Genomic DNA, 141968 nt, shown 5'->3' with positions numbered 1-141968 from the left:
CATCCTTCCATTTTCTTTTAATTTGAGTTTTCTCATTTCTTAATTTGGACACTTAGCTCATATATTTCCTTCAGTTAGCCAGAGATACTTTCTCTTGTTTGTAACTAAGGAAACCACACTGATAAAATTGTTTTAACTTATTCTCACCTATTTTAGGGAATATTCCAGTTGCTATTTCAGTGTAACAAATCATTCCATAACTTAGCAGCTTAAAATAACAGCACTTATTTTATTATCTCTGACGATTTCTGTGGGTCAGGAATTTGGGAAGCTGTTGGCTGGGCATTTCTGGCTCAGGGTCTTTTGGCAATCAGACCGTGGGTGGAACTGGAATAGCAGGGAGCTGGAGCTACTAGGGGCTACCTAGGCATGAGTCTCTCTTTAGATACTTGCAGGGCTTCTCCACATGGTCTCTACATGTGGGCCACTTCGAGCTTCCTCACAACATGGTGACCTCAGGGCAGTCAGATTGCTTATAGAGCAGCTCAGGGCTCCAGTGCAAGTGTTTCAGGTGTTCCAGGGGACAAGGCAAACGTTACATCACCTTTTCTGATCAGGCCTCAGAAGTTATGTGGCATCAATTTTACTGCATTATTGGTTACAAAGGAGTTACAAGCACACCCAGGTTTGAGGGTAGGGGACATAGACCTCATCTCTTCATAAAAGGAGTGTCAAGGTTGTATTTTGGTTTTTTGTTTGTTTATTTGTTTTGAGACAGAGTCTTGCTCCATCACCCCAGGTAGAGTGCAGTGGTGTCATCATAGCTCACTGCAACCTCCAACTCCTGGGCTCAAGCAATCCACTTACCTCAGCCTCACAAATAGCTGGGACTACAGGAATGCGCCACCACGCCCAGCCAATTTTTCTATTTTTAGTAGAGACCGGGTCTCACTGTTGCTCAGGCCATTCTCAAATTCATGAGCTCAAGCAATCCTCCCGTCTCGGCCTCCTAGAGTGCTAGGATTACAGGCATGGGCCACCATACCCGGTCTCAAGGTTGTATTTTGAATAGCATGTGAGATGGAATATATCATTGCAGCTATCGTTGTTCAAACAGGGAACAATTTTAAAGAATCACACACATACAGTTCACCCTGACTTGAGGACCACATTACAATGTTAAAGCTTTAAAATATCGTACATCTCAAGGAGAGCATTTTCATCCCCTCCACCTGGCAGCATTTTCCTAAGTGTTGGAGAAAGGATGCTCCAGAGAAAGGGGTGAGATAAGAAGTGGGCACAGAAAGGCCCCCACTCCACATGATGGTTCCACTCTATTTTTGAGGAGCTTATTTTCTCTGTAGAGCTGAAGGTCAGTAGAATGGTATTTCAGATACAGACCTAATCTCTTGCCTATTCTGAGTCCTTTATTGTCCATTCTCAATAATACCACATGGCTTTGGAACAGGACCTCTCATTCAGAGAAGAATGTAGTAGGAAACAGGGTTACATCTATGTGTAATGAGTGCAATCTATACAATGTTGCGTAAAAACACAAGATAATCCACAACAGAAACCATGTAGCCAAGATGCCTCATTGAATAGAGTGAGGAAATATGTAATGCCATCTGGAAACCCTAGATGAATTTATTTAAGTGCTCTATTGATTTAATAACACACTAAACAGAAATTTGAAACAAATAAGGAAGGAATAAAGAAAGAGTTGCAAGACAGTTCAATAAATAAAAATGCTATAAGAAATGCCTGATATCTTTAATATCGTCTGTCACAGTTTGAAGGAAAAAGAATCTACCATACTTTTTGCCTGAAATAGGGGAGAGAGAAAAACTTCAAATACAAAGCTAGCTCTAATAATAGGGCATGATATCTCGCTATAGGAAAAATACATATTGCTGACTCTCTCAGAAATTTTTCCCATCTAATCTTCCTATTTATTCTTCTGAAAACCCATCTAATCGAGAATCCCTCCCAGCTGTGGAATCTGCCCTAGTGTGACTTCGTTAACTGACCATTCAAATTCTGATGATCTGAAATTATTTTTTTTTTTTTCTTTTTTTGAGACAGAGTGTCGCTCTGTCACGCTGGCTAGAATGCCACGAAGTTAGCCTAGCTCACAGCAACCTCAAACTCCTGGGCTCAGGCAATCCTCCTGCCTCAGCCTCCCAAGTAGCTGGGACTACAGGCATGTGCCACCATGCCCAGCAAATTTTTCTATATATATTTTTAGTTGGCCAGATGATTTCTTTCTATTTTTAGTAGAGACAGAGTCTCCCTCTTGGTCAGGCTGGTCTCGAACTTCTGACCTCGAGCGATCCACCTGCCTTGGCCTCCCAGAGTGCTAAGATTACAGGTGTGAGCCACCGCGCCCAGCCACCATGCCCAGCCTGATAATCTGAAATTATTACCAACACTCACAAGGGGACCCAAAGTCACAGCTGCCTCTCTACTCCTCTGTCCTCAACTTCAGTTTATCAGCACCTCCTCTCAGCTGGTAGACTCTTCTGTGTGTCCTTCCCAGTGAGGGAACCTAGACCAACGGTTCTCAATGTGTGGCCACCGGATCAACAGCAGCAGCATCACCTGGGAACTTCTTAGAACTGAATCAGAAACTCTTGGACAGGGCCAGCAATTTGTATTTTAACAAGGCCTCCCGGTGATTCTGATCACTCAAATTTGAGAACACCAGCTTAGTAAGCCAGTAGCATTTCCCACCAGAAAATTGATCAGTCCTGTATGCCAGGGCTATAGGCCAATGTGACTAAGTGTATACGGTTAGTGGCTGCCTCCCTTCAGATTTTCTGCACCATGCCTCCAAATTCATGTAAAAATTTATTCCTTCCCTTTATGATGCAGTTCTGTAACAGAAAATTGGAGAGGAAATTTCTTACCCCTGTCTTAACCAGCAGAATGCATACTGATTATTCCTATGTCTGGACACCTTGTTTACAGCAATGCAGATAAGCATTTTGTGGTCCAAAGACTTTACAATTTGTGAGTAATATATTAAGTTTATGGTTTGATATTGGTCTTTTAAGTATGGGTCTTCTATCAGTCTTAGAAGAGAGGCCAAATGTAATTTTGTCAGAGCAAGCCAGGCACATTGGTTTCCCACTACCTCACTATTCAAAGTGTGGTCCTGGGCCCACAGTAGTGGCATCACTTGGGAACCAGTAGGAAATCCAGGATCTCAGGCCTCCCACTGAACTTACTGAATCAGAATCTGCATGTTAACAAGGTCTCTAGGTGATTTGGGGGTACAATGAAGTTGAGAAGCACAGTTCTACCATACTAGGGAGACAGAGGCTTTCCAGCCAGAGAGCTCTCTGAAAGGTGTAGTAGGCAGCCCTCTCAGATAGCTCCCAGTGATCCCTGACTCCTAGGATTCTCCCCCATGGGTAATCTTCCACCCTCAGGTGTGAACTGGACCTAGTTACTTGTTCTAATAATAGAATATGGCAAAAGTGATGGAATGTCAATTCTGAGATTGTTACAGAAGACTGAACACATCTTGCTCATACTCTCCTTCCGGCTCATCTCACCTGCTCACCCTGGTAAAGCAAGATGCAATATTGTGAGCTGTCCTACAGAGAGGCTCATGTGGTAAGAAAAAAAACTGAGGGTGGCCTCCAGCCAACAGCCAACAAGGAACTGGATTCTGCCAATAGGAGGGAACTTGGAAGCAGATCTTTCCCTAGCTGAGCCTTGAGATAACTTCAGCCACAGCCAACATCTTGATTGCAGCCCATGAGAAACCCTGAAGTAGTTAAGTCACATGCAGTTTTCTGATCCACCAAGCTGTGTGATAAGAAATGTTGTTTAAAGCCTCTACATTTTGGGGTAATTTGTTACATTTTGGGGCAATAAGCAAGTTAAAGACATTGAAAACTCAGACATTGTCCAGGCTCCCCTGAAGTCACAGAGAACTAACAGTTGGAATATAGAAATACCACCTAATCACAGTCAACACCTGGGAAGAAGGTCTCCTTTGTCCAACGTGATTAATGAGACTGAAAACAGTAGGAATGATTGAAACTTTGCATAAGGATCCCCTCCTCACCTCTGAGTAAGAAGAGATTGTCCCTCTCTTACCCACTGAGGTTTAGCCCCTAAAGATATTTCATTTGTGAGACCCTGGGACAACAGGTGTTGTGGAAGGTAGGAGTGAGGAACTTTACTGAAAATAGAGGGATTAGAGAGTCTACATCCTCAATGATAAGACTCCTAGTCTACTTGCCCTCAAGCAGAAGATGGGAGGACTTTTCTCCGCAGGAACTCAGTAGCCTCACAGGCAAGATTTACAGATAACAACATTTGAGAATCTGCAGTGAAGTAGCAGGACCCACCCACAACCCTGCAGTGAAGCCTTCCAACCAAGGGGCTCCCCAGAGCTCCCCAACACACACACACACACACACACACACACACACACAGCCACACATACACATAGTCACACAAAGAGTGTACAATCAGCTTCTCTTGAATATTAACAGATAGCAATGGATTACTAGACTGTTGAGGGACAATTCCACCATGACAGAAGGAAAATAAGAATTCAGCCAGGCATGGTGGTACATGCCCGTAGTCCCAGCTACTGGAAGGCTGAGGCAGGAGAATCACTTCAGCCCAGGGGTTTGAGACCAGCCTGGGCAACATAGCAAGACCCCATCTCAAAAAAAAAGAAAAGAAAATAGGTACTCAGAAACAATACAAGGAGCAAGAAAAATAGTCTTTATTAGTGGAGACAAAAAGAAGAAATAGCATCCATGAAACCAGGATGCTACAAAAAAGAAACACGGAACAAGTAAGAGTTTTTAAAAATTAAAAGACAAGGTACAAAATGAAAAAAGATTAGAAAAGTTGGAAGATAAAGTCAAGGAAACCACTATTAAACAACAAAAAGATAAGGAGATGGACATTAGAACAGATTTTTTTTGAAACCTAAAGATTAATTCAGGAGGTATAAGTGGAGTTCCAGAAGAAAATGAGTAAAGAAATAATTCAAGAGAATTTTCTTGGAATTAAATGAAAGCATTTTCAGGTTAAAATACTCACAGATTATCCTGTACCACTAACAAAAAAACTACCTGTAAGCCACGTCCTAGTGAAATCTTAAAACATCAAGGATAAAGATTATAAAAACACCCAGAAATAAACATCAGATCACATACACAACAATAGAAATTAGAATATCATCAGACTTTTCAACAGCAACATTGAATACCTGAAGAATGCCTTCAAAATTCTGCGAAAAAAATACTGTAGGCTAAATCTCAAACCTCAGCCAAATCATCGGTCAAGTGTGAGGTTAGGATAAAGACATTTTCAGAACTTGAAAATTGAGAGTAGCTTTTAAGTGTTCTCACCACAAAAAAACCAATAAGTATGTGAAGTAAGCCATAGGTTAATTAGCTTGATTTAGCCATTCCACAATGTATTCATATTTCAAAATTCCAGGTTGTTCACCATATATATACATACACACAATTTTGTCAATTAAAAATAAATAATTTTTAAAATTCTCATCTTCCATGTTAGAAAGTTTATAGGTAATGCCTAAAGTTTATGAATATAAGAAATAGCATTTTAAGAATATCATTTAGAAATATGAGGCAAATACTCAAGGAAATATTAAAAGAGTTAAAGCTGGGGTGGGGAGAGAAGACTGGGGAAGGCAGGTGGGTTACCACTGTTTTTCATCGTAAGTCTTGTAGTATTATTTGATTTCTTAAACCATGTGAATGTATTACATTGATGAAAATAAAAATGACTTTAAAGAAAAAAACTCTCCAACTCTCCTTAAACCTATTTGTTTTCCAAGAAAGCAGGTAGAGAATACACATAGCAGAATCACAGAGGGGCTATGAGTTATTTGAGTTGCTTTTTCATTGGTCTCATTTCTGGAAAGGATACTACTGAGACTCAATCTCTTTCTCTCTTCCACGTTAAAGAAAAAAGAATCTTTTGATCCTGTAATTCTATTTCTGGGAACTTATCCTAAGAAAATAATCCTAAGTATAGAAAAATCTTTATGTGAAATGATGTATACCACTATTTATATATTACTGCAAATTTGGCAAGTCCTTAAATGCCCAACCAAAAGAAAGCATGAGTAAATTTCCCTCAGCCTTTAAAAATATTTATAAAGATGAGGCAATAATGTAAAAATGTCTATAATCTAAAATTAAGCAAAAATATCAGTATGAAAAATTGCGTATGAAATATTATTACAACTATTTTTAAAATTCTATGTATTAAAAAAAAGATTGGAAGAATACACGAAAAGATTTCCAATGGTTTTGTTCGGATGGTGAGGGTTTTTTTTTTTTTTTTTTTTTTTAAGACAGGGTCTCCCTCTGTTGCCTGGGCTAGAGTGTAGTGGCATGATCACAGCTCACAGCAACCTCAAACTCCTGCTCAAGCAATCCTCCTGCCTCAGTCTCTCGAGTAGCTGGGACTACAGATGCATGTCACCACACCTGGCTAATTTTTCTATTTTTTGTAGAAAGTGGGTCTTGCTCTGGCTCAGGCTGGTTTTGATTCCTGACCTCAAGCAGTCCTCCTGCCTCAGCCTCCCAGAGTGCTAGGATTACAGGCGTGAGCCACCAGGCCCAGCCTCCATGGTCACATTATGGATGATTGTTTTGCTTCATTTCACTTTGTGCATTTTTTTAAATATATATATATATATATATTTTTTTTTCCCGAGATAGAATCTCACTTCATTGCCCTGAGTAGAGTGCCATGGTGTCATCATAACTCACAGCAACATTAAACTCCTGGGCTCAAGCGATCCTCCTGCCTCAGACTCCCGAGTAGCTGGAACTACAGGCACATGCCACGTTGCCCGGCTAACTTTTCTATTTTTAGTAGAGATGAGGTCTTGCTCTTGCTTAGGCTGGTCTCGAACACCTGAGCTCAAGCAATCTCCCTGCCTCGGCCTCCCAGAGTGCTAGTATTATAGGCATGAGCCACCATCCCCAGTCACTTTGTGCATTTTCAAAAATATTTTTAAAATTTTATGTTACTTTGAGAAAAAAAATACTTGAAAATATAAATTAAAATGATTTCCATGTTAAAAACCTTTTTTTGATTCCACCATTTTGTGCCAGTTTGGCCTTAATGTTTTCACCTGGTGAATTTTTTTAATGGAAATCATTTCAAGCCCATTGACAGCTGACTCTTGGACAAGTTTATGAATACAAACATCTTAAAATTATTCTAACATTGATAAATGTTCAACAAGAAAGTATTAACTAGAGAAATCCATTAGCCCAATTTAAAGTATTAAATAGAGAAATCCATTAGGACAATTTAACTTGAATATTGTTGAACAAATCAATAAATGAACAATTTTGCATATGGTGAAGTTAAACTATTGCAGATAGTTCCATTTGCATTTTGGATCACTGAAATTATTTTCATAAAAACCAAATTTTTCCCTCAAAATCTTATTTAAAAAAGAGTTGATTCATTGATTAGGTGTTTTGTTTTTTTTGTTTTTTTTTTTTGGTTCGGCTAAAGCAGAGCTTCAGCCATTAACAGCTTTCTTTTATGAATTTATTTTTTCTCTCTTATCAAATTTTGCAGATTTTCCTTTTACTGAGATTTAATTCTATTATTTTTGAGTCAGCAACAAATCTTATCAAGTTTAGTTTTAGCCATTGTCCATTTTATTTTTACCATAGTATTCACTATTAATTTGGTTTTTTAAAAAAAGCTTGATGATTTCTGCTTCTTTTTAAATCTAATCATGAAAAAATGATAAGTAACCCTCAGATATTTCAGGATTGATACAAAGTTCATGACAAGGCTACTGCACTGTTGAACCAATTATCCTAACCAGTTTTCCCACCTTGTATGAAATATCCAAGCTGCTGATGGACCAAAGAAGCAAAGACCAGGTGAAAATGTCCTACGTCGTAAAAATCAAATAACTCTTAATGACAAATGACATCATTTATCATTTTTCAGTAAGTGCTCTATGCCAGGGGTCCCCAACCTATGGTGAGTTGTATAATTATTTCATTACATATTACAATGTAATAATAATAGAAATAAAGTACACAATAAATGTAATGCACTTGAATCACCCCTTCCTTGATTTGCGGAAACATTGTCTTCCATGAAAATGGTCCCTGGTGCCAAAACGGTTGGGGATCGGTGCTCTAAGCCAGGCTCTGCTCTGTATTAAGTGCTGGAGATGAAAAGATGTCATTCTCTACCCTCAAAGAACTCCAGGGCTTCTAATGAAAGAAAAGGACTGTTATATAGTCTTCACACTGTGTTTATGGATGGTTGAGTTGGATATATTTAATCTTTTGCCAAAGTAGGCATTTAAGATTTTGCCAGGAAGCAGGTAATTATAATGCACCATCACCACTAACTACTTCCCTGGTCCACCTCATGGTTTTCTCCACTCTGACAACAGTCTTCTCGTCAGTCTCTCTGCCTCCACTCTTGACCCTCAACAATCTATTCTGAGTGACCTTTTTAAAATTATGTCGCCTTTGTGCTTAAAACCCTCCGATAGCTCTTCATTTCACATAGAATAAAATTCAAGGTCTTTCCCATGGCCCAGAAGGTCCCACATGGTCTAGCCCCAGCCTGTCTCCAATCTCTCTCTGTCCACTCTCCTATCTGTCCTTTCCCTCCTGCTTCCCTGGCCTCCTTTCTTTTCCTCCGACCTCCCAAGCTTATTCCCAGCTCAGAGTCTTTACATTTGCTGTTCCTTTTACCTGGAGTGCTTTTCCCTCAAATCATCACATGGCTGGTGTCTTGTTATCTTCCATATCTTATCTCAGTTTCATCTCCTCCTGGAGACCTCCCTGATCTCTGGTTAATGTCATCCTACCCTTGCTCCACAATCTTTGTCACCATCTGAAATTATTTTATTCATTTACTTGTATATTGTCTCCTCTACTAAAATATGGGACACATGGGGGAGCACGGACCCTATCCATGTTGTTGGCTGATGTATTCCACTTGCCTGACACATAGTTATTCCTCAAGAAACACTTGTGGAATGGATGAATGCATGATGCTGTGTCGAAAGAGCTGGAATAGAAAATGTAACAGGCTGGGGGCGGTGGCTCACGCCTGTAATCCTAGCACTCTGGGAGGCTGAGGCGGGAGGACTTCTTGAGGCCAGCAATTCGAGACCAGCCTGAGCAAGAGTGAGACCCCCATCTCTACTAAAAATAGAAAAAATTAGCTGGGCATGGTGGTCCTCACCTGTAGTCCCAGCTACTCGGGAGGCTGAGGTGGGAGGATTCCTTAAGCCCAGGAGTTGGAAGTTGCTGTGAGCTAGGTGACAGAGCAAGATTGTCTCAAAAAAAAAAAAAAAGGAACAAATGTCACGGAAGAGTCAGAAATGCCATCACGAAAGAGATGACTTTTGATTGAATGATGCATAGAAATTTAGAATGTGGGAATTAGGCATTAAGAAGGGGACCAAGTGAGAGAATGAAGATGAAAGGAAGGCACAAAAGATCCTGGGAGACAGAGTCTGTGCAAAGGTGTGTAAATGAGAAAGGGCAGGTTTACTGAGCAGGGAGGAGATCAACATGGTTGATACCTATGTTTTTCATTACGTCCATCAAAGGCACTGCAGTAGGCAGAATAATGCCCCCCAAAAAAGTCCACAGTCCCTGATACAATTCTCCAGAACCTAGAATTATCTTATGTTACCTGGCAAAAGGGAATTAAGGCTGCAGGTGAAATGAAGGTTGTTAGTCAGCTGACGTTGAAGAGATTATCTATCCTGTATTATCCAGGTGGGCTGGATGTAATCACAAAGCTCCTCTAAATGTAGAAGACGGAGGCAGAAAGTCAGTGTCAGCATCATGCGGCCTGAGAAAGGCTAGACCAGCCATTGCTGGCTTTGAAATGCAAGGGGGCCACCAGCCAAAGGATGTGGACTCCTCTAGAAGCTGGAAAAGGCAAGAAATGGATTCTCCCCTACAGCCTCCAGAAGGAATGCAGCCCTCCCAGTACTTTGACTTTTGCCCAGTGAGACTCCCTTTTGGACTTCTGACCTCCAGAACTGTAAGTAGTAAATTTGTGTTGTGGTATACCACTCAAGTTTTGGTAATTTGTTACAGCAGCAATAGACATCAAATAGAGACACTAAAAAGTCACTCAAGTAAAAAGAGGAAAGGAAAAGCAAAGCTCACAGCTATTCATGGACTGCTGTGTGGAAAAGATTTGGTAAGCAGTAGAGAGGCTGAATTCTAACCTCTTGGAATGCTGACTTCACACCGTTCAATGTTGTTTGCATGACATGTCAGGAAGAACTTGAAGAACTAAGAAATCTTTAAGATCACCTTCAAGTCCAGAAGAGCTTTTGGAGGAGAATGATAAATGAGAAAAAATTAAAAAAAAAAAGAAAAAGAAGAAAAAAAAATAAGATCACCTTCAAGGTACAAAGGGACAAAGAGGGTCCCTTAGATTGGAGTGGGTCCTGCTGAGCAGTCCCTGACACTTTACCTTGCTATTCTTTCAGGTTTTAGAAGGTCATCTATTGCAGGGATCCCTTAAGCAATTTTCTGTGGATTTTTAAAAATCTATTAGATAATAAGTCTTCTGATATTCTCTGAAAGTGTTTTTAAAATTTTTATTTTACAAAAGAGCAAGAACAGATGCTTTATTTAAAAGAGGGAAAATATCTCTGAAAAAGGTTTTATTTTCTCAGGAAGATGGGCAAGCTGTGAATAATCACCATTGTGGTTGGCGTTAATTCTTGCAGCATTGGTCCTTGTAGGTCAACCGGATCCCTTTCTTTTCCTTTATAAATTGAGCTGAAATAGTTCCTGCTGACCCGGGAGTGCTGGCTGCATGCCCAGAAGTGCCACCCTGCAGGCACTGTATAATGAGGCGATCCACAAGGCTGATCTCAGCATAAATAAAAGTTCAAGCTGGGACTTAAATTTTTAACACATTTGCAGAATGAAAGCAAAATAGCCAGAGGAACTGCAACAAAATGACATCATTCAAGTAACTGAGTAATCAGTTTAATGGTTCAAATACCCAATATTACAAGAGACATGTCATTATGACAGCATGGCCCACAGCTGCCTGAAATGTGTGCTTTTTTTTTTACTTTATACTCATGACAAAACATAAGGATAAAATTAATTTTGGTTTGGGTTTATTGGAGTGGGTTGTTTGGGGGTGAGGAAAGGTGAGAAAAATGTTTAGTTTTTCTTTATAGAAAAAAAAAGTTTCTGCATATATGTAATGGAAGGAAGAGGCAAGTGATAAACACATACACACAAACCTTCCCCATTTCTTTTGGACAATACAAAGTTCAGTTCATTACTTTTATATTCTTTGAGCTACATTTAGAAACCTCTGCTATAATCTGAATGTGTCCCACCAAACTTTTATGTTGAAACTTAATCCCCAACGTAATAGTAGTATTAAGAAGTGGGGCCTTTAGGAAGTGATTAGGTCATGAGGGCAGAGCCCTCATTAACCAGATTCGCAACCTGATAAAAGTGGTTGAAGTGCTCTAGGCACTTCTTGCTCTTCCACCGCATGAGGACACAACATTCAAGGTGCCATCTTGGAAGGAAAAACTGAGTCCTCACCAGACACCTGCTGGTGTCCTGATCTTGGATTTTCCAGCCTCCCAAACTGTGAGAAATAAACGTTCTTTAAGCCATCCAGTCTGTGATAATTTGTTACGGCAGCCTAAACTGACTCCTAAGACATCCCTCAAGAACCAATTTTTACCCCCTTGGGTGGATATTACCCCCTTGAGAAGGCATGATACAGAGCAAGCAGGACCAAAAAATGTGGGCGGCAGGTACAGGAATTCATTGCATGTAGGCACTTCTCCCCCAACTCCATATGTGATATTAGCTGACATATGTGTAGCACAGGGTTTTTCAACAGTGATGCTATTAATGTTTTGGTCTGGACAATTCTTTGTTGTGGGAGTGGCCTGTGTGTTGTAGGATGTTTAGCAACATTCCTGACCTCTACCCACTGGGTGCCAGTAGCAAACCCCTCACTTCCCAATGTGACAACCAAAAATATCTCTAGACATTGTTAAATGTCCCCTAGGGGACAAAATTTCCCCCTCCCTCATTGAGTGCCACTAGGATAGAGTAATTCATGGGAAACCAGCAACAGTGAGGAAAAGTTGTGGAGGAGTGGGGTGGGAGAATAACTTCCGGGTGTGAGATTAAATGACAAATACAGACAGCAGAACGATATTGTATTAGTTTTCTATTGCTGGTCTAACGAATTACCGCAAATTTAGTAGTTTAACACAACACAAATATCTTATAGTTCTGTAGGTCAGAAGTCCAACACAGGTCTCACTAAACTAAAATCATGATGTCAGTAGGTCTGCGTTTTCTTCTAGAGACTCTAGAGAAGGACCTGTTTTCTTGCTTTTTATAACGCCAGAGTCTGACCACAATCCTTGGCATGTGTCGCCTCCCAACTGCAAAGCCAGTAATGTCAGATTGAGACATTCTCCCCTTCCATATCTCTTGCTCTCATGCCCTTCTGCCTCCTCTTCCATATTTTAAAGGACCTTTGTGATTACATTGGGCCTGCCCAAAAATCTCCTCATCTCAAAGTCAGCTGCCTTTTGATTTTAATTCCTCTTTGTTTTATTTATTTAGTTAACCATTTTATTTATTTATTTATTTATTTATTTTTATTTATTTATTTTGAGACAGAGTCTCACTCTGTTGCCCAGGCTAGAGTGCAGTGGTGTCAGCCCAGCTCACAGCAACCTCAAACTCCTGGGCTCAAGCAATCCTCTTGCCTCAGCCTCCCGAGTAGCTACAGGCATGAGTCACCACGCCAGCTAATTTTTTTCTATTTTTAGTAGAGATGGGGTCTCGCTCTTGCTCAGGCTGGTCTCAAACTCCTGACCTCATGAGATACTCCCACCTCGGCCTCCCAGAGTGCTAGGATTACAGGCATGAGCCACCACATCTGGCCTCCTCTTTGTTTTATAACTTAACATATTTACAGGTGTCAGATATGAGGACATGGACATGGTTGGGGGGCCATTGTTCTGCCTACCACAAAGATATATGGAATGATCCTATTAAAGTTGACATTACTGACTCCTAGTATAAAGAAAACACCCCTGTTTTGGTTTGTTTGTTTGTTTGTTTGTTTTTTTACTGGAGCCACACCCAAGAAGTCTTGGGTAAGTGGACTCAACACCCCTGTTTTGGAGGAAGAGGAAGTGAAAGTGGAACACACTGTTAGTTTCTGCTGTTTCCTATGAAAGACACCAGCAATCTTGTCTGCCAGTTTTCTTTCTAAAACTATAGTTATTTTGTGGCAAGGAATAATATACACTCTTTATGTGACATTATTTTATTAAGGAGCTACACTTCAGGTCATGAAATCGCAGGCTAAGTAAGGGACCTCTGGATATCATTTAGAACAACAATTTACACGATTGACTGAAATTTCATTGCATAATTTCTTTGTTGAATCTCTTTTTGTTGAACCCTGTTTTCTAGGCACTCTCATAATAACGATTGTTTAAAGGCTGCCTCCTGTGGCTAACTCAAAACACCTGTGGCAAACTCTGCCAGATCTATAATCACTTCTGACTCTTCCATTTAGTAGTGAGTTTTCAAGTCCATAATTGTATACATCTCATTAGAAAGAGAATCAAAAGCTCTAAGCCATGCTCTTTTATAATCACCTGTCGTCAGTTGGCTTTGGGGTAGCATAGCTTCAGAGGTTCTTACCTCTCTCTCCCCCTCAAAATTAACCTCTCTGTCCACAAAAATGTCAAAAACCAACTAATAGTAAGCATTGTGGCTCCAGGCAAAGACTTGATAGAATACCCTGTCTCTACCCAGTTCCCACAGAAAGGGGACAGTCTATGGGGCAAGGAACCAACAGCCAATGTCAGGTTTCTGAACTCAGTGGTTGGTTGAGCGCAAGAAGCCAAACGTAGGGCTCATGACCCTTTGCTATTTCCTGAAACCCACCCTTCTTCCCCACCTTCCTTCCCTTCTCCCTCCCTCTCCTTCCTCTCCCTTTCCTATTTCTTTTCCTTCCTTTCCACTAACATTTATTGAGCCTAGCAGTGGATAAAACAGACAAGAAACCCAACTGCCTTAAACGTAAAACCTCTGGGGGTGGAGGGTGGCTAGACAAACAAACAATAAATAAACAAGTAAAACATAAGAGAATGTCAGAGGCGATGCTGTGGAGATGAATAAAGTAGGGATGGGGGATGAGAAAAGTCCAAGAGCATGCATCAGGAATTTTAAAATTTGAATAAAGGATCTGGGAAAGTCTCACTGAGAAGGTGATGTTTGTGCAAAGACTCAAAGGAGGTGAGGAAGTGAACCATGGCTATGTTTGGGGGAAGAACATTCCAGGTAGAACAGCCATTGTAAAGAGCCTACAGCTGGAGCTTGCATAATCAGATTTGAGGAAGAGTGAGGCAGCCAGTGTGGCTGCAGAGGCAAAAGCAAGGAGAAATGTAGTTGGAAATGAGATCAGAGAGGTAACTGTGCCCCAGGTCCCTAAAAAAGAGATTCTCAAAAAGCAGTTATTCCTCTGTCTCAGGGACATTTTGCAAATTGGTGGTGGTGGTTTTGATTGTCACAGTGACAGGAGGGTGGTGCTACTGGCATTTTCTAAGTAGGGGCCAGTTGCTATAGTTTGGTTTGTTTGACTCCTCCAAATCTCATGTTGAAATTTGATCCCCAATGTTGAAGTTGGGCTTAATGAGAGGTGTTTGGGTCATGGGGATGGATCCCTCATGAGTAAATTAGTGCTCTCCCTGGGGGGGGTGAGTAAATTCTCATTCTATTAGTTCCTGCAGGAGTTGGTTCTTTAAAAAAAAAAGCCTGCCACCTCCCCTCTCTCTTACTACCTCTCTCCCTTGCTTTCTGCCTTGAGCAGAAGCAGCCTGAGGGCCTCACCAGAAGCTGAGCAGATGCTGGTGTCATGCTTCTTGTATAGCCTGCAGAGCCATGAGCCAAATAAGCCTCTTTTCTTTATAAATTCCCCAGCCTCAGGTATTCCTTTGTAACAACACAAATGGACTAAGACACCAGGGATACCAGAAATCCTGCAATTTTAGTGGAACAGTCCCACACAATCGGGAATTGTCCTGCATTCAACACGACTTTCAAATGCCTTGCCAGACATTCACAGAGGGGAAAAAATCTATTATCTGAGCCCAGAACTTAATTTCGTTATATGTACAAAGACAAAGTACTTGTCGCATAGTTTTAATATATGCTATTAACATATTTTCCAGGAGTATAAAACCTTGTGATAGAGGGGAAGGTCATTTTGTTTGAAACTTTACCAAGAGTTTTTAAACCAGTTCAGAAACCAAGTAAATGATGGAAATACTGTTTATGGTATTTGAGCTGCTGATAGCATACACAGCTGTATCAGGCTGTATTCACAATGATTCTGCATGACGTATGATCATGCTACTGTACTGTAGCCCTGGCAACAGAGTGAGACCCTGTCTCAAAAAAAAAAGAGAGAAAGAAGAAAAAAAAGAAAAAAATTCATTTCACGACAGTACAGAGGACATTATAAGTTTCTGTTATATAAAGGGAGTGTTAGGTCCTTTCAACCCCAGAATAGAATTGAAAACTGTTAGTGTAGGACTCTTGTAGGCTTTTCGTGTTTTTTCCCTTCTTATTTTATCTTGTAGTCTGAGGTTCAAAGTCACTGGAGGGTTTCAAGCCAAAGAGTGCCATGATCTGCCTGGTTGCTGCTTTGTGGGGAATAGATTACAGGGAATCCAACCCAAAGTGTAGAGGGTTTATCAGGACCCTCCCCCTGTACTGCTTGGTGGCCCTGTACCCCTATGTTTTTATCCCTTTAGCCCACCAAGGCTGTCAGGGTATTGATCAGCCTCTCACTAAACTACTCCTTCCAGAATCAGCAAATACCCCCCAGGGTGAAGCAGGCCTGAATGCTGAACCATCTCTGGATTCCTCATGTTCTTCCAGATCTGGGTTCTGTAATTCTTCGCTGCTTTTTATCTCTCCAATGCCTTTAAGTAGATTTAACATCTATAGTACATGCACATAGAATTTGATCTGCCTTTCTAGTGGTCCTTGGAAGGAGATTTTGTCCAGATTATCCATTCCACCAATTACTGATTCTACTATTATGAAAACTAAAAATCCTATAATTTTTTCTAATTAATAAAAAGAGAGACTGGAAGAAAATAAACCAAAATGATGACGTGATTCTCTCTGAGTGATGGAATTCCGGTAATTTTTTATTCTTTGTATTTTTCAAATTTCCTGTAATTAAAAGAAAAGAGCTCCAGGATGGGTGTGGTGGCTCATGCCTGTGATCCTAGCACTCTGGGAGGCTGAGACGGTAGGATCACTTGAGGCCAGGAGTTTGAGACCAGCCTGAGCAAGAGCAAGACCCCTTCTCTACAAAAAAATAGAAAAATTAGCGGGGTATGGTAGCACACACCTGTAGTCCCAGCTATTCAGGAGGCTAACGCAGAAAGATCCCTTAAGCCCAGGAGTTCGAGGCTGCAGTGAGCCATGATTGCACCACTGCTCTCCAGCCTGAGCAAAGGAGATCTTATCTCTTAAAAAAAAAAAAAAAGGTTTTGTGTGGTAGCATTATATTTAAGAAGTTTGAGAGTCTCACAAATTTTTAGCACATTTAAATATAGAAATAATTTTTACAGTTAATTTAAAACATGATTTTTAGAGTTAATTTTAATTTCTGTTTTAAATATACCCATAAATAGTGTTATGAAAATTTTAAGGCATCTTACTATTCCTTGGAATACTCTCCATACTTGATTAGCCAGTAAATTAAACATATGTTTGCTACTCATTCAAAATTAAAACTGATTTAGGGAGGGTAAGCTTGTTAAGAACACTCATTTATTTTAAGATATGTGAGAAGATTTTTGGAACATCTTTGGCCCAGAAATTATAATATTTACTTGATTATTAGAAAATCATTGTACATAAGAGAGACTATATGTAATGAAATGATTATGCTCCCAGTAGAGGCACAAATGTATTTTAGAGCACCAAATTTAAATATTTACCTAAACCTGGTTACGTTTTAAGAACAGTTCCAAAACATCCAAAGCTAGATAAGTAATGCAAAATTGTTCACTGGTTTATTATACTTGAAATGGTGGCCAAAGAAATTATTGATAATGAAAATGCTTTTAGAAAAAAAACCCAAGTAGAAAGAGGATGATGAAATCACTGTGATTCTGTGAGGCAGACATTGCTGATGCCCAGCCCAGACCACCCTGGATCCTCTCACTGCCTCTGGGTCAGCCTTCTCAGCTTCTGTGTGCTTTTGTTTCTAATGGCCTACCTGCGACTCTTCACTCTTGAGGGTGGTAGGACTGCCCTGGAGCTATGACACCACTTTGCCTTCTACTTACTGGAGCAAAGTGCCTGGAACTTTACGTTCTCCTGGGGCAGCCCCTAGCCTGTGACTGACTGGTGCAAGAGTAAGAAAGTCAGTTTTCTTGTCACGAGTTGGTACAAACTCTGAGGTGTAATTTATACTCCAGAGTTCTCCTATCGGATCAGGCAGAAATCAGTCCCCGGAGGACTTTGACTGAAAACACACTCTGACTTGGCTTCTCCTTCCTTGTCGGACTTCCTCCCTTACCGGTTTCCCTGAGAGCACAGAGCCCTTGGATGATAAACCAGCACACAAATCCTTGACTTGGAGTCTGCTTCCCTATATGGCACTATCTCAAATTACAACTTTTCTAGAAAAAGTTATTAGTTTTTTTGTTTTGTTTTATTTTGAGACAGAGTCTCACTCTGTAGCCTGGGCTACCTAGAGTGCTGTGCCATCAGCCTAGCTCACAGCAACCTCAAACTTCTGGGCTCAAGCAATCCCCTTGCCTCAGCCACCTCCCCCTCATCCCCTAGTAGCTGGGACTACAGGCACACCACACCACGCCCGACTAATTTTTTCTATTTTTAGTAGAGACAGGGTCTTGCTCTTGCTCAGGCTGGTCTCGAATTCCTGACCTCAAACAATCCTCCTGCCTTGGCCTCCCAGAGTGTTAGGATTATAGGCGTGAGCCACCACGATGGCCTTAGAAAAAACTATTAGTATAAACTTTTTTTTCTAGATCACATTCAAGATGCCACAGGATTTTATTTTTCTATACAAGTCAAATATGACATACGTTGGAATTAAATACATTCTACATATTTAGAAACTTAATGTTATCAGTTCACTAAGGAATTATTAGGGACTGGAGGGTTAGTGAGCACTAATTGTATTCAATTGAAACCATTTTGTATCAGTGATATATAAACTGACAGTTTAGACCTATGGTCTGCAGAAAAAGCTACTCCTGGGCCAGTTGGAAGATGAAATTATTAAGTGGTTGCCTGGGGAAGTCCAGAATTTGAGGGCAGGGAATAATTGGTTTTTTAGAGAAATTTTATTCAAGTCATCACGACCTAATAGTCCCCTTTGTGCCATTAGAATAATATTTCTCTCTAAAAAGTCTGACCTAGACATTCAGTTTCTCAGGGTATTTCCTCTTCCAGCTAGGACTGGAAAAATACTGATAAATCCTGGGTTCATTGTTTTGCCCATTTTACAAATGAGAGAATTTAGACTTAAAGACTCGAAGCCGCTTGCCCAAGGTTATTCCTGCCAGGAAGTGGGAGTGCAAGAATTTGAATCAAGCAATCTGAATCCAGAACCTTTGCCTTTACTGCCTTGCTAATGCACGGCATTATCTCCCATGTTTAACATGGGATACAGGCATGAGAGAATAAGAAGATTGCTGAGGCCGCAGCAGAATGGGTCCCAGAGTAAGTCTTATCTTGTCAGACCAGATTCTCAAGTTGGATGTATGCCTGGTTCTTTCTTTCTTGTTACCCTCTAGATTCTACTAGGATTCTCCTTGTCTTCTTCACATGATTTCTCCTGGTCCCGGCTGCACTACAGAGTATTAAGGAAAGGTCATGGTGGTGCGGTGGTGACCACTTAAGAGCCCTAGGTCAAGGAAATCTAGACTAGTCCAGCTGTCCAACCCTACTTGAGATTCTCCCACCTCTGCAGACCTTGAGATGAAAAGTTTTATTTTATTTAAAAAGGTAGCAGCTTGTCTAACACCTGGTAACATTTGTGAAGCACAATTAGAGGAAGAGTATTATTTTGAACAATAGTAATGCTATTGCTCAAAGTATTTAAAAAACTTCAAGAGCATTTTACAAATCACATGAAAGCAATCAATGACATTATGACATATTATTAATACTTCCTACCATTACATTGTAGGCTAGATTACCTTAGGAAAACTTTTCAGTTGGCAGCTAACATCTTCAGTGGTGGTTTCTGTCTTTGGGGTTGACACTTTTTGGTGTTTTCCTTAGTTTTGTTTGTTTGTTTATTTTTTTGAGACAGAATCTCACTCTGTCACCTGGGCTAGAGTCCAGTGGCATCAACATAATTCACTGCAACCTCAAACTCCCGGGCTTGAGAGGTTCCCTTGCTTCAGCTTCCCAAGTAGCTGGGACTACAAGTGCATGCAACCACATCCAGCTAATTTTCTATTTTTTTTGTAGAGATGGGGGGGGTCTCACTCTTGCTCAGGCTGGTCTCGAACTCCTGACCTCAAGCAATCCTCCCATCTCCACCTCCCAGAGTGCTAGGATTATAGGTGTGAGCCACCTCGACCAGCCCATGCAGCAGATTTTTTAAAGAAAACATGAGCAGAGTTTTCTAGAGCCTTTGTTTTTCGGTTTATTTTTACTATATCAAAATAGGCTGAAAACTATATATATAGTGATGATGTTCACTGCAGCATTAATAAGAATAACTAAAATCTATGAATAAGCTAAATGTCTAGCCAGCCTTCTCAAGGCTGAACTGGGAGAGTGAAGGTTGGGTTGAGAAAAGAGGGTTGCTGGGTTAAAAACTGCCACTTTGGGTCATTTTCTATGGAGCAGCTGGTGGTCAAAGTGTAGCTTGTGGCTGCATGTTACCTCACTACTGGTGTGTCAGGCCAGCTTGACCCTTCCAGGACAAATCCAAAGAATTGTTGTTCTCTGAATGATGAATATTTATAAGTCTGATTTCAGGGATCCAACAGTTTGGCAACCATGCAAGCCAAATTGAAGGCAGTGGAAAACTAAAAGTCTTTTTAGACAAAAACCTTTATTCTTAGAAAGGTCTTGTAGCATTTCCTTCTTTCATAGTTCATACTACTGGAAACTCTTGTCAAAAACTTCTAATAACTCAATATTAACCTGACAAAGGAAATGGTAATTATACACTTAAAAAATCTATAGCAACTTGGCTGGGTGTGGTGGCTCACACATGTAATCCTAGCACTCTGGGAGGCCAAGGAGGGAGGATCCCTTGAGCCCAGAAGTTTGAGACCAGCCTGAGCAAGAGGGAGACCCTGTCTCTACTAAAAACAGAAAAATTAGCCAGACATCATGGCACATGGCTGTAATCCCAGCTACTTGGGAGGCTGAGGCAGGAGGATCACTTGAGCCCAGGTGTTTGAGGTTGGAGTGAGCTATGATGAACACCACTACATTTCACCTGGGGTGACAGAGTGAGACTCTGTCTCAAAAACAAAACAAAACAAAACAAAATCTATAGCAACAAATACTATTTTTTTTACAAATACTATTCTGATATGAAATCTACACAGCAAACATTTGTTATGGTAAAACTAGACTTCAGATGCCTCATCTTTATCTACTGGGAAATGCCACAAAAAAAAAAAAAAAAGAATTTCAACGGTCTAAATCAGCATTGTACAATAGAACTTTCTGTGGTGGTCAAAATGTTTTCTGTGCTGTCTGTCCAATATGATAGCCAATATGCCTATTGAGCATTTGAAATGTATAGTGTTCCCTGGTTGTCTAGTGGCCAGGAAGAAAAAAAAAAGAAAAATGAAAGGTATAGTGTGACTGAAGAATTGACTTTTAATCCTATTTAATTTAAATTTAAATTTAAATAGTCACAGGTATCTAGTGGCTATGGTATTGAATAGCACGAATGTAAAGTATTTTTCAGTGAATATTTTGTGGTTCACAGGAAAGAAGCCGTCAGATTTGTTCCTGTGTGGTTCACAGGAAAGAAGCCATCTGCAGATTTGTGTGCAGATAACCATATTTTGCCAAATGAATCAACTCAATAAGGGGTTGCATTGTCTATAAAGAATTTAAAAACAAGAAAACTAAGTTAAAGTGTACTTGTTTTTATTATCATCATATGCTGGCAATTCTAAGCAATATCAGTGATAAAATACTCTCTCTACCATTGTGGACTGCACTGGTTCGTGCTCCCCATTTGGTACACCAGCTGTTCTCCACAACACCTCAAGTGTGTACAAAGACAAATAGAAAATCAAATGTATTAGTGTATGTGGTAGCCATTAGAGCTGTTCACAAATACTTGTTTCTCTCTCTCTTTCCAGGAACTTGGTAAGATTTCACTTCCCCACCCTTTGAACTCAGGCGTAGCCATGGAGCTTACTTTGGACAACCTTCTGAGCAGAAGCTCACCGTGCTGTCTTTGCCTTCTGCCATGGGCACCTGGCAATGTTCCAGATAGTATCTACCTTAACAGCCTGGTTTCTGGAGTGAGGAATATGACCAACCCTCAATAAACATGGTGTAAGAGCAAGAAATACACGTTTATTATTAGTAGTATTATTTTTATTATTTTTAGAGATGGGGTAGCTACCTTCCAATTTATTAATACAGCATGGTATGTAAGGCAGGGAGTATTCCCTGACAGAAAAATGGACAAAGGATAATAATGGAAGGCCAGTGTAAAGCAAACATAAAAGACTCTTAAATGTATAAATGATGCTCAAGTATACTGAATTAGTTAGGGTCAAGCTAGCCTATGCTTCCTTAAGAACAAAACACAACTAACACAATAGTTTAACACAATAAAATCTTATTTCTCACTCTTGCAGTCTGACAGTTTAGCAGCTTTCTTCCATCTAGTAGCCATGCTGTCTGCATCACTGGCCTCCAAAGTGTGGAGACGCACACCAACTTGTTTGCCTTGGAGGGAAGTAATATAACCCCTACCTAAATGTATGAGGCTGGGAAAACATTGTTTAGTTGTTTCTAGACAAAAAAGCTATGGTATGCATTTAGTTTTGCCTCTGCCACACTCAGAAGTACAAAATAAAAGTAGATAACAATCTTATTTTCCCCTTACAGACTGGCAGAGATCCAAAATTTTGATAACGTGTTGACAAGGGTGTGGGTAAACAAGTCCTCTCATACATTGCTGGTGGAAGTGTCAATTGGTGCACCTTCTATGGAAGACAATTTGGCAATTATCTATTAAAATTAAAACAAATATAATGTTTAAGTCTGCCATTCTACTTCTAGGAATTTATCCTACACATAAACTAAGATGTTATATACATATTTCTTGTAATAGCAACAGATTGGAAAAATTGTAAATGTCCATCAGTAGGGGCCACACCAAGCAAATTTGGGCACATGATGTGATGGAATACCATGCAGTCATAGAAAAGAATGAAGCAGCTCTTCAGGAAAGCTCTGAGATATTATATATAACTAAATGAAAAAAATCAGTATGTATTACCTCCATCACTTGGGTAAAATAGGAAAAGAAAAAATACATATATATTGTTTGTACATGCAAAAAAGTATCTCCTGCTGAAAATCCAAGGAACTGATCACATTGAGTGCCTTCAGGGAGGGGAACTGGGAGGCAGGAAGACTTTGTACTCTAGAGCCTATTGTGTCACTTTTCAATTTTTAATGTTAATGTATTTAAAACTTGAAGTCAAAACTAAGCTTACAAGATTTGAACTCAGACTGCCATTATGTGACCTTGAGCAAGGTACTTAATCTATTTGTTTCCTCACTGGCAAAAAAGGCTTATTATTAACTGTTAATATAGCTTGTGGGGGCCGGACGCGGTGGCTCACGCCTGTAATCCTAGCACTCTGGGAGGCCGAGGCGGGAGGATCGCTCAAGGTCAGGAGTTCAAGACCAGCCTGAGCAAGAATGAGACCCCGTCTCTACTAAAAATAGAAAGAAATCATCTGGCCAACTAAAATATATATAGAAAAAATTAGCCGGGCATGGTGGTGCGTGCATGTAGTCCCAGCTACTCGGGAGGCTGAGGCAGTAGGATCGCTTAAGCCCAGGAGTTTGAGGTTGCTGTGAGCTAGGCTGACGCCATGGCACTCACTCTAGCCCGGGCAACAAAGCGAGACTCTGTCTCAAAAAAAAAAAAAAAAAAAAAAAAAAAAATATATATATATATATATATATATATATATATATATAGCTTGTGGGGCTGTGAGAAACCAATTGCTGTATTCCTAAGGAAAATTTGAATAATCAACTTATGTTTGAATTACATGCTGATATAGAAATATTAAAGCAAATGAGAACAGCACGTGGGGTGGTCAGGGAATACTAAATAAAGCGACATCTGGAGAAAGTTTTCCCGTCATAAAGGCATTAGGTAGGGAAAGAGCGTTTGGTGTGTTTGAGGAACATTAAGGAGGCTGGGATGAGTGAGTACAGCAGTAGGACATGAGGTCACATGGTAGGAGAGGGGAAGATCACAGATGTTATTATGACTTTGATTTCCAGCACAGTAGTGCCATGATCACTTTATAACAGGATCCTTCCAGCTGCCACGTGGAGATAAAACTGTAGGGTAGCAAGGACACGAGCAAGTCCTCTTTCTTGTAGACAGATGATCCTGACCTTTAGCCCAAACCCTCCCTTCTCCTTCGCAAATTAGCATCCGGAATAGTTTCAGATAAAAACTTTAGGTTTTTTTTTTTTTTTCTTTTTGCAGAGATGGCCTCTTTTGCTATGTTGCCAGGCTGGTCTAGATCTCCTGGGCTCAAGGAATCCTTCCACCTTGGCCTCCCAAAGTGCTAGGATTACAGGCGTGAGTCACTGTTGAAATGTTTTTGTAACTCATGCAATGATCAAAGACCAAGAGAGAACACTAAAGACTACACATTTTCCCTCAAATTATGTTAACTATTTCTACCATCACATCTTGATACTTTTTTGCAGGTTAGGGTACTTGAAGTAAATTAGCACTAAATGAAAAAAGATAACAGAAGATCCATGTTTTAGTTTAATAGACATTTATTCCTTTCATTAAACAACATCTACACAAAACCCAAATGTATAGTTTTTTTTTTTTTAGAAAGTAATTTAGGTCTTAGGTCTCAATAAGTTTTATGAGCCTACTAACATTTTCTGGAAATTGATTAGCTGAGCCTTTTGAAACCCCTACAGAAAAATTGGTTCAGGGAAACCATCAATTGGATTTTGAAATCAAACTACCTACTCTTAAGTCAGCAAACCCAGAATTTGAAGGAAATGGAGCAACCCCTCTTCTGTATTTCCCTCACACTCAAATTTACCCTGGGATCATTAGCCTCATTCACTGAACACATGAAACATAAATGCAACACAATGTGGCGGGAAGGTGAGTGTGAAGGTGAGCGCACAATTGATGGCCCAACTTTGTGAAAGGCTAAGGATTTTTAGGGTACTTTGATCAGGGACAAAACGCAGATATGTAAGGTTAGATTGAAAACCACGAATCTATATTGACACCAACGATGATGCTTCCCTGTATCCTTACGGACTGGCTTGACCCAAGATGATTTGTTAAGAATGGACTGAGAATGATACATACTTTTAAGCAGCCAACTACACTTTTACCCCTAAAGTGGCTAGAGGATTCATAATGGTCACAAATTAGCGTTACAGGTAAGTATTTAAAAATCTTGATTAAAGGTGACTTTAATTTTCTCACCCCACATTTGAAAGGTATTTACCTAATGGCCACTGGCTTACTAGCTTACCAACATAAAGTTAATGATTCTCACTTGTCTAACATTCAATTTCCATCAGTTTCAAAATACAGTGTAAACACCACTACTGTCTACTATGTATAGAATTCAGGACTCTAGATTTCATGGAGCCATGGGATTGAATCAGGAGCAGCTTTCATCTCTTACATTAACTTAAATGGTCCAGTGGAGACTGAGCCAATTTTTAGGTTAATCCAGATTTGTTTCATTTGTAAGATAAGCCTCTTGCAACAAGTTCATTCAGATCTGAAAAACGGTGGCATTTCGGAAACTTTTCTTTCAGAAACTAATGGAACACTGGATTAAATCTAATGTGGGCTCTACATGACAGCACATTTTTCTACATATGATGACAACATAGGGTTAGGATATCCTCCTTCCACCCTACGAATTTCTAAACAAAACCCAATTAAAAAACCAGAGCATTGCCATCATCCCAGTAAAGCTGTAGGATTCACCACATGCACCAAACAAATCTACAAGGTAGTTGTAGCACTCCTCTTTTAAGGAATTTATTTTACACCTATTTTACCACACAGCATGTTTTAAACACTGACATATAACTCCCTAATAAGATAAACCAAAGACAAAAAAAGCTTATCTTATTAGAAACAAGATACACCATCACTTATAGTCTTCAAACATTATTGCACTTTTAACTTCATAATTTGACAAAGCATTCATGAGACAATTTGCAGACTAGTTTAACAGACAAATAACACCTTTAAGCAGACATGACCGTCCTAAATTGTTTATTGGGTATGAATTTTACAAACAATATATTAGCGGTAACGGTGGAGCTGGAGAGTATTGCGCCTTCTCCAAGCTGCACGGCGAGAACCACCAATAGTGTGGTGGAACTTATGGCCCTTTCCAAGGCCACGGCTCTTGCGGCCTGCAGATGTCAGCCCACGCATCTCCCTGTGCTTGTGGACCGGTTTGGTAATCCACTGGGTGTCAGGATTTCTTCTGATAGCTTTGTGGAATGGATCAATGAGGATAACCTCAAAAAATTTGTACGTGGAATCTTCACCAACCCAGTAAGAATTCAGGACTCTTAGAGCCCCACAGTGGCGTCCAGCTCTCTCCTAGAATAAGAAAAAAGGCGTAAGGTCAGCCTCTCACATTGCCTAGCGTAGCAAATTATAATTCTAACTCTTCACTGTCGTTCACCATTAAACAAGAGACTGAGGCTTTTCACTTAACTACTCAAATATTTACTAAGTACCTCCCCCTAGAAATTGGCACTATTAAGTATGAGATAAACTAGTCTTGCTAAAATAACACACATAAACATACTTAGATTGAAACACATCATTCCTTCTTATCACTACTCCCCCGACTAACGCATGAATGTTAGTATCTGGCTAACAAAATCTAGGATTTGGGGACCCTGTCTTTTCATAATATAATTACAACTGAGAGATCAGCAGACTTTTCTATGAAAGTCTTAAGAGACAAGCCATAGTTGGCCACCTCTTACAGTAGAACACAGCTTAATTTACTAACCCACAAGAAAACCTTGAACTGACTGCAGAAGATTAGCAAAACACATACAGCTTCTATACACTCAGGTAAACGTGCTGAGACAGTTTACTGCCCTTCAAAAGCTTAAATTCCACCAGTTCACGCAAATCATAACATACTTTCAGTGTATACATACATATACATGCAGATTAATAAAGACGACAAAGTTTTTAACAGTAACTACCCTTTACCAAGATTAGTAAAGCAAAAACCACAAACCCTATTTTATGCACATAAAGCTCACCTAAGTACAATCAGAAAAATTGCTTAAATCCTTCTCTCCCACTACCCCCAAGTAGTCCATACAACTACTACTCAAAACCATTTACCTCTGCAACAGACTGAAGGCTTCGAGCAAACTTTAGCTGGTTTACACCATGATGGACAGGCTTGCCATAGGTTGCACCCTTAGGAACTGGGCGTTTGCGGCCACCACGGCGCACACGAATCCTATATATGACATAACCTATACACACCAAAAAAATTAGTGGTCTCATAGAAAGCCATTAAACCTAAGACTCAATGACGTGTCACTAATGCAACATCAAATACATTTCAGACTGTGACTTAAATACTATCTGATAAAGATAAAAACCAATAAAATACCAGGTTATGAGACTTACTTTAAAAAACCACACCTGGTGTTTTTCAAAGCACTTTACGTTAATCCCAAAGAGATACATCATTTATTTTCCTTTAAACCAGACTTTCAGATGTGTAATCTCTGACACATCCGTTACTTTAGGCAACAGTGTATACAGTAAATGGTTAACAAATTGCCCGCGTTGCACTATTGTTAGCACTATTCTGCCAAAACCTTTGCGAAGGAAGCCACTGGGGCGAGGGTTTCAGGCTTTTCTCGAAAGAGAATAATTTCATTCAAGCATCCACGCAGAGATCACGTACCTTGCTTGGCCTTGTATCCCAGTCTGCGCGCTTTATCCGGTCGGGTGGGGCGGGGAGCCCTGTGGAGCGCAGAGAGCTGGCGGTATTGCCAGCAGCGGACCCTCAGAAGAAAGCGCATTACATCAGACTGCTTCTTCCTCCATAGCTCCTGGATATACTTGTATGCGCCCATCTTGGCTTACCTTTGAAATAAAACTGGTTGTTAATTATCATTCCTTTAATGTACAATGAGAAGACCCCGTTCATCTTAGTTTACCACCAACCACAAGGAAACCGCTGGAAATTAAAATGGCTCTGCACCAACTGCAAGGAACATCTAGCCCATCCCCCCCACCTCTGCGCCCACGGAAAGCGGCGTCCAGTCACCTTCGAAACCCCAGCGCGGGGAAGCGCTCAGCACGTTTTTGTTGCACGAATGAGCGGAGATAGACTCGAGCACTTCAGGTGGCGAGTAGCTGCGGCAGACGGCGTCCCCAAGGCCTGGCCCCCCAAGGAGACATCGCCAACCCCATAGGGGAAGGTGCTGCCGCCGAGGGTGAGCTCTCAAGGAAAAAGCACTTAGTCCACCCAATCAGCCGGCCTCGCTTTAAGTCGTCCTAGGCCCGACCTCCCATCCCGCAGCTCCAAGCCTCCTTCAGGCTCCGGGCCCAACTCGAATTCGCGCCGCCATCACCTCTTCCCCCAACCCGCCCCGGGGGCCGCCTCTCCACTCCCTCGCTGCCCCGCATCTTGACCGAAGTCTCGCTGCACAGGAGGCAGGCGTAGCTTCGAGGACGCAGGGTCCCCGGGCCTGGATGGCTAAGGCGGAGGGTGATCAAAGGCGGATGAGAGAGCAAAGATTTCCAACGCAGCTTACCTGATGGCTGCCGCCAGACGGAAAGGAAAGAGCCTTTCTCCCACAATCCCTTTTGGGCTCCTCCCCCACCCCAGCGAGCCTCCTTCCGCTGGAAGCCGCCGCTGCCCAGAGCCTCATGGGACATGTAGTTCCGGCGGTGAGCCAGTGGGCGGAGTTCTGCCGGGTTCGGCGCAGCCTCCCCTATTGTCCCGCCCCCGCTGCGCAGGATTTAGTCTGACTGGCAGGGGTATCTCGAGGGGCGAGGGAGTTGGCGGTGAGGTCTCGGCAGGCAAGCGAGCGTCTGCGCTTGTCCCGCCACAGGAGTAGGCAACATAGGAGCCAGGCTCCAAAGTCGGTGGCCGCGGACTGCGGTGGAGCCTTGCAGCCTGCGCGCCGCTGTTTTCGGGGTCTGAGGAGGGTACAGGTTTGTTTCACGCACTGTCGGCTCTTCACTCGAGGAGTCGTTGCGGGTTCCCCCAAATGGCGCTGTCCCTTTCCCGCCCCCAGAGGACAGGCGCCGGAATCTCGGTCCAGCACGGCGCTGACAGAGCCCCCCGACGCTTCCCCAGCCCCCACGGGAGGCCTTCGTGGAGCCGGGGCCTCGCGGGTCGGAGGGGGGCCGGGCACCGCGACCCTTCCTCTCTCTTCCGCGCGAAGCCCTCGCGGGCGCCAGGTGCAAGAGATTTTGCCCTAAATAGGGTCCGGGAGGCGGTTGATGCGGGCATTTATTTCCGCGCTTGTCCTGCGTACGGATTTGGTCCCAGATTTGCTAACGTGAGAACCGCAGTTTTTTCAGAAAAGCAAAGTATTTATTTGCCAAGCCTGTTTGGCAGGTGCAAATGTTTTGGGAAGAAATGCCGAGAAAATGCTGGCATTTTGCGTTGCGTTCTTTATTGAGAAATAGTTTACTGGCTTTTTTTGTGTGTGTATGTGTGTGTCTCCAGAATATTTTTATTTTTAAAACCGTCATATGGTTTTAGTTCCTTTCCAAATTCTACGTTTAAATGTGGCCAGGGCTTTTTAAGAGAATCATATTTACCTTGTAAATCATTAGCGGTTTTGGTTCCCCCCCCCCCCGCCCGCCCTCCCCCCACACACACTTCATATTTTCCTTTAAAAAAAAAAAAAATCACAGCTTTATCTTTGAAAGAGTCCTCATCTGGTTCATTGGTTCAGTCAACAAATATTTATTAAGTGCCTATTATGTGCCGGGCATTGCCTTAGCTGCTGGAGACGCAGCAGCGAAGAACGCAGAAATTCTAGCTTCCTTGGAAACGGGCAATAAACATATGTAAACTATGTATTGCATTTGGTGATAAACGCTGAGGAAAACAATAAAGGGAAGGAGGAATGTTGTTGGTGCAATATTGTATGGAATGTTCGGGGTAAGCTTTCTTGGGAAGGTAACGTTTAAGAAAAGACCTCAAGGGTAAGAGCCTGGGAATGGGGGTGGTGAACTGATTCAGGCAGAAGGAAAAGTGCCAAGGCTGGAGCGTGCCAGGATTAATAGAGGAACAACAGCAAGGAAACTGTGTCGCTGGAATCTACCATAGGGTAAGGTAGGAAATGATGTCAGAGAGGTGAAGGTTCTTATGTGGGTGTTGGGTTTCAAACTGCCTTAGATTGGAAACCGTTGGAAAGTTTTGAGCAGAAGGGCCACTTCATGTGGCTTGCATTTTAAGGGGTAACTTGGATTGCTGCTTTGAGGCTAAAAGGAAAGAAAAGGTGGAAGGGAGAGACTAGTTAATATTGTGTTAGTTTTCCATTGCTACTGTAACAAATTACAGCAAATTTACTTGTTTAAAGCAACACAAGTTTATTATTTTATAGTCTGTAGATCAGAAATCTCACTAGGCTAAAGTCAAGGTGTCAGTAGGACAATGTTCCTTCTGGAGGTACTAGAAGGTATATTTCGTTGCCTTTTCCAGGTTCTAGAGGCTGCCTGCTGCCTGAGAGTTTCCTTCATCTTCACAGCTTCAAGTTGCTCCCTCTCCCCTCTCCAACACCCCTGTTTCCCTCTTATAAAGATACTTATAATTACATTGGGCCTACCCAGATAATCCGGGATAATCTCCTCATCTAAAAGTTCTTAATTTAATCACACCCACAAAACTCCTTTCACAATGTAAAGTGACATACACATTTTTGGGAGTACGATATCGACATCTTTGGGAGTCCAGGTGAGAGAAGATGGTGCTTCACTCAGACATTTCAGTAGTGAAGGAGGTGATAAAGCAGTACAGCCTTGGATGTATTTCAAAGGTAGAGGTAACAGGATTTACTGGTGGATCGAATGTCGGATGCGAGAGAAATGAGTTAAAGATGATTGACTACAAAGTCGGATGAATCACTGGAAAGAAGATTCAGGCAATGTGAATAATCACTGCTAATTTATCAATTAGTTTTGTTTCTCAATTTGCAGTGTCTCAATTAGTTTTGCAAGATTTGGATTCATATTTCCAATTGATTTTTGAGATTCCTGAAGACAGATCATTTCTGGTTTTGTCCCCTAGTTTGTCTTTAATGCCTGATATTGTGGTAAACCCTCAGTAAATATTTGGTAAATGAATAAAAGAATGGTAAGCTGGAGTTTGCTTATTACATTTTATTATGTGCAATATTGTTTGCAGAGCTCTTTGAATATATGTTTATGTATGTAAAATGTATTCATATATGGATAAGTGAAAGTATTACACCCCATACATAATGTTTACATAAGTACACAGTGTAGATGTTTTCCCCATGTGATGATTATTTAGAGATTTATAACATCTCTTCTATGATATTAACAGTTTTTCAGTATTAATATTTTACTAGTTGTATTAAAAAAGTGGTGTTTTACTTATAAAAATAGAATGATCCACTTACATAGAGCAACAGCTGACAATTTTCAGGAGCTGTTTCTGATGGCTCTTCAAAGAGAATGTTGACAAAGCTCAGTATTTTCCACGGGAATGGACCAGGTCATGTATTTATTCTTTAGCAACATTATTGATTAGCCAGGAAAGCTAAGTAGTATGTATTTGAGACTGCACTGGATCTTGCCTGTTAATCACAGTCTCTTTTATATCGGATGAGGTTTAATAGATCACAGATTGAATTTCATTGTCCAGCAGTTTCTTAACATGGGAACTGTGTCAAGTAGCGATAACTAGTGCTTCTTGCATTAACCTCAGTGTTGATATATTTTCTGGATAAGCAGTTTCCACTACTATAGCATCACAGTGTTGAAAGGAACCTAAAGGTCATCCATATACTTTGGAACCTTTCAAGCTCTTGAAACTTAGATTTAATTAAGAGGCTTGGTCACTCCCAGGATCTGTTCATATGATTCAGTGCCCATTCAGGGTACCACAGATGACTACCTTTTTGTATTTGGAAGGAAATGGTTTATACATTTATTGCATTTTGGAATTATAAAATATTGTAATGCTTATAGATCTAAACTTTTAAGTAGTTTTTATTTGTAAATCTGAGTATATGTAAGCATGAGAACCACTTCCTTATGTGAAATGTGAGTTACTGCTGTAGGGATCTCATGTAGAAAATAAGGTAGTTTTGTATGTGTGTTGTAATGTTATTCAAAATGTTACATTAGATGTTAATTTTTTTAAGAATTCATACTTTTTTTTTTTTTTTTTTTTTTTTGAGACAGAGTCTCACTCTGTTGCCCAGGCTAGAGTGAGTGCCACGGCGTCAGCCTAGCTCACAGCAACCTCAAACTCCTGGGCTCAAGCGATCCTCCTGCCTCAGCCTCCTGAGTAGCTGGGACTACAGGCATGTGCCACCATGCCCAGCTAATTTTTTCTATATATATTTTTAGCTGTCCATATAATTTCTTTCTATTTTTAGTAGAGATGGGGTCTCGCTCTTGCTCAGGCTGGTCTCGAACGCCTGAGCTCAAACGATCCTCCCACCTCAGCCTCCCAGAGTGCTAGGATTACAGGCGTGAGCCACGACGCCCGGCCCGAGATAGGGTCTTGATCTGTTGCCCACAACAGAGTGCAGTGGCATCATCATACCTCACTGCAACCTCACACTCCTGGTCTCAAGCAATCCTCCTGCCTCAGCCACCCAAAGTAGGTGGGATTACAGGTATACACCACTGTGCCCGGCTAATTTTTCTATTTTTTATAGAGATGGGGTCTTGCTCTTGTTCAGGCTGGAGAATTAATACTTTTTAATTGATGGTAGCAGGTCACTAATCTGCTTTATGTAGCATTATTGGTTCCCATTTGGAAGACAACCAGGAACCTGGCGTATTTCAGCTACTTTGATTAATCATACTTATCCTTTCATATTTGTTTTCCTTTTCATAGTGTGAAATATTTAACAAGGTCTATTTTATCTCTTCCCTTTCCTTCCTAAAAAAATCTTTATTTAGTGTTTTGAGCTATCTCTATTCAATTACTTTTACTATTTGCCCTTGATGAAGACTTCTCTGGCAGTATTGAAAGGAACTCCCCAATTTATTTATGCACACATAGAAATAAAGTTATTTGTATATAAATACAAAATAATATATATTTTTAGCAAACTTTATCCATTAATCCTAATATCAGTGAGTGATGGAAGTACAATTGTAGTGTACTACTTTTATTTATTGTGTTTTTAGAGACAGGGTTTTTCCCTGTCAACCAGGGTAGAGTACAGTGGCGCGATCACAGCTCATTGCAGCTTCTGAACTCCTGGGCTCAAGTGATCCTCCTGGCTGTCTCCGGAGTAGCTGGGACTGTAGGTGCGGGCCACCATGTCTAGGTAATTTTTCTTATTTTTTATACAGATGGAGTCTCGCTATGTTGTCCAAGCTGGTCTTGAACACCTGGGCTCTAGTGATCCTCCTGCTTTGGCCTCCCAGAGAGCTAGGATTACAGGTGTGAGCCACTGCACCCGGCCTAGTGGACCACTTTTAAAGTGTATTTATTAAAACTACTTCCAAAGACTCTTTGGAATATTTGATTTCTGAATTTTTCAGAATTCTGTTGGTTTCAAGCATTTTTCCAGTTTGCTGCAGTCCCTAGCACTCATACGTGCCTCCCTTTTACAGAGGACCTGGGTGTTTTTTCCTTATGGCTGCGTGCTTTGCTCAGGTACGGTGTGTGCCTGCCCTTTTAAGGCACTTGAGTTTTTTTGAAGATTGGCATACTGTGTGATAAAGGGGCATTTTTTCAGCTGAACAGGAAGGGGAGAGGAAATAAAGATTGATAATTTTTTTTGTTTTTTAGTCATTCCCTCTTGATGGGCCAGGATTGATATTTAGAAATTCTACTAGGGCTAAAGACATTTTCAGAGGAAAGGAAATAACAATAGAAAAATCAGAACTTAGATTCCAACAGCAACCTTTTCTGACAGAATTGTGCTGTGCGGCCATCATTTTTCCCAACCTCTGGCAGATTTATTCCTTTTTCAAACTCTTCTCACGTGCCTACATAGCAGGTTCCTTTAAATTTTAATTATTATATTAAAAACCTTGAAAGAATGATTCAATGGTATCATAACTTACAAGGAAATCACAATATGCTGGGAGAGTAGAATCCTATGATAAATGAGGTGACATTAAATTAATCATAAATTCAGAGGTATGTATAGAAAACCTTTTAAAATAGGCCATAATTACAGGTATAGGAGATGCCATATCATAGATGATCAATGCTACATAAAGCTCTGCCCATATAAATAAAAGCTGAGAATTTTTCTATTGCAGCAGTTATGTTGAAAATATAAAGAAAAGAAAGTCCCCTAAGAAAATTGGTTCTCATGGAAGGAAGTGATAAATATTCTTGGGAGATTTGGAAGAATCTGAAGCATGCCACCCAGGAAATAATGGTTATATAACATAAGCAATGGTTATTTGTCTACTGGTAAAATGCCATGTACTGCTCTGGAAATGAGTGCTATGTTATTATACTACAAAAATGGTAGCATTAAATTTTTTGCATCAGCAGATTAGTGGTGTGTGTGATTTGGTGCATAAAAAGTTAATTACAGACTTTGAAAATACAGTAGAGAAGACCTTGAGGAAAGTTCATTTGTTGCTTAATGTTTTCAGTATTGGTAAAAAATATATATATATATTTATATATGTGTGTATATATATTTATGTGCAACACACATGCATACAAAAGTAACTGTTCTGCCACTATTGAGATGTGTTCTGTGTTGGGAGCTAGGTGAGGTGGCTCATGCCTGTAATCCTGGAGCTTTAGGAGGCCGAGGTGGGAGGATTGCTGGAGCCCAGGAGTTTGAGCCAGCCTGGGCAACATAGCAAGACCCCATCTCTACAAAAAATAGTGATAAAAAATTAGATGGGTGTGGTGGCACACACCTGTAGTCCCAAAACGGCTGAGGTGGGAGGATCACTTGAGCCTAGGAGTTCGAGGCTGTGGTGAGCTATGATTTTACCACTGCATGCCAGCCAGGGTGACAGAGCAAGACCCTGTCTCTAAAGGAAAAGAAAAAGAAAAAAAAGCTGTGTTCTGTGTTGGGTTTTTAGTTGTCACAGTCCAGTGAGCATATGAATGCAAAAAGATACCCAGCATCTCTTGTGTCAGAATGCTTATTTAAACTTTGTTGTTATAGTTGTTTCTGACTGCAAAGAGTTGTGGTGTCCTTGTTAGCCAGGGTTATGGCATGTTCACTTCTGGGGAGGAAGCACTGGGGGAAAGGAGGAGGTGGTGGGAGATGGCAAAAAGCAATGTAGACATTTGAATTCTTTTATCAGACTATTCTGTTGCATTTAATGAGCCTTTTTTCCTTTCTGACTTAGCTTCTGGTACCTTGCCTTCTGGAAAACAAAAGCCTTGAAGAAAATTGAAGGAAATATCACCTGAGCTTGTTCTTCCTTGGATATAAGTTGGGAAGCTATGAGAAATGAATTTTCCTTTTCTTTCCAGTTTAAAGTGCTTGTGCAATTTTTCTAACATTATTTATTCTTCCTCAAAAAGAAGTATGACTGAGAAAGCCCATGTGACTACCAAAATCCAATTTCTCACTCTCCCGAGAAAAGACTGAGACTAGCATGAATGGCATTAATGTTTCTTTTAAAAATCACGTCCATTCTTTATCTATGAGACTGACACGCTGCCGACTGCGCTAAGAGGGCGAGTCTTTATCTAAAAATTTTAACTTTCTGGGCACAGTGGCTTGTGTCTGTAGTCCCAGCTGTTGGGAGGCTGAGGTGGGAGTTGAGCTCAGGAATTTGAATCCAGCCTAGGCAACATAGTGAGACTCTCATCTCTTAAAGGCATGAAGATAATTTTTTTAAGTGTTTACTTAAATGTTTATTTTTCCAGGTAAATATTGATGAGTAGGCAGTCTCTTTCAAGGATTAATCTAAGAGTCTATTGCATTCCTATAGATTTAATCAGTATTGAAATATTCTTCGTATAAAATGTATTTATTCTTTTTGAAAACAAACATGTATTCATATCTGTCCATTTATTCTTATATTTATCTAGTTTATCTCTGTGAAGATATATAAGAAACTGAGACCACTGATTGCTCTAAGGAAGCAAATGGGAGACTGGGGAATGGGGTTTGGAAGGATATATACCTTATTCTATATGTCCTTTTAATAACCTTCTATCCTCTTCACAGTGATATCCTGAGAGAAGATGGGGAAGGGCTGCAAGGTTGTGGTTTGTGGATTGTTATCTGTGGGGAAAACTGCAATTTTGGAGCAGCTTCTTTATGGGAATCATACTATTGGTAAGATTATTTTTCTCTAGTTTCTCTCTAGATTCTGGGAACTGTTAGGGGTCTTTTGTTGATCATGCTATACTAAAGATGGTTGATGGTACACAAAAGTGAGGTGCAATCCAAAGAGACCAAAAGAGTCATAGAAGTCAAGAGATTAAGAGGGAAAAACAAGGAGAGAGGAAAAAACAATCTTAGTGAAATTCAAGAGTGCTTGCTGTAAGTTATAACAGGTAAGAAAAATGGATAGATAGATACGGCTATGTATTCCTTTGTACATATGTGGTTTCGTTTCCGGTGTATTTACATAATGAATGGTGGTCTAGGAATCCTACAATCACTGACTTAACAATACACTGAGCCCAGGAGGTGGAGGCTACAGTGAGCTATGAGAGTGCCATTGCACTCAAGCCTGGGTGACAGATAAATAAAAGAATACATTGAATGATCTCTCCTCCTTACTTCAAACATGACTTTCCAATGCTGCTGTATAGATTTTTAAAAATGGAAGAAACAGCTGTTTGCTGCAGTATGGCCTAATTTTTTGATTTATCTCATTATAAATTATTTGTCTCATTCATTTATTCATGTACTGAGTCACATAATTAAATATTTGCTATATGTTACAGGCTGTGATGAAGCCTTGTGGGGTTACAGAGGTGAAGAATACAGCCTCTCTGGATTTAAGGAGGTCATGGTTTAGTAAGGAGGAGACATTACAGGTTAGAATGAAACAAGGTTTGTTAGATAAGTAAATGTAGATTGTCAAAGCATTTATCTCTGGCAAGTAGCTTAGAGTGCATTTCTATTTTTTATTAACCATAACCATTTTGATGAGCTCTTCTTCTCTTTTAACTTTAACATGTTTAACAATTGTGGTTAAATCTATATTTGGTCTTTATTATAATGCCTATGCCAGCAGTTCTCAAACTTTTTGAGAATCTCTTTACTGGGGACCCCAAACAGCTTTTGTTTATGTAGGTTATATCTTTCAGTATTTATTAGAAATTTAAACTGAGGCCGGGCATGGCGGCTTATGCCTGCAGTCTTAGTACTCTGGGAGGCCAAGGCAGGAGACCAGCCTGAGCAAGAGGGAAGACTCTGTCTCTACTAAAAATAGAAAAATTAGCCAGGTGTGGTGACATGCACCTGTGGTCCCAACTTGCTACTCAGGAGTCTGAGGCAGGAGGATCGCTTGAGCTTCAGAGTTCGAGGTTGCAGTGAGCTACGATGACACCACTGCACTCTACCCAGGGCCACAGAGCAAGACTCTGTCTCCAATAAAAAAAAATAAAATAAAACTGAGAAATTTTTAAACTACTATTTTTATTTAAAAATGACACCGATAGGCTGGGCGCGGTGGCTCACGCCTGTAATCCTAGCACTCTGGGAGGCCGAGGCGGGTGGATCTCTCAAGGTCAGGAGTTCGAGACCAGCCTGAGCAAGAGCGAGACCCCGTCTCTACTAAAAAAAAAAGAAAGAAATTATATGGACAACTAAAAATATATATACAGAAAAATTAGCCGGGCATAGTGGCGCATGCCTGTAGTCCCAGCTACTCGGGAGGCTGAGGCAGTAGGATTGCTTAAGCCGAGGAGTCTGAGGTTGCTGTGAGCTAAGCTGACGCCACGGCACTCACTCTAGCCTGGGCAACAAAGTGAGACTCTATCTCAAAAAAAAAAAAAAAAGAAAAGAAAAAAAATGACACCGATAAACTCATTACATGGTAAGATAACATTTTTATGAAAAATATATTTTCAAATAAAAAAATAGAAGACTGACATTGACTTACATTTCTGAAACTCTTTCTAATGTCCAGCTTAAGAGAAGGCAGCTGGATTGTTGTTTCTACTTGCTTTTGTACCTAATCTGTTGTGATATGTTGTTTTCATTGAAATCTGTGAAGAAAATTCAGCCTCACATAGATATGTAGTTGGAAAAGGTAGGAGGAGTACTTTAATAGCCTTTCCGGATAATTGTGGTTATTTTGGCATTTCACTGAAACTCAACAAGTGATGGTTACTTAAAGGTATTGCAGTGTGGAACCTGAAATCATTATCAGTGAACTTTTTGTACTCTGTTATATTACATTAAAATCTCATTGATTGATCTTGTACTTTATTATTTTATTTTTATTTTTTTACTTCTTAAATTAAATTAAATTAAATTTTACTTTTTGCGACAGGGTCTTACTCTGTTGCCCAGGATGGAATGCAGTGGCTCAATCATAGCTCATTGCAGCCTTGAACTCCTAGGCTCCAGCCAATCCTGCAATTTAAATGGGTCTTTTACCCAAGCAATTTTTTTTTTAACATTATGAATTGCTCATTTGGAAAATATTGGTTCACTGAGATAATCACATCTTCCATATCACATTTGTTAATATCACCACCAATCCTCATCATTATTGGGAAGCTATACAAGTTCATGGTGATGGATGCAATTCTAATTTTTGCTTGAAAGCTCAAATTTTATCATTGACAATAAATACTATGGTTATTTTCCTTGAAATGATAGGCTCCCTTTATTAATTTTTGAGAAAATATCAAATATTCTGAATAACCATAGTTTTTCTGTCATTCCTTCTTTTTAAAAGCAGTGGCTATTTCAGCTTGCAACTCAAACACTTGAGGTTTTCCTGGAGACAGTTACAATAATCGTATGGAGACATGCTTTATGCATACTTCCTATCTAATCCCATAGAATATTAAAAAGGTATATACTCAAGGTTTGAGATTTTATAAAATTAGTAATTTTTTTATTTGTTTTATTGTTTTATTTATTTATTTATTTTTGAGACAGAGTCTCGCTCTGTTGCCCAGGCTAGAGTGCCGTGGCGTCAGCCTAGCTCACAGCAACCTCAGACTCCTGGGTTCAAGCGATTCTCCTGCCTCAGCCTCCCGAGTAGCTGGGACCACAGGCATGCGCCACCATGCCCGGCTAATTTTTTCTATATAGATTTTTTAGCTGTCCAAATCATTTCTTTCTATTTTTAATAGGGACGGGTTCTCGCTCTTGCTCAGGCTGGTCTTGAACTCCTGACCTCGAGCGATCCACCCGCCTCGGCCTCCCAAAGTGCTAGGATTACAGGCGTGAGCAAAATTAGTAATTTTTACTGCTTCATCAAGGACATTGTTAAGTGAAACTGGCTTTTTTTTTTTAAAATTAACTACAAGTACAAACTGGTAAAGAATCTAATGGCTACTAAAACAGTTGGTGCCATTGCCTTGATTTTGTACTATGGTGCCAGCAGTTTTACCCACCATTGCTTTTTCACTATCCGTGCAAATGTCAATACGGTGGAAAAGGCAAATGTCTTAGTGTTATTATGAAAATAGTTTTGCCCATGTGGATCCCCTGAAAGGAGACCTCAAAGCATCTGTAGACCACATTTTGAGAGCTACTGGCATGTGTACATGCAGTACAGTTGACCTTTGAACAACTCAGCAGTCAGGGGTACCAAACCCTCAACCCTGCATGCAGTCTGTGTATAACGTTTGACTCTCCAAAAACTTAACTACTAATAGCCTACTGTTGACCAGAAGCCTTAAAGCCAATAACATTAACAGCTGATTAATACCTTTTGCATGTTGTGTGTGTTATATACTGCATTCTTGCAATAAAGTAAGCTACAGACAAGAAAATTTTACTAAGAAAATCATAAGACAGAGAAAGTGTATTTACTATTCATTAAGTGGAAATGGAGCATTATAAAGGTCTTTAGCCTCATCATCCTCATGTTTGACTAGGCTGAGGAGGAGGAGGAAGAAGAGGGGTTGGTCTTGCTGTTTCAGGGCTGGCAGAGGTGGAAGAAGGTCCATGTTTAAGTGGACCAGCACAGTTCAAACCTGTGTTGTTCAAGGGTCAACTGTATTCTCAGCTGAGCAGTATAGTGTACTATAATTGTTCCTTTTCTTTTTTTCTTTCTTTTTTTTTTTTTGAGGCTAATATTTGCTTTATCAATCTTTTGTTTATACCTTTTGATAATTGTTTTCATATAGTCCAAATGTTTCTTAATTTTCCATGAGGTCACCGCCATCAGATAATGTATTTTTTTTTCCCTTGGCTGTATCCTTCCAGAGCTATCTATTCTTTTATCTACTGCACTGCTGTCACCATGGAACTTCCCTTTATTTTTGTGCTTGGTTTTGATTTCCTGTTTCCTAGATTTTCTTCTTTTGGTTTATACCGTTTTTTTTAATGGAGCATATCTTCTAGTACTTTACTGGGCTTGAAAAGCTTATACAATGGAACAGGATATTGGGTGATGACAGCCCTCAAAGTGCCCTCTGTGCTTGGCAGGTTAGTCATAATCCTGGGGCTTCTGAATAATTATTTACATATGTATGTATCTATTTCTCCTTGTGAGTCCTTTTGTGCTCAATCTGCCTTAGGTTCTGTTTTCTGTATGCCATGTCATCCTCTTTCTGTGATTACGTATTAATTTTGATAGAGGGTCTCCTCAAATAGTTTCCTGAGAAAATGTATGTGATACATTTTTTGAGGCTTTTCATATTTGAAAATATCTTTATTTTATACTCACACTTGAATTATAATTTTGATGTGTATAGAACTCTAGGTTGAAAATAATATTTTTACATGTATGGTTTAATGCAGTGGTCCCCAGCCTTTTTGGCACGAGGGACCAGTTTCATGGAAGACAATTTTTCCACGGATCAGGAAGCAGGGGGATGGTTTCAGGATGATTTAAGTACATTACTTCTATTTCTATTTCTATTATTTCTATTATTATTTCTATTTCTATTATTATTCTATTATTTCTATTATTATTACATTGTAATATATAATGGAATAATTATATAACTCACCATAATGCAGAATCAGTTGGAGCCCTGAGCTTGTTTTCCTGCAACTAATGCTGTTGCTGATCTGACAGGAGGTGGAACTTAGGCGGTGATGTGAGCGATGGGGAGCAGCTGTAAATATAGATGAAGCTTCGCTTGCTCACCTTCTGCTATGCAGCCCAGTTCCTAACAGGCCACAGACCCATACTGGTCCATGGCCTGGGGGTTGGGGACCACAGGTTTAATAAATAATTATAAGACAAACCTTCACTAATCTCCACACAGATCATAAAATAGAATATTGAGGACACGCCAGTGGGCCCCCCCCACCCCGCCCCGTGTTCCTTTCTCCAATTGCAACTTACTCCTTCCTTTGACTTTTTGGTTAATCATTCTTTTCTTTATTGCCACATATATGTGTGTCACTAAATGGTATAGGTTATTTTTATATGAATGGAATCATACTTTATAAATGCCTCACTGTCTAGCTGCTGCTTCTCAATATCCGTTTTGTTATAGTAGCTGTAGTTGGTTAATTTTCATTGCTGTATAGTATTCTGTCATATGAAACTACCTCTTTCTCTTCTATCTTGGTGAACATTTGAGTTGTTTCTAGTTTGGAACTATTAGAAATAATGCTGCTATGAATAGTTTTGTACATGTGTCCTGGCTATCAGGTGACAAATTCTGGAGTGTACATTTAGGAGTGAAATTGCTGGGTGTGTATCTTCAGCTTTACCAGATTCTGTTGTCTTCTTGCTTCTCGTGCTGCTTTTGAGAATCTGGGTGCCATTATGAATCCTGATGCTTTCTTTATGGAAGCTCTTGTAGGCTCCCTTCTTTGTTCCCAATTGCTATGGTTTAAATGATAGTGTCCCTCCAAAATTCATGTTGAAACTTAATCCCCAGTGCAGCGGTATTAAGTGGTGTGACCTTTGGGAGATGATTAAGTCATGAGGCTCCGCCTTCTGCCTTCATGAGGACTAAGCCCTCATGAAGGATTATTAGTCTTATAAAGGGCTTGAGGTGGAAGGGTGTGCCCTTCTGTCCTTTCCTCCATGTGAGGACATAGCATTTGACCCTTCTGGAGAATGCAGCAACCATCTTGAAAGTGGAGACTGGGTCCTCACCAGACACCAAACCTGCTGGCGCCTTGATCTTGTACTTTCCAGCCTCCAGAACTGTGAGAAATAAATTTCTGTTTATAAATTACCCAGTCTGTGGTATTTTATTGTAGCAGCACAAATGGACTAATACACCAGTGTTCTGAAATTTCACAGAATTAGTCTGTTTTCATTTGTTGTATTGCACGCTTAGTGGACCTTTTCAATATGGATATGCATGTTCTTTAGTTCTGAATTATTTTATTGATGTTTCCTCCTCCATCCCCGTTCTCTGTTCTCTCTTTTGGGAACTCTCTTTTTGGATGCTGGGCCTTCTGGACTTGTCCTCTAATTTTCTTATTTCTTTTCTCCTGTTTTTCCATCTCTCAATATTTTTGCTCTACTTTTTAGAAGATTTCTTCATCTTTATTTTCCAGCCCTTCTGTTGAGTTTTTATTTCTTAGTATCCTGTCCTTTATGGATGCACTATCTTATTCCTTTGATATTATGTAGTGTTTTTTTTTTTTTGTTTGTTTATTTTTCTTTTCTTTGCATAGTTTGTTTCCTCTGTGGTGCTCTTTTCTAATTATTGTTTCTATTTTCTTCAGCTGTTTGGTGAGTCTTGGTTATCTACTCGTAATTAAGAATGGACACCTAAAAAGCTAATTGGAAGCTCTAAGCATATGGCTAGGGTTCATGACTTTGAGCTTCATCAAGGTGATCCGGCTGGGGCATTAGTTGGGGAACCCTAGATGTCACTATGTTTAGGATTTTTTTCTTTTCCAATGGCCAGATTCCCCTGTGTGGGGATAAAGGCCTGGCTGCCAAAGTTTCGGGAGGAAAAAGGGAAGAGAGCTGGGGGAATTCAACATTCAGCATGTGTGTAGGCATGTCACTTAATTGCTCCATTTTCACTATAGAACTCGTACCCTCTATCCTACAGTCCAAACATCCTCTGTTTTACCTTCTCCAGAGGTTGCACCCTTAGTCTTTTACTGATGTGGGAGAGGGGCAGTTGCCCAGCAGCCTGGAATGGGAGAGGAGATCTAGAGAGCAAATGGAAGAGTCAAGACTTAAGTTGATCTATATAGTCACAAAATATCAGAAGTTCTAAGCTTAATGAGGGAGAACTGGGGGTGGGTTAACTAAACTGGCCTTTGGTGGATAAAACATCATTATGGCAAAACTCTTGGTAGTTTTTGCTTTTAAATTTCTATGTAAGCAAAGCCCAATAAGTTTGTGTCTTAATAAACAACCTTTAAGTTCCTTAAGGCTTAGTTTATGATAGGGTGATAAAGACACACATACATGTGATCAAATTTATGAATAATTTTTCCTTACTGAACCTTAATGTAAAGAGCTATGTTGATAAAAGTAAATTTTTGGTTTTTCATGATCCAATCTGTGTCTTATTACATGATTATTCTTTTGACCTAATACGGAGATTTTATTTAATCTAATACTTATGGACATTTCATGTAAGGCATCTGGAACAAATCATTCTACAGTATTTAGGTTGTTTAGGAAAATTATAACCTGAGTTTTTAAAAAACTATAACATAGTATGATTTTTTTTTTTTTGGTATAGGATATTATCCATATGATTTTACTTCTGGATATAGCTCATATTTAAATATGAAGGTGGTTACTGGGATTATACCTTACCTGTCGTATCATATGCCTCTCCACTATTCATTAAAATTCAAAGTGTTAATCTTCTCCCCTTAATTCTTTTATTAATAAAGGATTATTGAATATTTACTGTGTACACAGAATGGTTCCTTTCACTCAAGGAACTTAAATGCATTCTCACGTGGAGGCAAAAAAAAAAAAAAAAGGAATTTACAGACTAGTTGAAGAGGGAAAACCTGCACAGATGGAACAAAGTGGTAAAATGCATTTTTAAAAGATCACAGGCAAGAAGGGGATTAAAATTGGGATATCAGTTATGAACTCAGTCATTCATTCAGCAAACATTTACTAAGGACCTTCTATGTATGTAAGTCAATTTGTTAGTCCTCAGAGCTACAAAGATAGGTTAGCCATAGTCCTGGCTCTTGAGGAGTTTACACTTCATTTGGAGGGGATAGTGTGGAAAGACTGTTACCTGTACAAGGCATGTGGGAATAGAAAGGAGGGAAGGGGATAACTAGGAGAGGGTCCACACAGTTGACATTTCAGCAGTCTTCGAAGGATAAGAGGTATTTACCAGGTGTTTACTGAGCTAGTGCAGTAAGTAGTTCAGGTGAACATAACAAGCCAATGGGAATAGAAGGAGGCAATGGATTAAGCAGATGTTTCAGCAGTAGAGTGGCTGGCTGGTTTGTGGTTAACTTTCTCTCACACTTCCCTTGTTCAAGGAGAACTCTTAAGACAGCCCATGTGGGTGGTTATCAAGGGAACAAAGCAAGGAGGAACAGGTGTGGGGAGAGAAGACATGTTTGGTTTGGTTGGTTTGAAGTGCTTGCAGGACATTTGCATAAAAGTGTCCAGTAGGTTCTTGGGAATTAAAGGCCTGGTGCTCAGGCCAGACAGACCCTGGAAAAATAGTGGGTGTTCTACAGGAAAAAAAAAAAAAGCAAATTTCCCCCAGGTTTGTTCTTGGCTCTGATGGAAAAGAAAATGGGGCCATTTAGCTATTGAAGCTACTTTTTAAACCAGCATTTAAGACTCCAATTTTAGTAGTAAGTTCTTTGAGTCTTATAACAGTTACTTTTTAAAAATATGTAATAGTAAATCTTATTGCTAGATTTTTATTACTTTCATTTTTATACAAAAGAAATATTTTTAAAAAGAACTTTATTTACTATAACCACTGCTTTCCATTTTCAAGAAGTTAGTAAATAGAAATGTGATTATTATAAGTGGTAAATAGGAAATCTAGAAAGCCAGCTTCTAACGGACAAGATGAAAATGCTGAATAATTAACACTGGCTTATCCAAAAAGAGTAATTTCTTTTTAATCCCAGGAATGGTGGATTGCGAAACAATGGAAGATGTGTATATGGCTTCAGTGGAAACAGATCGAGGAGTAAAGGAACAGTTACACCTTTATGACACCAGAGGCCTGCAGGAAGGCGTGGAGCTGCCAAAGCATTATTTTTCATTTGCTGATGGCTTTGTTCTCGTGTACAGTGTGAATAACCTTGAATCCTTTCAAAGAGTGGAGCTTCTGAAGAAAGAAATTGATAAGTTCAAAGACAAAAAAGAGGTAAGTGGGTATATTAAAAATGCCAAATGTGAATTATATCATTTAAATTATAGCATGGACTTTTGGGTAGTTTAAATATTTTAAAACCATTAAATTATATTCTGAGTATTTGTAAAACCATCATAATTTTTTTCTTAGCCCAGGAAATATAGGACTGACTGAATTCAGTCAAGACCAGCATTTGACTTTCTGTCTTTAGCTTATTACATGTACAAGTTGTGTTTTAATGACTCCACATCTCAAGTATTAACCTGGCTCATCACATGTTGTTTGGGATCACTGTTTCCGTGGGCTTTTTATGCTCTGCTTGGCTAAATAGGATTCTTGTCTTCAGCCTTACAAAAAATGGGGGGGGGGGGGCTAATAAATAATTATTGGATGCAACCCATTTACCACTTAAAAATAAGACCTGCATGCCTTACTGTGGTCTGTAAAGCCTTAGGTGACCTGGCCCATGCATATCCTTTTCATATTTATCATTCTTCTCCTCTCTCATTATGGTGACATTGGTCTACTTTCTGTTTTTCCAGCATGATGATTTTGTTCTCCTGTTAAGTCCTTCTCAATTGCTTATTCCCCTGCCCGGAACTCGCTTATCTCAAATCTTTCTCCAGATCTTCGCATGGCTGACTCTTCATCATCTAGGGAACCATGTAATGTACTAGTTAATAGCACTGGCTAGGTGTTTTTAACCTATATGCCATCCCCACCCCCTCCTTAACCCTTACTAACCACTGATCTGTTCTCTGTTTCTATAATTTTGTCATTTCAAGGGTGTTATATAAATGGAATCATGTATATGTAATCTTTTGGGATTGGCTTTTTTCACTCAGCATAATTCTCTGGAGATTCATCCAAGTCCTTGCATGCATCAATAGTTCATTCCTTTTTATTTCTGAATGGTATTCCATGGTAAGGATGTACCCAACTTTGTTTAACCATTTATCTGTGGTAGGTCATCTGGTGTTGATTTTTTATTTTTATTATTTTGAATACTATTTACTTTGTGAATAGATACAATTATTCACAAGGTTTCTTCAAAAGATACAAAAAGGAAAGGAATGATACTTCCTCTTCCACCTGTTTCCCATCTTTCCCATCTAAACAGGTAAATGCTGTAATTATTTTCTTGGGTATCCTCCACATTCCCCTCCCTGCTCCTCCAAAATTGAAAGAATAGTTGAACTACCCATACTTGATACTCAAATCTTGGCTTGGCTTCTTGGCTTTTCTGCCTCAGTTTCCTTATCTATAAAATGAGGATAATAGTACCTTCCTTATATTATGGGGATTTAAGCATAATAATTCAACAAATACTTATTGATCTACTACTATGTACCAGGCATTTTTGTAGGTGCAAAGAATGTAGTACAAACAAAACAAAGTCCCTATCCTCATACAGCTTCTATTTTGGGAGAGGGAGGGAGAGAGATAATAAATACACGTTATAAAGAATGAGGCATTGTAGAAAAGTAAAGCAGGTTGGGGAGTGAGGGCACTATTTTCTGTGGGGTGACCTGGGAAGGCATTCCTGATAAGGTGACTTTTAGCAGAGATTTAAAGGAAGTGAGGAGGGAGGGAACTGAGCTGATGTCTGGAGGAAGAGTGTTCCAGGTAGAGGAAATAGCTAGTGCAAGGATCTGAGGCAGAAGTTTGCTTGCCATGCTCAGGAAACAGCAGTGAAACCAGGGTGGGTTTGAAGGTGTGTTGTAGGAAATGAAGGCAACACTTTGGCTTTCACTTTTAGTGAGCTCGGAAGCCACTGGTTTTGAGCAAAGGAAGGGCATGATATGGCTTAAGTTGCATCTATTTATTTTCATGTTTGGTTTTTTAAAAATTGAATAGGTAATGTTTGCACATGGTTCAAAAATGAAAATGATATGTAAAAAGGACTATAGTGAAGTCTGGTTCCCACCACTGGCCTTAACCACCATGATCCTGTACCTGAAGCATGCTTTTTTTTTTTTTTTGGTGGTTAAGATTCTTTTTTTTTTTTTTTTATTTCATCTTATTGTTATGGGGGATACAGAATTGCAGGTTACATACGTTGCCCATGTACCGCCTTTCCCCCCAAGTCAGGGCTCCAGGCGTGTCTGTTCCTCAGGTAGTGCGCGTTGCACCCATCATGTAGGTATATATCCCTCCCTTCCCCACCCCCACTTCCCGAGTCAGCACCTTCAAGCGTTACCATTCCCCAAACGGTGCGCAATGCACTCATTGTGTAGGCATACCCCCATCCCCTCCCCCACCCCCACCTCAGTCTGATATCTGATTAGTGTCGTTCCCAGATGTGTATTTAGGTGATGTTCAGGGAAACCAATTTTCTGGTGAGTACATGTGATGCTTGTTTTTCCATTCTTGGGATACTTCACTTAATATAATGGGTTCCAACTCTCCCCAGGAGAACCATAGAGATGTCGTATCTTCATTGTTCCTTATAGCTGAGTAATATTCCATGGTATACATATACCACAGCTTACTAATCCAATCATGTATTGATGGGCATTTGGGTTGTTTCCACATCTTTGCTATTGTGAATTGTGCTGCTATAAACATTCGGGTACATGTGTCTTTGTTAAAGAATGACCTTTTTTCATTTGGGTATATGCCCAATAATGGGATTGCTGGGTGAAATGGCAGGTCTACTTGAATCTGTTTAAGATACCTCCATAATGCTTTCCACAGGGGTTGCACTAGTTTGCAGTCCCACCAGCAGTGTATTAGTGTTCCTGTCTCTCCACACCCACGCCAACATGTGTTGTTTTGGGTTTTTTTGATAAAGGCCATTCTCACTGGGGTTAAGTGATATCTCATTGTGGTTTTGATTTGCATTTCTCTGATGATTAGGGATGTTGAGCATTTTTTCATATGTTTGTTAGCCATTCTTATATCTTCTTTCGAGAAGTTCCTATTCATGTCATTTGCCCACTTTTTGATAGGGTTGCTTGATTTTTTCTTGCTGACTTTCCTGAGTTCTAAATAGATTCTTGTTATCAGTCCTTTATCTGATGTGTAGTATGCAAAAATTTTTTCCCATTCTGTAGGTGGTCTGTTTATTCTCTGGACTGTTTCTTTGGCTGTGCAGAAGCTTTTTAATTTAATCATGTCCCATTCATTTATTTTTGTTGCTGCTGTGATTGCCTTGGGGGTCTTCTTCATAAATTCTTTGCCTAGGCCAATGTCTGTAAGAGTCTTTCCTACATTTTCTTCTAGAATTCTGATTGTATCACGCCTAAGGCTTAAGTCTGTTATCCACTGTGATTTGATTTTTGTGAGAGGTGAAAGCTGTGGGTCCTGTTTCAGTCTTCTACAAGTGGCTAACCACTTCTCCCAGCACCATTTATTGAATAGGGATTCTTGTCCCCAGAGTATATTCTTTCCTGCTTTGTCAAAAATTAGGTGGCTATATGAGGATGGATCTATATTTGAATTTTCTGTTGTGTTCCACTGGTCTGTGTCCCTGTACCTGTGCCAATACTAGGCTGTTTTAAGAACCATGGCCTTGTAGTATAGTTTGAGGTCTGGCAAATTAATACCTCCCATTTTGTTTTTGTTGCTTAAAATTGCTTTTGCTATACGGGGTCTTCTATGATTCCATACAAAGTGTATAGTTATTTTCTCTATGTCTGTAAAGAATGATGTTGGTAATTTAATAGGGATTGCATTGAATCTGTAGATCACTTTGGGTAGTATAGACATTTTAACAATGTTGATTCTTCCGATCCACGAGCATGGTATATTTTTCCATCTATTTGCAAGTTCTGCTATTTCTTTTCTCAGTGTTTCATAGTTTTCCTTATAGAGGTCCTTTACCTCTTTAGTTAGGTATATACCTAGATATTTTATTTTCTTTGTTGCTATTTTGAAGGGTATTGAGTCTTTAATTTGGTTTTCCGATTGACTGTTATTGGCATATATAAATGCCTCTGATTTGTGTATATTAATTTTGTAGCCTGAGACTTTGCTATATTCATTAATCAATTCCAGGAGTCTCATGGTTGAATCCTGGGGGTTTTCCAGATATAGCATGATATCATCAGCAAAAAGTGAGAGTTTGATCTCTTCCTTCCCTATTTGGACTCCCTTGATTTTGCTCTCTTGCCTGATAGCTCTCGCAAGGACTTCCAATACTATGTTGAAAAGTAATGGGGACAGTGGGCAGCCGTGTCTGGTTCCAGTTCTAAGTGGGAGTGCTTTCAATTTTTCCCCGTTCAGAATGATGTTGGCTGTGGGTTTGTCATATATGGCTCATATCATTTTTAGGTAGGTTCCATCAACGCCTATTTTGTTAAGCGTTTTTATTATAAAAGGGTGTTGAATTTTGTCAAATGCTTTTTCTGCATCTAATGAGAGTATCATATGGTTTTTGTTTTTGCTTCTCTTTATATGGTGAATTACATTTATAGATTTACGTATGTTGAACCACCCCTGCATCTCTGGGATGAAGCCCACTTGGTCGTGGTGGATTATTTTTTTGATAAGTACTTGGATTCGATTTGCTAGTATTTTATTGAAAATTTTTGCATCTATATTCATGAGAGAAATTGGTCTGTAGTTCTCTATTTTTGTTGTGTCCTTTCCTGGTTTTGGTATCAATGTTATATTGGCTTGGTAGAACGTGTTGGGGAGAATTCCATCCTTCTCAATATTGGAGAATAGTTTATGTAGGATGGGCACCAGTTCTTCTTTGTATGTATGGTAAAATTCAGGTGTGAACCCATCTGGACCAGGGCTTTTCTTTTTGGGAAGGTTTTTTATTGCTGTTTCGATTTCAGTTCTTGATATTGGTCTGTTCAGGTACTCTATTTCTTCCTGGTTGAGCCTGGGAAGACTATGTGTTTCTAAAAATTTGTCCATTTCCTCCGCATTCTCCAGTTTGTGTGCATAAAGATTTTTGTAGAATTCATAGATGATATCTTGTATCTCTGTGAGATCGGTTGTGATTTCTCCTTTCATGTTCCTAATGGAGGTTATTAGAGATTTTACTTTTGTGCTCTTGGTTAGTCTAGCCAGGAGTGTGTCTATTTTGTTTATCTTTTCAAAGAACCAACTTTTTGTTTTATTAATTTCCCTTATAGTTTCTTTGTTGTCCTTTTCATTTAATTCTGATTTGATCTTAGTAATTTCTCGCCTTCTGCTGGGTTTGGGATCGTTCTGTTCTTCTTTCTCCAGCTCTTTGAGTCTATTCGTTAGGTTGTCTATTTGCATGTTTTCTGTCTTTTTGATATAGGCATTTATGGATATGAATTTTCCTCTCAGGACTGCTTTAGCTGCGTCCCATAGATTTTGATAAGTTGTATCTCCATTGTCATTTAATTCAAAGAAATTTTTGATTTCCATCTTGATTTTTTCCTTTATAGAATAATTATTCAGGAGAAAGTTATTTAGCTTCCATGACTTTGGGTAAGAGTGAGGGTTTCTGTTTGTGATCATTGTTACTTTTATTCCGCTGTGATCTGAGAAGATGCATGGTATAATTTCTATTTTTTTGAATTTTTTAAGACATGCTTTATGTCCTAAGACATGGTCAGTCTTAGAAAATGTCCCGTGAGCTGATGAGAAGAATGTTATATTCTGTGGACTTTGGGTAGAATGTCCTATAGATGTCAGCCATGCCCATTTGTTCTAGCATTCTATTTAGGTCCATTATGTCTTTATTTTCTGTTTAGAGGATCTGTCCTGTACTGTCAGTGGGGTGTTAAAGTCTCCAGCTATTACAGTATTGTTATCTATCATTTGGTTGAGATCTAGTAGGGTTTGCTTTATGAATCTAGATGCACCTAGGTTGGGTGCATATATATTGAGTATAGTCATGGCTTCTTGTTGAATTGTGCCTTTAACCAGTATGTAGTAGCCATCTTTGTCTTTTATTATTTTTGTTGATTTGAAAGCTAAGTTATTAGAAATTAAGATTGCCACACCAGCTTTCTTTTGGTTACTGTTTGCTTGAAATATCGATTTCCATCCTTTTATTTTCAGTCTAAATGCATCTTTGCAGGTTAGGTGAGTTTCTTGAAGACAGCAGATACTTGGATTGTGTTTTTTTATCCATTGGGCCAGTCTATGTCTCTTGAGCGGGGAATTTAAGCCATTCACATTTATTGAGAAAACTGATAAGTGAGACAGTTTTTTGTTCAGCTTGTTGGGTAGAACTTCATTGCAATGTTTTCTCTCCTGAGCCATTGTGGTATCTGGAATTTGATCTTTAGCTCTTGAGTAGTTTTACACTCGTGGATCTTTCTTGTGCTGATCCGTGTGTAATTCTCTTTTGAGTACTTCTTGGAGGGCTGGTCTTGTCTTGGTGAATTCCCTCAACCTTTGTTTATCTGAGAATGTCTTAATTTCTCCTTCATATAGAAAACTTAGCTTAGCTGGGTACAAGATTCTAGGCTGGGCATTATTCTGTTTTAGAAGCGTGAAAATGGGGTCCCAACCTCTTCTTGCTTGTAAGGTTTCAGCTGAGAAACTGGCGTAATTCTGATGGGTTTTCCTTTGTAAGTTACCTGTTTCTTTCTCCTTACAGCTCGGAGAAGAGACTCTTTAGTGGTTATTTTGGTCAGCCTGATGACTACGTGGCGTGGTGTTTTCCTATTTGCTATGAATCTCCCAGGGGTCCTTTGAGCTTCTTGAATCTGTATGTCTAGAGTATTGGCAAGGCCTGGCAAATTTTCCTCGATTATGTCTTCAAATAGCTTGTCCAACCCTTGCTTATTATCTTCTTCACCCTCAGGAATGCCAATAACTCTCAAGTTAGGTTTCTTCACATAATCCCACATTTCTTGAAGACTCAGATCATTTTTCTTACTTTTTTGATCTATCTCTGTGACTGACTTATTTAGTTGGAAGGAGTTATCTTCAATTTCTGAGATTCTTTCCTCTGTTTGATCTACCCTGCTCTTGAGACTTTCCACAGTGTTTTGTAGCTCTCTGAGTGAATTCTTCATTTCTAGGAGTTCAGCTTGGTTTTTCTTCAATATTTCAATTTCTTTAGTGAATTTTTCCTCCAAATCCTGTATTTTTTTTGTGGTTTCCTTGTATTGGTTATCCATTGATTCTTGTATATTATTCAGCTTGTTTATGATCCATAATTGGAATTCTTCCTGTGACATGTTGGTGTTTTGAGTCTGGTTTGTGTCAAATGGTTGAGAGCTGGTATTTCTCTTTGGGGGTGAGCTTTCCGTTTGATTCTTTGTGCTCTCCGTGTTTTTTCGCTGGGCCCTTCCCATCTAGATTTATCGTTGGATCTTTTCTTATAGATTTAGTCTGGTTAACAGCACTCTTTGTGCTCTATTCTTAAGCTGTGAAGCAGTCTAGGTATGTTGCTTCTTTTGGCAAGAGGAGGAGACTGTTGTGTATTGTTTAGAGATTTTTCTATTTCAGTTGGGGGACTGCTTCTGATGGGTCCAATCCTAGAGGATTAGAGTGATCCAAGACCGCTTTGGTGAGTTAGGACACTCTGTTATGGTCTTTCAGTAGGCAGGCAGGGTCCACACTAGTAGTAGACCAAAATTCTCTTTGTTTGTTTGTTTGTTTGTTTCTCTTTGGTTCTTCCTCTATAGGGGAGGTTTCTGTCTCTATCCGCAGGAAAGGTACTAGCTATGGGGAGTGGATGGTGCCCTCACTCGCTCAGCGCCCCAGTTGCTGCAGCTCCCATGGGCAAAAGTCTGCCTTGGCCCAATGTCCCCAGGGACCAGACTCCACACTCTCGCTTCTGGAGAAGTATTCGGTGTTTACACATGGGCAGGGCCCCTATATAAGGTCCATGGACCAGGGGAGGGGGCCGTTCAGGGAGCCTCTTGGCACCCTATTGCTCCGCAGTGACTTGGCTTTGGGCCCCAAGATGGCGATTGTGCGCCCTCAGATAGCCGGCACTGGGGGTGACTGCTCAGGATCTGGTATGTACCAGAGCCAGGGGCCTGGCTCGTTCCGAAGCTCACCGTGGGTCTCCAGTTAGAAGGCGAAAAGAGAGGAGAAAGTAAAAGAAAAGAAAAGAAGAGGAAAGAAAGAAAAGAAAGAGAAGAAAAAGAAAGAGAAAAGAAAAAAAGAAGAAAAAAAAGAAAAAGAAAAAACAAAAAACCAAACCAAAAACACCAAAAACATAAACAAAAAAGAACAAAAACAAACCTACACAGTACCACGCCACACCGCAAAGCGAAAAGATACACAAATCTGAAGTATATAGTTCAGCGATTTAAAGTTTTTTGTTTTTACGCCTTAGCGCAGCTCCGCCCCTTCACGCCTGCCGGGCTGGGTCCCGAGCAGCAATTTAAAGTTTTTGTTTTTATGCCTTAGCACAGCTCCGCCCCTTCATGCCCGTTCAGCTGGGTCCCGAGTGGTTTCGGAGTCGATTTTAAGATGGCGTCTGTGCGCCCGCAGAGCTCCTGGGGTGGTGGGGATCTAGCCTCCGTGTTCAAAAAGGCGCGGCAGCCAGAGGCCCAGAGGGCAAAGGTGCCCACCGAGGCTGTCTGGCTCGTGAGCCGCCGCAAAAAAAAACCAGAAAAAATTCACCAAGAATAAAATATATAGTTCGGCGAGCCTATTTTTTTTTTTTTTTTTTTTTTTTTACGCCTTAGCACAGCTCTGCCCCTTCACGCTGAGCGCGGCCCCGGCGGAGATTCCCCCAGGGTCCAAGCTGTTCACCCTTTATTGCTACCCAGCGTGCTCATGCATATCCCGCACTCCTGGTGTTGGTTCAGAGACCAGCAGAGGGCGCCAGGCAGAGAGAGCCGCTAGGCACTTTATGGCTCCCGAGTGGTTTCGCCCTCGCTTTCAAGATGGCGCCTGCAGAGCTCCAGGGCTGGAGGGGACCGGCTCCCCGGCAGGCAGAGACCGCCACTGCCCGGGGGCTGGCCAGCAAGGACACGCACCGGGGGGCACCGGCTGGAGAACCGCCCAAAAAGGCAGCACGGAGGCACAACGTTATTTGCTGTCCGGGGATCTTTTGTGTTTTTCCGCCCTGGCGTAGGACCGTCCCTCCTCGCCAAGCGCTGTCTCAGCTGAGAGCCCCCAGGTTCTAAGGTATTTTCCCGAAAAAGCCTCCTGTCTGCAATGCCCCACATATCCCTTGGTGATTCTACACTGGCCTGAGGCAGGTCTCTAATCAATTGGGAGCAGAGGTCATTGAGGAGAGCAAGCCGCTTTCCCAAGAGGCTGCACCCGGCCCGGCTGGGGGCAGGCGTAGCCGACCTGCGCTCCGCTGGCTACTGTCTGTCCGCGTTCCGCAGAATGCCGCGATCCTAATTTTCGTTCACCTCAGACCTCACTCGCTCTGTTTGTCCCACGTTGATTTTCCGTGGATTCAGACCGCTGTTCCTGTGTGGGAGTGGTCTTCTAGCGTTGGGGCAGGTCCGGATCCATGTCTTCCTCACCGGGAGCGCAGATCCAGGCAGTCACCACCACTCCACCATCTTCTCTCTGAAGCATGCTTTTTAAAAAATATTTTACCCTTTTGTTAGTTTTGGGACATCCTTCCAGCATGGTGTTTTTTGTTTTTTGGGGTTTTTTTTGTTTGTTTTAGAGAGAGAATCTTGCTCTGTTGCCCTGGCTGGAGTGCAGTGGCATGATCATATCTCATTGCAACCTTGAACTCCTGAGCTCAAGCAATCCTCCCTCCCACCTCAGCCTCCCAAGTAGTTATGACTACAGACAGCTACCACCCACCAGACCTGGCTAATTTTTTAAAATTTTTTGTAGGGAGGAAGTCTGCCTATCTTGTCCTGGCTGGCCAGAGTTTCTCTATATAAATTTAAGCAAATAGGAGTATATGTTGTGTACATTTTAAAAAAATGTTTTTTCCTCTTTCTTACACCAGGTAGCATACTATTCTGTACCTGTGTTTTTATGTAATGTATTTTGGAGTTGTTTCCATATCATTTCTCAAATTTTTTTTTTGAAACTGATGCATAATATTCATTATGTGGATGTAGGTGTATCATACTTTAAGTTCCAAATTGATGGACACTTGGGTTATTTCCAGTCTTTCTATTATGAATTGTGTTACAATGAATAATCTTATACACCTATTATTTTGTATGTTTTAGGGTATAATTGTAAAATCGGTTGGCAGAAATGGGGTTCTTGAGTCACAGGGTAAATATATTGCCAAATTACCTTCCACAGGAATGGTATGAAAATGCCTGTTTCTCCAGTCTTGACAATAGTGTGTGGTTAAACTTTTGGGTTTTGTGAATCTGCTGGGTGAAAATGGTATTTTAGTAGTTTCATTTTTCTTGATATGAATGAGGTTAAACCTACTTTGGCTGCTGTGTTGACAGTGGACATTTAGGGCACAAGGTGAGAAGCAGTGAGTTTGACATTTACAAGTTGGATAGTTGAGCAGAAACCAGCAAAGGAGTCAAAGAAGTGGCCAAAGGCTGACGACTAAGAATTGGCTAATCCTTTAATACGTGGAGGTTTGGACAAAAACAGTTTTAATGAAATAGCAAAATGAAGTCTAATTGGAGTGGGTATTAGAGAGAATTGAACACAGGAGACATAGCTCTTTGAGTTTTGCTACAAAGGGGAACAGAGAGGAGCTGGAGAAGAATGTGGTATAAAAAGTTTGTTTTAGCCCAGGCGCGGTGGCTCACGCCTGTAATCCTAGCACTCTGGGAGGCTGAGGCTGAGGATTGCATGAGCTCTCAGGAGTTCAAGACCAGCCTGAGCCAAGAGAGAGACCCTGCCTCTACTAAAAATAGTAAAAATTAGCTGGGTGTGGTGGTGCATGCCTGTAGTCCCAGCTACTCAGGAGGCTGAGGCAAGAAGATCGCTTCAGCCCAGGAGTTTGAGGTTGCTGTGAGCTAGGCTGACACCACAGCACTCTAAGAAAAATGTTTTATTTAGATGAGATAGCATCACTGGAGTGACATTCTCTATTCAGGGTTTTAGAGCAGAGGGAAATAGGCTTGGAAGATGGTAGGTTGTTGGATGTAGTAGAAGCATGTGGCAGTTCTCTTCTAATTGCTCGTTTTCATACTGAAATAATATGGTCATCAGCTGAGAGGAAGGTGGGGAAGGAAGGGGAGATGTTGGGGCTTGTAGAAGAGAACCAAGGTATGAAATGGAGAAAATGTAACATCTTTGCTGGAGACCACCAGCTCATTTGAAGTCAGTGGTATGAATTGGGACCAGCCAGCAGGGTGTGTGTTTTTCTCCAGCCATATTCAGCTAAGTGGTGTAGGCACAGAGTCCTGTTAAGAGTTAAATTTAACAAAGGAGGAGTTTTGCCAGGTGACTATGGTGGGATAATGGGGGCGTGAGAGTGAATAGTCTGCATGGAAAGGAACAGAGGACATGAGTGGGGTAAAAGGATAGTGATAAAGGCAGTAAGAGTCAGTGGGTCATATGTCTTTGTGGCATTTACAATTGTTGCATTTGGGGTGTTAAGCATGACTGGGAAGGTAAAGTTAGAGTGGGATGCTTGGAATTGAGGTCATAGAGGGGAGCAGTTACAATGTCATGGTCTAGGACATGACCAGGGGAGTGAATGGCTGAGGAAAGGGTAAGATCATTGGAGAAGTCAAAGAACTGAGAGACCAGGTCATTGGAAGCCTCATCTACATGGCTGGTGAAATCACCGGGAGTGATTTCCAGAGTGGAGGGTGAGGGGCAGTTAGTAGGTACGGCAGATTGATAGCATCAGCCTTCACTGGGGGTTTTAGGAAAGGGCACTGTTGGAGGCACCCCTGAGGGACAATGAGGACAATTTAACACTGCCCCCTGGCCCTTTCCCAGTGGTAGTGGTAGGAGGGGAGTGATGGGGAAAGCAGGACTGCAAGGCGGGGCAGGGATTCAGCTAGGCAAGAAGGTGAAGGGAACATTCAAAGCAGAGGTGAGAGATTGGTGGGGGGGCGGTTGGAGTTTGCTGAATTCTAGGTGGTAAAGTGAAAGTTTCTGCAGTTGGGAGGAGAGGGAGATGGAGATCAGAGTAGGGGATGTACATGAAGATGAAAATCTGGGTGGTGAAGAATGACAGTAGGGCTTGAAGGGGATGGCTCCTGCTGTGAGATGGAGTATGAGATTTACCAAGAAAACCAGAATGTGGGGGCCACTCTTTCATCTTGCCAGCAAGGCATGGCCTTACCTGGAGCATAAGGAGCTCAACTTAAAGGCAGGAACAAAGCCAGCGAGGCTCCAAGGTCTTAGTAGTTCATTGCTGCTGTGCCTCAGAGGTGCTTTTGACAAATCTTGCTGCCCCTTCTCCACTGCCACATCATCCTGTTTTGTTTTCTTTACAGTAACTATCTGAAAATCTGAGTATTATTTCTTCTCCTGTCTCTTTACACTTTGTGTCATGACTGCTATGTTCTGGTCACCTCAAACAGTGCCTGGTGTGTATAATAAGCATTCATGTAAAATGTTCCTCTTGGCCCATGCATCCAATAGATATCAGCAGGCACTTTTCTAGCATTGGAAATAATGTGAACACAACAGAAATTCCTATTCTGGTGGAACTTAGGTCCTAGGGGTATAGAACTCTCACAGCTCCAGGCATTGTCTCGTTTTACTTTTAAGTCCTGTATCACAAATCTCTTAAACATCAAGTATAGCCAAACTGAAATGCAGACACATTAAACCATTATCTGTATCCTAGATGTTAATTTCCCATTTACCATTCATACCTTAAGTAAAGAGTAACTTCACTTGCTAATTTAAATTTTTTTACAGTTAGTAAACTGTATAGCATCCGTATTTTTAACAAAAATGCACTAAGGAAGGAGGAGTGAGGTGATGTCCTACTAGCTTACCTACCATTCTGGTTACATCTAAGAATCAGTTTAATGAAACTGTTAAATGTAACAGTTTTCCTAATTTCTCCATTTTGCCTAGGAAATGATGTTGACAGAGTACTAGTATGACCTTTTTAATCCATTTTCTTTCAGGTAGCAATTGTTGTATTAGGAAACAAAATTGACCTTTCTGAGCAGAGACAAGTGGACGCTGAAGTGGCACAGCAATGGGCAAAAAGTGAGAAAGTGAGACTGTGGGAGGTAACTGTTACTGATCGGAAAACTCTGATTGAACCATTCACTTTGTTAGCCAGTAAACTTTCCCAGCCTCAGAGCAAATCAAGCTTTCCTTTGCCTGGGAGGAAAAACAAAGGGAACTCTAGCTCTGAGAACTAAAAATCTGTAATTCCACAATTGTTGAGTAGTGATTGCCTTTAAATGTTTGTGAACATGGAGTAAGATTAGTATTTAAAATAGGCTATTTGTATCTACCTTAGGTCCTTAAAAAACACCTAAGGAAGTTAATGCACGTTAGCGGTTATAACTATTTGGGCTGTTCACTATTGCCTAATATGAAATAATGTATTTTCATTCTCATTGTTTGAAACCTGTCCCTGAAATTAGCACCTTTGTTATTTACATTGCACTTGTTCAAACAGTAAAATAAAGTTTGGTTAGTATGCAAATGCACCTATGTGTAACTTCTCCCCAACTCCAAGCTGTTTCAGAAGCTATCATGCTGTGTAACTTTGTGCAAACTTCTTAGCTCAAACATTTAACTTTAAAAAAATTCATTAGTCATCTAACTGTAAAACTTGTCACTGTTTGTATTCAAATTGGACTAAAAACAGTGAACAGTTTAGGTACTAAGTAAGCTAAATTTTATGTCGTGGAGATGCTGCTAAATAGAACAAACTCAAGATACAGGTTTGCCCAAATTATATTTAGAGTGACTTGAGGTACTAGGTAGTCTAAGTAGGCTCCTTCCACTCAAAAGGCCGTTTTTTTCTTCAGCCAGACCCCTTGATAAACCAAATACTAGAGGGCAAACCGTTTATTTTTGAAAACAGCTAAGCACTTAAGAACAGCAAGGCTTCCATTTTCCAGAAGGAATACTGTATCTTCTGGAATAGTTTTCTAGATAACCTAGTTATGTGCAATAAAATATATCATAAAAATACTGGGCTACAGGTGATGTTAACATTAGTTATCTGAGTTTGTGCTATGGTTCTCTGAAGACTTTGGCAATATCTGAGCAATGTGGCTAACTGTATTTAGCGAGTTGATAGCATAACTAATTTAAAGGGTAGGAAGCAAGCTAATTAGTGGTTTCATCTGCAAAAGCAGTTAACTCTTTGATTTAAATGTGAAGTATGAAATAAGCTATTCAGCAAGGACATCAAGTAAATTGTAACATCTTGAATATTTGTAAGCTCAAGTGGCTCAGTTCATGAAGTTCAAGCCATGTGTAATTCTTTTAAAATTTCTCATCACTTAGGCTTGAGCCCAGGAGTTTGAGGCTGCAGTGAGAGCTATGGCAATGCTACTGTACTCTGGCCCAGGTGACAGAACAAGACCCTGTTGTTTCCCCCAAAAAGTAAAATCAGGTATTAAGTCACCCCTGCCTCCTTTCCCAGTTATTGAATATTGATTGTCTAAGCTTTTTTCCCATGTATTTTACATAGATGGATACTTTCATAATTATTTTTAATGTCTCCCTACAGTTTGCTTTTCTTCTACTAATGCAATTTAGATCTATAGTAGTACACACAGGTACCATATTGTTTTTGAATGTGGTAATGGACATATGTGTACCTGGATGAGTTTCTCGGGAGGAGACAGGAGCAGAACTGCTGGGTCATGGTATGTGCATACTTAAGTATTGCCAAAATGCCCTCTAAGATGGCTGGCTGTACCAGTTTATCCATGAGAGAACCCATTTCTCATGCACTTGCCACTACAGCATCTGCAAGTTAGCCAAGTGCTTTAAAAAAAAATGCAATATCGATTATTTAACCTTTTTAAAGACACCGTAAAATCTATTCTGTTCATAAATTAAAGCACCAATGCTAACATAGGCAAATGATACCTATTTATTAAATATGCATTATTAGCCAGGCATGGTGGCTCGGTCACACCTATAATCCTAGCACTCTGGGAGGCTGAGGTGAGAGGATTGCTTGAACTCAAGTGTTCGAGACCAGCCTGAACAAGAGCTAGACCCTGTCTCTACCAAAAATAGAAAAATTAGCCAGGCATGCTGGCGTGCACCTGTAGTCCTAGCTACTCGGGAGGCTGAAGCAGGAGGATTGTTCGAACCCAGGAGTTTGAGGTTATAGTAAGCTACGAATGGTGCCACTGTACTCTACCCAGGGCGACAGCAAAACTGTTTTAAAAGAAAGACAAAGGCAAAAGCAAGTGAACACAGCTGCATCAGGTGGTTGTTTTTAATATTGTTTATTAGCACAGTAACAAATGCAGACTTAAGTAGTCCACAACATATAACCAATCCACTCTGTGACTCCTATTCCACGCCTTACAGTTAACAGCTTAAGGTATTTCACTACAGGTTTTCACAAATCCTGATTCAAACCTTTAATCTTGTAGATTGGCATATAAAATAAAATACATTAACTACTCATTTCCTATACGTTGTCTTATAGCCACATGTCCATTTTATATATATGAGATGACAAGTCTCTAAAAACTCTGTTAAATATCAATGTCCCTTCCAAGAAGAGAAAACAAATTCCTTTTTTTTTTTTTTTTAAAACAAGAACGTATGTAGTCTTAGAGGGACTTTACATAAATGGCCATGTGTGTAACCTGTACAAAATTAAGCTGTTTTAAATTTACAGACTACAAGCAACTGAACCCGAATATCTAAAGGTACATTCTTTTCTGTACTACATTTCAGCTAATATTGCAGAACTAATGACAGTTTTAAAAGTTGCTATTACCAATTCTGTCTACTGTAGCAAGATACCTTAAGTTACAACAAAATCTTAGGAAATAAGACGAATAATATCTGTTATAGAAATATGCTACTCTTTACCAACTCCCACCCTCCCCTACCCCTTCAAAATCATTAAGCAGCTCTTCTCTGTGACAGACAAATAATCTAAGAATTGTGAAAACCCAATTTATGTAGCGTATCTCTTGGTCCACTGTCTGGCCATTCTGTCATGTTCTGCTCTGTTGGTCATATACTGAGTGGCAATACTTCCCACCAACGGGTCAGCTGGAAGAAAAGAACGTGGATTACTTTGTAGAAAGCAAAAGAACATTTTGAACTTTCACAAACACGTTAGTGATAGCTTGGGTAGAATGTACAACAAAGTATGTGTGATCAAACCCATGTTTGAAATACCACTTCACCATTCTGGGGTAGTTTTTCTTTTTAAACTCAAAAGTTGGAAGAGACATTCTTACCAAAATAGAATGCTCAGGCTTTAGTACTGGTCTGGCTTTATCTCCCTAGTTCATTCTATTTCTCTCCCAACACCCAATTGGAGTTTCTTTGCTCTTGATTGTTCAAGGCTCCAAACTACAATGACCATCCAGCTGTGTTCACATGACCTTTGGCTCAATGGCACCAATAATGGCACTGGGAATACTGTGAAGTCTTGGGGACTGCTGCAATGTAACACTACTTACCTCTACACTGTTTACCTAGAAAGAGCCAGGTCAAACCTGGATATATCCAATTAAGTATAGTGTTTCTCTGAATCGTTAATAACTAAATTTGTATTTGGTTTATCTAGAAAATATTTTTAAATAAAAGGAAATTAAGTCCCAACAAAATTACAGTTCACTAATCACTATGTATTTAGCAAAGAAATAACATTTTCAAAATTGAATACCATCTCAGAAACCACTACAGGGAAAGTGCCAGTGAAACCAGCAGGCACAGGTCAGGTTAGTCAGGCAGATGACATTTGGACGTATGTGGTTTGTTTTATAAGAACTATATGGGAAATAATACAACAGGGGGAAAAAAAGGAGGGAGAATGACTGAAAATGTAAAAACATAAGCCAAACTTATGTAAGTTTTCAGTTTAAAATACCCTGTTCCTAGAACATATCAACTAAGTAATGGTAAAGCTGCATTTTTCAACTAGTGGACTGAACTTCTCTTGACTAAAACTTTGAGAAGCAAATTAGTTTTGTCCTTTGAAAGCTCTTAAAAAAATAAACTCTCACTTTAGAAACTCAGTTTATGTAGAAAAGTATTTTTCAGGTGAGGAAAAATAAAACAAGGTAAAGAATTATTAACCTTACCAGGATTACAGTCTGTAAGAAGTGAGCAGATAGAAAGGAGGACTTTAGAAATGGTTAGTGCTGGACTCCAATTATCTTTCAATATATCCAAGCAAATAACACCTTGGCTGTTAATATTACAATGATAGATTCTTGTCCGAAATGTAACCTGAAAAAATAAGGTAGTGTCAAACAATATTCAAACAGAAAACAATTTTAAGCTCTTCACTAAATTGTCAATGGAGTGACCCTTAATAATTAAAAACAACCCTCCCCCAGATATTTAGTTTTTAAAAAGATGAATAAAGTAACAGTTTTAACTGAAGCTGACAAGATGGGTTAAAGGGCTGTTTAATAAATTTCATTAGAAAGTGTTCATTGATACTATACTATCTCAGGGATTGTCAACTTCATCTTGAAAAAATACCGTCACTGACAAAAGTTTAATAATTCCTGAGTTCATCTTTACCAATTTTAATATTTTAAATATTAACATTTCCAAGGCTGAATAGCTAATTGTTTGCTGACCTCTTGTGTTAGTAGCTGGTAATACCTACTACACTGCCTTAAAGTAAGCTTCAGAATAAAATACTGAGAATCCTAAGTTATAAAACCTCACAAAAACTGAGGTACAATATCGTGAGTACATAAAGACAAACAAAATGCTTAGCGAACATTGACTAAATGTGACTACATAACCCAAATGAACATGACTACATAACCCAAAAAGCTGTATAAAATTTGGAAAGAGATCTGTTTTTCTGCTTTTTATGACCTTTAGATCGGATCCTGCAAACATCTTGTCTCCCTAAATCAGTCTCCTATAAATACAGCCTCCATGGATGAGGAGCCAGTAATGGGCAAGGGCTACAGCAGTAAACAAACCAATGCAAGCCACATGAGCATGGGTTATTTTGTTTTGTCTCCTAATTTTTATTTGTGAAATATACTGAAACATGCCACAGTAAAAATTACCTGTAACTTTTCCAATTTTTAAAAAAATGGACTTTTAATTACTTCTTGTTGCTGCAATTGTACCTATATCTAGCAATCTACCCTATTCTGACAGTGTGAATGAGAATCATAGATCATTGAAGGTTGTAAGAGACGGGTGATTTGGGCAATCCCCACCTATCATACAGAGAAAATCAAGGCCTGGAAGTAAGGAATAGAAAAAAAAAAAATTATAAGGAGTAGAATACAAAGCTTTGGTAAGAGATTCCAATTCTGTAGCTGTTTCAGTGCACGGATATTTTGACAACTTTTTTTGTTTTTTAAAGACAGAGTCTTGCTTTGTCGCCCAGGCAGGACTCAAATTCCTGGGCTCAAAGGTGAGGCCCTCCCTAACAGCTGGGACTACAGGTGCGTGTCAACATCTGGCCTGGCTTGACACCATTTTTAACTATTCAGAAACTTTTTCTGTAGGCTACAAATAGGTGGTTAATTCCAGGGTGCTGACGTTATTATAAATAGCATAATTTTAAATCAAAATAAAGCACTTATTCCTAGAAAGGTCTCTGCCAGATGAGGCCAGTCAACCCAGAGAAGTGTTCTAATATACTTAGATTCATTAAGACATAACAGAAATCTAATTTTTGTGATTAAAAATTAAATTAAAAAAAAACTTCAATAGTTTCTCATGGGAATTAGTAAATTTGAGCATAAATTAGGGAAATTTCTTACCTTTGGAGGCTTGAAGGGATATTCTGGTGTAAAAGTTATATCAAGGAAGAATACACCACCCTCATACACAGATCCTGGGGGCCCTAGAATTGTTGATCTCCATTCATAGATGTTATCGCCTTTGGGACCAGCACTATGAAATAACACATCAGCAGATGTAAGTAGATGGTAGCACTATCCCATTTTTTACCGTGTATCCAGAAAGGGGAAAAGATCAGCTCTTTCCTCCCTTTTTGTTTACTATATGGATTATCTTCACAAAACAGAATTATCTTTCAGACAGAAACTGCAACAAATCTGTCAGCCCTCGGTAAACTGGATGATAAAAGAATGTTAAAACCATTCTAATCCTGCCTAGTTGTGAATAAGCAAGAAACTTCTCCCTCAATTCTCAAACCTCTAGTTGACTTGTAAGAAAATGTAAATAATACTTAAAAAGAGAGAAACATATCTTAGCAAACAAGCTAAATTAGTGACAAATGATGGTAATTTCTGTTCAGAGCTCCATCATTTCTGATGTAGCATAAATGTTTCACTTTCTCACCTACCAACTGGCTCTTTCTTCTTCCGTATTCTTGTATTTCTACAATCTTATCCTAAAAACAATCTGGTAGATGGCCATATTGTTTGTGTCAAACCATGCTGGGTGAGAGAACAAGGATAATGATGACAAGTATACAACTGCAAGTTACTCAATTTTCATTTCAATATAAAATTCTATAATTGGGTTCTCTAAATATTACAGTTGGGACATTAATCAAACCCTGTTACCTGTTATATCACTGTTACATACACTTGGTTACTACGCTATAATTTGGCCACAATACCGTTCCCAAAGCATTGTGTTGGCATCCAGAGTGCTTTGTATTCAAGTACATTAATAAACAAAAAGTTTAAAACCTATGAAGAGCTTAACATACCCACTCAAATCATTAAGTGGAGTACCCCAGTACTGAGGAGAGAGAAAAATAAAATGCTTGGGAAATAGTCTTGGTTATTAATTTAAAAAGACCACAGCATAGTTATAACATGGGTAGTGGTAGAGAATGGCTAAACTAAAAAATTTCAAAAGGTCTGTGCTTGGAGAGACTTGTACAGCTCAGTCAATACTCAGAATAATCCCTATAAAGCAGGCAAAACTATTCTTAAATAAATGTATGGTGCAAACTGGATTTATTCACTCAAACGCTTATTGAATGCCTATATACTAGGTAAAGTGCTGAATATCAGGAGTTTTTACACTGAACAAGATAAATTCCTTGTCTTCAAGATGCCTTCTGCTAACTGGTTAAAAATCAGGTTTGATTCCTTCATTTAAGAGAAAGAGGAGATGATGAGGGAGGGAGAGGGGAACATGACTGTGCCCTATACTTTCCTCAAGCCCACCATAGGTTTTTTATTTCAGTCTGAAACTTGGGGTGGAAGCAACAGAAACAGAAGTTAAAGGAATGAGCTTACAAAAGAAAACCAGAGGGAAACAAAAGTTGGGGAAGAAAACATGACATGGCAAAAGCTCATTCCTTTTTGGAATGGACAGCGGAAGAGAGGCTAATGGGAAGAATAGGCTGGAATTGGCCAAGAGGTAAAAAAAGCTCAGTGACTTCAGCACTTACTAGTTATATGACCTTGAACAAGTTACTAAATCCAAACTCAAGATCATACCACCTACCTCACAGGGATGTTTTAACAATTAAATTGATAACCAAGAGAGAGAAAGAACCACTGTTAGAGCAGACCCACTGCAGTCTCCCATTAAATGGTAGTGATCACTTTATTCCCACTGGCTCCAATAGTATGGTCCTTTTAATCTCTTTGTGATTGGTATTCCCAAGAACTATTAACAACTTGTTTTACATTGGATATATATGGAGAGATTTTTTTAACATTGTCTACACTACAAAGTCATGCTTATTTACCTTTGTGTTTTAAAAATAGATGACTTCCTACTGTTACACAACATTTGACTAATTTTCACAAAATGGGATTAAGGAGAGCTCTTAATCAGCCCTGTCCCCCTAGAAACATGCAGTAACCTCTTCAGTGAAAGGATATTAATATCTACATTCCTCTATTTACTCTATATCCTTACTGATTCATCTCCTGAAGGTAGAACTGGATCTTGGTCATCAGAAGTTTGCCTACCCTGCCTACATGTTTGCACCCCTATCCCCAATATGTTGAGATCCTAACCAACCCCCCAATGTGATAGTATTAGGAGGTAGGGCCTTTGGAGGTAATTAGGTCACGAATGTGGAAGCCCTCATGGATGGGATTAGTATCGTTTTTAAAGAGACCCCCGAGAGCTAACTTTTCTCTACTATGTGAGGGGTCCACCAAGAAGATAGCTGTCTGGAATCAAAGAAACAGGCCCTCAGCAGATACTGAAGCTGCCAGCACCCTGACCTCAGATTTCTAGCCTCCAGAGCTGTGAGAAATAAATTTCTGTTGTTTATGAGCTACCCAGCAGTTTATGGTATTTTGTTATAGCAGCCTGAATTAATTAAGACAAGCAGAAAGTCTACAGACACTAGCTGATACAGTTAGGACACCTGTTTACCAGACTGTAGATAGCTGAAAAGTGGACTAAGTAAACGAAAACAACATTAACAGAGGTTGCGGATAAAGAGGAGTGATCTTCCTTTATCTAGCTCATGATCAAGACTCAAAGGCAAAAGCCTACTCTAAACTTCTCTACACCTCTATCTACTCTAACCTTCTCTCTTTACAGATGAAGAACCAAGGCCAGGAGCAGAAGGTTGGCCCTCCAAAATCTAGTACTGACATTATTCCAAGCTGCTTCCTGAAAAACACTAGTGATCAGGAGCCATACTGTTTTCTGCACATCCAACTTGGTGATGCTAAGAAATCAACTTAGAAAAAATAAGAGTGAGGGCATTCTAACCCCTAGAGGTATGACTATGTTGGCATGGGCCCAATTCTGCTAGTACCTCAGAAGAAAAAGGATAAAGAACAAAGGTTTAACAATATGCCATTACAAGCAGCTTTTATGGACGGTACAAAAAACTGGCGGTTCCCAAATTTCATTGTGCATTAAAATAATCTATGGAACCTTAAAAATTAAAGATTTTTGGACCCTTCTCCAGGCCTTCTGAATTTAGAATATCTAGAGGGGGACCCAAAAATCTATATATTTTAAAAACTCCCTCCCAGCCTGAGCAAGATTTGAGACCCCATCTCTACTAAAAATAGGAAAATTATTAGCCTCCCAGAATGCTGGCATTACAGGCATGAGCCACTGCACCCAGTCTCCCCCTGGTGATTTGTTTTTGGGGGTGGGGCGGGGAGCACAGAATCTTACTCTATAGCCCTGAGAAGAGTGCAGTGGTGTCATTACAGCTCACCACAATCTCAAACTCCTGGGGGCTCAAGCGATTCTCCTGCCTCAGCACTTGCCACCACGCCCAGCTAACTTTTCTATTTTTTTTTTTTTTGTAGAGATGGGGTCTCATTCTTGCTCAGGCTCGTCTTGAACTTCTGACCTTAAGCAATGCTCCTGCCTCAGCCTCTGAAAGTGCCAGGATTACAGGCATGAGCCACTGCACACCCAGCTGTATTATAAATATAATACAACAACATATTTCAATTCTGAAGAACAAAATCAAGGTAAAAGGCAGAAGAGATGGAATCTAATCCACCTAGTAATAGAGAAAGTAAAGTAGTAAGACAAAGTATAAGTTAACTAGGGTTATCCTGGAGTAACAATGCTTTAAGGAAGCAGTCTCCAACCTTTTTGGCACCGGGGACCAGTTTCATGGAAGACAGTTTTTCCACATGGTCGGGGGAGCTCAGGTGGTGATGTGCAGCCAGGTTCCTAAGAGGCCATCAACTGGTACCAGGCCACGGCCCAGGGTTTGGGGACCGCAGCTTTAAGGGCTTGGAACAGTGGGAGGTTACTGAGTCTGGACTGTCAGTATTCTCACTCTGGCCATCTGAAACTCTGTTTCATTTAAGCCCAGTTTTCATAGTTCTTTTAGAACAGAATTGCTTAGGATCTGAAGGGAGACCTTTTGACATGGTCATTCCTACTTCATTCGAATTACATTTTCTATGGTGACCCGTATGCTGCATCTTTGGATGAAAATCTACAACAGTCATTCACAGGAAATGTTTATGACTACTCCTATTCCCAACTATAATCCTATGAAAATCATCAGTGACTATAAGGGCGGTTCAGGTCTCTTGTGCCTCCACGGTCACAATGAAAGACAGATTTTGGTCCTGTGATAAAAGCTTCCACTGACAATTAATTGGAAAACTTGGAAATACCTATACTAAATGGACACTATCTCGCTGTCTTGCTGCCTTCTCCCTCCTGGCTTCACTTCAGTTCAGGTGCTCTTTCCTAGCCTCTTCCTTCTGCTATGACCTTAGACATGGTGCTGAGAGAATTAATATGTGGAGCAACTACACACCCTGCAGCCATGTAAATCAAAGGGCTCAAGTTTACTCCAATAGCAGGATGCAAATCCACTTTCAAAATGAGGCAGAGGTACTTGCTTCAGCAGCACACATACTAAAACTGGCATAATACAGAGAAGATCAGCATGGCCCCAGCACAAGGATGACATATAAATTTGTGGGATGTTCCATATTTTTAAAAAATTTAAAGTTAAAATGAGGCCTGACAGCCCACATAGAAGACACTTCTACCAAAAGAGGGTGCTCTTCCTCCCTTCTTTAATGCAGAATACCAACTGTAAGCAAAAATGCATGGAAGACTTGAAGTGGGTGAATTTAACTAAGTTATATCTCAATAAAGATAATAATTTACCCAAATATAAGAAAAATAAAGTTTGAATTCAGTTTTCCTGAATTTGTTACATAAGTTCTGGCTAACGCAGTCCAGATTTTCCTAAAGTGATATTCCTTCCACTACACCCATGAAGCTTGCAATAAAGTTATTTGCCGTTGGACTATCAACGTTGTTTATAAACAATTTACTAGTCTGCTTTTCCTGCCTTATTATTCATTTCTCTTTCACATTTGGATGGAAGCTGGGATTAAACAGAGACAAGAAAATCTTGTGATCTGCCAAAAGATGTTATTAAACTTTACTAATAAAAATTCACTTTGTAGAAAAGAGTCAGTTGAAAATAAACACCACGGAGAGTGCTTGAGTGAAGGAAAGGGGATTTCAAAAATAATGTGACAACTCCAAAAATGCTGAGAATCCCCACCTTAATGAAACCCAAAGATGGTTTTGGGAAACAAATATCAGTTCAATCATAGTCCAAATGTTATGCCCCTAAATCACAAAAATAACAAGAAACAATTCTTCCCCCCCCAACCTAGAGCAAAAAAAAAAAAAAAAAAAGTGGTATAGAATATGAGACCTACTTTCCCCCCAGCTCAGAAGTTAGGTTGGTCCCAGAATTTAGATCCACTCTATTCCATTCTAGTTCACAGTGCATTGAGAGGTCCAGCAGTCATTGGAACCACCTGCACTGAAATGTGAGGTCAAACCCCTGCCTGAGGATACAATATCACCCACTGCTCAATGCTCTGTGAAGCTGAGGCCTCTACAACTTCTTTGTTCCCGCCCTCTCCACTGCAGGATCCACAACTCAGAGCTACCAGGAAATAACAGGGTCAAGAGGTGAGGAGAGCTATTTATTGCACGGGGAACCACAGGCTTTTTTCTTGGCCCCAGCTGGCCTGGAGAGAAAAGAGGAAGGCTGTTTGTATTTGCATAGGGCTGAGAGACTGAATGAGTGAGGCTATGCCCTGCATGTCATATACAAATCTGGCCTTGGGGAGGGTCTGGCTGCTTTCTCATCACTAACTCTCTCACTTATGTGACTCTTGGTCCTACTCTCTACGCACACCCTTCTACACACCCTTCTAGCTGAGCAGTCGACAACAGCTTTCGCAAAGCTAGGTGCTGCAGCAGCTGCCAAAGAGGCCCACAGATGGAATGTTGACATGTGACATGTCAAAGCTGCCCAAGTGTAGTATGTCTAGTACTAGGACTGGTAAGCAGATACACAGGACTTTCACTAGTGCTGACTAGTCAGGCACCATGATGGCTTGTAAATTAACACATGGCAGTGCACATGCTATCATACCAGCTGCTTCCTAAAATGACTCTAATAGTCATTTAATGCCAAGAAGTACAAAGCATTATCCCCAGAGAAAGGTCCTAACAAAAATGTAACATTCTAAGAATTTCCAATTTTATATGAAATACCACTCTCAGGGATCGAATTGCTAAGGTATGTGCCTATTCAGGATAGGTTTATATGGAAAAGGCCAAAAGGTGAGAAAAGTCCTGATTAAAAGGAAAAAGGAGGCAGTTGTTCCAGGCCTTAAGTGAGGAGATTGGTTTAGAGCGACAAATGGGGGTAGAAAGGTTAAATAATAATAGACGATATGAAAAATGAAGTGGGAAAATTTTAACCTTTAATTTTTTTTTCCTTCTTAAAAGGAACCAGTAACCCTAACTTAAGTATTAGAGCAGAGAAAAAAACATTAAGATAGCTCAGAAGACATGCATAAAGACAGCAGATTGAATACAGACATCAACTTTTACTCCTCCAAACTCCACCAGCATTACAGTAGTTTTTTTTTAAGGCATAAACCTCCAAAGAGGGAGGAAGGGAGGAGACAATGCAAAAGTTTGGAAGCTTAAAGGCAAATAGACAAGTGCGAAAGGGTTTGACATATCCAAGACAACAGAATCCTGAACTGGCTGTGAAGAAAGCCAAGACTGAGTCCATGTATCCCCCAGAATCCCCTTAAAAATGCAGGAATTTGTAGGGCCTGCGGAAATTGGGAATGAGGTAGTGATAGGTTTGGTTAAAGGAAAAAGATTAGTTAAAAGTGTGTTTAAGAAGCAGTCAAAGCCTGTAATCCCAGCACTTTTGGAGGCAGGAGGATTGCTTGAGGCCGGGGGTTCAAGAACCCTGGACAACACAGCCTGTCTCTACAAAAAATTAAAAAAATTAGCCGGGCATAGTGGTGGATGCCTATAGTCCCAGCTACTCGGGAGGCTGAGGCAGGAGGATGGTTTAAACCCAGGAGTTTGAGCTGTTGTGAGCTATGATCATGCCACTGCACTCCCACCTGGGTGATAGAGTGAGAGCCTGTCTCTAAAACAAACAAAAAAGCAGCAAATTCCAAGACCCTTTATGATAGGCAGAATTCCAAGATGGGCTGTATGATTTCCTCCCTTGAGTGTAGGTAGAAACTATAACTTGCCACTAACCAACAGTATATGGCAAAGTTGATGCAATGCTATTCCCTAGACCAGGTTATGCTTTGTTTACATAACACTAAGTCTTAACTGACTGAAGAAGAGTCTCCTGCTAGCCTTGAAGAAGCAAGTATGACGTAAACTGCCTATGTGAGTGGCCTATAGAAGCTGTGGACCTCAGTCCTAGGAAGGAACTGGATTTTGCCAACAACTCTGTGACCTTGGAGGAGCTACAGATGAGGACATAGGCCAGCCAACTCCTTGACTGCAGCTAAAGGAGACCCTGAGCAGAGGGCTCAGCTAACTGTGCCCAGATTCCTGACCCACATTAACTGTGAGGTACCACATGTGTGTACTGTTACGGGCTGCTAAATTTGCAGTTATTTGTTACACAGCAACAGAAATCCTGCCAGCTTGAGGTTTATTTTCTGGAGAGGTTAAAACAGAGGGTCTTGTACCAGGGGTCATTAATATGAATGGGGCCAGAAGTGTTGTACTGAAAATGAGCTTAGGCATGCAGGATAGTTAAGACTCCCAGTTTTCTTCCTCTACTTAATTCCCAGAACACAGCCCAGCCTTCACCCTCCCCTCCAGGCAGTCTCTTTTGGGGAATATGAGCAGCCCAAAGAAAAGACCTCAATATATTGACATTAAAGGTTCTCTAACTGATTGATAACCAAGAAACACGGTTCCTTTCTAACATGGAAAACAAAGATCAAAACAAACTAGAACATAGCCAACTATACAAAACAGAAATTATGGAGATGAAATTTCAAAATAAGCTTATCATTAATTAACATCCAGAGGGATAGAAGACACTACAATGATGGAACAAGAATAAGGCCAAAACAAAACAACATTCAGAGAAGAAAAAGTAGCTTTTGGAAATTAAAAATGAAAGCAGGTCAGACACAGTGGTTCATGCCTCTAATCCCAGCACTTTGGGAAGCCAAGGTAGGAGGATCACTTGAGGTGAGAAGTTTGAGACCAGCTTGGGCAATACAGTGAGACCCCATATCCACAAAAAAAAAATTTTTTTAATTGGCCAAGCGTGGTGGTGCATGCCTGCAGTCCCAGCTACTTGGGAGGCTGAGGCGGGAAGATCACTTGAGGCCAGGCGGTCAAGATTGCGGTGAGCTATGTTGGTGCACTGCACTCCAGCCTGGGTGACAGAGCAAGACCCTGTCTCAAATATAAAGATATATCTATATATCTATATCTGTATCTATACATATATAAACACAAAAAATGACAGCAAATAAAAAGATTTCAAAAAAATCAATTAAGGGTAAAGTTGAAATCTCCCAAGAAAGAACAAAGAGAGAAAACAGGAGAGAAAAAAAGATATAAAAGCTAAAGGACCATAAAGAAGGTCTAAGATCTGATTAGTAAGAGTGATCCAGAAAGGCTAAATAGAGAGGAGGGGGTCACAAATAACTTAAAAGGTAGCTCACATCTGCAGTCACAGCTACTCAGGAGGCTGAGCTGAGAGGATCGCTTGAGCCCAGGAGTTCATGAACAGCCTAGCCAATATACCGAGACCCCACTTCTTAAAAACAAACAAAACAACAAGAAAAAACCTTAAGAAAACTTACTAGGCCATGAGTTTCCAGATTGAAAGAGTACAGTACACTGGAGGAAAACTGACTTTCACAAGGCACATCAAGTTTCCAGAGAGAAAAAAAGAGATAAATAGCTAGGAATCCAAAATCAACTGCTTTGGATTTCAGTAACAGGGGGAGTGAGCTGGCACTGGAGCAATGTCTTCAAAATGATTTCCAACAAAAATTCCACACCAAGACAAACTATCAGTCAAGTGCTAGGGGAGAATAGAGTTTTCAGACATTTGAGGTCTCTAAAAATTTATTTCCCAAGAATCCTTTTTCCTGAAGTTACTGGGGGATTTACTGTACAAAACAAGGGCATAAATAAGAAAAATAAGATAAAGGAAATAAAAATTCAATGGACAGCAGTAAAGAGAATCCCCAAAAAGACAGTGATAAGAGTCTCCAGCATGACAGCTATATACAGACTTAGCAGCTGCTGTCTGTCCAAACTGGGACAAGTCAGGAGGCTCCAGGACAGATTTCTTCAAAAAAGATAAAATTCATATAAAACTCAATGCATCTGAGTATCTTTTGAGGAGGTTCAGACAATTATGAAAGCACATAAGGTTGAATTAGTGGTAAGTATATATATTAAGACATATGGGATAGGGTGGGGAGAGAAGCAGAAGGGAGAAAGGATAAGGAGAAAAAGTGAGAGTGAATAACTCCAGAGGGGGAAAAAAGTTATTCAGGGAAGAAAAAGTAATCACAGTTTGCTACATGTAACATTCACATAATATAAACAATGAATACTGATCGATATTGATCTAAATAAAATAGGATGAAGGAAGGGTGTGACTGGGGAGGAAAGAACTAAATCTTCATTATCCATTGCTGTGAATCAAGAGTTACAAGCAAAAATGGAAACATCAAGTAATACGGGTATTATACCTAAAAACAGGAAAGTAAACAGCAAAATAATCAGCTCAAAGATGTACAAGTAATTGCCACTAGAGAGCAAAATGAGGGGAAGGCTCCTGGGAACAGTTGCTTTTTATAACAATCCTTAAAGAAAGTCTTTAAACTATGTTAGTGTATAATTTTAATAAAAACAAAAACAAAAGATGGAAAGATAAAGATAATGTCATACAACCTACAACCATGTGACATAGCTCTTTTTACCAATTCCAGTTCCTCTACTATGCACAGTGTTAGATGTTTTAGTTATTTTTCCAAATGATCATCCAGTTGGTTCCCGGAAATCAAGCCTAAAATATTAGCCTAATATGGATTCACCACATGTAGTTCAGTGCATGCTGTATTATATATGGTACAATGCAAACTAAAATAACACAAATATAAAAAAGGAATATACAGGATACAGAAATTTATTCTAGAGAGAACTAGAAACATTTCATAGTATAATAACAGTTATGCTTACTTAGAAAGCTGAATAGGGTTTTTTTTGAGAAAGAGGATTACCAAAATGGAGAACAACTTTTGGTTCAGAGATGTGTGTCTCCTGCAGAAATGTAGATGAAGATGGAACTGGAAAGACTAAATGAGAACAGTTCACAAAAGACCTTAAATGCCCATTCAGAATTTAATAGTTTTATACTGTCTACAGGAGTGAACCAAAACAAAACAAAACAAACACCAAAAAACAAACAAAAAACCAGTCACTGTCTTAAGAAGTGGAAAACCCCAAATACTAAAAACATCAGCCAATTCAGCAATAAGAAGCTGCACTCAACCTTCAATGAATGAAGCAGAGAGCCTAATTAAGAGGCTATGGAGATTTAACAACCTGGAGTAAAGCAGTGGCAATGAGAGCAAAATTGTCTCTGGGAAAATCAATAAGTACTTCATTGTAACAATCCTAAAGAGTTATCAATAAATCACAGATCCTCTGAACACATCAACACACACACACAAATAAGATGTCTACGTTCAATTCTCAAAGAGCAGAAAGGAACTAAAACTGTTTTTTCCAGGCCTGCCCAGTATTCCAGCAGTAGCGTTAACCAGACATCTCAAGCACACTACCATGTAGCATTTAGTCAAGTCATTATTCACTAAATAAATAAAATGTGGCTTTACATATTATAACCTTGTCTGTTATGGTAACATTTCAAAAAATAAACCGTGTACTCTGATTTTAGTTCAGAAAATGTTCACCATTGGTTATATGCCTAATTGATTCATTTGCTGTTATATGCAATCATTTAAAAAAATATAGTGTCCATGTTTTTTTAGGTATTGCCTAGTTTTATTTCAACAGGTAAAAAAATAAGGCTTAATATTCTTTTAAAAATATTATTTAGCCAGGCGTGGTGGCTCATGCCTGTGAACACAGCTTCTTGGGAGTCTTAGGCAGGAAGATTAGTTGAGCCCAGAAGTTCAAGACCAGCCTGGACAACACAGCAAGACTCAGTCTCTAAAATAATAATAATAAGTAAAAACACTATTTAAATGGGATCATGGCTTACAGCAAATAAAGGGATAAGTATATCGAAAGGGAACACATTTACGCAAAATGAATACTTTTAGTCAGTTTACCTGGCGACTTTGTTGGATTGTGCTTCTTGTAAGAACCAGGGCTCACAAGTTGAGAAACTCACAAACAGGCACATTCAAGATCACATAATCATGAGATAAGAGGAGCACCGCATAAACTCAGAGGATAGCCACTGAAATGCAGTGCATTTCTGACTATTAATTATACTTCTCTCAGAATTTTGTTAACTAAAGTTGTTGTCAGTATTTGGCCATTTTAGTGTTTTGTTAATGTGCACTTACATTAACAATGAGCACCACACAGAGAGCCATGAGGCAGACCAGCTGGGACATCGCTAAGATAATAAAATCAGAGCACTCAAGATTTGTTTAGCAAAAACTAAGTGAGATGCAGTCACCAGCACTGGAGGAGCAGCAGCTATGGCACTAGTCTCAACCCCACAGAAACCTGATCAGGGGACAGAATGTTCATTTTCATGCAGCCAAGGTGAAAGCAGACAGCACCCAGAAAGCACCCAGAAGCCAAGGAGCAGACAGACAGCTGGGAGAGCAGGCTGGCAGAGGAGTGAGCCTCTGAGTTTCAGTCTGGTAGAGCAAAATGACTTTCCCCTTCACAATAACAGTATCAGTCAGAGCCATCCTTCACTTCAAGACACCCTTACACGTCTGTTATATACAAACCCTATACCCTGGACATGGTTGTGGACTTCTTTTTGACAAAAGAATTAAAGGAAAATTTCGGTGGCTCCTGCAGTTGAGACTGCTACGCATGGAAGAGTGAGAGTATAAAATAAGTCCTAATGTGTCTTATGATAGTACAATAAACCAATAAAAACCACCTATTTAGACCTCAATATTTGTTCAGTATTATGCTAGATACCAAAGAAGTTTGCCTGCTGGAAGGGCAGACTGAGGCAGAATCATTAAGGACCTTAAAAACCAGGGAAGAAACTTGACATGCAACGCAAAATGTGAAACAAAATCACAAAAGGTTAAAATACCATTTTGGAAAGAATAATTATCCCTGTTTTGCATTAGAAGAAACTGAGGCTCAGAGACTTTAAGTAATTAACCTTAACCTAATGTCACTCAGCTACTAACTAGCAGAGGCTGGACTCAACCCTATGCATTCCAAAGCCTGTTCTCTACAGTAGCAGTCCCAACCTTTTTGGCACCAGGGGCTGGTTTCGTGGAAGACAATTTTTCATGGACTAGGCATGGGGTGTTGGGGGGTGGGGGTGGGGAGCTCGGAGCTCAGGCAGTGATGTGAGGCCCGTTTCCTAACAGGGCACAGACAGGCAATGGGCCTTGGCCCAGGGGGTTGGGGACCACAGCTCTACAGAATCACCTACTGTTGCTCAGAGATTGAGTGAAGCTTCATTTAGGCTAATGTTTCTGGGTAAAAAACCTGGTAAGCAGACAGATATGGGTCATCCATACAAATATCAAAGTCACAAGGATATGGAGAAACATGAGGTATATGCTCAGGTGAAGAGAGAGGAGTGGTGGTGTTGGAGATGGAGGAAAATTTCCACGCCTCATACTTCCCCTTAAGGAGAGAAAGAAAGCAAGAATTTTAACAAGAGAGTAAAAAGACAGCTGCAGGCACATTACTATCTGGAAAGAGATGAAAAGTAGTTCAAGTGAGGTAACTAACTGGTAGTAAGTTTAGACTAGGAATCAGTTTCACTTCCATTTAACACGGCAAAATTCTGACAAGATATACAAAAATGGTAAAAGCTAGTGCCTACTTTCATAAAACTACCAGCTAAAAGGGGATCCAATAAGAAATGACTAAAATACAAGGTAAATTGTTAGAGGATGGGTAAAAGGAATGTGGAGTGGATATGAACTCCAGGGTGACTTAGAAATGGGCCCAATATAAAAATTTCATATGGGCAACCCTCTCCTTTACTGTCCCCCACCCAACACACACACAAGCACACCAGGTTTCAACCATGAGAAAAGTTCCCTTTCTTTCATTTGGGAGCAGTGGGGAGAAGGGAGAATAAGTATTTAGACCAAGTGTCCCAAAATGAACAGCTTCAATGCTGTAGGTCAGTGGTTCTTACACATGAGTAGTAAGAGTAAGGAGAAATCACTACATTCTATCAATTACATTCTCTCGGAAGTTTTCATTTATTCAATATAAGCCAGGTATGGTAGCTCATGCCTGTAATCCTAGCACTTGGGGAGGCAAAGGCAGGAGGATCGCTTGAGTCCAGGAGTTCTGAGACCAGCCTGAGCAACATAACAAAACCCTGTCTCTACAAAAAGTAGAAAAATTAGGCCAGTGTGGTGGTGCGCACCTGTCATTCCAGATACTCCAGAGGCTGAGGCAGGAGGATCACTTGAGCCCAGGAGTTTGAGGCTGCAGTGAGCTATGATGACACCACTGCACTCTAGCCAGGTGACAGAGTGAGACCCTGTCTTGAAAAAAAAAAATTATCCAATATAAAGATTTGTGCTTCATTCTGATAAAGTTCATATTTCATGATAAAAAAAGTATCCTCCCATTTATAAAATGCTGATGATAGTAAATGGTGATTTTTTCCAATGTCCTTGTTTTTTTTTTTTTTTTTTTTTTTTTTTTGAGACAGAGTCTCACTCTGTTGCCCGGGCTAGAGTGAGTGCCGTGGCGTCAGCCTAGCTCACAGCAACCTCAAACTCCTGGGCTTAAGCGATCCTACTGCCTCAGCCTCCCGAGTAGCTGGGACTACAGGCATGCGCCACCATGCCCGGCTAATTTTTTCTATATATATTTTAGTTGTCCATATAGTTTCTTTCTATTTTTTTGGTAGAGACGGGGTCTCGCTCTTGCTCAGGCTGGTCTCGAACTCCTGACCTTGAGCGATCCACCCGCCTCGGCCTCCCAGAGTGCTAGGATTACAGGCGTGAGCCACCCCAATGTCCTTGTAAGACAAAATAAAATTAGTAGCCCTTGAGTAGTATCTGCCATACGGCTTCCATAGGAAAAGGCACTGGGGTAGGTCTCAGCATCAGGGCTTAATTGGCCCAGTACCTCTCAACTCTGTCCTCAGACTCCCAGCCTCTCAAGAGAGCCCAGATAAGGCCACTGCTATCCTTCACAGGTCATTGGCCCCTCTTATCACTCACACTCATTCCTGAGGGGAGCATACGGTGTAAACAGTTTCCAAAAGCATAGAAGATTCACAAAAAAGCAGAGCACAACAACTCTTGGAGTTGCCCACAGAGAGCTTCCAAACCACAAGCAAGTCCTGTCTCACCAGGCTGATACCACACCAATGTGACAACTTCCTCAAAAGTAGCAAGAGAAGTAAAACTTCTGTGTGCCAACCCATTTCCTAAATAAATTCTGTGTAATTTGACTTGTTACATCTCTAGTCTGACAGGCAACCAAAAAGTGTGGGTTTGGGAAATAACATCTTGAAGTGTTGAATGCATTGTTGGTAAGGACTTCTCACTTGTCTTGGTGTCCCTTGCTCCCTCAAACTTCAATGCTCCCCACATGAAAATTTCTATACTCACTCCTCTCTCCTTTTCCCCTTTCATTCCAGAAGTATGTGTGCTTCTTTCCTAGACAAACATGTGGTCTTTAATCTCTCTTTCTTACTTTATCAACAAATCTAACACTTGGTTACAAAAAATTCAAACTTTCCTATGTAGAAAGAAAAAAAAAGTCACATATTCTCCTTAACACCTCTACCAGCTTCAGGCTACTGGGCTACCTTTCTTGTGCCCCGTAGTGCCAACATTCTGCTGCTTCCCACACACAACTCCTTCTGCATGTGATTCAATCCTACTTTACCTCAACATTCTACAGTAAACTAGTCTCTTAAAGGTCACCAAAGACCTTCCAGTCTCAAAATTAAATGCCATTTCCCATTTTCGTTATCAGCCTTTTTGTCAAGGACTGATTAGCCGTGCCTTCTAGAAACTTTCTTGACAATCACTATGTTAATTTTCTGATTCTCCTCTTACCTCTTTTTTTCTTGCTTTTTTTCTTTTTCTTTCTTTTTTATTCTTTCCCAGCTTTTCCATGGAATCCTCTTAACTCTTTAATTCCCATCTCACCTTTCTAAAGCCCTTTGCTTGCTAATCTCTCAGGGCCCAGAAACAAATCCACAAGAGGAGCTCCCACTGGAATGGTATGTAGAGAGAGATGCATTCCAGGGAAGGGTTTGGATAAGTGAAGGCCAGAAGTGGCTTTACTGGGCATTAATGGAAGGAGAAAAGGAGAAAGCAAAGTCAGAATCTGACATAAACTTAGTAGGAAATCTCAGCTTGCTGATTTAACAGTTGTTGGGCCGTGGCAATACACTAGGAAAATAATGCCTTACTACAAAGCTATGACTTCCAAACCACACTCCAAAGGGGAGAGAAAGCTTTAATGTTTTAAATGTCTGGCTTCCCTGAAACCTGTTTCTAAAAAGGGTTACACTTTCTTTAAGCTTTAAAAGTATACTTTTAAGGATAAATAACCACACAGGGAACTTGAAAATCAGAACAGTGCGCAAATTCCAGTTTGGCCCTCGGTTTCCTCATCTGGAAAACATGGCTAATGATATCCTAAATACCACACCTCAGTGAACTGAAACTTGAGGGAACTAAAGGAAATATCATAGAAGTGCCTTTAAGATCTAAAGCACTATTTCTATGCATACAATTATTTTTAAAGCAACAAGTGCTAACTCTTCCATAGAATTAATGACTGCTTAATTTAGTGCCAATTGATAACAGCTGTGACAAGAATACAACGCTACATTTTCACTAATTAATCTTTTCACTTTAAAGGTCAAAATTAATAGAGAAAAATTCCATACAACTAATAAAAGTATTATAATGAAATCAAATAATATAAAATCTTATCTCAATTGATTTACTCATTTAATAAAATTCAACATTAAAAACATAAAGAATGGTAGAAGTCTTTTCTATAAAAAGTGGCATACTTGTACCCCTTAGTTAACCAAACATACCTATTTAAGCCTTTAAGCATGTTTAATTTTACTAACTAATGAACTCCATATTTTTGCATTAGATACATACCCAAAATAACTGCTCCTGTGAATCTATAAGTTGAAAAAATATTTCTCAATTCAAAGATAGTCTCACAAAGTAAGTACAACTCTAAAGTAATAAAAATTACACTTGAAAATCCTGTCAGAGGACAATCTGCCTTCCTAAATATGAAGCTCCTATATTCAGTTAATTTTCCCATAAAATACTATCAATAAGTTGGTCAAAGGAACAATTAATTCATATATTCATTAAAAGCAGACATGTAAAGTTACACATCTCAGTTAGGACTTAAATTCAGTTTTCCACAAAAGCAGTATCATGATCCTGAGTATTAAACAGAATTTCCTAGCTTTTTATAAAAGCCAGAAGGAGCTGTTGCTTCCTATAACACACACAAAAATTACCATTCCTCTACTGTCTATTAATAAAACAGATCCTAACATATTTGAACTCCTACATATTAGATCTGTATTTGAGAAGATGAACAGCTTATTAGTTAGGACTTTTTCAGTTTACAAGTGCAGATATCCAACTCAAAAGAGGCCTGAGCCAAAAGAGGAACTAACTGGCCCACATAATTGAAAAGACCATGGGAGGGTCTCAGGCAAGGATGGACCCAATGGGATAACAGTATCGTTAAGAGCTCCTCACCAATCCCTCAATTTTGAGTTGATTTCATTTTGAGACAGGCTCTCCACATATGACAGCTTGGAAAAGATAGGTTATCAGAAGCTTAGGACTCACACTCAACTAACAGCTACCTCAGAAAAAGGGATACTCTTTAAAAACATCCCTCCCCAATACTTCTGCCATAGCTCTCATCAGCTCAGATTAGGTCACAGACCCTACTCTGAACCAATCACTGTGGGTAGAAGGATAAAGCACTCTGGTGATCTGGACTTGGGTCACGTATTCCCGCTGGGGGGTAGAGAAGACCCACTTGAATCAGATGGAATGGAAAGATTATTAAATGAGGAGTGTTGGTACCCCAAGGGGATATTAGATGGACAGATAACACATGACCACCAGAGATGGTCAATGGGTGATGTCCCTCAAAACTACCAGTGTGGCAGACTGGCAGACTATCAAATGCAAAAACCATACAAAGCAAGACTACACATTTACGTGTATTATTTTCACCAATTTGTTCTTACCAAGAAACAAGTTATTGGTGACAAGTGCCTCCTCTTCCCACCAACTCCCCTATATGCACTTAATCTTAAAAACTGAATTGTGAACAGAAATGAATAATAGACCTAAAACTATAAAACTTCTAGAAGAAAACATAGAAGAAAAATCTTTGTAGTCCTTGGGTGGACAAGGATTTTTTAGGACACAAGAAGCATGAACCACATAAGAAAAAACTAAACTAGGCTTCATCAGAATTAAAGTACTGGGCTCTTAAAAAGACACTATTGATAAACCCACAGCTAACACCACACTTAATGGTGAAAGACTGAATGTTTTCCCCCTAAGATCAAGAACAAGACAAATATATCCACTCTCACTCCCTTCCATTCAATGTTATACTGGAAGTTCTAATCAGAGCAATGAGGCAAGAAAAAGAAATAAAAGGCATCCAGATTGGAAAAGAAGTAAAACCATCCGCATTTGCAGATGATAGGATCTTGTATACAGAAAATTAAGTAATGCACTAAAAAAATTCTTAGAACTAATAAACAATCTGAGCAAGGCTGAGGTTACAAAATCAATATATAAAAATCACCTCTATACATTACTTGTGAGCAATTTTTTAAATTTCCACTTATAAAAATAAAATATGTAGAAATAAATATTACAAAAGTGTGAAATCTATACACTAGAAACTATAAAACATCATCAAAAGAAATTAAAGAAGACCGAATGAGTGAAGACATTTCATGTTCATGGATCAGAACTTTAACATTGTTAAGATAGAAATATTTCCCAAACCGTTCTACAGATTCAACACAATCCCTATAGACATCCCAGCTGGATTTTTTTTTTTTTAAGAAATTGACAAGCTGGTCCCAAAATTCATATGTAAATTCAAGGGACCCAGAATAGCCAAAACAATCTTGAAAAAGAACAAAGTTGGAGGCCACACACTTCTCAATTTCAAAACTTACTACAAAGCTACAGAAATTCAGACAGTGTAGCACTGGCAAAAGGATTGATATATAAATCAATGAGGCCGGGCGCGGTGGCTCACGCCTGTAATCCTAGCACTCTGGGAGGCCGAGGCGGGAGGATCGCTCGAGGTCAGGAGTTCGAGACCAGCCTGAGCAAGAGCGAGACCCCATCTCTACTAAAAATAGAAAGAAATGATCTGGACAGCTAAAAATATATATAGAAAAAAATTAGCCGGGCATGGTGGCACATGCCTGTAGTCCCAGCTACTCGGGAAAGCTGAGGCAGAAGGATTGCTTGAACTCAGGAGTTTGAGGTTGCTGTGAGCTAGGCTGACGCCACAGCACTCTAGCCCGGGCAACAGGGTGAGACTCTGTCTTAAAATCAATCAGTCAGTCAATGGAATAGATTTGGGAGCCCAGAAATAAAGTCTTACATTTATGGTCAATTGATTTTTGATGAGAGTGCCAGGGTGACTCAATGGAGAAAGAACAGTATTTTTACCAAATAGGTGCTAGGACAAGAAGAGAGCCACAGGCAAAAGAATGAAATTGGACCCCTTCCTCACACCACACACACACAAAAATGAACTCAAAATGGATCACTGACCTAAATTTAAGAACTAAAATTATAAAACTCTTAGGAGAAAATATAGGAGTAAATCTCTGTGACTTTGGGTTAGATAATGGTTTCTTAGATACAACTCCAAAAGCAAAAACATAAACTACACTTCATCAAAACCAAACTTTAGTGCTGCAAACAGTAGCATCAAGAAAATGAAAAGACAACCCACTGGTTAAACAGAAAACATTTGCAAATAATATATGAAATATATTTTTAAAAATATTAATACAACAGGGTGTTTCTACCCTTTGGGAGGTAAAAATAAACTTATTTCAGTTATGGTTATCTCACTAATATTTACCACCTTTTTTTCCTTTGAAAATGCTCATTTTGACATCATCATGTGCTACTGAAACATAACATTAATGGATATCTTCTTCTGGTTTATTCCTACCCCTGGTGTAATTACTAATAATCATATGGTCACTCTACTCAAGAACCAAATGGAAAAGAAGTAGACTCCGCTTCCTATGACATCAATCAGAAAGACCATTTCATCAACTTAAGGAAGAAACTATGACAATTATGTATAATAAATTCCTCCTTTTGGGAGTTTCAAAATTTTTTTTTTTTTGGTAAGAGACAGGGTCTCACTCTGTCACCCTGGCTGGAATACACTGGTGCGATCATAGCTCACTACAGCCTACTCCTTCCTCAGCCTCCACAACAGCTACGGCTACAGGCATGTGCCACCACACCCAGCTAATTTATTTATTTATTTTATTTATTTATTTATTTTTTTTTTTTTGGAGAGATAGGGTCTCACTATGTTGCTGGTCTCCAACTCCTGGACTCAAGCAATCTTCCTGCCTCAGCCTCTCATAGTGCTGGGATTATAGATGTAAGCCACAGCCCTCCAGCAGGCTTATCTTCTTAAAGTATATAGTAACATGATTAAAATTTTGACCTCACACAGCATATCTGGCCCCTGCCCTTAGAATATTTGAAGATAACAATTATTTACGCATCTTGATAAATCAATTTAAAAAGAAAAAAAAAAGTAGCCAAACACCTAGCTATTGTTACTCTAGATACAGTTTTTAAAAAAAAGGCTATTTCTATTTCTCAACGCTACCAATTCCATCTTCAATGGTATACTTCAAAAATATAGCTTAAACGTGCCAGTTTCCATCTCCATTACTCATTCTTGAAAAAGTTTAAGCAGCAATAAAAAAATCAAATGTTACATTAAATTTACATTAGATTAGGTATTTATTTAATTATCCCTTTCTGACCATTGAGAACTACTTTCCCTTGTAGGTAATGGAAATTCTTATCATGACACAAGAATTTTCCCCGAATAATACAGGGAATGACAGTTAATTATATCAGACAAGCAAGAGCGCTGGTTTGAAAACTTCAGTTGCCCAAAGAACAGGAGTTGGCAAACTGTGACTCATGTGGGGCGACTCAGGCCCACCACCTGTTTCTGTTTGGTCTGCTAGCTAAGAATGGTTTTTACATTTTTCAAATGATTGAAAAAAAATCTAAAATAGGATTTTGTGACATATGAAATTTATATGGATAAATTTTAAATTGAATTATATAATTAAGATATCAGTGTATATAAATAAAGTTTTATGACTGCTTTTATACAGTATGGGTGGAGCTGAAATAGTTCTAACAGAGACCACATGGCCTACAAAGCCTAAAATATTTACTATTTGGACCTTTACTAAGTAAGTTTGCCAATCCCTACTCTAGAGGGGTTTTTAAAAAAATGCAGATCCTTCCCCACCCATATAGTATCAAAACAGTGGGGGAGAAAAAGATGGAGAAAAGAAGAGTTTTCATTTTTAACCATCCTCCCAAGTAATTGATATAAACAATATATACAGAAAGCACTGAATATATTACATATTTCTCTATATATTCCCAGGAAAGGGGGGAAATGTCATGTGGAGGCTTCCAATTTCATTGCTGAGTAAAATGGGAGCAACTTAGTGAACAGAAGCTTGCTTCCTTCTGCCAAAACACGATATACGTGCACAGTCGATTCAGCCCCCTCTCCTAAAGAGTGTGTGATGCACACTGCCAGACACTTAGATCCTGAGGTAAAAGTAAAAAGAAGAAAATATTCTATTAAGCAGAAAATTTTAATTTCATATAAAATTCACTGTAGTTTACCTTAAGAGTTGTGCTTTTGAAAAGAGACTTAAATCATTCCCAGACTGTAGGTCACATTCTTTTCATAAACTCTATAGTTTTTCTTTTCACATGTAGGTCTTTAATCCATCTAACCTACCTTTGTTTATGGTTTGGGCAGGAATTCAGTTTTATTTGCCTCCATATAATGAGTCAGTTTTCCCTCTGCCGTCTATTAACCAATCCCGTCCTTTCCTCATTGTTTTTCTGGTGCCACCATAATCATACATGAAAATCCTATATATACATGTGTCTATCTCTGAGTGCTCCAAGTCAGCTTCACTGATTGGTCTGTTTATCTTACCACTTTGCCAGGTTAATAAAAACAGTGTAGTATTGGAAAATGCTTTCCTACCTACCCTCCACACCACACCTACTTTAATCTCTTTCTAAGACTGACCTAGATGTTCATATACTCTCCATATGTAAGTCTAGGGAAGGCTTGGCAAAAATTAGAAAATTAGAACATGGCAAGGGGACAAAGGAATTCTCATGCCCTGCTATGGTGGGCATGGAGATGAATACAGCTACTCTGGAGAGCTATCTGGCACAACTTAAGTCAAATTAAATTTAAGCAGACCTTATAATCCCCTGCAATTCAGCTAAATTCTTACAGAGGGCCACAAAAGGCTATGTACTAGAATGCTCACTGTAGCTCTGCCAGGGTGATGGAAAGCTGGAAGCAATCTAAGCTTCTGCAGATAAGAATAGGTATACCCCCTGGAATACTATGTGGCAGTTCAAAGCAATGAATGAATTAGATGCTTGCATAGCAACAGGAAGAGAGGTTAAAACATTGTGCTTAGTAAAATATAGGAAACAGAATGGGATAACATAATTTACCTAAGTTAAAAATACAAACACATTAAATACATTTTGCAAGAACACCATATACAAATAAAATAGTGAAACACACAGAATGGGTGCTTTGGGGGGGGTTGAAAGAGATGGGAAATGAGGAGAAAATGTAATAAAATAGACGAGTAGGAAAGAACAGAAAAAGAAATTAACCTTTATGAGGGTAAGGGGAGGGTTAACACCAGGCTAGCTAGCTGTAGCCTGCACCTTAAAGAAACTGCCCCCATCTCTCTCTCTCTCTCTCTCTCTCTCACACACACACACACACACACACACACGCATGACCACTGATTATTTTTACATACTCCAATTTCATATATTAATAAACCTTTATTAGAGGAGCCCTAATAGCATAAAAAATTAAAGAAGAAACCTTGAATCAATACAGCTGTAACACAGGATAAAGATGGTAGTATCTGTAACTTGGACAACCAGCAAAAAAAAATTATTAAAGGGATAAAGGAACACAGGAATAGTATTTGGGTGAAAGAAGAATTAAGTTTTAGACATGGTTTAAGTTCCACTGTTTGACTGAAAATACTGACTCCAGAGGGCAGTTAAGAATGGCTAGAGATAGATTTGACAGTCACTTGGACTGCCAATTGTCCTGTTATATATTAATTAAAGATGACCATGGCATGGAAGATGTTCATGGATGGTCTGGAGGAGCTAGAAGGGTGCTGGTTTAAAACAAAATAAATCAATAGGAAGCAGGGGAGAAATGACCGTGGGAGGTTAGAGTGGAGAAGGAAAATTATTATAGCTTTCATTTATCCAAAGTTGACTATGTGTAATAGAAACTAAATACATAATTTTGTCTTCCAATACCATTACATGCTACTCTAATAGAAGCAGGCACTAAAGACTTAAGACAAATTTATAGAGCAAGTAAACTCGGAACTGAGAAAATCTGTATTATGTGAATGTTGTGCCACAGAGCTGTGCAACTCAACGGCTCTGACTCATTTTTATTAATGGCACAGTTCAGAATGTCCATATTTTGCACCATTATATGTTAAGCGAGATGTTAAGAATTATAAATCCTTCAGTAAACAGGTTACCCTGTCCTTCTTTCTACCCCCAACAAAACTTAGTCTAGGGGGACAGATGGCTTCCCAAAGAAAGTCAATTTTAATCTGGAAAATCTGAAAAAAGTTGTCTTCAAACTGTGCTCCTGCCAACAAACAGCCTTATACCAAATAATCATACTATATATTACTATAACATATTTTATATGTAAATATAATACATAGTATATATAATATGGCATAATATAGTGATATATAGGATACTTTATGGTATAAAGTTGTACTATGACTAATCCTACTACAACAGGGTTCTTTATTCAAATAAAATAAGCCATTGCCTTCTTCAGAGGTTACAGTTATTAATTATTAATATTAATAGATATGAGGTATTAAAATTTGAGCTTTTCAGCATATATTCCAGAAGAGTCAGACTAAGTTGTAATTGTCTATTCCACTTAGTGCTCTACCATGAGAAATCTTCATTCCCTCAAAAAGTATAAAATCCTATGACTTCAAGAATCAAAATTAAAATTTTAAAAAACCTAAAAACACACTTGTAACTTGTGGTAATGAGATTTCATATCACAAAAAACACTGTTAAGTTTTGACACATAAGTGCATATAAGAGACTCAGACTTACTTCCTTAAGCTCTCAAGCTCTGAATTCAGTTTACATAACAAAACGAGGTCCTAAAATACTTTGCCTCGGTATCTTACTTAAGATGAGACAGTTTAGTGATATTTAAAAGCAAATGATACTGAAAAGTTATATTTCAAGGGTGGAAAACTTTTTCACGTTGGAAGTCCACATTAATTTAACTGTAATCAAATAAAGCCGAATTCAAGAAACTTCGATTAGATATACCTAAAAATGTACATTATTTTGTAAAAATATAACCACTATGTACTTAATAACTTCAAAAACTGAAAACTATTTGTTAAAGTTAACTAGCCTTTTAATGACTATGTTGTGTCTGCTTTTTGTCGGAAAGCATTTAAATATTTGGTTGCAGCATGGAGGTCTGCAGTTTCAGCTGATCCTCTAGATGGGTATCAGTCATTTGTAACCTTAAGGACATCTTGATTTGGGTTAGATAGGAGAATGTAGGTTTGCAGCAGTAAGTGGTTGAAAAGCAAGAATGCATTTTTGGGGGGCATACTGAGGAAGGCATGGGTATTCTACTACATTTTTCCATATTTCAATGGGATCTTTCTTAGCATCGATGACTTTAACATGTCATCTACTGAGAGCTCAATCAATTCCATCTGTAGTTCTTTAGGTGCCTTGGTGGTAACTACGTGAGGCTGAAATGCTAATTTGAGTGTGATCTCGTAATTCTCATAGTCAGTGAACCTTTCATTGTGTTCTCCAATTAATGTCTATAACAGCTGCATATTCTTCAAATAATTCATATATATTATTCTGCTCATCAATGACCTTATGTTCATCTGAAATTTCCTTTTGAAGAGTTTTGAAAATAGATAGCTTTTTCAAAATGCTTGCAATTTTTGCCACACATCATATATAGACTTAGTTTTACCTTGTAAAGAAATATTCAAGTCGTTTTGATTTGACATGATATCACACAGAAATGCTGAATTCCTATAGAAATCTTCTTTCAATAATTCACATTGCTAATTCTGCATAAAATTTAACTTTCTGTTCTCACAGAGATAACATTTTGGCCAATAGCTGTCCTTGCCATAGCCAACTCGCTTTAGAATGATAAGGCAAATCCACACTGAATACCTCATCCTTCAGCTTTAGTGTTTTATAAAACTGACAATGCTGTGGTTGCATTTGCACAAATATAGTTAACAATACTTATAACTTGTTGCAAAGTGTCACTTAAAATAGTAGCTTTAAGCACTAGATTTTGCTGTTGCAAGATACAATGAGAAGGCTGGGAGTGGTTGGCTCACGCCTGTAATTCTAGCACTCGAGGAGGCCGAGGCAGGAGGATCGTTTGAGCTCAAGAGTTCCAGACCAGCCTGAGCAAGACTGAGACCCCATCTCTACTAAAAACATAGAAAGAAATTAGCTTGACAACTAAAAATATATAGAAAAAATTAACCAGGCATGGTGGCGCATGCCTGTAGTCCTACCTACTTAAGAGGCCAAGGCAAAAGGATTCCTTGAGCCCAGGAGTTTGAGGCTGCTGTGAGCTAGGTTGATGCCATGGCACTCTAGCCCCGGCAACAGAGTGAGACTCTGTCTCAAAAAAAAAAAAAAAAAAAAGCTGGTAACAGACTGGCGCACTCACCACCATAAACTTCTTGCCAACCAGTCTTGTGCAGTAGTAGCGCCAGTCAGGTGGAGGAAGTTAGAACTAGCACAGCAGCTGTCAATTTAGCCCTTCTGGCTTACTAATGTTCTAACTGTGCCAGTCAATCTGGGAGGATTATTTCATTGAAACTTATTTTATTCTTTGGTATTTTAAATACATTCATTTTAAAAATAAAATAAAAATACAAACAAAAATGTATTAATAAAAATAAAAGAATTGTTCTGTACGATTTGGATTAAGTCAAAAGGCAGCACTTGACCTAGAAGGCCACATGTGGCCCTAAGGCTGCGGGTTCCCCACCCCTGATATACTCTTTAAAAAACCAAAACAAACTCACTCAATGGGCCATGAAATAGCACAAATCTCCTTTCTTACCTGATCCTAACATAACACCCGTTAAATCTGAGATTTACCATCCATTACAGTCAAACCGAAAGTTATACCGTATTTACTTTTATCTAGTTACAATAAATCTTTTACAGTAAATGCATTTTCTGATCCAGCGTAATAATCTCAGGAATAATCAAAGTACTAAATCATGTTTGTGCCTAAAGTTTTTAAAAAAGACTCTTCTATTTAGGTCTCTAACAGCAGTTAGCCCCTTACCACACCCAGAATACCTTCACCCCTCTCCTAATGGAACTCCAAATCATTTACCCCCAAACACAATTCTACAAAATAATCATATGAAAACTGTGACTTGCATGTGGCTCTTTCACTCTCCAACCCATAGGATTTTAAATTTCTATGTCAGATTAGTATAGTATAATACTCAAGGCAGTAGTCATGCGGTGGTTTTTTACTGGTTTTGTTTTTGGTTAATGGTGGCTCCAGAATCCCAGAACTATGAATGGAATTTATATATGAAAATGTAAGAGACGAATATATGACATTTACATTTTCTCCCATTAGGCTCATAACATTTCATTTTCAAATCCAAAATTCATGGATAGTAGACATGCAATCTCTAACAATGTGCCCATTATAAAGCCGACTCTAATCAACACATATAAAATATTTTTGTGGTATGGATTGACCTGTAATCGTATTAAAGAGTTAACATGTGCTCAAAGCACACCTAGGTCAGAGGAAAAAAAAAAAAAATCAATAGTCTATTCCAAAGAAATAACATAAAACAATTAAAAATTCTAATAAAAGTGCAATATGGTCAGAAACAGTATTGGCCTCCAAATGCCAAGATGAATTTTAAATAAAATCCAACTCTTACTCATTTATAGAAGATAAAACTGAAACATAAGCCATTTAGGATGAGCTTACTATTTTCGCTCACTGATTACAGAAAGAATCCAATAGCTCTTCTTTACATCTTTTCCAATAGTTCACCCACATTTCTAAAAGTAAATATTATCACTATAATTGTATAAAAGCTGGAATTACATGCAAGTACTGTTTTCTAATGACTAATCTTTATTTATAAAAAAAAAAGTCATGGGCTTTTAATAAAGTAACTTTGGCTTCTAGCCAAGACGGAGTTCTCTGCCCCACCGCTTTAACACACTGCCTGCCACACTAGAAAAAAAAATTTTTTTCCCTTGGGGCCACAGTGTTTTATTACAAAAATAGAATAAAAACCTCAAAAACAAAACAATCCTTTCTAATTCAATCAAAACTTTTTTTTGTTTGTCTTCTGTGAGTGAGTTATATGCAACTTGGAAAGTAGTTCATGCAGCTCCCAAGGTGAAGAGACCTGTGTTATATATGCCTCACAAGGTCCTGGGCTCAAAACTAGCATGAGTTAAATACAACTCACCTGGCAGTTAATGTATTAAACTAAAAAAAAAAAAAAAAAAAAAAAAGGGACAAAATACATGAAACAAAAGCTTCCAGGCACGGCACATCAGGTAGCACAAGGCAGTGTAATCCTTGAGAACAGAAAAACAAACACAGTGAGTCCTACAATTGTCTGTGGTGCAGGCAGGGAGAACCCAAGTGGCCAGAGTTCCCAAGTACCAGAAAAGAGCAAGCTACACAGAGACAACTCCACAGATCTGAAGAGAGTCTCCCTCAAGTATGTGGCTAAGTACTGATCAGCATATTCGTGAGAGGACACCACCCTATACCAGAGAAAGAACTCCCAGAAGGTAAAGAAGGAACAATTCTCAGAGCTCACACAGGGCTGAGAATAGTTTGTGTTCCCACTAGCCAGAGAGAAAAAAAATCTCATACTTCACAGGTAGAATACTCAGAATGGTATTGCCTCAGTAGAGGGGGAAAGTTCACCTTAATAGCTTTCTGGTCACTCCTAAAAGTGGGTCTCAAAAGGATCAGACTATTTCTAAGACTAAGTTCCAACCTAGCTGCACCTTAAAACAAAGCTTAAGAATACAAAAGTATCCAGCACTCAAAAAGGTAAAATTCACAATGTCTAGTATCCAATAAACAATTATCAGGCATGGAAAGGAGCTTGAAAATACAAGGTTGACAAACCAATCAATAGAAAAAGATCCAGAAATGACTCAGATAACAGAATTAGTGGACAAACACAGTAAATAGTTATTATAAGTTTAAAATAATAGATAAATGCCTGACCATATTAAATGGAGCCATCGAAATTATGAAAAGAACCAAATCAAACCTCTTAGCCAGGAAAAATACATCTGAGATTTAAAAAAATACACTGAATGAAATTAACAGCATATTATCAGACAGTACAAACTGAAAGACTGATAAACTTGAAGTCAGCAATAAAAACTACTCTAAATGAAGCAGAAAAGAGACTTTTTGAAGAATGAAAAGGCAGTGAAGCTGTGGGACAGTCTCAAACACCCTAATTAATATATAAAAGGAGAGGGGGCAGAAAAAAATATTTGAAGAAATTAATGACCAAAAATTTTCCAAATCTGATGAAACTATAGGTCCACAGAGCCAAGAAACTGAACAAACACCAAGCACAAATATGAAGAAAAACAAAAAAAACAACACCAAGGCACATCTTAATCTAACTGTATAAAACCAGTGATTTAAAAAAAATCTTAAAAGAGACAGGAGAAAAAAATGACATGTTATACAGAGGAACAAAATAAGGATGATGGCAGAGTTCTCACTGGAAACAACACAAGCCGGAAGACAGTTACACAACATCTTTAAGTAAACAAACAAAAACCTGTCAAATTAGAATCCTATGCCCAGCAAAAATGTTTCAAAAACAAAGACAAAATAAAAATTGTTTTCAGACATACAAAAACTGAAAGAATTTATCACCAGCAGACGTGACTGCAAGACATGTTAAAAGAAGTCTCTCAGGCAGAAGGAAACAAAAATAAGTGGGTATCTAGAACTACATAAAAGATAAGAACACCAGAAATGGTAATAAATTTTGGGGAAATACAAATTTTTCTGTTATTTCTCAAAATATCTTTAAAAGATAATTAACCAATGTTTAAAGCAAAAATAACAATGTATTGTAGGGCTTTATAACATGTAGAGATAAATTTATGACAACAAAAGCACTAAGCCTGGGAGGGGAAAATGAAAGGGAAATGTTGAAGGATCTTGCACTATAGGTGAAGGGGTATAGTTACCACTCTAAGGTCATCTGAAGTAAGCTAAAGATATATTCTACAAACTTTAATAAGTAATCACTTAAAAACCATACAAAGAGTTATAGCTAGTAATCCAACAAAGAATATAATTATAGGATCACAAAAAATACTCAACCCAAGAGAACGCATGAAAAAGGAAACAGGGAATAAAGAACAGGTGGAACAAATAGAAAACAAATTTAAACCCAACCATATCAAGAATAACATTAAATGTAAATGGTCTACATATTCCTAGGCTCCAAAGCATGTCTCAAAAAATTTTTAAAAATAGAAATTATACCATGCATTTTCTCAGACCACAGTGGAATAAAATTAGAGATCAACTCCAACTGAAACTCTCAACTTTACACAAAGTCATGGAAACTAAACATTCTGCTAAACGATTACTGCGTTGAGGAAATTAAGATGGAAATCAAAAGATTCTTTGAACTAAATGATAAAGAAAACACAAGTTATCAAAATCTGTGGGGCACAGCTAAAGCAGTCCTGAGAGAAAAATTTATATCCATAAATGCTTACATCTAAAAGACAGAAAGATAACAAAGTAATAATCTAATGAATCCTCACAAAGAACTGGAAAAGGATGAGCAAACCAACCCCAAACCCAGCAGAAGAAAAGAAATAACAAAGATCAGAGCAGAACTAAACGAAACTGGTAACAAAAAATCTATATGGAAGATGAATAAAACAGAAAGTTGGTCCTTTGAAAAAATAAAATTGACATGCCTCTTGCTAGATTAACAAGCAGCAGAAAAGAAATGACTCTACTAAACTGCATCAGGAATGAAAAAGGAGAAATTACAACTGATACCACAGAAATACAAAATATCATCTATGAATACTATAAAAACCTCTATTCACATAAACTTGAAAATGTGGAGGAAATGGACAAATGCTTAGAAACATGCAGCCTCCCTAGGCTCAATCAGGAAGAAATAAATTCCTGAACAGACCAGTATCAAGTAATGAAATTCAAGCAGCAATAAAAAACCTTTCTAAGAAGAAAAGTCCCAGACCAGATGGTTTCACACCCTTTCATAAGAATGCTTAACAAAATAGGTATAGATGAGATTTACCTAAAGATGATAAAAGCCATATATGACAAACCCACAGCCAACATCACACTGAACAGGGAAAAATTGAAAGCATTCCCACTTAGAACTGGAATCAGACAAGGTTGCCCTCTATCATTTCTATTCAACATAATGCTGAAAGTCCTAGCCAGAGCAGTCAGACAAGAGAAGGTAATCAAGGGCATCCAAATGGGGGGGAGGGGAAGAGGTCAAATGATCGCTCTTTGCTGACGATATGCTCTTATATATAGAAAACCCCAAAGACTCTGCCCTGAGATTACTGGAATTGATAAATTCAGCGAAGTCTCAGATTACAAAATCAATTTACAGAAACCAGTAGCATTCCTATATGCCAACAACAGTCAAACTGAGAACCAAATCAAAGACTGAATATCCTTCACAACAGCAACAAAGAAAATAAAATATCTAGGAATATATTTAACTAAGAAGGTGAAAGACCTCTACAGGGAGAACTATGAAACACTGAGGAAGAAAATAGCAGAGGACGTAAACAGGTAGAAAACCATACCATACTCATGGGTCGGCAGAATGAACATTGTTAAAATGTCTATACTACCCAAAGTGATCTACAGATTCAATGAAATCCCTATTGAAATACCAACATCATTTTTCGCAGATCTAGAAAAAATAGTTGAATGCTTTGCATGGAACCAGAGAAGACCCTGTATAGCCAAAGCAATCTTAAGCAAAAAGAACAAAATGGGAGACATCGATTTACCAGACTTCAAGCTATATACTATAAGGCTATAGTAACTAAAACAGCATAGACCAATGGAATAGAACTGAGAACCCAGATATAAAACCATCCTCATATAGCCATTTAATCTTTGACAAAGCAGACAAAAACATACACTGGGGAAAAGAATCCTTACTGAATAAATGCTGCTGGGAAAATTGGATAGCCACATGTAGATGACTGAAACAGGATCCACACTTTTCGCCTCTCACAAAAATCAACTCATGGTGGATAACAGACTTAAACCTACGGCATGAACTATAAAAATTCTAGAAGAAAATGTTGCAAAAACTCTTACAGACATTGGCCTAGGCAAAGAATTTATGAAGAAGACCCCAAAGGCAATCACAGCAATAAAAATAAATAAATGAGACCTTATCAAATTAAAAAGCTTCTGCATAGCCAAGGAAATTATCACGAGACCAAACAGACAACCTACAGAATGGGAGAAAATATTCGCATGCTACACATCTGATAAAGGGCTGATAACTAGAATCTATTTAGAACTCAGGAAAATCAGCAAGAAAAAAATCAAACAACCCTATCAAAAAGTGGGCAAAGGACATGAACAGAAGCCTTTCAAAAGACAGACTAATGGCCAACAAACATATGAAAAAATGCTTAACATCTCCAATCATCAGGGAAATGCAAATGAAAACCACAATGAGATATCACTTAACTCCAGTGAGAATGGCCTTTATCAAAAAGTCCCAAAATAATAAATGTTGGCATGGATGCGGAGAGACAGGAACTCATACACTGCTGGTGGGACTGCAAACTAGTGCAACCTCTGTGGAAAGCAATATGGAGATACCTCAAAGAGCTACAAGTATAACTACCATTTGATCCAGCAATCCCATTACTGGGCATCTACCCAAAGGAACAAAAGGACATTTTATAAAAAAGACATCACACTAGAATGTTTATAGCAGCACAATTCACAATTGCAAAGATGTGGAAACAACCCAAGGGCCCATCAATATATGAGAGGATTAATAAAATGTGATATATGTATTCCATGGAGTTCTACTCCACAATGGTGATATAGCACCTCTTGTATTTTGCTGGATAGAGCTGGAGCCCATTCTACTAAGTGAAGTATCACAAGAATGGAAAAACAAGCACCACCAAAACAAGTACTCACCATCAAATTGGTATTAACTGATCAACACTTTTGTGCACATATAGTAGTGACATTGATCAGGTGTCAGGCAGGTGGTGGGGGAAGGAAGAGATGGGTATATTCACAACTAATGGATGCAATGCGCACCGTCTGGGGGATGGAAATGCTTGAAGCTCTGACTCAGGTGGGGCAAAGGCAATAAATGTAACCTAAACATTTGTACCCCCGTAATGTGGTGAAATAAAAAAAAAAAAATTTAAAAAATGTAAATGGTCTATACACTCCAATTTAAAAGCAAAGACTGTCAGATTGGGGAAAAAAGCAAGTCCCAATTATTTGCTGCTTAAAAGAAACCCTTATTAAATACTTAAAAATTCATGCACCAGCTATCACATTAGATACTTACTAATCAATATGAAAAAGCTTCTGTGGAGGGACTTAAAAGTATCAACTTGTAATAATACGCAACGGATTAGTGGACAGGTTGAAAGAAAGGAAAATTTTCAACAGCATGATAAAGATTTCTAATTCTCAATATTACCTGAGTCTGCCTTGTACTGAAAGTTTATACTATATACTTTAATTCTCCATGTCAAAAGTTCCTCAAAAGTTTGAAGGTGGTAAAAATGCTGCTTCTCAAACCTTTCTTACTCAAAGCAGATGTAGCTATCTCTCTAATTAGAAAACAAACCACCAAAACCAACCAACCAAAGAAAAACTATGTCCAGTGCTTTATAAAATGCAAGGAGTAGCTAGTAATTTTTAACATATCACATAATATATCACAAATCCTTTGAATTTCAAATTAGGATCAGCCAATGGCTAAAAATAAAAATACACAGCAAGTTGGACTTGGATGACACAGCCAAAATTGCCAAAGTTCAGTCCTCTCTTTAGAAGAAAGCAGCTATATCACTACATAGTTCACAGTTAACACACTATCTTCTTCAGGCACCAATATACTGGGGATGCTTATGATTTTGAGACTTCTCTAGTATTGGTGGAACTAGGTTTGGGACATACTCTCTGGCTCAGCCCTAAATCTAAGCAGAGCACTTAGCAGACTCCTGTGTTTAAATTCTGGCTTCCAAACTTTCTAGGTGTATGATCATGGCCAAGTTACTTCTTTATGGTTCAACTTCCTCATCTGTAAAATTGGGGAAAAAAAGAAAAATATAACTTTTTTAAAAGAATGCTTTGTATAGTCATAATAGCTATTATGTATTAAGTGCTTACTATGAGCCAGGCATTATTCCAAATGTGTTATATACATTTTTAAATCCTAAAAATCCTGTGAGGTAACCGGCATCATTATCCCTGTTTTACAGATAAAGAAACTGGGTAGAGACTTATGTTCCCCTCAAAATGACATAGCTATTAAGTGGGAGCTAAGATTTTAATTGAGACAGTCTGATTCTAGAACCTGCCATCTTAATCAATGTGCTAAATTAGCAATAAGTAACAAGTTTATAGATTTCCCAAACTGCCCATCTTTCCCTGCTGGAGACTGCAAACTGTGAACAGTAAGAGCTTTATCATTTTGAGTAATCCCACCATCTAGTACAAAGAGAACACAAAGCAGATCAATGAAAGTCTGAATAGATTCAGCATGATCCTGTTTGTCATATGTCACTTCATGCCACATGCCCCTAGGGGCAAGGTAGAGAGTACACATGGTTAAGAATCAGACCAGTGTTCTATCCCAACCATTCTAGACCTTCCCCGAGCCATTTTAGGAAAGTCACATAACCTTCCTAGATCTCAGTGTTCTCTCATTTGTAAAATGAGGAATTGAACTAGATCTAAGTTCCCTTTCAGCTCTAAAATTTCCAAGAAAAGCTAATATTGCTCTTTTGGAGAAAGAACAAAAGAGTTGCCTCACTGAAGCACCTTGCAGTTTTCAAAGCAACATTCAGAGCTTTTTATTTCTTATTCAAAATCCCTTGCTCCCTTAGACAAAGAGCTCGAACAGGGCCTGGACCTAGTCTCTCTTGTCTATATGTATTCCCCAGTATAACACATGGCATGTGGAAGACATGTGATGCTTAGTAAGTGAATGCATTATAGCTGAAAACTGGTAAGCAAAAGAGAAACTATTTTTTATATGGCACCCTAAATCATTTATTTCCTAAATTCCATGTGAATGGCTAATTTTATTAGCTAGAAGTTCATTCTAGATATTCCTATTTTTCTTTAGTTACAAAAACTCTGCTCTAAAGATTTATTCATAAGACTTTTTAAAATACTTTAACTTCTTGCTGTGTCAATGTCTTTCATCTATATCCTGAAGAGCTTTTGTTCCAAACACCCTATTTAACAAGAAAATAGTAATTTTAACATCAATAGCAAAAGCTCAAAAAATTTTTTTCTGAACTATGTATCTCAGGCCAGGCATGGTGGCTCACGTCTATAATCCTAGCACTTTGAGAGGCCGAGGTGAGAGGACTGCTTGAGGCCAGGAGTTCAAGACCAGCCTGAGAAATACACCAAGACCCATCGTTACAAAAAATAGAAAACTTAGCCAGGTGTGGTGGCGTGAGCCTGTAGTTCCAGCTATTCAGAAGGCTGAGGCAGAAGGATCACTTCAGCCCAGGAGTTTGAGGTTGCAGTGAGCTATGATGATGTCACTGCACTCTATCCTGGGCAGCAGAGTGAGACGCTGTCTCAAAAAAATTAAACAAAATATTTTTAAAATGAAATATATATCTTGTCTGTGCTATAACTAATCATAAAAGCAGTAGCTGAAGTTATTAGAAACAGCTTAAAACTCACAGGAAACAGATGCTAAACTCACCCTCCCTTCCTAATGCCTTTAAGTATAAAGCTATTATGTATTGAAATGAATCTTTTATTTTGAGGACTATTTATGTAGATTATCCACAAAACAATATACTGAAATTTAATATAGTCTCAATTCACTAGAGTTCTTCAAACAATAATCTACAAATTGATGGCACTACACTCATCTTTACCCTGAGGTTTTCCTTCTGATGTCTAAAAAGGGTAAAGGGGAGAGTTTCTAAAATTAAATGACTTTATTTTATTCTTTTTTCCCCCTCTCCTGACTTTAAATGATTCATGATTATATATCATAAAAGCATAGAAATTAGGATCAGAGGTACACTACATGTAAAATATGCGTTACTTCCTTAGTTCTCACCCCTGGCTTCTCAGTTTTGTTTTAATGCAGATGTGCGAACCTTCCTTGAAACTGATGCCAATGGAGTGGGGCCCTGGTGTCTATTTTTTTTTTTTAAATACTACATGCCACTAAAACAGCAGCCAGGATTGGGGACAATTGTATTAAATATATAACACTTAATGCTAGACTGCTTTATATGTAAAACCTAAATATGTTAAAATATTGTACTAGTCCAGTATTTTTTTCTATGTTCTTATCTTCAATTTTAAACATTATCAACTGGAGCAGTGACTCCTCATACTGATTTTTATGCATTCCAGGGAATACCACAAGTCTTAAAATACAATTCAATATATATTCACTTTAATTTTAAAAATAAATTCCATAATTTAAGAGAGGGAAAGCAAACTCTGTATTTCTTTTTTTTTTTTTTTTTTTTTTTTAGACAGAGTCTCGCTCTGTTGCCCGGGCTAGAGTGAGTGCCATGGCGTCAGCCTAGCTCACAGCAACCTCAAACTCCTGGGCTCAAGCGATCCTCCTGCCTCAGCCTCCCGAGTAGCTGGGACTACAGGCATGCGCCACCATGCCCGGCTAATTTTTTTTTTTTTTATATATATATTTTTAGATGTCCATATAATTTCTTTCTATTTTTAGTAGAGACGGGGTCTCACTCTTGCTCAGGCTGGTCTCGAACTCCTGAGCTCCAGTGATCCGCCCTCCTCGGCCTCCCAGAGTGCTAGGATTACAGGCGTGAGCCACCACGCCCGGCCTAAACTCTGTATTTCTTGTTTAAAACTTCTAAGAGACTGGGCAGAAGTCAAAAGCATTAGGAAATCCAAAGGCTACACCTGTCTGTAGGTAACCCCCAAAACTGAATTTCTGAAATATGTCCTCCTCATAAAATACAAAGTTTGAAAAGCAAAAGTTACAGTCCCTGATCTGTTTTTCTCCATATGTATCCAGCAAAGACATATTGACTGACACCTAAAAAGTTATGGACATTATATTCAGTGAGCATCTGGATATTATCACATTTAAAGAAATTTCCTCCAAAGTGAATTCTCCCATTTCATAAAGATCTTAAATTAAAATATTTATAAAACCATAAGAAAAAGATTATCCAATTTCTACTCTCTAAAGAGCTTAGAGAGAGCCGGGGGAAGTTTTTTTTCTTTTCTTTTCTTCTTAAAAAACTTTTTAAATAAAAGCTGCCAGGAAAAGTTAGCAAGTGCTGTTTAGGGAACAGGAGAACTTTGAGGAAGCAGAAGAGGGAGGGAGGATAAAGGTGAATATTGAAATGAGACAAGCTACAGAGGTATGTGAAGTAGACAGTGAGAATTTGGGATGAGAAAGTAAAATAATTAGACATGTTTTAGAAAAATCACCCAAAATGGTGACAAATATTTGCCCTGTAAAGGAGAATTTGATAAGCATTATTAACTACGATTTATAAAAGAGAAAATAAAGCTGCCAGGGGTTAAATGATCTGCTCAAGATTACAGTGCTAATAAGAGGCAGAGTTAAGATTTGAATTTCTACTTGTGAGACTCAAAACGAAGCTTTTATTATAGCAAAGTGTGTGATTATCATAAATGAGCTATAAAAGGCCTTGCCTAAAGGCATTTCAAAAAATGTTCTAATGGCCAAGAGTTAACCTGTTAAGTCACCTATCAAAAGCTGAAGTTTTCTTTTTTTTTTTTTTTTTTGAGACAGAGTCTCACTCTGTTGCCCGGGCTAGAGTGAGTGCCGTGGCGTCAGTCTAGCTCACAGCAACCTCATACTCCTGGGCTTAAGCGATCCTACTGCCTCAGCCTCCCGAGTAGCTGGGACTACAGGCATGCGCCACCATGCCCGGCTAATTTTTTGTATATATATATTTTTAGTTGTCCATATAATTTCTTTCTATTTTTAGTAGAGACGGGGTCTCACTCTTGCTCAGGCTGGTCTTGAACTCCTGAGCTCGAGCGATCCACCCGCCTCGGCCTCCCAGAGTGCTAGGATTACAGGCGTGAGCCACCACGCCCGGCCAAAAAAGCTGAAGTTTTCTGATATAAAACTTTTGGCATCTTAAAATCAACCTCCTTTCTTCATAATCATGTCTATAATTTTCTTTACATAGACAACAAAATTTGCTGTAAAATATAAGAAGTTATCCTCCCTCCAGCTTTGTTAATGTTGCTACTGCTTTCCAACACCATTCTTGTTAGCCTTAAATTTAATACTTTGGTTAACTACTGCTATAAGGTATGGCTTTCAGAACTCATGTGGCTTTCTGAGTCAGTGTTTATTTGTATCTTCCAACCTGACTTTATTAATATTCTATTAATAAAAATGGGAGAAAATCAATTTATCTAAATAATAAACCAAATTAAATTCATTAATGTGGTTGCTTCCAAAGGTGCCTAGGAAACAAATGCTTCCCCAGTGGGAGAGTCTATTAAATTCTTACTTTTTTATATGCAACTAGCAAATAGTTTTCAATAAAGGCACATACCATATACCATTCATTTTTTCAGGTTAGGAACAAGCAACACAAAACTTGTATTTAAAAAATACAAAATAAATATCTCCATTTTATACTCTCCTGAGAGATAAAGAAGTTATGGAGAATAAAAGGAAATGCTAAGAGACAAACATGGAGACTGAAGGAAAGGACGGACAAGAGACAAAATCAGTTAAAAAAAAAAAAAAAGAGAGAGACAAAAGGAGATGTCGTGTTACACAGCTAAAATTAACTTGAACAGTTTATATTTTCCTTATGGTCTCTACCTCCCAGGAAAAACACAGTTCTCGACTCTGCTGCTAAAAATCTATGTTCTGCTCCAACAGACCAATGGCTTAGATGTTTGTATCTATGTCATTCCCTGGACAATGACCAGAAACTGAATTCTACTTTCATTTCTCTTTCAGGAAAACTATTCATTTATTCCTTCATTCATTCACAGCAAATAATCTGAACAGTAACTATTTTCTAAGCCCTGTGCTAGGTGGCTGATATGGTCCCTATTCTCACAGAGCTTAGAGTACTGAACAAACTCAAACAGTAAGTTAGTTTATTAAAACCTAAATAAGTGAATAAGATTTCTTCCTTTAGAAACAAATATTTATTTTGTTAAATTAACTATCAATATTTGTGTCATTTGGACCCTTTCACTTTAATTACCAAAATAGCTGATTGATCCAAACTAATCAGGTGAGATTAAGATTAACTGGTCCCTCACCCAGGAGTTTAAGAATTGCTCCCCACCCTCGCCCCCCACCAAAAAGTTTCTCTCTGGGTATCTGTGGTCATGTTCCTTTAGGCACGCTTGTGGGGCAGCCAACAGCAGTCTGCAAGGTGAGAAAAAATAAAGCACACCTGCAAAGAGAAGAGATGAGAGTTGGAAAGAATTCCTGGCTTCTGTTGTTTCTGATATCCTGAACATTTCAGTTCTTGGGTCAGCAGACACATACACAAATACCTCTATAATGGCATCTTTTTATTTAGATGAGTTAATTAGACTGCTTTACTTGCAACGTGAAGAGTTTTAACTAATAACAATAGTGGTGTCAGACTGACTAACTCTCCTCAAAGTGGAGTGGCTGAGAGGATGGACCCTGAAACCAGTAAAAACTAAGACTCCCTCTACCCACCCTATGGCCTTGCCAGGGGATATTAGAAGACTTCATGTAAAGAGCTTAGAATAAATTTGAACACCATTCTGAAAGGCTACTTAACAAGAAGCAAGCAGGGCCCAGAGATCAAGCATCTGCATTTAAGAAGCAGAGTTCTAAAAGGGCCAGGAAGTATTTTAAAAAATCATACAGGCATGATTTTTGTCCAAAGATATTTTCTTGGCCAAGGTATCTTTTAAATTATTCTAGAGCCAAAATTCCAGGTGTATAGCTACCTAGGTAATAAAAAGGAATGAGGGAAGAGGAGGAGGAAGGGAAATGAAGCATGTCCATATCCTAACAATACCACAGCTTCTACGGAAAGTCTGAAAGAATGGCAAACCATATGGATCTTCTTCCTAGGAACCCAGGCCCAACAGAGCCAATCAATCCATGCTCAATAGCTCATACATTCCCTGAAGGCTTTCCCTTTTTTTCTGCATCTCCTTCAGATCTCTCTCATTTGTACAAAGTAGCAAACTAAGCCTATGGGGAAAAACAAGTAAGACCCCATTTCTAACCTCTCTTTCTAGACCCCTTTCCTTTCCCGGTTCCTTTTTTCCTTCCTCTCCTCCTCTCATTACTTTAGCTCAGATCTTTCAGAGGTCTCTACTTTTCCCTACCTAAATCTGTAAACCCTCCAACTTCAGTACTTTTTTCCTCATTTCTCGTCAAGGAAGAAAAGAGGGAGAGATTGCCCCTCCAGCTACTACCGCCTCCATTTACAGTTTTTACCAGAACCACTGCAGGGCTTTTATTTTCCACCCCAGATTTGCTAATCTGTCTTCTCCTCCACCCTCGCCACTGAAAATAAACCTTACTTACTGATGGGCATTTTCCCTCTTCTTCAGGTGTGCTGGGACAGGAACGAAACTAGAAATCACTAGACTAGAGGGCGAGGCATATCTAAGGAAAGTACTGCAATCACTGACTTACGGTTTACATGAAAGGGAATTAAGATAAAAATTAGGAACAAATTTATATCTTAGGTCACTAATGAACCTTAATAAACAGAATCTTGTTCACTACCTATTTAAAGTTCACTTTATGTTGAGAGCATCTATCACACTTTCGCATCTCCAAATGGCCTAATTCAGTGCTATGCACACAGACATACACGAATGTTCAGCTTGTAATTTTAGTCAAATAAAAATTTTCAAATCCTCTTTTCTGATGGTAGCTGTTACTTCAACGTTTTATTGCAAAAGTAACTTACATCTATCTACAATGAATCAACTCCGAGTCTTTATGAGCAGTTGCTTCAACTAGCATTGGTAAACATCCAAATAATAATCCCATTTTCTCATACATTAAAAATGATCTATATTTTTAATCACTGGGTATACTGTATATCTTCTTAAAAATTAAACCTACATCTAAAATGTTAAGGATGAATATTACATTTACTTAAAATACAGAAATTGATTTTTTTAAACAATGAAAGATTAAAACCAGCCGTATTTATGGTTTTATAACTTTAGCCTGACTGTAACATTTCTGTGATTGACGTTAACATCTAAATAAATGAACTCATAACATTTACACAACTACTAATAATCAAATACTGTAATTTCTTTCAGTAATCATCCACACTTTTTAGGCATCTTCTGGTGTTAGGTACAAGAAACAAAACAATCAGATCTTTAAAGAACTTAGAGTGACTAACACAAATGACCAAAACTGAACGTGAGAAAAGCTGTAAAGAGGTATGCATTTACAGTGCCATGAAACACAAATGAGAGCTGTGTGAAGTGAATCACTTTTATCTGCGCTTTGAAGAACAATAAGAATAGAAGTTGGGAGAGGCAACATTCTAGGGGGCAGATTGAATATTGAAAGTTACAGAGGGGAGAAAATAACAAAATGGGGATATAGTAAACCGGGATCAGGTTATAAGGGATTTGTATATTGTATAAACAATTTTGGGCACTTAACTCTAAAGGCAGTTGGGGCCTTAGATTTTTAAACAAAAGATTATCATAATAATGAAACCTACACTGGAGAACATGTAGAGGTAGATGACCACTCTGATGCAAAGCATCAGCGGCTAAACTGTAAAATAATCCTCTTCTAGAATTTAAATATAGTTCTGCATATGAGTAAACTTTAACAGGTAATAACTCAAAGGAAGGTCTACAATTCATAGAGCCACTACAAGAGGCAGTAGGGCATAATGGGTAGGGATACAGGCTTTGAAGGCTAGGACCTAAATACCAGCTTCACCACTTAAAAGTGAGGGACTTAACCATTTTGAGCCTCTCTTTCCTCATCTGTAAAATGAAAATAACAATCATACTGACATACTTCATTAAGGTCAGCTGCTACCATTATTTTTTAATATATTTTAAAAATCTCCACAGCACAGAGTATGAAGCAAAAGAAACTAAGTTAAAATTTTTGTATGGTAAGTCTAAAAAGTTGTCCAGAATATCACAAATCAGGCTTTCTACTGTTCCTTCATTATTTCACATAAAGTGAATACCCAGAATATCGGACATATTCATTCATGCATATCATTTCAGAATGACCAAAATTCACCTCAAAGTCAAATATAAATTACAACAGTTTTTTTGTATTTTGGGTTTTTTTTTTTATTATTGGTGTTGTTTCCCTTAGAGTAAATACCCATGTTATGTTTACACTGAAATTCTGTCCCCTTAAGAATTTTGAATGACATGTGTAAACTTTCTGTAATGGTTAAGTGGGAAAAAAAAATTCCCAAGGGCCCTTTTCTTAGCTGTTTATTAGCATGGGGCAGGGCACGGACCATTAGAAGTGGTCCTGTAGCAAGAAAAATGACCCTTCTGAAAGAAATGATATAATTTATTTCAGTGCAACCCCAAAACCTCCTGGCAACAGTTTATAAAGATATGCTAGGGCCAGGTGCAGGGGGCTCATGCCTATAATCTCAGCACTTTGGGAGGCTGAGACCAGAGGATCGCTTGAGGCCAGGGTTTCAAGACCAACCTGGGCAACACAGTGAAATTGTCTCTACAAAAAATAAAAAATTAGCTGGATACAGTGGCACAAACCTGTGCCCAACTTCTGGGGAGGCTGAGGTGGAAAGATTGCTTGAGCCCAGGAGTTTGAAGCTGCAGTGAGCTATAACTGTGCCACACTGCACTACAGCCTGGGCAACAGAGCAAGACCCTGTCTTCTTAAAGGAAAACAATAAAGAAGAAAGATATGCTAGGTAATTAATTACCTTTCACCATGTAAGTTATTTTCTATAGCACATATATCAAAAAGAGCTTTAGTACCTGAAGTTTCAAATACACCCTAAGAATGATTATATGGCTACTACAGTCTGTTTGTTAGCCTTGTCACTTGTGTTTAGTCCTCTCCTTTAGACCAAATATTTCAGCTATCATAACTAAAAACCATGGGAAAATTATTATTCCATAAAATCATCTACAAAATGAAGGGAACTGGAAAGGATTCTCTCTATATCATCACATCACACAGTTTTGGGGCTTCACACTGTTTAGGTAAGTCTTTTAGATATCACAAATAACCAAGTGGGGTTTGGTGAGAGTTCTGATAAGCTGTCTCTCAAACTGCTGAGGTTCCCTGTTTCCAAGCTGCCCAGCTTTCCTAGTTTCCTGTTATCTCATTTGCTGCTTCTGCTCTGAAGAAGTAGAAGGCCAAATTCTTTTCTTTTTTTTTTTTGAGACAGTGTCTCGTTCTGTTGCCCAGGCTAGAGTGCCATGGCGTCAGCCTAGTTCACAGCAACCTCAAACTCCTGGGCTCAAGCAATCTTCCTGCCTCAGCCTCCCGAGTAGCTGGGACTACAGGCATGCGCCACCATGCTTGGCTAATTTTTTTCTATTTTTAGTAGAGACGGGGGTCTCGCTCTTGCTCAGGCTGGTTTCAAACTCCTGAGCTCAAATGATCTACCCGCCTCGGCCTCCCAGAGTGCTAGGATTACAGGGGTGAGCCACCATGCCCAGCCAAAGGCCAAATTCTTGATGCTCCCCTACTGCCAGATTCAGGCAGTTTTCACTTCAGGTGGACAGCCAGAAACCCAAGCAAGCAGGCTACAAAAACAACTAAGAAGTTGTTTTTGTAGGCCTTGAATGCTACATATCCATTACAAGGCACTCACACTTTCATCCAACCATTATATCTGATAAGCTGAGGTCCTAGCCTTCAAAGCCTATATCCCTAGCCATTATGCTCTACTGCCTCTTGTAGTGGCTCTATGAATTGTAGACCTTACTTTGAGTTATTACCTGTTAAACTATACTTCCCTTCACAGGTTAAGACACAAATTTTTGGTAATAGGTCTTCAATTTTTGTAAAATTTCTAGATCTGTTAGGTATGTACATATAGATATCTAGCTATAACAGATATATCTACTATAGCTAGATATAACAGAACTGTTACATAAAGAAATGTCAGTAAAACTGTTTATAATGCAAAAAAAAATTACAAAGATATCTCCATAATCTTGAATTTTTTTTTTTTTTTTTTTTTTTTTGAGACAGGGTCTTGTTCTATCACCCAGGTTAGAGTGCTGTGGCGTCGTCATAGCTCACTACAGTCTCCTGGGCTCAAGCAATCCTCCCGCCTCAGTCTCCTGAATAGCTGGGACTACAGGCACACACCACTACACCCAGGTAATTTTTCTATTTCTTGGAGAGCTGGGGTCTCACTCTTGCTGAGGCTACTCTTGAACTCCTGGCCTCCAGTGATCCTCCTGCCTCAGCCTCCCAGAGTGCTAGGATTTACAGGCATGAACCACACGCCTGGCCCACAATCTTGATTTTTTTTATTATTTTATATTTTTTTGGAGATGGGGTCCATGTTGCCCAGGCTGTAGTGCAGTGGCTCTTCATAGGTATGATCATAGCACACTACAATCATGGACTCCTAGGCTAAAGTGATCCTCCCACTTCAGCCTCCTGAATATCAAGGATATAGGTGCATGCCAAAACACCCGGCTTCTCTATTTTTATATACTGGAAACTTTGATGTGAGGTATTCTTCAAATGTAGGCCAACTGTAGTGATATATCATTCCTTCATTTAAAGTTCTCTCGTGGCTTTCTACTGAAAAAGAAAAAAATTTGATCCCTTCTACCACTCTCACCCTCATTCACTACGTCCAGCCATACTGGCCTACCCCACTCAGCACTTTTCTATTTGCTGTCTTTCAGCCTAAAATGATCGTCTCATGGTTGGGTCCTTGTTATCATTCAGGGTCATTTCCACAAAGTGGCACCAACCAATGCCTCAACGTGCCCAGCCACTTGCTATGTCATTACTCTGTTTCACTTTCTTGGTACTGTTATCTCAAATTACTTTTGTACATTTGTTTCTTTTATTGTCCCTTCCTCAATATGAATAAAACCTCCATGAGGGTAGAAACATTGTCTTTTTCACTGCTGTATCTGCAGTACCTGGCACAATAGTAAATGCCTAATAAATATTACACTGAATTACTGAATATGGTGAGGAGCTGCTGGTTATAGCTATATCTCAAATCAAAGGGCCACCAAACGGAATCAGCCAGAGCAGGCGCAGACCCAAGTATTGGCAGTGTTGTCAATGATTTGTATTAGTCAGCCTGGGTCACAGTGAAACAGGCAAAGAAACACAGGCAGGGTAGGTAGGAGACTGCTCTGCTCACCCCAGTAAGGCACTGACAGCCAAGCCAAGCCTCAATACACTTGCAAACTAGCAGTAAGACTTAACCAGAACAAACAATCTGTTATTAGTTCAGACAATTCTCATAATGCAAATGTGTGTAGTATGTTATGTATTTTTAAAACTCATTCAAGGAATATAATTACTAATTCCACTGGACTAGGGAATGAATCAGACTTTAAAGTTTAAACCCATAATTCATATATACACAACCTGGATACACAAAATTTTACCCCCTTCTTGAAAAGTCAAGGGTCACAAACTGTTTTCTGGCTGAAGTGAGCATGCCCACAAGAAATTTCTGAGAAAATTCTACCCAACTGGCTTAACATTTTTTTCTTAAAGGAGCAGAAGGGGAGGGAGCACATCAGGATGGGAGAAAGCCAGAAATGCAAGAGTGAACTGACAAGATTTCAACCAGAAAGGAAAATGCAAATTAAACCTTCAGTAAAGTTATTAGATATACTGTGATTTGACACAGCATTTCTTTCTATACACCTTCAGGCCAAATAACAATGAGTAAATGTTATCATCCTCAAACCTAGCACTCCTTTAGGGGCCTGAAGAGTATCAAAAAAGCTTCAGAACTAAAAGATGACTGCTTTTAAAAGGGAGGCTTGCTATCAGATTGGAAAGTTCAAATCTTTGAAAAGCAATGAAAGTTGGACTATAACTAGCAACTGTAGGAAGGTTTTAAGAGTGGCTCTGGAAAATAAAAAAAGAAGGTAAAACACAGCACCAGTCACCTGGAGGCAGAATGGATAAAATTACTATTACTTTTTTCTCTGGTAAGTCACCACTTCAAAGAATGCTTTTCTTCACAAATCCATTATCAAAACACACATCACAATACATAAGATATAGAAACAGAGAAGGTATGTTCCGATGCTGTAAACAAAACAAAAAAAAGGAAAAAAAAAAAAAAAAGAAAAAGAAACAGAGACGGGAGTATCCAGTCCTTCCTAGCTACAAAATTTCTATACCAAATAAATTTGAGCTCCAAGATCTTAACAGCTTTTTCCTTTTTTACATAATCATGTGTTTTAACTTGAAGGTACTACAATACAGAATTTCCTCCCAATATAGATAAATGTAAATAGTTACAATAAAATATAGTAGAAATCCCTACACATCTACATAGACTCCAGGAGGATGGATGGACAAAATGGAAACTAACTTCAAATTTCAGTTCTAACAAGAATTGCGTCCTCAACGTGTGATGTCCTTTAAGACTGGCCCATATCACTTGAAAATGTTTACTTTGTATGTGAGAATATCTCAGGATACTAAGCTACAAAAAAGAAATACCTTCTAGGGGGTTACCAGGCCTACCGGTCTCGTTGAAGAATGAAGCTATGCATTCTGAGGACTTCCACAGAGAGGGTTACTCAGAAAAAGGACCAAGGCCAAAGAAGTGTAATATACTAGTAAGCAATAAATGATGTTGTTAATTTTACTGCCAGTCCCTGCTCACACATTACTATAATATAATCACTTAACATAAAAATTTGTTTTGAAATATTTACTTAGGTTAGAGGAAAGACATCTTTCATATTTATAAAAAATCCTCCTGGGTGCTTGTAATAAAACAAATATTTTCTTTTAGAGTCTTTTATGTATACCAATTCAACAATCTCCTTTTATTTAGGATAAATGCGTTCTAGCAAAGTCTGCTAAGAAATAAATTTTTATAATGCCAATTCCAATAAATTTCCTTTAAAAACTGAGATGTATTCCTATAGAGGAGGAAAGTTGGAAGTGGTGGTAGGAGTAATTTAAATTATTTGTGGAGCAAAATTCCTATGTAGCCAAAACACTTGTAACTCCACATGCTATCATTTGCTTTCCTCTGGCAGTACAGTACCCAACACTTTTATGATTCCACTCTCTGAACTAGAAAAATGACCTCCAATCCTGAAAAATTTTTAATTCTACCCTCAATTATCAAGTTAAACAGGACCAAGAGTCCCTGTCATAATCTGAAACAAACTAATAAAACATGATCCATAGACAATTAGAAAGATGATGCTTATGTGGTGCATTAAGAGTTCTAGGTACATGTAAAGCATTAAAATAGCCAATCTTAAAAAGACGAAAGAAATTGAATATGATGAATAATTTACGCTTGTTAAAAGTAAACGTTATGTACCCAACTCATTCTAGTGCATTCTTGAGCTTGAACAAAATACAAAAGGTCAACGCAAATGAAAGCATGTAAAACACTTTTATGGATGGCAGCAACAGTTTACTGATTTTCCAATTTATACACTGTCTGGTATTCCAAACTAAATCCTGCACAAGAGATTCATCAATATGTAATGTATGGGCTGGGCATGGTGGCTCATACCTATAATCCTAGCAATTAGGGATGCCAAGGCAGGAGGACTGCTTGAGCCCAGGAGTTTGAGACCAGCCTGGGCAACATAGGTGGATCCCATCTCTACAAAAAATTAAAAAATTTAGCTGGGGATGGTGGCGCAAACCTGTAGTCCTAGCTATTTGGGAGGCCGAGGCAGGAGAATCAGGATTGAATGAGCCAGGTGTTCAAGGTTGCAGTGATCTATGACTATGCCACTGCACTCCAGCCTGGGCAACAGATCAAGACTCTGTCTCTTCAAAAAAAAAAAAAGAGTAATACATGAACCCAACAATATTTACTTATGATATCCACACTACAATGTTATTCAAAAAGATCACATAGGACTTGAAAGTTAACTTCTTTTGGTGAGAACACAGGAGACCAGAAAAAAAAAATCCTTTGAGAATCCATTGAAAATGACCATCCCCCCCCAAAAAACTAATACATATCATGTTAAGAAATTCTGCTCCAACATGTAAAAATGAGGTAAGACCCAATCACTTTTCTGGACAAATCAAATGAAATCTTCTAACTGAGAAAAGTAACACAAACATTTTTTCCTTCTTTCCCTCATCTCCCCTCTAAACTGCATCTGTCATGTGAAGGTCACCAACAAACTTGAAGTTGTAAAATCCAATGACTGCTTGCTGATCATCTTTTTCCACCTCATAGCATCACTTCAGACTTGATGATTACTCTAGCTCGAAACTTTCCACACTGCTTTCTAATACCACACTCTCTTCATTTTCTTTCTGCCTCCTTTGCTGGCTTCAAGTGTACACCTCCAAATGCTAGACTGCCCAAATCTCCATCCTGAGCCCTCTTCTCACCTTTCTTTTCTAGGTGAGATGGAGATATTCAAGAGCCTATAACAATGAGGTCTCCCAAATGTGTATGTACCTCAAGCTTAAAATAATCCTCTGAGCTCCAATTACCTATAACTAACTTCTTTTTAACACTTTCATTTGGATACCTCATTGGACTCTATCTCAAACCTAAAGTGTTCAAAAAGTCACTTCCACCCTGCCCTCTCCCCAATATACACACACACACACACACACACACACACCCTGGGGTCCTACTGCAGGTCTCTCCCTATCAGTGAAACATCACCATCATCTAGCCAACTGCAAAGCAACAGAAACTTGGAGTCATTGTTCTTCCTTTTCCTCATCTCCTGTATGCAATCCATCAACAGGCCCAGGTGTTCTAACCACATCTCCTTATTCTATTACCTTAATCCTAGCCCCCAGCTAACACGAAACAGAGCAATATCCTTTCTCCTCTCCCTTCTTCCACTAGTGCCTTCCTCCAAGCTATTCTCCATACAGCAAGGAGGGTAGGGAAAGTCTTTTAAATCATTACTAAGCTAATGTTATTTCCTTGCTTCAAAACCTTGAATGGCTTCCCACTGTTCTCCAAACCTACCTACCGTGGATTACATAATATGCATCACCTGGCTCCCCCCACCTGAGGGCCTCTATGTTTATGCTTCCCTTTGTCTGAGATGTTCTTCTGGTACTTTTCACAAGGCTACTTCCTTTCTTCTCATCTTTTAGGTCTTTAGCTAAAGGTCTTTTTAAGCCTTCTTCAGGTAACCCCCATTGCTCCCCAATTATTCTTCATCACAGCGTTCTGTTGATTTCTTTCCTACTGGTCATCAAGACTTGTACTAATCCTTTTTGCTTGGTTGCTGTCTGTACTGCCTACTAAAATTCAAGTTTCACAAGCCAGAGACCACATCTGTTTCAGTCACCTATACAACAATGCCTAGGACAGCAGACACTCAAATTTTAAATGATTATGATCTGATTTACTCACATTGCTGTCACTCTTGTACAACGCTGCTTCATGATCATAATCCTGATTTTCTGAGCGGTATCACATCTAAAACCTTTCTCCAAGTAAGATCATCCCAAGCTTCTTCACTGCTGTTTGAAAATACGCTTCCGTGTCTTTTTCTGTAGAATTTACTAGGGGTCCATCCCACATTGGTTTTCCATCTATCAGTTTAAATAGATACAAATGCCCAAAGTCCTAGTAGTACATACAATAATCATCATTTCAATGCTAGTACAGCCTACTGAGACCTCTCTGTTGATTATTACTATTTAAAATTTAGTGCTGACATAGGTCACTATAGATAAGTCAGATGTGACACCTGTGGCAAACCTACTTTTGAACACTATATAAGAGCTAGATAACGACAGTTTCCTTACTTTGACTTGGCATTCACTTTATCTGTCACATTCAGCTCAGCATGTTCTTTGGAAAGCAGACAGAATTCAGTTTTTAACTACTCTGTTAAAGTATTAGTGAACAGTATGCTGCCCCAACAGTTTGCTGTCACTGTAGCAAAACCTAGGTACGACTTACCTTCTATGTATGAAAATCTTTGGCTTTGCAGGATTTTCCTAAGAGGGGTGGGACATCACCTTGGCCTTCCAAAGGTTTATCATCTATGTAATGTGGGTGGACTCTAGAAAGCAATCCCTAATCACTTGCATGCATGTTTCAAGAAAAGAGCTATTAGCATACAGCGGCTTCTGGATTACCGACCTCAAACAGGGGCTTTGATGGGCTTTTAGCCTATGGAGTAGGAGGGTTCCCAGAGGATTAGAAGCATATTCTGACACCAGTTACCAGGTCTTTTGTTTCACTTTAGAGCATGGCTGCATAAGAGAGGCTAAATAAGAATGGGCTTATTATGAAACCCTGTTTCACTTCACTAGTGATAGGGAATGTGTCAGATGTCTCAAGCGAGTGCCAGCATCGTCTAGCATAACCGACTATGTGGAATAGCTTTAGGATTTGGGGGACCATCTGTAGGAATCTCAATTTATTTAACACCCCTGGACCCACACTCACTTGGTGACAAACTGTAACCTTATAAAGCCAAAATATGTGAATCACGGGTATTATATTTTCTCTAATACATCTTCTCAATCTAGCCTGCAGCACAGATCACACCTTTTAGTATCACACTGATGTCCAGAGCTCCCCTGCAGTTTCAGGAAGGTCAAAATTGTCAAAACTGCTTGGGTGCCAACTCAGAACAAATGCCAGCAATGAACAGCTGTAAAATGTGACAGCAATTTCCCCAGTTCTTTCTATTATTTTCTGAAGAGGGTAATGAAGATGTTCTATTAAACCATTAGACCCAAATTAGGTTTCTGTGTTTTGTGTTTTAATAAATATGTATTGTTTATCTACTTTTTTTGGACACTACATGGATACAAAGACATAATCCCTGCTCTCAAGGAACTTAATGTCTACTGGGAAAGGACAAACCAAATAACACTAGAGACAGATGCTGCTTCTTTTCAGTTCTATACAAGTAGCTGGAGTGCTGCTCAAGCACCAAAAATGCTTCTAATCCTGTAGAAAATGGTCACTATCCAAATTCCAGGCTATCAGCCTTTCTAAACATACACTCTCCATTTATGGCCTCAGTTCCATCTTCTCTACAATTGTGTTTTTTTTTTAAATAAAAAAAAATCAATAAATAACATCTTCTTCTCTTGCATTTTCACTCTTTTCCTCTTGGCCTACAAAGCATATTCATAAATTAAGAGAAAACTCTTTTGACTTTCCCTAGGGCTTTTGCAACCTTAGGGTTCTCCTCCTACTTCTTTGCTGCTTCTTTCTCCAGGTCCTCTTCATTTTCCAGTCCTTCATTTGTACACATACCTCAGAGCACAATTTTCAATCCTCCTCTTCCAATTGTGGCAATCTCATGCACTTTACCACCACTCAGACTTTCTTTTCTTTTCTTTTTCAGAGCTACTTAGATCTGAGTAACTCTCAATTTTTTTTTTTTTTAAAACAGGGTCTTACCCTGTCACCCCAGCTGGAGTGTGGTGGCATCAGTCTAGCTCACTGCAACCTCAAACTCATGGGCTCAAGCAATCCTCCTGCCTCAGTCTCTTGAGTAGCTGGACTACAGGCACATGCCACCATGCCAGGCTAATTTCTTTATTTTTTGTAGAGACAGGGTCTCACTGTGTTGCCCAAGCCGGCCTCAAGCAATCCTCCCACCTCAGCCTCCCAAAGTGCCAGGATTGTCAGCGTGAGCCACTGTGCCCAGCCACAAACTTTCAAATCTAATGTGGACTCCAAAGCCAGTTCCAACCTCAGCACCAACGCCAGGCCACCTCAAATTCAATGTATGCAAACCTAAACACACGGAAGCATCATGATACCTCTCAAATGGTTCCACAAAATATACAGAAATGAGAGAGCAACAAAGCAAACACAGTGAAATTTTGCTGATGAATCAGACTGAAGGGTGGATGCTTGCTGTAATTATTCTTTCAAACTCTTCTGTAACTTTGAAATTCTCAAACTAAAAAAGTTAGGAAAAACATGTAGGGTCAGAGTCAAAGACAGAAATCATTATCCTTACCTTTTAGGGAGTTTATAATCTATTTTATTTGTCTAATCTAAAAGTAGGCCACATAGATCTGAGAGTTCAATGACTGACTAATAATAAACTCAAATATATGATCAAATTGCAAATATTTACTGAAGACCTACTAAGTGGCAGCAACATGTTAAGCATTGTATATAATCAACAAAGCAAATAATTAAACCTTTTTAACCCTAGTGAGAAGATACACACCCCTCTGCCTCCTTTAAACCAGTTCACCTTCCTGCCCAATTTACCTCTGTTAATGGCACCACCAACTTCCCAAACACCCCAAGGAACTGATTCCTTTTTAAGTCTTCCCTATCTAAATCAGTGGTCAAGCCTGGGTGCAATGGCTCATGTCTATAATCCCAGCACTTTGGGAGGCCAAGGCATGGGGATCACTTGAGTCCAGGAGTTCCAGACTGGCCTGGGTAACATAGGAAAACCTCATCTCTACAAAAAATTAAAAACTTAGCCAGGCATGCTGGTATGTGCCTGTAGTCCCAGCTACTTGGGAGGCTAAGGCAGGAGGATCGCTTGAGCTCAGGACCTCAAGGTTGCAGTGAGGTATGATCATGCCACTGCACTCCAGCCAAGGCAAGAGAACGAGACCCTGTCTCAAAAAATTAAATAAATAAATCAATCAGTGGCTAAGTTCTCTGGATTCTACTGCTTTCTGTCTGTCTCTCCTACTTTGATGGCCACCACTTATACTCAAAGCCCTTTTTTAGCCTCCTACCTAGACTACTGCAGCAATCTCTAAGTCACTCAGTTCCTACTGAGCTCTACTCAATCCTTGCTTTGTCTCTATTGAGATATTCAGCTCTATATGACTTATAACACCGACTCAAAAGGGTTTCAACGATTCTCCAACACCTATAAAATGAAATTCAAAGCCTTAGCCTGATGCTGAGGAACACCACAAGTTTTATCTCCTACTCTTTATTCTCCCACTTATTTTTTTACTCTTCAGCCACAGGTTTACACTACTGCCCAACGGTGCCCTCTGTCTCCCCTCTGCCATCTTTGCTTATACTGTTTCCCCCACTGGGGATATCCCCTACTCTTCCCCGCCCCACTTCTCACCTCCTCCATGAAGCCTTCCCAGATCACTAAGTGCTCCAGCCACAACCCCTCGCACCTAGGTCAAAGTAATCGCTCATTCTTCTGAACTTTTATAACATGTTATTTGCATTTATTATACTTTCCTAATAGTACTCATATTTAAATTTATTTATTTTTGAGACAAGGTCTTGCTATGTTGCCCAAGCTGGCCTTGAACTCCTGGCCTCAAGTGATCCTCCTGCCTTGGTCTCCCAAAGTGCTAGGATTATAGGCACAAACCACCATACCTGGCATAACATTCACATTTGCAAGTACTATTCAAAATCTGTGTGTGTATTTCTTACGAATGAACTCCTTGAAGGGTAGTGTCTTTTCAATTGTAATAGGCACCCAAGGTTTGTAACAGGAATTCAGTATCAGCACTCTTAACAAGAATCCCTAAAAACTGTTGAGTGTTGCCTTCTAAGCTATAAGCATTTTTCTCAACATACTAATAATATTTTAACATAGGTATAGTTTTTAAATTCTGCTAAAATATATATAACATAAAATTTGCCATTTTAACCCTTTTTTTTTTTTTCTTTTTTTTCCGAGACAGAGTCTCACTCTGTTGCCCAGGCTAGAGTGCCGTGGCGTCAGCCTAGCTCACAGCAACCTCAAACTCCTGGGCTCAAGCGATCCTTCTGCCTCAGCCTCCCTAGTAGCTAGGACTATAGGCATGCGCCACCATGCCCAGCTAAGTTTTTCTATATATTTTTAGTTGTCCAGCTAATTTCTTTCTATTTTTAGTAGAGACGAGATCTCACACTTTGCTCAGGCTGGTCTCGAACTCTTGAGCTCAAACGATCCACCGGCCTCGGCCTCCCAGAGAGCTAGGATTACAGGCATGAGCCACCACGCCCGGCCCATTTTAACCATTTTTAAGCGTACAATTCAGTGGCATTAATCACATTCACAACGTTATGAAACAATCACCCCGCTATTTCCAAAATTTTCACCACCCCAAAGAGAAACTAAGAAGTAACTCCCCATTCTCCCCTCCCATGAGTACCCAGAAATCTTGAATCTATTAATACTTTCTGTCCTTACAAGTTTGCCTATTCTAGGTATTTCATATAAGTAGAATCATACAATATTTGTCATTTTGTCTCTAGCTTATTTCACTTAGTATAACATTTTTAAGGTTCATCCATGTTGTAGCCATGCATCAGAACTTCATTACTTTTTATGGCTGGATATTCCATTGTATGTATACACATTTTGTTTATTCACTCATCTGTTGATGGATACTTCGGTTTTTCCCATTTTTTGGCATTTATTATGAATGCTGCTGCTATGAACATTGACATACAAAAGTATCTAAGTCTGTTTTCAATATCCTGGGTATGTACCTAGCAGGAGAACTGCTGGATCATATGGTAATTCTGTTTAGCTTTTTGAGGAACAACAGCAGTATAGTTTTACAATCCAGATACTGCCTTTTAGTAGACACAACAGCCACAAGAGTTCCTACTCATTTGGAAAGCAATTCACTTCTGGACAGGTTTCTTTCCTTCTAACCCACTCAGGTCCCAAGTGACGATCTAATTTCTAGGAGCCTGACCCTAGTTGGGTGCTATTTTCATTGTGTTGACACTCCAGTCTCCTGGTTCTCACTGTTTTTCAACATTTCCTTTATACACGTAAAGGTACACACACTGCAATGGTGATGAAACTAAACATCATGTACACGTTTAAGTTACATTTCCATTCTCAATGCCATTTAGTAACATCAAATCAATGTGAGATATTAAAAGGAAGGATATTTTTCAGCACATAAGATAATATGGGCTTTTGTAAAGGATGACTTCTGTTGAACCCATTTCTTATACCCAAACAACCATTTAAAACATGCTGAACCTGGATGACGTAAATTGTTACAAGAAAAGGCTCTTTTTGTTCTAAATCCAAGGTTAGCAACCTGGGACTTCTAAACTGACATCTCACTACCATTACCACCAGTTCTAGAAGGAAGGTACTGCAAAACCAGAAAAATACAACAATGTAAATTCACATAAATGATCTGCAAGTATACACACAAAGTGCTAACTTAGAGCATCTCTGTGCAAAAGAGCAGGATCAGAAGAGATCGTCAGAAACATCTTTTGCATTTTACTCCACAAACTTCTGCATTCTAATTTTTCAGAAGCATACATTTTTATTATTGTCTAATGGCTTAAAACTATATTTAAAATACAGGCAACGTTAGAAAAAAAAAAGGTGAGCTATCAAGAAAGACTAAATGGGCAATTCTAATATCATTATATATCACATGCAGAAAACTCTCATTGCAATTAAACTTTAGAACATTATGAGGCAGGCAAGCCTCGTATTAGGCCCTTTTAATAAATGAGGAAAGGAAGGCTGAGAAAATTTAACTTCTTAGACAAAAGCACTAATTTTCTTTAAAATCATCTTCAAAAAAGTACAATTTAGCTATAAAACTTTAAAACCAATTATACCTGATTACATAATACAGTTTTCCCAGAAAAATAAAAAGCATTGACTTAGTTAGGTTTACATTTTCAGGAAACAGAAAAATAACGGTCAAAATGTAATAAAGTAACAGAGAATTTTTATTATTCTCCCTCATGCTTGAAATGTTTAAGGACTTCTCAGACATTTTATCCTAAAATAGCACACCTCTCCATCTGGATTTTTAGGTTTCAAGTCTCTATGTGAGATATTTACTCATAATACAAATGTATCCATTAAATAAAATCCAAACTTTAAAGGACTTGGGCAAATATGCCATTTAGTATGTACCGACATGCTATCTATAGACATTTATGTCTACAGGCTAGTTATACAGTCATAACTAGTCAATTTAGCAAAGCTTGAGCCCTGAGCTACAAATTACAGCTGCAAAACTGACTCTAGTGGCCCAGAGTTCACCAGCTATCTAAAAGGCATAATTTTACAATCCAAGATAGGGCATACTTTAGGGAATCATTATAGTTAAGAAGACTTTTCTTTCCCCCTAAAAGAATAAAACCAAATGGTAGGGGGAAAAAAGCCTCACCAAAGGCATAGTGAATTGAGAGACTATTTCATCAGTGTGTGTGTATGTACATATATAACCAAATAGTTCAGACACTAAAAGTAAAAATTTTATTTATGTGGCAATATAAAGCAATTTGAAAATATTCACTTAAAATACTTTTGACCTGGTCATTGAATATAATCTGTATTTTGTTCTTAAAAAAACTCAACATAATATACAACATTAAGGATTTAACTTTATGTTTTCATACATTATATTTAGCAACTGCGTTTCACATAAGTTTTGTAGTTCAATAACTTCAAATCCAAATATTTTTGCCAAGTGAAATGCTAAATTAGTGAACACAAGCAGGACACCTTCCTTCAAGAGGAGCAATTCTACTTATTTGCAATAATCAACTGTTTATTGAGGTTACTATGTGCCAAGTACTATATTTTAATAAAGTAGTATGTTTTGTTTTTTTGTTTTTTTTGAGACAGAGTCTCACTCTATTGCCCAGGCTAGAGTGCCACGGCATCAGCTTAGCTCATAGCAACCTCAAACTCCTGGGCTCAAGCAACCTCAACCTTCCCGAGTAGCTGGGACTACAGGCACGTGCCACCATGCCCAGCTAATTTTTTTCTATATATATTTTTAGCTGTCCAGATAATTTCTTTCTATTTTTAGTAAAGATGGGGTCTCACTCTTGCTCAGGCTGGTCTTGGAACTCCTGACCTCAAGCGATCCTCCCATCTCGGCCTCCCAGAGTGCTAGGATTACAGGCGTGAGCCACCGCGCCCGGCCAAAGTAGTATGTTTGATTAAATTTTAAACTACACATTTAATACTGATTGAAGAAAGTCCTACAAAAGGTAAATACATAAGATACATTAATTGATAACCAATTATTGAACTCATCCAAAATATAATTTATAGTTGATTAAATGATAATTCCACTAGGAGCCAAGAGATTGAAAGCTCTCATGCTGAGGGTAACTTTAAACATGCAAACATTTAATAAATCATCTTATTCACACATTTTCATTGGAAACTAACTTCAAAAAGTATCCACAAACAATTCATCTCCAACAGTAAAGTACATCAACTATTAAATAATTAAATCCCTTAAGGTACCAGCACAAAATATAAAACCAAACTCATTTAAGAGCACTGAATATTGGTACTACATATTAAGACGACACCACAATAAGCCAACCAAAAGCAAAAATTTTAATTCACATTAAACAACCCTACTGGAAGATGTCTTCAAAAAATAAAATCATCTTCATTTTTTAAAGACAACACAATACACATTCTCTTACAAAATAAAGATGCCTGATATTTTCCCTGAAATCAGATATTTTTCTCAAAATGTTTACATACATTAAGCTTTGTCTCCCCACCACCAACCACCCAACAGCAATTCAGTTTGGAGCTTTCCCTGACCACAGGTAATGTTTGAAGATTTCACCTTAAAGGCGTAATAAGGGTTTTCCAAGGATGAAAAGTTCCACATGCCTCAGCTGCACAAATCTCTCACACACGAACTCAGCTAAAATGGTTTGAACTGAAGTGTACTTATCCTATTTTTTAAACGATTAATCCCATGAAAATTGTTTACAATTTTGATTGTACTTATTCACAAGAAAGCCATTATACGTAGTAATAAATGTTACTAGTTTTTAAACTATGCCTTAAAAGCTTTACAATTTAATCAGCTAGAGCTGTCTGAACTCACAAGATACAAACACAGGAGAGACAAAATACCAAACAGAAGCAATAACTACACAGCAGAAATCTACCTTGGGGAACATCCACAGATTCCACACAAAACAATTGAGGAAATCTATAGGCTTCCATTTGAACAACTGGTCCACTAAAATAAAATTGTTAAACATCACAGGCCTAAACCTTACCATTTCTTCACTTTCTCAACCATCTGAAAAGATTCTTAAAGCCACGAAGGAAATCCTCAAGAATGATTAAGTAGTTGCTACAAATTACAGTGTAAAAACATTTCAAACGTCAAAAGACTTTCCTTACAAAACAGTACAAAATTTCACCAACGAGCATCACACACCTGGAGCATCACACACCTGATCAACATTAAGAACAATTGTAACAAAAACGGCAGCACTGAAGTTTGCATTTAATCCACTAATCGCAGTTTAGAAAGTTCAGTGTTAATATGAAAAATATTTCATTTAGCTTTTCAACCTAATATTTCTACACACTCATCTGAAGTTCTGTGTATGGCCACTAAATGTCTTCTTGTCGTTAACTTCTACTCCTACCAATAATTTTAGAAGACTTCTGAAATCTCACATCCATTCCAATGCCAATCTTGAGAACTGAGAATTAGGATTAATGTTATACTTAATTTTTAAACTATAGGAGTTATAGAACTGAACAATAAACCTTCCTCAAATAAATGCCTCTATTATAACTCCTCACCTCACTATTGATTTAGTAAAGTCATCACGTCCTCCACTTTGACCCAACAGTAGCAAAATGGCTACTCCAAATAAAATTGTGATCAACAAACCCCAGGAAAGTTGGTTTCAAATTGTTTTGCAACTGAAACACAGTTATGTATATAGTCTGAATAAAGCAATGCTGAGGAAAAACATCCTCATGGAAGAGCTTAAATCTGTAATTTAAAACAAAACTTTTTTATCAAAGCCAAGTGGTTTTCTGAATTGTTCTGCCAAAAGTCCAATACAAAATTTACGTACTATGGAATAAGTCTGAAGATCCAGTATTTGATTTAATTCTGTGCTTTATTAGCTTAGCAGAGCTTGAATAAAAGATTAGAGCAAAGCAGTTTTCTACACCCAAATGCACGTAGCATCTAAAAGGTTTTACATCATCCTTAATGCCATTTCAAAGATCCATGATTAGGCAAAGATATACCTTTAAATTTACTTTACAGTTTTGTTTCATATATGCAAAAGTCCACTCCGAATCTATTACTTTTCTTCAACACAGTACTGAGCTTGTCAGAGGCTCATCAAAATATTACACTCAGGCTAATATATTTCAGCTGTTACTTATGTTAGCACTGTAACAAGCATTAACTGAAAAATAAAAGCAAAAAGATATGATAATAAAAAGAAAACTTCAAGACAAAGGTCAGAATTTTAAAAAGAAAAAAATTTGAAAAGCATCTCACCTGCAGTTAGGTGGAGGGTCTAAAGTGATGTCTGCCAGTTCCTTCTGAATCCTGGAGTCAGGGAAATAGGGGAGACAAACACAAGAAATATTAAGGCGTTGGAAGCTCCCACCTGTAACATTTTGGTCTGGCATATAAACCTAACAGCGGTAACTGGATTCTACTGAGGAAAGAGGAAACGACACATCAAAAGCTTCAGGTCCCTAGTTTAGGAAAAAACTTTTTTCACACAGGCAGTGTGGCAGTGGTCCGGAATCTCACGTTATCATCTACAACATCTGGGTTCCAATCTCGCTGGCACACGAAGGCAGTTCTATTTCTCAGTGTCTTCCACTTGGGAAATGAGTTTAAAGTTTCTCACTTGCGGACTGGTTTCCTGAATCTTTCCCCTGCACCTCCTCTCCCCAGGACGGAGAGATCACAGCCATCGGTAGGTGGGAAGAACGCGAGTCTCCAGCCTCCTCCTGACCCCCGAAGCCCGCCAAACCGTGCCCCTTGCACCCCCAGATGCCCTCACGCCCACGCCCGGCACGGCGCCCCCGCAGGCCGGGGGTCCCCGGAGCCGCCCGACACCTGTCCCCCACGGCCGCCCCAGTCCTCGGAGAGGAAGCCAACATGGCCGCTCCCCACGAGGCCCCTCCGGCCCGACTGACCTGCAGGCCATCGCGGGGCGCCCGCGTCTCCCCGCCCCCTCCCGCGCGCGCCTGACGGCTCGTGCAGCGCTGGTGAAGTGGCGGGGGGAGGGGAATGGGGTGACAGCACCGGGGCTCGCCGGCTCGCCTCCCCCGGCGCCCGGGAACCTCGGCCCCGAGGCCGCGCGGGCGCTGACACCCCCGCCCGCCTGCCCGGCGGCCCGCACAGGTGCACTAACCCCTGCCTCCGCCCGCCCCGCACGCTCGCTGGCTCGGACTCTCGGCCCACCTTTCCGGACCTGCCTTAGCCCGGGCGTCCTCTAACTTCCCGCGGGCCTGCCCCCTTCCTTCATGGTCCGCTCTCAGCTGGCTCTGGACACAGACACTGCCCGCAGTTTTCTCCCTCCGCACCGACCCTCGACTTCACAAAGAGCCCCATCCCCCACTCCTAGGCCGAAGCCACCAGGCAGTTCACACCAAGCCCTGGCCTTTGTCTTTTGCTTACCTAGGAGCTTACACTATCAATTAATACGACAAAGTTTGGGGTCTTTAAGCTTCTTCCACCTTCTAAACGGTGCCTATTTTTATAACCTCCGCTCTTCCTATCATATAAAGCCCAACGGGGCTAGGTTACAACTTAAAAATCTCACTGAGGCAGCACAGTAGTAACAAAAACCAAACACGGCAACTGGATTCACAACGGATGTCTTTCCTTTTCCAAAGGTTTTCTGAGGGTAGGAAAAGAGGCTAGCTATATGCGAAGAGGAATAGGTTTTCGAAGGTGTTGTATTTACCATGTTATAAGTAAAAAGAAATTAAAGGTGACGATTGGGGGTGGGGGAAGTTCTTCCCATTGGAGGACATTTGCTGTCTCCTACAAATCCGGTCAACTTTAGAAAGGGGTTTGTTCACAATCTCTATCTACACCTAATTATCAGTATTCTGCTACCAGTAAGCATTTCAGTTCTGAGACATTCGCATCTCTGCTGTTTGATTCATTATTGTATGTTAGACTGAAAGTTTGGAACCCTGGTTTACTGATTCTTAACCTGCATCTTTTTGAATGACTATATTTTAAGACCTAGCTAGGTACACAGGCAAAAATGCCCTCCCTCTGAGCACAACGAATATAAAAATACATATTGACTTCACTAACCCTTGCCAACTCAACTTCCACTACAAAATATTCACTGAAAAGGTAGTTGCTTTTTTAATACCTAAAAAGTGTAATACCAGACAGCTTTATCCACTTCTAAACAGCCAGCATGTGCACCATTTCTAGAGAACTGGCAAAAGATTCTGCAAGAGTAACTCATACATATGTCCACAGAGTAATTCTGGTTCGGACCACTGTCAATGGGGGCTTTTCCTCCACTGGTGGTTTAGAAACCACTTTACAATACGCAGTTAGTAATCTGTTAGTCTGCCAATTCAGGGTGCTTTTTCACTCCATCTCCTGGTAAACGTGCCCCTTCCAATTCTATGGGCAACATCTACATTCCAAATCAATATATTCCACAGAACAGCTTCTATAGGGTCTCACTAACATCAATTTTTCTCTTACTCTTTTCTGGTTACACTGTCCATTTCCATTTTTTACCTTTTGCTATTAACCTTAGTTCTGCTTTTACACTAACAGCCATTCTCTCAGCAAGATATCCAGGAAGCTAAATTCATACAAACAAAAACAAAACACCCTGAAGTTAACTTACAGGTAAAATTACTATTTGTAGCCTCCCACTTTTCATTTCATTTCTACACCCGTCACCTCTCCCAGCCATCTCCAAATAAGTTTTTAACTTCGTTAGTGTAAGTGGTGGACAAATTGTGTCTAGTGAAAACTACCCCCTCTGTAATTCACGGACACAAAGCAGACTATTTTATTTACATATGCTGCAACTTACACTTTTACCCCCAAATATGTTCATGTACACCAGGAATATCCAGCAAAATATACAAATACTAATGACTGAAAGCAACTATCCTGCCTTGAGCAGGTCAGGCCAAAAGCTGAGCGAGAGGGTGGGGGGGGGGGGGTGTTAAGAAGGGCCCATCCAAAGAGGGCAGGGTAAATGCTAGGGTCTGGGAGAGCCATACAGGGCCAACCAATGAAGGCCAGTTAGGACTCCAGGGAAGTTGTACCATCAAACCAATTCTCTGAAAACCTGACAACAGTCTTGCAAAGGCATCTTGCCACTTAACTCAAGACCTCCATGCTACTTAAAATAAGCTAAAGTCACTCCTTCATCAGGTCATGGTGAACACTTCATCAAATTTTCAAATTTCAAGTCAGGCAGAATGACATAACAAATTCTCAAACTCCAAGTTCCAGGCTTACCACTCAGCAGAGATCTAAAGTCTCATGTTCCATTTTATTTTAAATTCTTTCAAGAAGGGTATCCCTATCTAACCCACCATTTGGATTCCTTACTATCTTCCTGGTTTGCCACTTTAAAGTTTAACAACTGTCTAACTTTGAGAGCAGAAGGGCTTATGAAAGGGTGTCTGTGGGTTCCCAGGAATCTGCTATAGATTATTCTAAGGGTCGGCGGGATCAGAGAATATTACTGAAGGATGACAGAGGAAAAGCAGTTACCTCTAGAGACATAATGAGGAAAAGAAAAAAGAAAATTAGTCACTGCTTGAATTCAATTGAGGAAAAAAGGTGAAAGAACATTTTTACAGTGTGAGAGCAAATAGCATGGAAAAAATATGAGTCTCCCTGAAATTTGGTAAACTGAAGTTCTTAAAGAAAAAAAAGAGAATCACAAAAATAACCTAGAATAACCATTTTACAATCACTTATTGATTCATTCATTTGCCTCAACTCTCCAAGTTAGAAAAATCTCTTTAAATTCCAGAGAACATGTTTCCACCTACCTAATTTTTTACCTACTAATACGAGTTACTTATTCCTTATGCAATTTGTGGCAAACACTCTATTCTAAAAAAGATCATCCATGCAACAGGTGAGGAGAAAGTAAGATGGTCATAGAAATTCATTTTGATACAGCTGTCTGGGCAGGTATTAGTAATTAAGAAGTGGGATGACAGCCTTGGGGAGGGTCACAGATTAGTGATTAATAGGATAAGTAATCTGAAATCAGATTTGGGAGACTAATAAAAGTAATGAGGATTCTTACAAACTTCAGCAAGAAATGGGAGAGGCAAGCCACAACAGCTGCACGTGGACAATGATTTTTAAAAAAGCAGCAGCAATAGAGAGATTAAGGCTTCCAAGGTCCTCCTTTCATTTTTAAGAACACATAAACCATGAGCAGAGGGGCATTTAAACTACCCACATTGGGAGGCATACCAAACGCACCAAGGGGAAGATAGGAAGCCTGCGGGGGTGAGAGGGGAAGAATGCTATACCTCTTGGCGCTGGTGGAGAGGAGTTTGGAGTTTTTGCTCATGCTGACTTTACTCTCCTTCTTTTTGGGGGTGTTTGTTTCTTTCTCGGTTTGCTGGTTGGAGGACGAAGATGAGGAGGAGCTGGTGCTGGCCCTCGAATCGTCATCCGACATAGCGAACCCCCCACCCCACCCCGCAAACAGCCCCTGCAGGGGGAGAGAGACAAAACAGAAACACAAACCATGCAGGCAGTGTAAATAAGGAACTTGGGTGCTGTCAAGAGGGCACTGACCAGGGGTGCACACGGCCGCCCACCGCCCTCCACCCGCTTTTCAAAGTCTCCAGGCCCATTAAGGCTTTTGCAAATCGGACTCGGCTTGTTTATTTTTGGCCCCAAGTCGGGGACGCTGTGGGAAAACGGTCTGGAGCTAGGCGAGCGGCCCCTCCCTCGCCCCCCGGGGCTCCCCACCCGCCAGGGAGGGAGAAGCCGAGGAGGCCAAGGAGGGCAGGGCGGGGGCGCGGGGTGCCCCGGCGGGGCAAGGAGGGAAGGTCCCGGCGGCCGGTCGGCCTCCGGGCTGTTTTCGTCCGCTTTCCGGGGGTCGTAGGGAGCTGGTGGCCGGGGCAAGACTGTGGGGGCCACGAGCGGAGTTTGGCGAGGTCGGCAAGAGAGGAGGGGCGGGAAGGAGTAAGAGAGGAAGCCGAAACCCGGGGACGGAGGCGGGGAGCCGGTGCCCGGTGGGGGAAGGGAGAAGCCGGTGGGGGGCAGGGGCGACGAGGCCCGAGGCCCCCCCGCGCCGCGCCCCGACGCCCCTCCCCGCTGGCCTGCCCCTGGGCCACCCAGCTCTGGGCTTCGCGACCGGGCGGGGGACCGGAGCACACGCCGATTGCCACCCGTGAAGGGGGGTGGGGTGCGGGGGGGGCTCGGCCTCCGCGGCGAAGGAATAACAATGAGCCCTTCCGCCCGGGAGGGGTTAATTCCCGCGGGCCCCCGCCCCCGGAGAAAACGGGGCTCCCCCAACTCCCCCTCCCCCGTTCCCGGCCCCCTCGGTGGCCAGTGGGGGGCTCCCGGGGCACCACTGACAGTTCAAGCCACAATGACCCCCCCCACCCCCGACGAGGGAGGCCCCCGCACCCCACGCGGCCCAGGGTCCCTGCCCATCCCCCGCAGGCGGGCCCCGGACCCTTGGGGCTCCCCAGCCCCTCTCCACCCCACCCAGTCCTGTGCCCCGCGGCCCGGGCAGTGCGGGTCGCGGGAGGCGACGAGGGGTGTCCCCGAGGCCCGGCGGCACGGCCGGGGGGGCAGCGGGCGGCTGGGGGATCCCCGTACCTCTCTTTGTGTCTGGCTCCTCCGTGCCGCCGCCGCGGCTGCTGCTGCGGCTGCGGCTGGGCCTGGCCACTCGTGTCTCTCTCGCTGGGAGAGAAGCGGAAGTGCAGCAACAGCAACTATTAAACAGGCAATGGCTTCCCCCAGCCACACACGCTCGCACACACAGCACTCCTCCTCCTCCTCCTCCTCCCTCTCCTCGCCCTCACCCCTCCCCCACCCGGCCCGGTCCCACCCACCCGCGCTCCCCTCCCCCTGCAAAACCTCCGGGGGGAGTGGTGCGAGGAGAACACTGAGGACCCCAAAAAACCCTGCCCCTCCTCCCTGCCCACACCCCCACCCAGCGCCTCCTCCGGACGCCCAGGAAGGGGGCTAGGGGTGTGAATTTTCTCTTAAGTGGTTTGGGGACCTGGATTCTGGGCGGGAGAGGGAAGCCGGTGGAGGTGGGGGGCGCTGAGAGCGATTGGTGCTAGATGGAATAGGGGGTCACGAGAGAAAGTTCTTTCCAATGAGGGCTTTTGGAAAGAAGGGGGCAGGGAGGTGGCAAATTGGTGGAAAAGATGGTAATCATGGTGGCAAGGACTTTGGACCATAGAATGCAGCGGGAACTCCTCCTAAAAAGTGATCAGTTTAAAGAGGAAAAAGAAATCCCACAACGGTTTCCTTTAGGGTAACACTTGCTTCTCCCTCTGGCAATTTACCTGCTCGGACCAGAGGTCAGAGCACGACTGTGAGAAAAATCCCAAACCAGAAGTTTTCTGCTCAGGGCACGAGGCACGTGCGAATTTACAATATTAGATTCTTCCAGTCAGTTTTTATGGAAAATAATGTGGTTTTATAAAAGTGATGCAAAGGATTTCTTGACAGGTAAAACCAACGTGTAACGGGCTTGCAAATGTGAGGAATCACTGGGAATAAGCCGTAGACTACTGAATTAGACTGGATTTAGAATTTTTGGTGTCGGTTTACATTACATATAAAGTTTGATTTTTGGAAATTGGATGAAAGTTCTGGGGACCACAATACCTTCTTTAGCTACATATAAATGCTATTCAAATAATATTTTTAGAATATCCAGTAATTCTTCTGAATTGTTCCTTAGTTAGATTATTACCAAAATTGATTTTTTGTAAATATTAAGCCATCAAATAACAATTTGGTCTCTTACCTATTTGTCATTTCAGTTGAAGGGAACTAAGGAGATGTGTGTCATCCAAATACAGCACCACACGTATAATGTCTTGTACATTAGGGAGACAGCCTAGTCAGATTTCCATGGGCCACTCTAAATTATCTAATTCATATTGCCATCATTTGCCATGGAGACAGTGGCTTCAGTTATCACAGGACAACACAATGAGATATAAGCTGGTGGCATATCCAGTAACCAGGAAAACAAGCATTCTCACCACCCAGCTAAACCCCCTTCTGGCTGTCAACCTGAAAACTCCGACTTACCAAGACTCATAAAGTAATTGTACATGCTTCTTGTTCCATCCCTACCAGGAAACCTGTATCTACCAGGAGTTGTCATAGACTCAAGAAGTTCAAAAGCTGGAAGAAACTTTATAGGTCATCATTTCAGCCTCCTGCCTCCAGACAGAATTATTTCTTCACCACCCAAATGCGTATGGGTTTTGAAAGGATCCCCAGACATAACCTTTCTTAGTGTTTGGTTTCAGGAGTCCTGGTAGGAGCATATAAAAGTGAGGACATTCCCTGCTGTGTGGTATTTGAAAAAAAGAAAGAAAGAAAACTCCTTAAAAACAGAAGAACTTTTTGTTCTTCTAATGAAACAGATAAAAATTCAAGAGAAAACAACAAGCAAACAGATGAAGTAAATTCAGGATGAGGAAAATAATCCAAAAACAGTTATTAAAATTGAGATTTCCTCTTGTCAAAGTTTAGATTTCTGATATTTAAAAATACATGTCTACAACTAGTAAAAAACATTATTTATATATAAAGACAAAAGCTAGCAGAGACCACAGGAAAATAAAAGGGTTGATTTGTTGAAGTGACCAGGATGTTGAATGACATTTTATATTGATTTGTCTAAATTGTATCCTTGGATACTAACTATAATAACAATTTTTTTAAAAACTTGAACATGGTATTTTGTGTTGCATTGTTAATGTTGGGTTGGACTGGTCCTTGGGGAAAGAAATCATGAAATCTGAGGACTCCTTCTATATAGAGAAGTGCTTTCCCCACCACCTGCCTGGAAAGATCCTAGTTCTCTTTTGTGTACTATTCCCTTTAATCTCTAATACACACTAGCTTAGGTTAGTTGATTTATGGTTTTGGAATGACCTGCTGAGAGGAGATAAAAACCTCAAAATGTTTAGAAAAGAATCCACCACTCTCAAAAGACTAATCTTTATGTCAGATCATTTTAACTACCTGTGTACAGTTCTTAGAAAAATTAAATTCATTTACAAACTTCTAGCTCTCCTGCTTATTAACTGCAGGGCCTAAGGAGCTAAATTAACCTCCTTAAGCCTCAGTTTCTTCTTCTATAAAGGGCAAAAACACCTGGGCTGTACTGACTGGCAGAATCAAATGTGTATATATAACTAAAGTGATTTATTAACTGTTATGCAAAATAAATTATTAATAATTCCACCCTGGTCCTATTTCTCAGGAATTTTGTTAGGACATGGGGTCTTTATGACTTAGAATTGATGACAAGCATAAGAAACCTTCTTGGACAAAGATAGAGTCAGGGAATCATAGGATTTTATCACTAGAAGGGGCCCAAGGTGTCTTCTAGTTTACACTCTTCATGTTACAGATGAAGAAATTAAGGCAAAGAAATAACTTATCCAAGGTCATACCGTAAATCGGTGACAAAATTGTGATTATGACCCATGGTGTCCACAGATGATCTTGTGATTTCTGGCAATATTGGGGTGGAGGAAGAGCCTCAATTGCATTGGATAAAAACACATTAAATATAAAAGAATTCTGATAATATTTTCAAGAATATATTAACAATCAAGACATAGCTGGGAAAGTGGGAAGATGGACTCATGCTAAGGGAATCACTGAATTTGTAACATTTACTTGAACAAACTAATTATTGCTATTGAAGTTCGCTCCTTCCCATCCTGAGAATAATCTTTATTATTTATTTATTTTAGATTTATGGATATATTTTAAATAGGTAATACATCTTTGTACTATATTATTCTAAAGAAATCAGAAGATATGCTAAGAAAATAGCCTTCTGCCTGCCCCTCGCCTCACCCCTAATTTGCCTTGGAGGAAACAGTTTTCTGTTGTAGTCTATGCATGCGCAAGCAAACGAACACGGGTACATTGAATGCTCAATTTACATTTTAAAAAATTCACCCGGTCACAGAAGCCCAAGTGGTACAGCACTGTGACATCTCATGGCCTTTGAGAAAGTGAGCTCGTTTTCATTAGTACCGATTCTTGGTTCTCAGAATGATCCAACTCTCTTCTTCAAGTCATCTTTAGAGTATCAAGTACTTTTAAGTAGAATCACTTGAAGATCAAGGTGCTAGCTGTTCCCCGGGAGGTGAAATGATACAGCTGATTCAAAAGAAAGAGACCCAGTCTAACTTTTGAGCACTCCTATTTTTGACTTGTTGCTTACACTGAAATTCAGATCTTTCATAAAGATGACCATTCTCTTTGGCCAATTTCATGTGCAAAGAATTGTCAAGCAAATTAACATTTGTTAATATGATTTTTAAAACTTACCTTGTGGCTGAACAGAAAGGATTTCCTTTGTTAAGAGAAAAAAAATCTTGTGTTTGAAATTTGAAAAGAATTTATATAAAGCCTTTCTAGAAAAGATGGACTCACTTTGGATTTCAGTCCACTTGTTTCATTTTATAACGCTCCTTTGGCTAAAAAATCCATTCCTCATACAGAAAAATAAGGACGGTTTAGAAAGAAGGGTTAATTCCATGTAGCTTAATGAGATCTGGGTCATTTATCTTCAATTCAGGTCATTTTTCCGTAGGCCTTTCTTTTTTAAAAACAAACAAAAAACACTAATGGTTGAAGGACCCTAAGCACCGTCAGACTTTATTGGTCTGAATGTTGCTATCACAGGAAGCTAGGACAGAACTAAATTATTTTTTCTACCACATGGAGGCATTGAACAACCATGTGATTTTCAAAATTTACCAAGACTCGACAAGATCCTAATACTCTCTCAGGCAAGGGCAAAAAGGTTTATTTGATGTCCACAAATAGTGATTATTATGAAAGTACTCTTCTCAATTTATAATTTAGCATCTCCATTGTAGGACCTATTTTCGAAACAAACTAGCCTTCTTCAACCTTCTATACATTGATCACATAAGAATACACTATATTGGAATATTTTGGATTATAATTTGAACAGTTTAGTTCATCAGTCTCTGAAACCTTTCCCTAAATTTAACACTTTTTCACTTTACTGAAATTTGGAGAAATGAAATAGTAAAAATTTTTTTCCCTGCACTATTGTCCTCTTCACAGATATGGTCCACTATTTGCTTGTTGGTGATGGAGGGGACTAAATTCCCTGGTGGCTAAAGCTGCCTTTGGCGGTAGCATATCGTATGGGTCCAACCCCCCGCCCCCTGTCAGGGCAGCCATCGTGACCTCCCTGCCCAGCCCAGTCGCCTGCTGGTCAGCAGTAAGAACACCATCTCCAGATGCCATGGAGTGCACCTAGGCTGCCCCATCGGGACTGGGGGCCCCTTGTGGCAAGTCCCCCAGCTCCCCACCTCTGCAGGAAAAAATATTTTTATTTCATGCTCTTAATTATCTATTGTGAAACTTTTTAAAAAACGTCAGCTTCCCCGTAGTTCCATGGTATGGCAAATCTGTAGTCAGAGATCTTGTTTTGAATAGAAAATTTACCCCAGAAGCAATTGGCAGCAAAGATACCAATCTTGACTTGCTAAGCCTACAGGACAAGTTCTGTCTTTGCCACAGATAGTACTCATGTCTGTGCCCCAAATAAATTAATCTACAAATATTTATTAAATAGGCTGTGTGGGCTAAGCAAGGTGATGAGTGCCATGGCAGATGTAAAGAGTTCTAAGAAGTACCCTCTGGCCTTCAGCTGGGGCAAAAGGGATTAGAACTGAGCCTAGGAGGACAAGGAAGACTTGGGAAGATGAAGAGGCATTCTCAGGTATTGAAATGACATTGAAAAAGATATGGAAAAACAGACCCAAAATATTCTATTATAAAAATATAAAATTACATATATATAAACTATAAGCTATTAAAATAATGTTTTATTAAAAACAAAAGGAAAGAAAATGGCCTTTTATTCTTCAAAAGTGTCACTGGCATCAAAGACAAAGAAAAATTGAGATTCCAGGCCAGGCGCAGTGGCTCACGCCTGTAATCCTAGCACTCTGGGAGGCTGAGGCGGGAGGATTGCTTGAGCTCAGGAGTTCAAGACCAGCCTGAGCAAGAGGGAGACCCCGTCTCTACTAAAAATAGAAAGAAATTAGCCAAACAACTAAAAATAGAAAAAATTAGCCCGGCATGGTGGCACCTGCCTGTAGTCCCAGCTATCTGGGGAGGCTGAGGCAGAAGGATCGCTTGAGCCCAGGAGTTTGAGGTTGCTGTGAGCTAGGCTGATGCCACAGCGTTCTAGCCCAGGGAACAGAGTGAGACTCTGTCTCAAAAAAAAAAAAAAAAAAAAGAGATTCCAGATTAAAGGAGACTGAAAAGACCCAAGAACTAAATGTAACATGTGATCCTGGATCAGGTCCTGAACTGAACGGAAAAAAATTATAAAGGGCAGAATTGGGTCAACTGAAAAAATTAGAGTATGGAAGTTAGATTAGATAAAAAGTATTGTATCAATGTTAAATTTCCTGAAGTTGATAACTATACCAAGGATATTTTTGCTTTTAGGAAATACATACTGAAATATTAAGGGGTACACGGGCATGATGTCTGCAAACTATTTCAGATAGTTAAGAAAAATAAATAACAATATGTGTGTGTGGAAAGAGAGAGAGAGAGAGAGAGAGAACAATAAAGACAAATGGACCAAAGTGTTACAAATGGGTGAATCTGGGAAAAGGGTGTATGGATGTTTTCTATATTATTCTTGTGACTTTTCTCTAAATTTGAAAATTTTTTTTTAAAATGTAGTTATGTCAGAGGAAATGAAATGGAGGGGAATGAAGGAGAGATTGCTAACTCACATATTTCTATATCATTTCATAAAATAGATGTGCATTACTTTAGTATACTTTTAAAATCCAACAACTAAATCTTCAAAGAAAAACGACGACAGAAATATGGAAGCAGAAAAACACAGAAAGTTACTGGGGAGAACTTGAATAGACTAATTTGGATGAAAGACTCAGAAAAGTAAGTGAATGGATAGAAAGAAGGATGAAAAGTAAGTACAGAGAGCTTGTGCGGGGACTCTAGGGTGAACTAAAAAGCCTGGATTTCATTACAGGATAAAAGGTGCAGGGGAAAGATGTTAGAGGCATTTTAGTCTCGGGGCGTTTTGAGAAGATTAGTTTGATAGAAAAGCCAGAAAGGAGCCAAGGAAACCAGGGAGGAAGCCACTCAGGAAGTCTAGGTTTAGGGAAGCAGCTCCTAATTCCTAATTCTCCATGCTAACTTTAATTATTCACTGTTTAATGCTGAAGCTCTGGGAATCTAAATCCCATGATAGCAGAGAATTTGTCTGTTTAGAACTGTTTTCGAACAGGGCTTGGCACTTAGTAGGCATACAATAAAAAGTTAACCAAGGTGGGGAATGAAGACCATCCTTGTCTTTAGTACTATTTTTTCCTTTTTCCGTCTCCTCTTATGTTCCTTGATTCATGCATGCATGGTTATACCATCAAGTGATTGAAAAAGAATGTGTGGGTATGTGTTGTTCCCTGAGAGAGCCTCAGTGACCCCCAAGCCTCCCGCGATGGAAAGGAATTTCAGTCTTGACATCAGAGTTACAGAATTCCAAACTGGAAGAGCTCAAGAGATCATCAAGTGAGTTTTCTGAGGTCAGACAACTAGGTAGCAGCGGAACAAGGACTCTTCTCTTGGGGGCATCATAGTGGACTATGGGGACTCGTGGAATCCACTTCTCTACAACTCAAACACAGAGCAGCGGCCCAGGACTACAGAAGCAAGAGGACACCTCCAAGGAGGCAAGCACGCTCTTGTTATGCCTACCCAGCACTGCTTTCCATGGCGCTGGGCCGTCTCACAGTCTTTGACATCCCCCAGCTGTGGGCATTGAGCAGAGCACAGATTCACTCCTGAAACACACACACATACTCGCCCTCTTGCTTCCTGAATCGCTCTCACTGAACCGAAAGCTATCCTAAATCTCACAGTGAAGCAGAGACAGATAATTTGCCCAATGTGACGGAGAGGATAGAAGCAAAGATTCCTGCATCCCCTTGTCATCCCTGACTTTAGTCATCTGGAGAAATCCTTTTAGAATTTGGTGAGGTAATAGAAAACAGGTAAATGCTGGGTACAATCACTTCGGCTTTGTGGCTGAAATTACGCACATCACCATTGGGTTCCCCACAGGTTGTCGGGGACTGAAAGTTAGGGAGTCTCCTTGCTCCTCTTCCCACTCTTCTTCCCTCTTCCCCAGGGAGGAGCACAGCTCAGGGCAGTTATGAGGATGAACAGATCCGGGTTTCCCTACCTACACTGCCTCTGACTAGCTGGGCATTCTTAGGACAGTTTTTAAATTTGCCTGAAACTTTGTTGCTGCATATGTAAAACTGAGATAATAAAACTCACTTCGTAAGGTTTCTTGAAGTTAAATGAGAATCATCTGTAAAATGCTTAGTCCAGTGCCTGCCGTAGCCTAAGTGCCCAGTAAATAGTAGCTATACTCAGTTAAGTCTAATACCCATCCTGGACTAACATATTTTTTGAAGGCTCAATTCAGCTACATTGGACTGTGTTTGGCTGTTCCAGAGTTAATAAATTAGAAGAGTGTGTGCAGCCAAACCTCACTTGTATACCATTTTGGGTTGTTTCCTGTCTGTAGAGAAATTGCAACAAAGGGAGGGGAGGACCCCTGCCCTATTCCAGCTCCAGCTGAAGCCAAACTCTTTCCAGGAGCTGAGTTGATTGATTGTTACAGCAGCAAGAGCCTCTGAAAAAGCAAGAACAAACAGGTAAGTCAGAAAACATCTGGGTTTTGCCCAGAAATGTTTCTCTCTAAATGTTCCATTCTGAGTTGAGTCAGAGTGGCCTAAGTATGTGATGCTTCTGCTTAAATTGTTTGGAAAACTGTCAGTAGATGGACCTTTTCAGAGGATTTGTGTCCATTACCTGTAATTAATTCTCTTTCTCTTTAGATGGAAACGTAGTCCAGCCTCTTAGAAGCGTTAAATCAAGAGATCAAAAAGAAAACTGGCTGTGGGCAAGCTGGGATTTTCAAAGAAGTTTCAAACACAAAGCCCATCTCTGGGAAGTTTGTCAATCACAATATGGGCAAGTGTGGAAAATGTTGGTGAAAATATTTAGGCTCCTTAACATACTAATTCTCCTTATAAGACTTGCACATTAATTTCTGGAAGCAATAAACCTATCATAATCATCACTTTTTGTTTGAAAAGGGCATTTTCTGCAACATCTGTGAGTTATTCAGGTTCTTGTGTCCAATCTAGGAGAGAGAGTTAAAACTGAATAATCTGGGGGGGAGGGGCGGTATTTGTTTTCTTCTTAGGGTTCTTAATTTTTACTATATTGAGGGGTTAAGAGCCATAACATTTTTCTTGAAAACAGATTTTGTTTCTTCTAATTATAAAAAGTATAGAATCTATTCAGAAACACTCAAATAGTGAAAAAGCTAGTTATCCACAGTTCTTGATCACTCCTTGGCATCACTATGTGCTTGGCTGCTATGGGAGGATAGATTAGGAGGGTCCTTTCTAACACTGAGATTTATGTTCCAATGCTGAGAGTTTATTTAGTTCCAGTTGTGTCTTAGCTTAAAATAAATCCTTGGGGTGGTGGGTTGGCCTAAGAGGTATATATTTAAGATGTTATTTTTGGAAACTGCTAGAGAATGAAATGAAAACTTGTGATTTTCCTTGAACTTGGCTTGAAAGTAAAATAAAGATTTTATGAACTTGGAGGTGAATACATTTACTCTCCTCAAACTTTCTCACTTGTAAATGAGTGGCTTAGAGTAGATCTGAGAGTTGGGAATTCAAATTATATAGATTTTTCTTAGCTCTGTCCCTGCTTGGGATCGATCTTTACCAAAACTATCAACTATCCTCTTACTAAAAAAAAAAAAGAAAGAAAGAAAGTAAAAAAGTGCTACGCAGTCCCCAAACTAGATAATTTAGGTTTGGCCCATCATAGGAATGTCTATAGATGTTTTCCTTAAGGGTATAAGATGGGGTTTTATTTCTTAAATATAGGATTTTGTGTCCTCTCCTTCAAAATATCCATGAAACTCCCAAGTGTGTAAGATGTGGAAGGCAGAGCTGTGTGTGTCACCAACACTGCATGGAAATTTGAACACGGTACTGTGCTAGCCATGAACTGAACAATTTAACACAGAGCTTCTGCTTCCTAAAAAGGTCCTTTTTTGCTTGCTTATTTTATTTGTTAACTTTTTATTATGAAAAATTTCAAACATTTATTAAACTAGAAAGAGAGGGGGTGAGGGATAAAAAATTACTTATGGGGTACAATGTGCACCATTTGGGTGATGAGTACAGTAAAAGCCCAGACGTTACCTCTTTACAATATATACATGTAACAGAATTCAACTTTTACCCCCCCCAATCTATTAACATTTTTTTAAAAGTATAAAAAGTACTACAAGGATCCCCATATACCCACCCCACCACCTACATTCAAAAATCACTAGTAGTTTGTCATATTTGTTTCATCTTTTTTTCTCGTAGACATCAAGACAATTTACCCCTAAATTCCCAACATGATTCTTCAAAAACTAATCACGTACTATTATCACATCTGACAAAACTAGCAATAGGTACCTAGTATTGTCTAAATATTCTGTCCGTATTCAATTCCCTAATTTTCTTTTAGGTTCAAATAAGTAGTCTACTAAAGAATGCACATTGCTTTTGTTTGTTATATCTCTTTTAATCTAGAACAATCCCCCAACTATTCCACCTCTCCTGCCTTTCTTTTAATGGTGGCATTGACTTGCTGAAAAGACGTGGCCAGTTAGCATTGCAGAATGTCCCACATCCTGGATTTGCTTGTTTTTCCTCATGGTACCATTTAACACGACTCTTCTATCTCTTCTATGTCCTGTAATTTGAGGTTTAATAGAAAGGCATGATTCAATTCCAGTTACACACTTTTGGCAAGATAGTCAAGTTATAGGTGACAGAGGGTACTTCCTATTATATCACATCAGGAAGCAATGACTGCTTGTCCCCTAACAGGCATCTCTGGAGGAACAGAAATATCTATCATTTCTCATTTGTCTTAATACCACTGGACCTGAAACCAGAACTATAAACATCATTTAATTTCTCCCAGAGATTTCTTATGATAGGCGAAACCAATATTAGCCTCTGTAACATCATGGAGTATGATAAGGACCACAGGAGAAAATAATAATAACACTACCACCAATAACTATCTTTTATTGAGCAATCACTACATCAAACCCTATGCAAAAGTTTTCCATTCACTATTTCGGTTAATCCTCACAATAGTCATGAGGAACAGGTACTGTTATTATCAGCTCCATTGTACAGGTGAGGAAACCGAGGCACAGAGAGTTTGAGCAGTTTGGTCAAAGTCAAACAGCTGGTGAGGGGGAGGCAGGTTGGAAAGCCAGCCAGCCTGGCTCAGAGCCTGTGTAGGAAATCACTGTAAGTATATAAAAGTGAAACATTGACACCAGTCGTCGTGTTAGGAGAGATTGGAACGACTTTTTTGTCTTTGTTTATTTTCCTCTATTTTTCAGGCTTTCACTGGTGCTGTTCTATTACTTTAATAACCATAAAATGAATAGATTCTTACAGAGGAAGGCATACGATATGAATATAAAATAACAATCAGAATCATTTATTAAGTATCTGCTCTAGCGGTACCGACAACAGAATAAAAGGAATCCCATCAACAATAATAAAAAACCTTTGCCTAGAGGGAAATAGACATATGAACTGACACCATAAACAGATATTTTGTATTTTCTTCTTCACAGTTCTACTCCTTTTGTCCCGTTTTATTAGACATATGGTTCACTTCATAAAAATGTTTAAATATTGATTTCCAAATAGCTTTAGTTGGTCCTGAAACAATATTAACAGACCATGTGGTTTCTGGGAGAATCTGTTCTGCTGTTTCTGTAGAAAAACAACTTTCTTCCCCAGGATTTTTGAATCAAGAGAGGTAGTTGGTCAATTAAACCCAATATGGTGACCGTGCAATTTCTTTTTTAAAGCTTGTGATTAAGGTATCTAAAAAGGCACGGCTGTCAGTGGGTCCTCTGTGTTAAACCTTAAATGAGCATCTGTCTTCTCCAAGGTGTGGAATCACACTTGGCACACGGCATCCGAGCCCCCAGGACCCTCAGCCGGAGGCATCACATTTTATGCCCACACACAGTAGAGACAGCTGCGAACACTGCGCATTCCTCAAAAGGTCTTTGCCACTAAAGCCACCAGGAGGTCTCCCCCCTGCCTTTCCATTTTGCTTCGACTATCAGAAATACAAAATGTTTAATTTGATAACTGTAATAATGCTAACCCTGGAAATATTTATTGTAACTTTATGTGAAGGCCAGTAAGATCTTTGAAATAGATTTAAAAATATATACATCGACCCACTGGAGAAAAAAAAAAAACCAAAATATCAGCAAGCTCTATGGCAAGGTTAACTACATCACAAAATTGAAAAATTATAATTATCTTTTATCATACTTAAATGGCTTTTAGAAGAAAAAATTGTTTTGTGAAAATTTCACAAAGCTTATTTCTACTCAAAAGCTCCTAAAAATGATCTTTTGGGGGGTTGGACAGTATTATTAATACTAGCTGGTATTTATTATTTGCTTTCCTTATCCTAAACACTTTACCTGCATTATTTCATTTAATCTTTACATTAGCCCTGTAAGGTAGCTGCATTTATTATACCCAATGTACAGATGGGAAGACTGAGACTTAGAGAGATTAAGTAGCTGAACAAAGTCTCTGTTAGAAGGCAGAGCCAGAATTCAAACTCAGGATAGTCTGACTCCAGAGCCCGGCCTCCCTAGATGCCCATAGATGACAATAAATAGTGGCTATAAATTTCATCACTGAATTTCAAACCCTAAGAATATGCAAACTCAAAACTTAGTAGAATGTCTTGTGCTGAACCTAGAACCATGCAACACAAGGCACTGAGTTACAAAATGCAGTTTTAGAAGCTAGGACTCAGGTTCGTGTAGCCTGCAGCAGCAGCAGAAAAGAATTCTCGCCACACTCAGGATCTCCTCTCCTCCCTGCTCTCCTGAGCAGCCTGTGGGCGTCCTTCAGGAAGACCCCCTCAGCCACCCTGGTGTCTGCAGCTGCCCTGCAGCCCTCCCCTTCCCGCCTCCCCCACAGAGCTCCTGGGCAGTGTGTGTCTTCTTTCTCGTTCCCTTGGGTTTCACCCAGCAGTCAATCAATAAATATTTGTTGAATGAATAAATGAATGAATGAGTGAATGAATAAACAGCTGTCAAAGCAGCCGCAGATGGAAAAATACACAGAAGTACATAAATAGTAAGCTGTTTGCCTAAAATAGCCTCAGCCTGACCAGAATATAAATTCCACCAAACTTCATGTTAAGTGGGGGAACATTTATTCCGTACTAGATATTCTGTTGTTTACTTCACATTTCATACTTGGCTTCCTCAATATTATTCAACACTTCACTTGCTGTGCGATTGGGTCCAGTCACTTAATCTCTCAGAGCCTGGTTTTCTGTTATAAAAAGATGCTATGAAGTCATACCTCCCCACAGTGTCCTAAGTGTCAACTAAGGTCACGTGGAGGTGGTGCTCCGTCAGGTACACAGTGCCTTCAGATGCTGTCATCGGTGTGCATTTCTTGGCCCCCTACTGTTTGTAGCCTTTGTGCATCTGGTCCAGGGGAGGGGACCTAGCTGCATTGCTCAAGAAGGGTAGTGTTGTGGAAAGAATTCAGGGATCCCTGATGCCACTCACAGGAACAAAACAAACTGCAGTCAGAGAAGGACCTTCATGAAGCCAGGCTGCTGCAGGTGGACCCACGGAGCACTGAAGGCCAGCAGCCGGGCCACACCTTGAGGACACCTTAGAAAAGCCCCAGAGCCCTTTGGAATCTTGCTCTTCCTCGTGTCCATCTCAGCCACAACCACCCTTCAGTCAAGGCTAGTCAGTAGGACCGACAGCTGACAACCAGGTTGTATAACTGAGCCATGCAGTCACCCTTGAGACAGTCACCATGGAGCAAAACACTGGGCTTGAGCGGTAGTACCTGCCTCAGTGGGCATGTTCCAGTCACCATCCGAAGGCAGCATCCCACCTTCCCCTCCCCACTCATCCTCCACTGGGGCAAACAATTAGGGGGGGAGAAACAAAACTCAAGTGACTTTTCTTTGATCCACCCTAACTTGTTTCTTCCTCTTTGTTGGGATTTATCTGAAAAAGTGAGATGATTAACATTTGCTCAGAAAGTTCTATTCCCCCAAAGGTCAGAGCTTAGAGAAATGACACAGTGAGCCCGAAGGTTCATAAATAGAACCCTCTCTCTCTGGGGTCTTCCTTACTCCCCACTTCTCTGTCCTCCCTGCTTTCTCCCTGCCACCACCCCCTCCTTTCATCTGTGTGAGAGGAAACCCTTTGACATATCTAGGAAACAAACACAAACTTCATTTCTTCCTCTGAGGTTCTTTGCATTACTTTTTAAAACTTACATTTTCACAGAAAATTGTTTTGGTGGGTTCAGGAACATAAATTTTAATTCTCAGCCCCTGAACTAACATTTCAAGCAAGGATCCCTCACCTTTTTTTTTAAAAAAGTGCAAAGTAAATTTCTCCAGCAAAGAAAGACCTAGTATTTTCCTGGGCCTTCTTGCAAACAGAGGCCTCTTAGACAATATTTACATCTACGTGTGGGTGAGCTGGGACTGTGCTTGGGGCAGTTGGAATAAGAGAGGCATTGATAGATTCCAGTAAGGCTGGCGGATATTGAAGAGTAAGTGTGGTGTAACTCGGGGAGCAGGCACTGGCTTTGTGAAAAACGTGTGACATTTATGGAGCACTCATGTAGACCAGACACTGTGCTAAATGCTCTACAGATAGCATCTTCTCATTTTGTCTTCATAACCACGCCACGAGGTGGAAACGAACATGCCTGATTTACAGATGAGGAAACTGGGACACAGAGAGGTGAGGGAGTCACAGCTAATCGGTTGTAGAGTCAGGGATTCCAACACTCCCACCCCAGACCCGGCTTCCCCCGTGTGGTCAGGGAAGCAGTTCCATCTTGTTAGGATGCAGAACTTGTTAGAAATGCAGAATCTCAGGCCCCGCCCTAGATCTTCTGAGTCAGAATCTGCATTTTCACAGGTCCCCAGGCGATCAATGTACGCCTGCTAGTGCTATTCTTTACTGATAAGTATATGGCTGCCCTGAGTTTATGTTCTTATTCTGACACTCCTGGGACCCTGTTTTTCACCTGGGACCCTGTTTTTACCGTTATTCCTTTTTTTTTTTTTTTTTTTTTTTTTTGAGACAGGGTCTTGCTCTGTCGTCCGGGCTGGGATGCAGTGGTGCAATCA

At 39.6% G+C, this 141968-nt stretch overlaps 3 protein-coding genes and 1 non-coding gene across 4 annotated transcripts; 2 read left to right on the top strand and 2 right to left on the bottom strand.

The window, feature by feature from the left end:
• Positions 1-25316: 25316 nt before the first annotated feature.
• On the bottom strand, positions 25317-28165 carry RPL15 (ribosomal protein L15). Its single transcript, XM_069473299.1, has 4 exons — positions 28110-28165; positions 27254-27435; positions 26677-26813; positions 25317-25908 (listed from the first exon to the last, which is right to left on the bottom strand). The coding sequence occupies exons 2-4, from the start codon at positions 27423-27425 to the stop codon at positions 25603-25605; spliced, it is 615 nt and encodes a 204-aa protein (XP_069329400.1). The 5' UTR covers positions 27426-27435; positions 28110-28165; the 3' UTR covers positions 25317-25602.
• A 151-nt stretch (positions 28166-28316) lies between these two features.
• On the top strand, positions 28317-58272 carry NKIRAS1 (NFKB inhibitor interacting Ras like 1). The gene is made up of 4 exons (XM_069473298.1): positions 28317-28512; positions 35685-35795; positions 44661-44902; positions 57784-58272. Exons 2-4 carry the CDS (start codon positions 35702-35704, stop codon positions 58024-58026), a joined length of 579 nt encoding a protein of 192 aa, XP_069329399.1. The 5' UTR covers positions 28317-28512; positions 35685-35701; the 3' UTR covers positions 58027-58272.
• Positions 58273-60728: 2456 nt separating this feature from the next.
• Positions 60729-127351, bottom strand: LOC138386720 (ubiquitin-conjugating enzyme E2 E1). The gene is made up of 6 exons (XM_069473297.1): positions 127209-127351; positions 125903-126087; positions 121896-121946; positions 63574-63706; positions 61912-62059; positions 60729-60871 (listed from the first exon to the last, which is right to left on the bottom strand). The coding sequence occupies exons 2-6, from the start codon at positions 126052-126054 to the stop codon at positions 60774-60776; spliced, it is 582 nt and encodes a 193-aa protein (XP_069329398.1). The 5' UTR covers positions 126055-126087; positions 127209-127351; the 3' UTR covers positions 60729-60773.
• LOC138388812 (U6 spliceosomal RNA) lies at positions 68084-68190 on the top strand. The gene has a single exon (XR_011234298.1). It is a non-coding gene; the product is annotated as a U6 spliceosomal RNA (small nuclear RNA).
• Positions 127352-141968: the final 14617 nt, after the last annotated feature.

Source organism: Eulemur rufifrons, chromosome 7, assembly GCF_041146395.1.
Source record: "Eulemur rufifrons isolate Redbay chromosome 7, OSU_ERuf_1, whole genome shotgun sequence".
Taxonomy (NCBI): domain Eukaryota; kingdom Metazoa; phylum Chordata; class Mammalia; order Primates; family Lemuridae; genus Eulemur; species Eulemur rufifrons.
This window is presented reverse-complemented; position numbering and strand designations above follow the sequence as displayed.

Coding starts and splice junctions, on each gene's coding strand:
- RPL15 (XM_069473299.1), bottom strand. CDS start 27,425: ATGGGCGCATACAAGTATATCCAGGAGCTATGGAGGAAGAAGCAGTCT. Junction 26,814..27,253: donor GGGATACAAGGCCAAGCAAG/GTACGTGATCTC, acceptor TGGTGTGTATAG/GTTATGTCATATATAGGATT. Junction 25,909..26,676: donor GCCTTCAGTCTGTTGCAGAG/GTAAATGGTTTT, acceptor TTCTTATTCTAG/GAGAGAGCTGGACGCCACTG.
- NKIRAS1 (XM_069473298.1), top strand. CDS start 35,702: ATGGGGAAGGGCTGCAAGGTTGTGGTTTGTGGATTGTTATCTGTGGGG. Junction 35,796..44,660: donor TTATGGGAATCATACTATTG/GTAAGATTATTT, acceptor TTTTAATCCCAG/GAATGGTGGATTGCGAAACA. Junction 44,903..57,783: donor AGTTCAAAGACAAAAAAGAG/GTAAGTGGGTAT, acceptor ATTTTCTTTCAG/GTAGCAATTGTTGTATTAGG.
- LOC138386720 (XM_069473297.1), bottom strand. CDS start 126,054: ATGTCGGATGACGATTCGAGGGCCAGCACCAGCTCCTCCTCATCTTCG. Junction 121,947..125,902: donor CTCTCCACCAGCGCCAAGAG/GTATAGCATTCT, acceptor CCCTGACTCCAG/GATTCAGAAGGAACTGGCAG. Junction 60,872..61,911: donor TCTTACAGACTGTAATCCTG/GTAAGGTTAATA, acceptor CTTTTCTTCCAG/CTGACCCGTTGGTGGGAAGT.